The sequence below is a fragment of the Rattus norvegicus genome, chromosome 7, assembly GCF_036323735.1.
Source record: "Rattus norvegicus strain BN/NHsdMcwi chromosome 7, GRCr8, whole genome shotgun sequence".
Taxonomy (NCBI): domain Eukaryota; kingdom Metazoa; phylum Chordata; class Mammalia; order Rodentia; family Muridae; genus Rattus; species Rattus norvegicus.
In genome coordinates this window covers 27,371,927-27,515,300 of record NC_086025.1, presented here as the reverse complement: position 1 = coordinate 27,515,300, position 143,374 = coordinate 27,371,927, and the positions used below count along the sequence as shown (strand labels likewise).

General features: G+C 43.4%; 3 protein-coding genes and 1 non-coding gene across 9 annotated transcripts; 3 read left to right on the top strand and 1 right to left on the bottom strand.

The window, feature by feature from the left end:
• Positions 1–8,615: 8,615 nt before the first annotated feature.
• Slc25a3 (solute carrier family 25 member 3) lies at positions 8,616–16,137 on the top strand. Of its 4 annotated transcripts, none has more exons than NM_139100.2 (8): positions 8,674–8,771; positions 8,992–9,137; positions 10,661–10,782; positions 13,174–13,353; positions 14,126–14,307; positions 14,788–14,960; positions 15,610–15,720; positions 15,802–16,137. In NM_139100.2, the coding sequence occupies exons 2-8, from the start codon at positions 8,996–8,998 to the stop codon at positions 15,960–15,962; spliced, it is 1,071 nt and encodes a 356-aa protein (NP_620800.2). In that variant the 5' UTR covers positions 8,674–8,771; positions 8,992–8,995; the 3' UTR covers positions 15,963–16,137. The 4 variants fall into 4 exon arrangements, with proteins under 4 accessions (XP_063119056.1, XP_063119055.1, NP_620800.2 ...); NM_001270788.1 differs by lacking the exon at positions 10,661–10,782 and adding an exon at positions 10,371–10,495; XM_063262986.1 differs by having other exon boundaries at positions 8,616–8,771; positions 15,610–16,137.
• Positions 14,472–14,717, top strand: Snora53 (small nucleolar RNA, H/ACA box 53). Its single transcript, XR_005487704.1, has one exon. It is a non-coding gene; the product is annotated as a small nucleolar RNA SNORA53 (small nucleolar RNA).
• A 13,387-nt stretch (positions 16,138–29,524) lies between the features above and the next one.
• On the bottom strand, positions 29,525–48,204 carry Ikbip (IKBKB interacting protein). Of its 2 annotated transcripts, none has more exons than NM_001412605.1 (3): positions 47,978–48,204; positions 40,406–40,523; positions 29,525–30,394 (listed from the first exon to the last, which is right to left on the bottom strand). In NM_001412605.1, exons 1-3 carry the CDS (start codon positions 48,145–48,147, stop codon positions 29,645–29,647), a joined length of 1,038 nt encoding a protein of 345 aa, NP_001399534.1. In that variant the 5' UTR covers positions 48,148–48,204; the 3' UTR covers positions 29,525–29,644. The 2 variants fall into 2 exon arrangements, with proteins under 2 accessions (NP_001399534.1, NP_001009430.2); NM_001009430.3 differs by lacking the exon at positions 29,525–30,394 and adding an exon at positions 34,963–37,713.
• A 324-nt stretch (positions 48,205–48,528) lies between these two features.
• On the top strand, positions 48,529–133,909 carry Apaf1 (apoptotic peptidase activating factor 1). Of its 2 annotated transcripts, NM_023979.2 has the most exons (27): positions 48,529–49,104; positions 50,766–50,944; positions 51,269–51,458; positions 52,624–52,821; positions 63,426–63,609; positions 68,361–68,473; positions 68,592–68,723; positions 69,665–69,903; positions 70,415–70,582; positions 71,503–71,634; positions 75,276–75,389; positions 77,069–77,253; positions 82,270–82,396; positions 83,539–83,664; positions 90,098–90,229; positions 92,804–92,929; positions 98,146–98,307; positions 102,670–102,798; positions 104,410–104,535; positions 107,918–108,037; positions 113,223–113,339; positions 115,876–116,001; positions 122,524–122,643; positions 123,814–123,939; positions 126,423–126,548; positions 128,196–128,342; positions 131,568–133,459. In NM_023979.2, the coding sequence occupies exons 2-27, from the start codon at positions 50,807–50,809 to the stop codon at positions 131,712–131,714; spliced, it is 3,750 nt and encodes a 1,249-aa protein (NP_076469.1). In that variant the 5' UTR covers positions 48,529–49,104; positions 50,766–50,806; the 3' UTR covers positions 131,715–133,459. The 2 variants fall into 2 exon arrangements, with proteins under 2 accessions (NP_076469.1, XP_008763485.1); XM_008765263.4 differs by lacking the exons at positions 48,529–49,104; positions 50,766–50,944; positions 51,269–51,458 and adding an exon at positions 63,270–63,330 and having other exon boundaries at positions 52,755–52,821; positions 131,568–133,909.
• The last annotated feature ends 9,465 nt before the right edge of the window (positions 133,910–143,374 follow it).

Genomic DNA, 143,374 nt, shown 5'->3' with positions numbered 1-143,374 from the left:
CTGGAAGAGCAGTCAGTGCTCTTAACCACTGAGCCATCTCTCCAGCCCCCCAAATATTCTTTAGAAAGCAGCAGATTCAGGGGCTGGAGAGATGGCTCAGCAGTTAAGAGCACTGACTGCTCTTCCAGAGGTCCTGAGTTCAATTCCCAGCAACCACATGGTGGCTCACAACCACCTATAATCAGGTCTGGTGCCCTCTTCTGACCTGTAGTTGCATACATGCAGGAAGAAAGCTGTATGATGTATACATAATAAATAAATGTTTAAAAAAAAAGAATATTTGGATTCTCTGAAGATGCTCTATCCCAACTGACTGCCTCTCAAGTAAAGAGATACAAGGGCCAAGTGAATGGATTTCTCTGGAGGTTCTGTCATGTTGCAAATGCACAGCAGCCGGCTGCCATGGCTGGCTGCATCTGTAGTGTGCCCATCTGTTGACAGACAACCAAAAGGTACCATAAGAGGTAAGGGGTTCAAATTAAAACAAATGCATAATACATTTCACATCAGAGTGGCCCAGATCATGAGCTGAAAGTAGGTTACGGGCCCTTGTGCCTGTAGACGGACATAAAGAACTTTTTCTACTCCTTGAGATAACTTTAATGCCTTATTTTGTGTTCATTATTTATCATCTTCTTTTTGCAAATTAAAACAAATGTGATTGCAGCTAGAGACGTGGCTCTAAGATTAAGAGCTCTGGCTGTTCTTCCAGAGGACGCAGACTATGGCTCACATCTGTGTGTAATTCCAGTGCTGTGGGATCTGGCAACTTCTTCTTATCTTAGGCATCAGGCATGCATGTGGTGCACAGGCATACATAGAGGCAAAGCACTCATGCACATAAAAAGATTCAAAGAAGTTTGTTTGTGTGTGTGTGTGTGTGTGTGTGTGTGCAGGTGCCCACCAAGGCAAGGCCAGAAGGGTCAGATCCTATGGAACTGAAGTTCCAGCAATCGTGAGCCATCCCACATGGGTGCTGGGAAGTAAACTCCAGGCCTGAGGGAGAACAGAAAGACCTCTTCAATAGGCCTTTTCTTTCCTTCTGTGATGCAGATATTGGCCAGATTTCACCACATTAAAAGTAGATGAAGGCAGGTTCATTAAGAGACAGCTCTAGTGTGGGTCCACCAACCACATAGGTGGAGATCACACATCCAGGCTAAAGCAAGTGGATTTTATAGAGCTTAGGCAAGGGGTGATTACTTGTCAGTTAGGAGCTTGGCTTATGTCTATACAAGGTCAAAACCTGAACGCCTGGGCAGGCAGTTGGGCAGGTGGCCAGAACTTGGAGAGATGACATATTAGCCCAGAGAAATTTTCTCTAAGTGGGCCTGGGAGTTTTCTCTGTGCAGGTGGGGTTGGAGGAAGGAAGGGAGATGGGGGTTTCCCAGCTTGTGCAAGGGATGAGTAGAGGTTCCAGCCTAACACTCTGAACTGGTGCATCCCAGCACTCCTAATCGGAAGGCTCTTTAAGGTTGAGAGCAGCTGAGCTTTCCTGGTGCTTGTATACTAGTACAAAAGTCCTTAGGATGGGTAATTGTGTTGATCTGAATATACTTGGCCCTTGACACTATTAGGAGGTATGTTCTTGTTGGAGTAAATGTGGCTTTGTTGAAGGAGGTGTGTCATTGTGGGTATGGGCTTTAAGACCCTCATTTTAGCTCCCTGAAAGCCAATCTTCTGTTTGCTTTCAGAACAAGATGTAGAACACTCAGCAGGCCTGCCAGGACGCTGCCATGCTCCCACCTTGATGACAGTGACTGAACCTCTAACCTGTAAGCCAGCCCCTTGGTCATGGTGTCTGTCCACAGCAGTAAAACCCTAACTAAGACAGTAATTATAAATAGAACAACTTACTTCTCAGAGTCCTCGGGGCAGGAAAGCCAGAAGATTTAGTGATTGATTGAGGGTGTGTTTTCTGCTTTCAAAATGGCATCTTCTGGCATAGCTAGAAAGGCAAATGGCACAAAGTAACCACCCCAAGCCCTTTCACTAACACACCTCACCTATCCATGAGGCCTGCTTGTTATAGACACGGATCAGAGGTTGGGGGCACCTGCTGAGATTCCCAGGCTTTTGTCCTAGAACAAAGAGTTGGCCGAGGGATCCATGAATAGTGGCAGAAATACAGGCCATTTATTAAGAAAGAGAAAAACGTTCCTGAGAGCAGAAGTGGGTCAGACAGCTGCGATGCTTTAGAAGCTCTTGTCATCACAGGAGCTGTGAGACCCTTTGCCTTATGGTTTCCATTACTGTGAAGAGACACCGTGATATGGCGTCTCTGATAAAGGACACCATGTAATTGGGGCTGACTTACCCGTTCAGAGGTTCAGTCCATTACTGTCATGGCCGAAACGTGGCTCTGTGCAAGCAGACTTGGTGCTGGAGAAGGACATGAGAGTTGTACATATTGATCTGCAGGCAGCAGCAGGAGACTGTGTATCACACTGGATGTAGCTTGAGCATAGGAGACCTCAAAGCCTGTCCTCCTGGTAACGCATTCCTCCAACAAAGCCACACCTTCTAATAGTCTAGTTCCCTATGGGCCAAGCATTCAAACACATGAGTCTAGCCATACCTATTTAAACCACCACACCTTTTATGGGTCACTTCGAATTCGGATACTGCAGCTTTTCTTGCTTTCTTTTCCCTGTAGCCATAGAGGGGAAGGGCTCCAGTCTTTCTATTATTTAGGTTTTATATCTTTATCTTTTTTTGTCTTTCTCTCTCTGGTCTATTCTTCTGCCACATAATCACCTCAAGGACCTTGCCTTAGTCTATGTTTTATTGCTGTGAAGAGACGCCATGGCCATAGGAACCCCAATAAAACATTTATTTAGGGCTGGCTTACAGGTTCAGAGGTTTAGTCCATTATCAGCATGGCAGGAAGCATAGCAACAGGCAGGAGATACAGTGCTGGAGCAGTAGCTGAGAGTTCTACATCCAGATCCACAGGCAGCAAAAACAGAGAGAGCCACTAGGCCTGGCTTAAGTTTCTAAAACCCCAAAGCCTCCCACACTTCTTCCAACAAGGCCACACCCACTCCAACAAGACCACACCTCCTAATCCCTCTCAAGTAGTTCTACTCCCTAATGAACAAGCATTCAAATATATGAGCCTACTGGGGCCATTCCTATTCAAAACACCACAGGTTTCTCTGTAGCCCTGGCTGTCCTGGAACTCATCCTGTAGACCAGGCTAGCCTTGAACTCACAGAGATACTAGAGCCTCTACCTCCAGAGTGCTGGGATTAAAGGCATTCACCATCACTGCCCAGCCTATTTCTCCATCCATTAATACCACTGGGGGTGTGGTGTTAATACCTTTGAGGGTGCCTCCTGGGAGGATGAACTGGGTAGGGAAGACCATCCCTCAGAGTAGATAGCAACTTCTAGCAGGAGCTAGATAGAAGGAAGTCTGAGGAGAAAGCAGTGTTGCTTTTGCCTAAGCTCTGCCATTCCTTGCTGGTGAGTGCCTCTGCTCTATTGCTGCTGCCGCCGCTGTCCCTCACTGGCAAGGTAACCTAGTTTCTTTGGATTTCAATTGACGAAGGAACAGAAATTCTTCAGGAATCATCCAGATCTTCAGTGCCACTCTGGGATTCTTGAGGCATCCAGTCTCAATGAACAGACTGAGCAAGCTCCTGGGATCTCTCCTCTGCATTACAGCCTCTCCATTACACACACACAGCCCTTGTTGGCCTGCCCAGCCCATGTAGTGTAAGCCAATCTAAAATCTCCTTTGTGAAATATATTTATCCTGTTGGTTCTGTTGTAGTAGATAGCCTCAGCTAATGCACGCCTGCTGCTTCCCAAATTGACTTGTATTCATTTACAAGATTAGCTATTCAATGAAGAAGAGAAGAAAAAAAAATCCTCCAAACGTATTATCAGATGCTATCTCTGAATTGACATCAATTCTTAGAAACTTACAAAGCCATGGAGGTCAAACAGCCTGAAGGGAGACTTGGGAAGTCTGGAAGTCAGTAGTCTATGGATGAAGTCTGTGTCACTGGGTCTCTCCCCACTAGCCTTGCAGTACTTCTCCAGTTCTTAAGTGCACATTTGGAACGTATGAACTCAGCACTGACACAGTGTCCACACTGGGCCTCTGGTCTGTGGGACAAGGGCTGTTATCACATGAAAGGCCCAGAGGAAGTTGCTAGAATCCCAAAATATTACGCCTAAGCAATGCTACATTCCTGCAGAGATCAATGCCATAGTCAAGGACGTTTTCTTTATTGATTTTGAGACAAAGTTTCTCTGTGTAGCCCTGGTTGTCCTTGAATGCACTCTGTAGACCAGGCTGAATTTGAACTCGGTGATCTGCCTGTCTCTGCCTCCTGAGTGCTAGGATTAAAGATATGCTCCTGGCTAAGGACTTTTTTTTTTTTAAAGATTTACTCATTTGTAATTAATATATGTAATTTGCATGCATGACTGTAAGTATACTTTGTGCATTTCTGATGCTCACATCAAAGGCCAGAAGAGGGCTCTAGATTCCAGGAACTGAAGTTACTGATGGTTTTAAGACACCCCACCCCCCAATGTGGGTACTGGGAACCAAACCCTGGCCTCTGCAAGAGCAGCAAGTGATTTTAACCACTAAGCTATCTAAAGCTATCTAATCTACCCACTTCAAGGACTTTAAAGATGCAGGGATAGCCAAGCCTGGTGACATATGCCTTAAATCCCAGCACTCTAGAGGCAGAGGCAGGTGAATCTCTGCTGAGACCAGCCTGGCCTACACAATGAGTTTCATGACACTCAAGGCTATATAGTAAGAACTTGTCCCAAAATACAGAGCAAACAAAGAACAAAACACTAAAGATTGTGGGCTGATGAATCCTACCATGTCCAGTTCAGCTGGACTGTGTTCTGTGGATTATTGTAAAGTTAATAATGAGGAGTATTCTTTGGTTCCTGGTTTGCAGATATTGAGATGGTGAGTGCTTCTTCTTTCTTCCTGCTGGGAAGGACCTTTAAAAACATTGTACTTTCACCTTGTAAAGCTAGCTACGTCTTATCGCCACCTCTCCTCAGAGCTGGTCACTCTCCAGCTCTGTATCACAGTCCTCAGTGACCTTGACTACTTCCTCGTGTGTGTGTGTGTGTGTGTGTGTGTGTGTGTGTGTGTGTGTGTGTGTGTGAGAGAGAGAGAGACAGAGAGAGAGAGAGAGAGAGAGAGAGAGAGAGACAGAGAAAGACAGAGAGAGAGACAGAGAGAGACACACACATACACACACACACAGAGAGAGAGAGAGAGAGAGAGAGAGAGAGAGAGAGAGAGAGAGAGAAGAGGACAACTTCATAGAGTTGGTTTTTTTTTTCTTCCATTTTTATGGGAACTGTAGGAATTGACCTTGGGTCTTCAAGCCTGCACAGTAAGCACCTTTACCTGCTGAGCTGTCAAACCAGCCCTGTGACGTCTCTCCTCTTTGGTTAAGCTGCAACTATATTTCCCAGACTTCTTTTCCCTATGCGGTTTTGATTCGGGGGTTAAAGTATAGGAGAAACCTGTGTAGCACTCAGGAGGCAAAGCAGCAGCCTTTACCACATGAAGGTCACCTTGTTGACAGAACAGATAAACACATAGCTCTCCCAGCGAGCCCTGGATCTCGCCTACCAGCTTCAAAGTCAGATACACATGTTGTGCCTAGGTGAAGGGCACCAGCTTTATCCAACTGTAACAGTATTGTCTGGTGTTGGGAGAAGGCAGGAGTAGATTAAAAAGTAGTTACTATACTCTAAGAATCATTTTATAAACCTTTGAGTTTATGAACCTTTGTCTACACAAGATCAAATTATGTGGATGAGCCAGGCCTGAGTGAGGGCCTGAGGCAAACAGGGGTGTGGGTCCTTATTACTTTATTTGTCATAACTGCCCTTCCTAGATCCTCTATTGATGAATTCTTCCTGAGACTCATGCCAGTCTGGAAGGAGGGAGTGTAACAGGGCTGGAGAGGGCTCTACAAGGTCGCTAGGAGACAGCAGTGACTCTGTGATCTTTCTTTGGCCAGTGGAAGTGGCTTGTCCGTTAACGCCATCTCACTGGACAGCCAGCTCTTGCCGTACACTCCTGATATCTAAGTCCTACCTGTGTGTCAGGACTTAGCTGGGTTGCTGTCACATTTGTGGAGAGCCAGACACCACGCATCTGTTTAGTGGTAGAACTTGATTGACAAGCAGTCCACCGCTCTTGAAGAAATAGATTCTTTCAATGTTTCTTATTATTTGTTCCTTATTATATGCTCAATGTTAATAAGTAAATGAAAATTTCATCTCTGTCTTAAGTTTATCTTCCTCATTTTTGTATGTGTCGTTGGACCTTACTTATAAGGATCAACTTTCTCTTAATATATACCCACCTATAGTTAGGTGTTAGCAAGTTAAATGGAAAAGTTAGGAGGCTGTTGGGATGACTCACCAGGTAAAGGTATTTACCACCAAGCAGTACATACCCAAGTTTTATCCCCAGGATCTATATGGTAGAGGGAGAAATTCAACTGGAAGTTGTTTTTTAACCTCTACATGTACATGGAGTGTGTGTGTGTGTGTGTGTGTGTGTGTGTGTGTGTGTGTGTGTGACAAACACAATAATAAATACTTCAAGAAGTTAGATTTTTAATATTTTTCCTAGATATATATTTTAGAAATTTATTTTGTGAGTGGTAGGTGCATGTGAACCATGGTGCACATGCAGAAATCAGATGATGATGAAGGCTTGGTGCAAGCACTCTTCTCTAGGCTATCTGGATGCTCACTTCCTTTTCCTATTTTGGTGCTGGTAATGGAACTCACAGCCTCTTGTATCACCCGGCTAGGTCTCCAGTTCTAAGGTGGTTAGGACCCTGTAGTTAGTCCCCAGCACATGGTCCCTTGGTGGAGGTTTGCGGCATTGCCGGAAGCATTTTGTACCCGGGGGCGGGCTTTGAGATGTAAAAGCCGTGCCTGCTTCCAGGTTGCCCTCTCTGCTTCCTGTCTGTCATAGAAGCTGTGAGGTCTCAGCTTCCTGTTCTTACCAGCGTGTGCTGTGTGCTGTCATGCCTCCCCACCATGGTAGACTTTTACCCCTCTGGAGGTATAAGCCAAAATAAAACCTTCCTTTTAGAAGTTCCCTTGGGGGCTTGGGGATTTAGCTCAGTGGTAGAGCGCTTGCCTAGGAAGCGCAAGGCTCTGGGTTCGGTCCCCAGCTTCGAAAAAAAGAACCAAAAACAAAAAAAGAAGTTCCCTTAGTCACGATGTTTTATCACGGCGGCAGAAATATAACTAATGTACCTCTTAAGTTTTTATGGAAAAATGTCTTATAAATTTTATTTTTAAAGGTTTTAAAAATAGTGTGTGTGTGTGTGTGTGTGTGTGTGTGTGTGTGTGTGAATATGTGTACATGAGAGCAGGTGCCTATGGAAGCCAGAAGATGGTGTCCGATCCCCCAGAGCTAGAATTACAGGCTGTTCAAGGTGAATCCTAGGAATCAAGTGTCAGACCTCAGAAAGAGTAGCAAGCACTATGTCTCTGACCCTGTTTCTTTTAAACGTTTAGCCATCTTTTTGATGTTTCATAAACCCTGAAAGTATTTCTTCCATCCAGGATCAACTTCATAATTTGAAGGACCTAGGGCAAGAGGAAAGACAATGTGGTGTCTTGGTCTTTTTTTCTTTTTAAGTATTACGAATTTTTAAAATGACACATCAGGGCATTGAATGCAGAGGTTGACCTAGTATTACTACAATAGTCAGTACAACATGCCAGCTCTAGTGGTGTCTTGGGTTGAATTAAAAGTATTTTGATAAAGATGAGGCAAATTTCCCAGGAAAATGTTAAAAGTAAGAATTATAACAGGTTTGATTCCTTCTAAACTCTCCCTCATGGGACTAGGCCCCCGCTTGTCGACATGAGAGTAATGATCTTCTAAATGTCTGAAGCACACACAATCCATCGGTCCCTTTCATTTCAGCGCATGCCTGTGCCTGCAGGAACGAAGCATTGATGGACTGTTTTCAGGCGCCACGGACGTTGCTGTGAGGCAGAAGCAGTTTTATGTATTGTATGAATTCTTCCTGTATATCCTTTCCACCAGAACTTGGTGGAATATTTAGACATGCCTGTAGTCTAAAGTCAGTGAGTGGAATTTTTTCTAAAAACGTCCGATGATGGCAGGAATTCCGGCATAAGATCTTATAGCGATATCGTAACTTCAATCCCTGAATAAAATATCACTTAAGCATTCCTGTCTTAAAAAGTTTATGCCGGGGGCTGGGGATTTAGCTCAGTGGTAGAGCGCTTACCTAGGAAGCGCAAGGCCCTGGGTTCGGTCCCCAGCTCCGAAAAAAAGAACCAAAAAAAAAAAAAAGTTTATGCCGACAATCACTTAAAGACGTGTAAAAATTCCTGGCGCCAAAGAGAAACACCCGAAGGTTAAGGGACAGAGTGGGTAGGTCGCCCGCTAGTCCAAGGCCAACACTGCACATTTAAAAAAAGGGGGGGCCCACCCGCTCCGGATATGCGCCTGCGTAGTAGGAATCCTCCTGCGCACTAGCCCGGCCGGAAGGGCTGGGGGTGGACGGGGGCGGGGATAAGGTTGCTAGGAGGACGCGATGACGTCCAGGCTCTGCGCTCCTCTCTGCAAATGGGCAGCGCGCGGCGCAGTGACGCTCTGCGTGCGTCACGGTGACGCTGCGCGAAGGGCACGGATCTTCGGGCGGGGAGGACATTCGGCCTCTGTGAGCCGCAACCTTGCCCAGCGAGCGGTTGGGTGTTCGCCATCTTAGGCAAGTGAACGCGGCCGGGCCTCGCCGCGGAGGGTGCGGGGTGCAGAGCCTTGAGTCCCTTGTGGCCGCCGCCTTGGCCGTGGGCCTGGCCGGGCTCGGCGTCCCTGGGGAAGAAGCTGTGACCTCCTCAAGGGCGCAAAGCCCGGCATGTCTCGCGGGGCTCCTTTGACATTGCCCGGCGCCGGGTCTCTCTCACCTCCACCCTCTGTCTCCCCCGCAGGAGGATGTTCTCGTCCGTAGCGCACCTGGCGCGGGCGAACCCCTTCAACGCGCCACATCTGCAGCTGGTGCACGATGTGTCGGGTCCCCGCAGCCCCCCAGGTCCGCCCCGGCGTTCCCGCCACCTGGCTGCCGCCGCCGTGGAAGGTGAGGTCACACCCTGCCCTGTGCGAGCACTGGTTTCGTGCTGTTCCCCGCTCTGCCTACGAGACCTGGGCCGGATAGGGAGGTCGAGGAAGGACGCTCCAGCCCTGGACCTGAGAACCGGTCTCTAGCTGACCCTGGGATGTCAGCTCTGACGCCCTAGGCCGCTGTCGGATCCTTGGCCCTCCCTCAAGGGCGTGGAAGGGCCCAGGCCCAGCGCCACTCAGTGACCTCCGTGTCCCCAAGGGAGTAGAGGCAGAGAGGTGGTAACCAACTTCTTTATCTAACCCCCAACCCATGAGCCCGCTTGGTCAGCCAAGTCTACTGGGTAAAGTGTCCTTTTTAATCACTAGTTTGTCACAGTTGCAACTCCATAAAGTCTTATTTGATTTGCCTCTTTTTAAGTCTGGAAAAGTCTCCTTTGATCTCCTTTTCCAAGTTTTTTTGATAATCTTTTCATTTGATTGTATTTGAGGTAATGGGATTGGGTGCTTTTGGTGCTAATGGTGCAGAAGGTGACTTGAAGATTATAAGAGGCGTGCGTGCATTCCTTTGAGTTTATGTTTTGGGATTCGAAGTAGCTGACTGTTTTTGTATGTTTTAAATCCTATGGAACATATGTACAAGGGAAACCAGACAGCTGAATTATAGACCTCAAGAGAACGTTACCTACATTGTGCCTATAAAACAGAAATCCAACACACACAGACACACACACACCACACACACCAGTTATTCATGGGGTGATTGGAAAACTTTCACTATCTCTTTATCACTATATCATTTTCCTCTGATTTCAAAAGCTAAAACAAACCTTTGTATGTTTTTGACTGGGGGAACTAGGCATATGTGGTTTAGTTCATAAGTGGGTAGTTGGTTAATAGCTGGAGTAAACGTTAAAGTTAGCAAGCTTTGTACATGTTAAGTGCTCCTTTTTGAATTTGGGCTGTTTTTGGAGGATGCTCTTAGTAAACTGCTTTTAGTTGAAGTACCAATGCAGGAAGTTTTAGAAAATAGTATCTCACAGATACACATCCTAATAATTTCAGCGATATGATTTGACAGTGACTTTCATATAATTTACGAAAACTCATCTTTCTACCCAATTGTGCCTGGTGGCTAAAAGTGCACAGTAGTGGTAGTGCTATAGGAAAAGGAAATTGAGTTTTCTTCTATTCCCCTAGACTTCCCGTAGGCTCTGAAGAAATAATTGATCTTTTTTCTTCACTCAAACAGAGCAGTATAGCTGTGAATATGGATCTGGCAGATTCTTTATCCTCTGTGGACTCGGAGGAATTATTAGCTGTGGCACAACACATACAGCATTGGTTCCTCTAGATCTGGTTAAATGCAGAATGCAGGTTTGTGTTGCATGCTGAACTAAAACATACTGTTGAAACAAGTTGTAAGATATACAACTTATACTACTAACGAGCTGTTTGGAGGTCTAACTACCCAGGAGGTAAGTGGATGCGCACTAATACAAGTCTGTATTAAAATGCACGGTGTGTCTTGTCTTATTACAGAGTACAGTTGTGAATTTGGCTCCATGAAGTATTATGCACTGTGTGGCTTTGGTGGGGTCTTAAGTTGTGGGCTGACACACACTGCTGTTGTTCCTCTGGATTTAGTAAAATGCCGCATGCAGGTTTGTATTGGCATGAGTGGTTTTTATTTACTTTTGTTATTTGCATTTTTGTTATATAAGTAATATATATTATGTGGGTGGGTGGATGTGGAGATAAATGGACACCTTTTGGGAGGTGATTCTATATTTAAACTATGGGAAACTCAAGCATGGAGCTCAGGCTCTGGCGGGTTGGCAGGCAAGTGCCTGTTAACTGACCTGATGTGTTTTGTGTATGTGATTTATCTTACTAATAAAAAAGTTGTTTTAAACTAAAATACAGTTATATTACTTCTCATCCGTTTGCTCCCAACAACCCCCTCCCATGCCTCCACCTCCCACCCTCTCAACTTGATGGCTTCATTTCTTTTTTTTTTTTTTTTTTTTTTGGTTCTTTTTTTCGGAGCTGGGGATCGAACCCAGGGCCTTGCGCTTCCTAGGTAAGCGCTCTACCACTGAGCTAAATCCCCAGCCCCGCTTCATTTCTTATTATTACATATTGTGCTGGAATCAAGGCCTTGAATATGTGTGCTAGGAGCGCCCTCTACCACTGAGCTACACTTCCAGCTTTGCTTACATTTGAAAAGGTTTATTTCTACTTCCTGTGTGAGGGTATTTTGTCTGCTTGTATATTTGTGCACGGTGTGCCTGGAAGAGGGCATCTGCTTCCCTAGAACCTAAGTTATAGATGGTGGTGAGCCGCTGTATGGGTGCTGGGAATTGAACCCAGAACTTCTGGAGGAGTAGCCACTGCTTTTAACTGATGAGCCATCTCTTCTGCCCCAACTCCCACTTTTTAAAAGAGCATCACAAATGAGAAATGGAGACATCCCAACTGCTACAGACTTCAGCAAGAAACAGCCCCAGCTCCATTTATTTATTTATTTTGCTATTTTTATTTCTATATGTGGGTACCCAGGGAGGGTGTCAGATCTTCAGGTCTCCTGGAGTTGGACTTACGAGTAGCTATGGGCTGGGAATTGAGCTCTGGAAGAGAACAGTATGTATTTTTCACTGAGCTCTCTCCAGCTTTCTTCTAATGCACCTCTCACATGTACAGTAGATCATTACTTGTTCTGCTCTCACTCTAAGTGGATCTTAACTGCTGCAGTTCAGTTCTGGCCAGAGGTCTTTTTCAAGGTCTACTAATTCAAGACCCCAAGTAGTCATTGCATAAGTATTTTATGTATTAACACGGGCAGTCTTGTGTGTCATCTTATGTAAAGTAACTTCCTGTCCCTAAATACTGAGGCAAAGAACATGTTTATTTCTCAAAGAAGCTCTTACTGTCTTTATAGGAAAGTTGTGAGCATTGCCTCTTCTGTGTCTTTTATAATTTGAATATCATAATTATTGAAAGAAAAGTAATCAAACATTAAAAATTTATTTGTCCCAAACAGGATTAGAAGTCTCCTTACCTAAAAGAGAAAGGAAGGTGAAATATTAGGAGGGAGAGAGGAAGGTGACGTATACCAACCCTTCTAGTACCTGCAGGAAGAGTGAGATAAGCTCCCTTACCCACATGGCTCTTAGACAATAGATACCAGTGTAAGTCCTCAGACATGCGCGTCTTTGCAGTAAATTTCAGAAGTAAAGCAATTCTGTACCTCACAAGAGATGCTGTACATGTTAAAATTGTATTTAGTTTGGTTATCTAATGTTCACGCTGCTCATGGTGTAGTACAATCTACTTAAAGGACTCCAGGGTCAGGAATACATACTTACATCTTAAGAACTATTTTATTTCTTACTTTTTGTGTTGGAATTTTATAGTTTTGACTATCTAAGAATTAAGTATAGTTTAAAGGAAGCTAGACTTTAATGTAGAAGTTGTTTATAAAAACAGTCCTAAATAGAGCCTGGAAGTCGTGGCTCATGCCTATAGTCTAGCCTCTGGGAGAGAGGCAGGAAGCGCACTATGAGTTTGAGAGCAATCTGAAATAGAGACCCTGTTTTAACCACCAAAATCCTTCCAGTCTGGGAAAAGTGCTCAGTTAAGAGTGTTTGTTAGTTAGGTAAGCATGAAGAACTTAGGCGATATTCCCAAGCACCTGTCAAAACAGTCATGCATGTCTCTAATCCCAGCACTAGCAAGATGGATGTAGGAGTGTCCCTGGAGGTCACTGGCCAGCTAGTCTGTGTCCACATAAATGCACACAGAAGCATGTATACATGAATACACCACACCAGCTTTTAAAACATAGGTGTTAGCTTATATTAAGCTAAGAACTTACATATACCTTTTTTTGTAGCTAAATTTTAAAACAAAGCACAATAGTAGAATAAAGTGTTAGATATTCTTAAATCTTATTTTTATAAAACTCATTGTAAATATCTTGGCAAATAAAAAACCATTGTACAGTTAGATTAACATAGCTGTTTCTTTTATATTGACATTTTCCCATTTTAAAGGTGGACCCTCAGAAGTACAAGGGCATATTTAATGGTTTCTCCATTACATTGAAAGAAGATGGCGTTCGTGGTTTGGCTAAAGGATGGGCCCCAACTTTGATTGGCTATTCCATGCAAGGGCTCTGCAAATTCGGCTTTTATGAAGTCTTCAAAGCCTTATATAGCAACATACTTGGTGAGGTATGTGATTTTATTTTGACATTAAATGTCCCAAGTGTTTGAGAAAGAATATAGTGCTTTTTGTTTGACGTATCTTGTTTTATGGCTGATGAAATGGCCCCAGAAATAATGAACGACATGTCTTAATGTACTCTGTTGAATTTCTGAGAATGGTCGGTATGTGTGCTAGTGTAAGAACAGTGTGGGGCTCCTTTTGTGTAGTATAGGATTACTGTATATGCATATTCAGAGAGCATATACCTTGTATTCACAAGGCTGAGAGACAATATAAACTCATTCTGATATTGTGTTATTCATGAACTGTGTAATAAGAGTAGTTCAGACAAGTCAGGTGGCTAACGTACATTTGTTTCCTAGCATTTAGGTATATTTTGGGTTTTTTTTAAGATTTAATTTATTATATATATATGTGAGCAGTTAGTGCTCTTAACCACTGAGCCATCTCTCCAGCCCTATATTGTTTTGGTGTTTTTTTTTTTTTTCTTTTGGTTCTTTTTTTCGGAGCTGGGGACCGAACTCAGGGCCTTGCTCACTCCTAGGCAAGTGCTCTACCACTGAGCTAAATCCCCAATCCCTATATTGTTATTTTTGAAGCCAGACTGTCCCATACAACAAGGCTAAACTGGGATAGACTGATGAAGTTAGAACTTAAACCAAAAACAGGGAGAGGAATATTTTTAAAGTCTCTGAAGTTACATTGTCAAGGACGTTAGATGGAAAAGGCCGGTGTGGCAGCAGTTCATATCTGTCCTTCCTGTGTGTTGACTTTTAGGAGAACACCTATCTGTGGCGTACATCACTGTATCTAGCTGCTTCTGCCAGTGCTGAGTTCTTTGCTGACATTGCCCTGGCTCCTATGGAAGCTGCTAAAGTTCGAATTCAAACCCAGCCTGGCTATGCCAACACACTGAGGGAAGCTGTCCCCAAAATGTATAAAGAAGAAGGCTTAAATGCGTGAGTGAGCATTTCCTAAATCTAGTCACGGGGGAGACCTAAGATCAGGTCCTTTTGTCTGTCTGAAAATGGCTTGATACTTATCTATATATCTGTTGACTCAGGTGGATGGGCTTGTTAGGACATTTCTGATGTACACAGTCAGTTTGCATGGTTTGGATGCCAACATGCTTCCTTAGATCCACCTTTGTGGATGAATCTTGAACTGAGTTCTACCTGTAAACTTCTTGTTTCTTGTAGTTCCAGTCCAGGAAACATCCAGCAACTTTGTTGGTTGTACAGTCAAAGGTGCTTGAGTCATTGGCATGTGAGACTAATACACCTGCATGTTAGTCCTCAGGTTCTGACGGCAGTGACACGCGTTATGCTGTCATGTGTTACTGTCAGGACTCGACTGGTGTGCGGACACTTCTGTAGACGGTGAAAATATCTGCTAAATTCACTTGGGCACCTATTTAAATTAGTGTCCTTATTTCCTAGGTTCTACAAGGGTGTTGCTCCTCTGTGGATGAGACAGATCCCATACACCATGATGAAGTTCGCCTGCTTTGAACGGACTGTTGAAGCTTTGTACAAATTTGTGGTTCCTAAGCCCCGAAGTGAATGTACAAAGGCAGAGCAGCTGGTTGTGACATTTGTGGCAGGTTACATAGGTATGACTTGTCTGTCCATCTGTCCATCCATCCATCCATTTGTCCATGTATATATTTCAGGGTCTTAGTTTATAACCCTGACTGTCTTAGAACTCAATGTGTAGACCAGGATGGCTACAGATCCACTTGCCTCAGTCCCCCAAGTACGGGATTGAAGGTGTGCATCACTACACCCTGGCTGGAATGAATTATTTAGAACACACTTGTTCATGAACTTATATACAAATTATATCACTTCCATTCTTGGTTCCTTTGTGAAGGAAAATTTCCAAAGTCCAGGAAGTATTTTTATCTTCCTGTTTTTATGTTCTGCTGGATTCTAGATACTCATTACTTTCTAAAAATCTTTCTATATAGTTCTGTATATGCCACCCATCACGCTTGACAATGCATCTGTAACTCTGTTTCCAGGTGACATGGTGCCCTTTTCTCATCTGTGTGGGCATACAAAGCATGCACATGGGTACACACAACATATATGCAGGGAAACACTCATGCATGTAATGAGTAGATCTAAGTTTTCATGTTTTGAATAGTAAAGTTGAAGCCAGTGTGGTGACACATGCTTGTAATCCTAGCACTTGGGATGCTGAGGCGGGAATTTTACTAGAGTATCTTGATTTTCTTTTTTACTTCCCTTTCCCCACAGCCGGAGTCTTTTGTGCGATTGTCTCTCACCCTGCTGACTCTGTGGTCTCTGTGCTGAATAAAGAGAAAGGCAGCACTGCCTCTCAGGTCCTGCAGAGGCTTGGCTTTAGAGGTAAGTTAGGCTCTCCTGGGACCTGGCACTGCTTGGGTAGATGGCGCTGGTTTGTACGCTCACCTTTCTTCTCTGAACCAGGTGTATGGAAGGGGCTCTTCGCCCGAATCATCATGATTGGCACTCTGACGGCACTGCAGTGGTTCATCTATGACTCTGTGAAGGTCTACTTCAGGCTCCCTCGCCCTCCTCCACCTGAGATGCCAGAGTCTCTGAAGAAGAAGCTTGGGTTAACTGAGTAGATATACATCAAAGTAACATGGACTGAATCTGCTTGTTGATCAGTGTTGAAAGTGCAAAGGAACTTTTATATATTTGACAATGTAGGAAATGTCTGTTCCTGATACAATTACTGTAGTACCCTTGCTTAAAGCAAGAGTTTCAAACTTACTGCTAAATAAACCCATCTATTCATGATGTCTATGAGTTTGTTATTTTAAAAACTAGTATTGAAAAAAGATTTAGTCCTAAAATCAAAAAATTAAGGTACCCTCCCCTAGGAAAAAAGTGTAAGCTAACCATTGGTGCTATTCTTAAATTGTCCCCTTACTTAAGAAGCTCCTGTATTAGGAATAGTCTTGGGTTTTCAGAAACATAGTTCATTAAATATGGATAAACACTGAATTGTTGGTTTTTGGGGTTTTTTTGACAAGCTAATTTTAGCATAGCAAATTTTTGTCCCATGTTTCCTTTTTAATGTTAGTGGATTTATTGACCTGTCTTTGTAAAAGGGGACACAAATTAGGTTCATTCTTAGGAAGTTAAGGACCAAAGAAGGATTGCTAAAAATTACCTAAGGTGACCTGCTTTTCACACAGCCAGACTGAATGGATTGCCAGCTGTTTTCTGTTGGATTTCTTTAATGAGAGAGACTGCTAGACAACCGAGGGAATCTGGAGATGCAGCCTCATGCATACTCCTGGGGTTTAGTGGGAGGGTTTAGCCTGCCTTTTAACATTACACTGATGTTCAGTTTTCTGCTTGTTTTATTCAGAAATACAAAGGGCCCAGTTTATGTTTTCCTGATTTTAGCCTTGAAGGGCTAACAGTCTCTATATTATATAAAGAATGTATGTATGTGTCCATACATATGTGGGAGGGGCTTGGATAATCCAAGAATTCTGTTTTAAAGTCTCCCCTTTGTATCCTTGGCTGCTGGTCTGAAGCTTACCACAGTGAGGCTAGTCAGGTGATCCTCCTGCCTCAGCTTTCTGGGATTACAGATAAGCGACACTACAGCTTGTTTCTGCAAGGATTCCAATAGAGAGAAATGCTCTTTTTCATTACAAATCTGTTTTCTAAGATCATTGAACTAAGTTTAAGAGTTGTGCATCTAGTTAGCTGCATATTAAATACACCTGAACTGAAGAGAAAGGAAGGGTCATTAGGTTTGAAATTGTTAGGGGAAACTTCTGGGGAAGTCAGTTTCTGGTTCTAACCAGATGGTCCCTGTGATACTTAGTAACCGTGGCAGTGTGAATTCCTTACTGCCTGTTGAACTGTCTGGGTCTCACATCTTTTCATTTGCCTGGGCTATTAGCATATTATTTTGCATGGTGGTTCTAGGGCAGCTGGGTCTTGGTTAGCTTTTTTTTTTTTTTTTTTTTAAAGATTTATTTATTTATTATATATAAGTACACTGTAGCTGTCTTCAGATACACCAGAAGAGGGCATCGGATCTCTTTACAGATGGTTGTGAGCCACCATGTGGTTGCTGGGAATTGAACTCATGACCTCTGGAAGAGCAGTCAGTGCTCTTAACCGCTGAGCCATCTCTCCAGCCCTCTTGGTTAGCTTTTAAGGCTTCCAGTAAAAGCAAGGCTGAAAAATTTCTATCATACAATAATTACCTAGGAACACAAGGAAAAGGAAAGTAAAAGATTGTGAGACAGGCCCTCATCATACACTCGTGGCTGGTCTCTACCTCGGAGTCTCCTTCCCGGGAGTTGTTGCTGGTGTGCGTCACACCTTGCGTAAGACTGAATTTCTTGCTAGCATGGTAGAGCCAGATGGTAAGAACGAGCGGAACTGGGGCTGGAGAGATGGCTCAGCGGTTAAGAGCACTGACTGCTCTTCCAGAGGTCCTGAGTTCAAATCCCAGCAACCACATGGTGGCTCACAACCATCTGTAATGAGATCTGATGCCCTCTTCTGGTGTGTCTGAAGACAGCTACAGTGTACTTATATATAATAAATAAATAAATGTAAAAAAAAAAAAGAACGAGCGGAACTGGAGATAGATTGGTGCCGCCAACCCAAAATAGATCAGGGCCTAAATATTCAGGGCACAGTTCGCTGTCTGCTGCTGAGGCATTGTTATTGCCATGTGAAGGTTTCAAGTTCCCTTGAACAGGTGTTATTTATAGGTGTTGGTACAAAGTATGTTGTGTTTAAGCTGTTGACAATTGCCCTCTCCAGTTAAGAGTGCAAGGCCATTCCTAATTGCTATACAAACTTTTGTTCCTCAATCCAAGTAAATGTCCACTTAAAGATGTATTAATTCAGCGGGGCAGTAGTGATGCACACCTTTAATCCCAGCACTCAGGAGGTAGAGGCAGGTGGGCCTCCTGGAGTCTGAGGCCAGCTTGGTCTGCAGAGCAAGTCCCAGGGCAGCCAGAGCTACACCATGAAACCCCGTCTCTGGGAAAACCCACCCCTGAAAATTTAATTAAATAGGTGTATACCTGTAACCCCAGCACTTAAAAGATAGGGGTGGGAGGATTGCTAGTGCGAGAACTTCTGGTTTCAGATGTACTAATAAACACACTAATAAGTATTCAAGTCTATATATGTTGGATATTTTGGCTTTTTACATCTTACATGTCTAATATAGACGTGAGTAAGACATCCATGAGGGAGGAGTGCATGGGATTGGCAGTTGAGTTGGGTTCTATTGAAATTGAAAGACAAATGACATTTCCAGAAGCTTCTCGTATAGTCACTTCTAAGAGCGATTACATCTCAAAGGCAGATTTTGCTAGATTGTTTGCCCTGTTGGGTGCACCCAAATCAAACTGATAAACAAGTGGCTTTATGAGTACATTAAAAACTTAAAGAATTGTTTTGGCTATATTTTAACTGGGCTTATTAACATTTCTGTGATTCTAGACAAGGGTCCAGAGTGTGCTGATTTAAGTCAAAGTCTTGCTGTTAACTTGGGAGTTACGTAATACTTCCTTAGCATATCACTATGGATACAAATACCATATCAAGATGTGTCACAGTAATTTTTCTCTGACACAGAATCATTCATTCTACCAAAAACAAACAAAACAGTCATAAACCAAACTTGAAAGTTTGTGTTTCTTTATAGCATTTAGGTACCAGTGCATAAAGCAAAAGGAAGAAAGGCTGGTGTGATGGCCCAGAGGTTAAGAGCACTGGGGAACCTGGGTTCAGTTCCTAGCTCCCTTATGATCAGGCACAACACCCATGTGCATAAAATTAAAAATTAAGCCTTGATGGTTAAGAGCACTTGTCCTTGCAGAGGACCTAGGTTTGATTCCCAGCACCCATGGCAGCTGACAACCAACCATTCATGATTCTAATTGCAGGAAATTCAGCTCTCTCTTCTGACCACTTAGGACACCAGACATGCATGGAAGCAGAAGACTCATAAATCTTTTTAACCCATTTTTCCTTTTTTATTGAAAGTATTCTTCTCTCATACAATATATCCTGATTACAGTTTCCCTGCCCTCTACCCCCACTTCCCCTCCCCTCCTGTTCCACTTCCTGTCTTTTCATTAGAAAAGAACAGTCTAAGAGATTACAACTATCTTAGTGTTGTGTTGCTGTGAAGAGACCCCATGACCATGGCAACTCTTACAAAGAAAAACACTTAATTGGGGCTGACTTACAGGTTCAGAGGCTTAGTCCGTTATTGTCATGTCGAGAAGCATGGTAGCATGCAGGCAGCCACGGTGCTGGAGAGTTAGCTGAGATCTACATCAGGATCTGCAGGCGCAGGAAGACCGTGAGGCACTGGGCCTGGCTTGAGCATCTGAGACCTCAAAGCCCACTCCGGTGACACACTTCCTCTGACAAGGCCACACCCACTCCAACAAGGCCACACCTCCTAATAGTGTCACTCCCTATGGGCCTGTGGGAGCCATTTTCATTTACCAAGACAACCAAACGACAAAGTAAAATAGAATAAGGTAAAGCAGAACCCATCATATCGAAGTTAGACAAGGCAAAGCAAAAGAAGGAAAAGAGCCCCAAGGACACACACAAAAATCAAAGACCTGGGCTGGAGAGATGGCTCAGCGGTTAAGAGCACTAGTTGCTCTTCGAGAGGTCCTGAGTTCAATTCCCAGTAACCACATGGTGTCTCACAACTGTCTGTAATGGGATCCGATGCCCTCTTCTGGTGTGTCTGAAGACAGTGACAGTGTACTCATATATAAAATAAATAAATCTTAAAAAAAAAAATCAGGGGTTGGGGATTTAGCTCAGTGGTAGAGCGCTTGCCTAGGAAGCGCAAGGCCCTGGGTTCGGTCCCCAGCTCCGAAAAAAAAGAACCAAAAAAAAAAAAAAAATCAAAGACCCACTCATATATAGTCCTATAGAAAAACTAAAAGCTATAATATATATGTAGAGGACCATGCAGGCTCTGCTTGTTGCTTCAGTCTTTGAGTTCATAATGTACCTTGCTTAGCTAATTGAAAGGGCCTCGCTCTCCTGTTGTCTTTCATGGTGGCTTCCCCCCCCCGCCCCCCCGGAGCTGGGGACCGAACCCAGGGCCTTGCGCTTCCTAGGCAAGCGCTCTACCACTGAGCTAAATCCCCAACCCCCTAAATAACTAGTTTTTTTTTTTTTTAAGATTTATTCATTTATTATATATAAGTACACTGTAGCTGTCTTCAGACACACCAGAAGAGGGCATCAGATCTCTTTACAGATGGCTGTGAGTCACCATGTGGTTGCTGGGAATTGAACTCAGGACCTCTGGAAGAGTAGTCGGGTGCTCTTAACCACTGAGCCATCTCTCCAGCCCCTCCTGTTGTCTTTCATCCCATCTTGTTTTCTGCCACCTCTGAAGGGTTCCCTGAGCTCTGAGGGGAAGGATTTGATAGAGAAATCCCAATTAGGCTCTTGAAGTAAAATGTCTGCTCTGTATTTCTGTATCTCCATCTGCAGAAGCTTCTCTGATGATGATGAAGGCACTGGTGTATAAATATAGCAGAATATCATTAGAAGTCATATCTTTTTTTTTTTTTTTTTTTTCGGAGCTGGGACCGAACCCAGGGCCTTGCGCTTGCTAGGCAAGCGCTCTACCACTGAGCTAAATCCCCAACCCCCCTTTTTTTTTTTTTTTTTTTTTAAGACCAGTAGTATTTGGTTTCTGGGCTATCTATATTGTCTCTGGGTCTTGGTCACCCAAGCAGTGTTGAGTATGGGTTCTGTCTCACAGAGTGAACCTTAAATCATCAACCAGACATTGATTGGCCACTCCCCTAAGTTCTGTGTCACCATTGCCCTAGCATATTTTGCAGGCAGGACAGATTATATGTCAGAAGTTCTGTGGCTGGGTTGATGTTTCCCTTTTGGTAGCCTGCAGGTTACCTTCAGTAAACAAAGACACTAGAATGTTGAAGGGGTGAAGGCTCCATGTAGGCACCAGCTGGATTTGATGATCAATGAGTTATGTGGGTGCTGTCCTTGGCAGTGATCTGCCCACCTTCCAGTTTGCAGAGAGCAACAACAGCCTGGGTTGTTTGGAGATTTTCATGGAACGCCCCCCCTTGGCCAACGGCTCAACTGAATGCAACCCAGTCCCGACACTGAAAGCCTGGTTTGCTGAAAAGAGATGGCCAGTTGAAATTCCATGTCCCCCCTTATTAGGTGACCTCATTAGGAGCACCTTCATATGTTTTAGGAAGTTTCCACCGCTCTAGGTTTCCATTTAGCCCCCAAATGCCCCTCGGTTCCAGCTGTCTCTCTCCACATTCTTTCCCTCTGCTGTATCGTCTTTCCCCTCCCAGCTTTGGTACGACAACTGGGCTGCAGTGGAGACGTACTGCCCAGGCTGTTGTGTGTTTTTACCCCAACATATTTTTACTAATTGTTTGGGGGTGTCATACAATGCACCCTGATCACACAAGCTTCTTATTCTTCCCAGGGCCACCTTCCCACCCTTGCACACCCCGCCCCCCCCAAAAAAAGCAAAGGAAAAAAACCCCACAAGTCCAATTTGTGTCGACCATATACTCATTGGAGCATAGTCAAACTCCCAGTGGCCAGCCCCTTTAAGAGAACTTAAGTCCTTCCCCACCCTAACCCTCTCCAGAAGCCATCAGCTGTGAAAAGCTACATTTCAGAATCTCTATCATGATTTTTAAGGACTCTTCAATAGCTTCCTGCTTGAAATTCCACCCTCCCTCCTTCCCTCCCTTCCTTCTTTTCTTTTCTTGGGAGGGGGCCATCACAGAAGCCTTTGGTATCTCTCATTCTCAATTACGCGTCTGCAGTCATCAATACCACTGCAAAAGAAGCTCCCTTGCCCATAGCAGCTTCCTACAGCGCAGACCACCCGACATCAGTTCGGCCATGGGTATCTCCTTGGCCTGTGGCGGTAGCATGCCCACAGAAGTCTTTGGGGAAGATGTAAGGCAGAAAGGAACCATTCTTCATCTCTGGTATCTTGTTGCTAGAGCTAGGGAGGTCAGTATGTCCTGGGGCAGGACCTATGTAAGCTCCATGCTGCGCTAACCATCCTGCCCACTGTCCTGCTGGCATCCTGGGTATGACATCCTGATTGCAGCCTGCAGGCATTGCCTCGGACCCTTGGCACTCTTCTTCCTTAAGGAGGATTAACAGTGTGAATGGCGGCTGTATGCCTAGCCAGTCGGCAGCGACAGGGCAAGGTGGGGCAGGTGGTGGCCCAAGCCTTTGTCCTCCCATGCTCCACACCTGTTACCTCAGTGGTGTCTCCTGCTCCGCTTCTCTCCACCGTGTGCTATCTTTTTTTCCAATTCCATGAAACCATTCTTAAAAGCATCTTCCAATGAGACCTGCCTTTTTTAGTTGTCCTGGAGATATCCTCCACGAGTCTCACCGTGAAACCTCCTTGGGTCTCTCAGTCTCCTCCGAGTGGCCCTTCGGTACTGGTTCTGGAGACCAGCGCCATCTTGAATCTATTAAATGGATTTTTTTTTTTTCCCGGAGCTGGGGACGGAACCCAGGGCCTTGCGCTTGCTAGGTAAGCGCTCTACCCGCTGAGCTAAATCCCCAGCCCCTATTGGTGTCTAGGCGTCTGGGTTTGGCAGGATTTTTGGTCTGGGTGCTGATTTCTGGATTTGTCTCTGTTGAGTAGGTGTTTTAAAATTTCCTTGGTTTCTGTTTTCCATTTTGGATTTGCAGATGGGTGTTGACTATTTTCCTGCCCTGCTGAGCTGGTGCGCCTGCTGGGGTACTGGAATGAGTTTGGGAAAAGAGGGTTGGAGAAGGTCTTTGCGATCCTGGCCGGGCCACAGCAGATCTTCTGCTACAGATCTGGGATGCGACGGGGTTGGGGGTGGGGGTGTTGGAGTTGGAGGAGCAAAAAGGAGGTGTGGATCTGGCCTTTGTCCTGGGAGGAGCGACCCTTGGGTTAGCAGCTGGTGCCTAACGGGTTTGGGGGCTGGAACAGTGTACTGGCTGGTTTTGTGTATCAACTTGACACAAACTAGAGTTATCACAGAAAAAGGAGCCTCAGTTGAGGAAATGCCTCCATGAGACCCAGCTGTAAGGCATTTTCTCAACAAGTGATCAAGGGGGGAGGACCCAGCCCATTGTGGGTGGTGCCGTCCCTGGGCTGGTGGTCTTGGGTTCTATAAGAGAGCAAGCTGAGCAAGCCAGGGGAAGCAAGCCAGTAAGAAACATCCCTCCATGGCCTCTGCATCAGCTCCTACTTGAGTTCCAGTCCTGACTTCCTTTGGTGATGAACAGCAATGTGGAAGTGTAAGCTGAATAAACCCTTTCCTCCCCAACTTGCTTCTCGATCATGATATTTGTGCAGGAATAGGAATCCTGACTAAGACAGACAGTGTGGGGAAGACCTGTGGGATCCACAGGAGATGGGAGTAGGGTGGGGAAGGCTGCCACAGGTATTCTATTGAAAATCTGGAAGGAGACTGGGGGGCTTGGATCTGGGGGAACCAAAGGAGAAGAGATATCTGTTCATTTTATTTATTTATTTACTTACTTACTTACTTACTTACTTACTTACTTACTTGAGGCAAGGTTTCTCCATGTAGCTCTGGCTTTCCTGGAACTCAATCTGTAAACCAGGCTGGCCTCAAACTCAAGAGATCTGCTGCCTCTGCCTCCTGAGTGCTGGGATTAAAGGCATGCACCACAACTGCCTTGCTTGAATAAATAAATCCTTAAAAAAATAACAAGAAGAAGAGTAGGAGAAGAAAATACTTGAATGTTAATACTTATTTTTATTTCATCCTTTTTTACTTTAACTTTTGGAATGTTTTTAATATTTACTTCACAAAAATAATGTTAAGAATTTCAACAAAAGCCAGGCTTAGTGGCACATGGCTATTACAAAAAGAAATAACTTACTTTTATTTTTTGTTCATTGATGTTTGCCTGCATATATATATTTTTTTTTTTTGTTCTTTTTTTCGGAGCTGGGGACCGAACCCAGGGCCTCGCGCTTCCTAGGTAAGCGCTCTACCACTGAGCTAAATCCCCAGCCCCGCCTGCATATTATTTTTTTTTTAAAAGATTTATTTATTTATTATATATAAGTACACTGTAGCTGTCTTCAGATACACCAGAAGAGGGCATCAGAACTCTTTACAGATGGTTGTGAGCCACCATGTGGTTGCTGGGAATTGAACTCGTGACCTCTGGAAGAGCAGTCGGGTGCTCTTAACCGCTGAGCCATCTCTCCAGCCCCTGCATATTATTTTTATTATTTTTTTTTCTTTTCTTTTTTTTCGGAACTGGGGATCGAACCCAGGGCCTTGCGCTTGCTAGGCAAGCGCTCTACCGCTGAGCTAAATCCCCAACCCCTATTTTTATTATTTTTTAATTAATTAAAATTTCTTTTACATCACAATTGCTACCCTCCTTCCTGGTCTCCCCTCACAGAGTCACTCCCCACTCACCCTTCCCCTTCTTCTTCTTACCTCCCCTAGGTATCCCCCTGTCATAGTTAGGGTTTCAATGCTGTGAACAGACACCCTGACCAAGGCAACTCTTATAAGGACAACATTTAATTGGGGCTGGCTTACAGGTTCAGAGGTTCAGTCCATCATCATCAAGGCAGTGGTGACATGGTAACATCCAGGCAGACATGGTGCAGGAGGAGCTGAGAGTTCTACATCTGCATCTGAAGGCTGCCAGCAGAATACTGGCTTCCAGGCAGCTAGGATAAGGATCTTAAACCCCACCCTCATGGCAACACACCTACTCTAATAGGTGCCACACCTTCTTTTTTTTTTTTTTTTTCTTTTTCTTCTTTCTTTTTTTCGGAGCTGGGGACCGAACTCAGGGCTTTGTGCTTGCTAGGCAAGCGCTCTACCACTGAGCTAAATCCCCAGCCCCAGTGCCACTCCTTCTAGTTGTACCACTCCCTGGGCTGAGCATATGTAACCTGCACCCTGGCACATCAATTCTCTGCAGGCTTAGGTATATCCTCTCCCACTAAGGCCAGACATTGCCCGCATATTTTGTTATGTGTCTGGGTGAAGGTGTCAGATCTCCTGGACTGGAGTTAGGATGGTTGTGAGTGGCCATATGGGTGCTGGAAATTGAACCCAGGTCCTTCAGAAGATCAACTAGTTCTCTTAACCACTGAGCCAGCCATCTCTCCAGCCATGGGACAAGCCTTTTATCAGCAGGCAGAGACAGGTGGATCTCTGACTTTGAAGCCATCCTGGTCGACAGAGTGAGTCCTAGGACAGCTAGAGAAACCCTGTCTCACAAAGCCAAAACACAACACAAAACAAAAAAACCCAAAGAAAACAAACAAAATAATTACCGCAACAAGATGGCTTTGGTTTGGGGTTGTCTTTTTATTATTTTTAATTATAATTTTAATTTTTAATCATATTTTTGTTTTTGTCTTTTTTTTTCTTTTTTTTTTTTTTTTTTTTTTTTGGTTCTTTGGAGCTAAATCCCCAACCCCTGTTTTTGTCTTTTTAAGACAGGTTTTCTACCATGTAGTCTTTGCTGTCCTCGAATTCACTCTAGACCAGGCTGGTCTTGAACTCACAGAGGTCTGTCTGCCTCTGCCTCAAAAGTACTGAGATTAAAGGCATGTGCCACAACTGCTTGGTGTTTTTTTAAAAATGAATCTCAAATGTCTATTTGTTTTTTTTTTTTTCTGTCTGTGCTGACAATTGAGCCTAGGGCCTTATGCATACTGAGCTGTATTCTCAGATTTTTAAATAGCTGATTTCTTTACTTACTCATTTAAAATGATCGTATTTTATTAATTCATATTTTATATATACGAGCATGTGTCTGAATGCGTGTGGACTTGTGTCTGCCTCAGTACATGCGTGTGTGGAAATCCAAGGAAAGCTTGTGGGAGTTGGCTCTCCTCCCAGGTGAGTCCTGGGGGTTGAACTGAGGTCAGTGGCAGGTAGAGGCCTTTACCTCCTAAGTCATTGGACCTGATTATCTCTTTATGAGACGAGGTGTCCTATAATTCTGGCTGCCCTGATGCCATGCCTAGTGGGTTGTTTCTGTTGTTCTTTGCTTTGCCTGGTGACAGGCTCTCATTACGTATCTCAGGCTGGCCTTGAACTAGAAAAGGTTCTCCAACCTCAGCCTACCAAATGCTGGGACTACCAGCATGGACCACCGTGTTTGGATTCATACATGTTTTTGAACAAATGAACGAAGTGGGTAAGGATAAGGGTAAAATGACAGGAATGGGAAGCAGGTAGTTACAACCAGCTGAGCCAGAGAAAGACAGGGCACTGTTCAGCTGCTCAGACTGTAGCTGAAACCTAACACTTGGTTGAGGAAGGACAGAGACACTAAGGAAGGTTAAACACTAAGTAACTACTGTCCAATGGATTTTATCCCATAGCCTTTTCAAGGACAGGTAGGTTAGGCTGAGAGATGCTCAGCGGATAAGAACACTAATCCATCACTGTACTTCTTACCACACTATAGATTACTTCAAAGTTTCTGTAATTAGAATTGCTAATGTCATTTTTTAAAAGATTTATTTATTTATTTATCTATTTATTAGTATACTGTAGCTGTCTTCAGAAATATCAGAAGAGGGCATCGGATCCCATTACAGATGGTTGTGAGCCACCATGTGGTTGCTGGGATTTGAACTCAGACCCTCTGGCAGAACAGTCAGTGCTCTTAACCACTGAGCCATCTCTCTAGCCCACTAAAGTTATTTTTTTAAGTGTGTGTATGTTGTGTTAAATAATAAAAATGGAGGCACCATCCCATGTTAGCACTGGCCGGCTATTCTCTGGCCCCAGTGGTCTCGCCGCCTCCATGGCTAGCCCCATGTAGCGACCACCCGTCTCATGGTTAACTGTCACAGATCCCTGTAATCCAGTAAAATCAAAACTCTAGAGGCTTGTAATTTATCAGTCAGACTTATATCAGTAAATTCTCAACCCACAAAACGAACACACAATAAACTCAGAGCTAACTGATACTGATATAAGCTGCCCACTTAGATTGGACAAATTGTCCTGGAATAATCTATCCCTCAAATGATATTCATAGCTACCTGTGGCTTTTAAAGTCACATCGAACTGGGTCGTCCCTTTCTTTCTCCATCTTCCTTCCATCCTTCCTCCCTTCCTATCTCTTCCACCTCTCAAAAATTCAGCACTCAGCCCACCCTCCTTTTCTACCCTCCAATCACAGACTCTAGCCTTGTCTTTCACCTACCCTCACCATGCACGCAGGCATACGTGTGTGTGAGCGTGTGTGCGTGTGATGTCATGTATGTAGGTGTCAGAGGACGGCTTGTGGGAGACACTTCCCTCCTCCAATCATGTGGATTCCAGGTTTGAATTCAGGTTACCAGACTTTGGTGGCAAGTGCCTCTGAGCCATTTCACCGACAGCTAAGGTCACTTTAAATGTGGGCTCTCCTTTTCAGGTTGTTTTGGCTATGTCTGTTCACATCACCACAAGAGTCATGCTTTTCTGAGGCAGAGCCATTGTAGTGTGGCAAGGCCTCTGCACCATGTTGGTTTATACCACCAACACTGTTCTAGATGTTACTTTCTGACACTATTTTAGGTGACCACTTTGCTATGACTATTATCTCTCTAAAATCCATATCTAACGACTACTGTGAGGCCTTTGGCAGATGACTGGGTTCTCAAGGAGGAGTCCTCAAGATCAAGATTGGCGCCTTCATAAAAGAAGCCCAAAGAGCTGTCATGCTAGGACACAGTGAGAAGACATTCTACAAACCAGAAAGCCCTCACCTAACATGCGCCCGCCCAAGCCTTGATCCTGGACTCTTCAGCTTCCAGAACATCGAGGAACAGATTTCTGTTATTTTTAGGTTACCCTGATTTTTGTTATTTCTTTTGTAAAAACGATTTTATTGTTTTTTATGTGTATGGGTAGCTTTGCCTGTATCTATATCTGTGTAGCATGTGTATGCCTGGTAGGTAGCTGAAGAAGCTGGAAGGGAAAGTCAGAGGTCCTGGAACTGGAGTTACAGACAGTCGTGAGCTGCCATGTATAAGCTGGTAATCGAACCTGGAGTCCTCTGGAAGGGCAGTCAGTGCTCTCAACCACTGAACCATCTATCTAACCCCTTGGTATTTCTTACATAACAGCTCACAGTAAGACACTTTTGTTCCTTTTCTATTTCCTAAAACCAGGAAGGACCTACTGGTACTAGAATGTTTTCCCTGGCAGTAACCTTTCTAGTAGTGTCTTTCCCTCTGATTGGGTAATATATGCTAAAGCTGTGATTCCCCACGGGGGCATTCTTCAGCAACGATGCAACCACACATGTGCTTCCGGCAGCCAGAGTGGCAAGTAGAGCCAGAGCTTGCCCTGTGTATATGCTCCCATTGCTGGCTGGCAGTGTGAGAGTTACTTTTTGATTGCTGTGACAGAGTACCTGACATGAGAGGACAGGTCTGCTTCGGCTCACTCATGGCAGGTGTAGTCTGTCCTGGTAGGAAGGGCGTAGCTGGCGGAAGTGTGAGGTCCAGAGTAGAGATGAGTGCCGCTGCTCCACTCACTTCTGTCTTTCTCCTCAGTGCCTCGTCCCAGCCCACGGGGTGGTTCATCTTCATGGTGGATATTCCCAACTTATTTATGGATCTCTGGAAATGCCCTCGTAGAAATGCTCAGAGGGTTGTCTGCCAGGGGCACGTGGCAACTTTCACCATAATTACTTTGTAAATTCAAATGTTCAGTCTGTTTCAGTTTATTACTGGAGGCTGGAGAGATTGTTCAACACTTAAGTTCTTGCTCCTTGGCTAGAGGACCCGAGTTCTGCTCCCAGTGCGCACACAGACACAGAAGACCCAGACCCAGACCCAGACCCAGACCCAGACCCAGACCCAGACCCAGACCCAGACCCAGACCCAGACCCAGACAGACAGACAGACAGACAGACACACACACGTCAGACAGCTCACAACTGTCTGTCACTCGAGCTCCAGGGGATCCAGTACACTCTCTGGCCTGCACAGGCAGCCACCCACATATACATAAGAGTAAGTTAAAAATACGGAACAAGGGGCTGGGGATTTAGCTCAGTGGTAGAGCGCTTACCTAGGAAGCGCAAGGCCCTGGGTTCGGTCCCCAGCTCCAAAAAAAAAAAAAAAAAAAAATACGGAACAAAATAGCATCAAACACAACATGGCATTTATTCCAAAATATCAGTATTTCCTATCAGTCTATTCACGACAGCAATCTCATTTAAAAAAAAAACAAAACTATCTCTAGTTTACCTAATTATCAAACTAGCCTGAAATATGTGTTATTTCATCTTTCATGTCCTTAATCGCAGCTTGGACTATTGTTAAATTAGATATTTTTTCCTTTAAGGAAGCAATTTCTTTCTCCCTTTGCATTAAGTCGGAACCTAGCCTCCCAATGCGTAGCGTTAGGTCGTTTACCAGTGGCTCCAAACGCGAGAAATCCTTCTTCAGGTTATACACCTTCGGCTTGAGATCGTTCGCAAAACTCACGGCCTTCAGAACTTTAGCCCTCTCACTTTCCAAGCTCAAAAACCGATCTGTGTGTTCGTCGAAGTCGCCCTGGAGCTCAGCTAGCCTCTTGGTGACCGAGTCGATCCTTCTTGAATTTTCGCTTGCGGTCTTTCGGAGCGCTGTTGTTCGGTCAATGCTGCTCGAGAGAAGATCACCGATGCTCTCCACTGTGGCTGTTTCTACTTTTTTGACTTTATTTTCCAGTGCTTGCACGGCATCTGTTAACGACTCGACTTCAGTTACTAAACCGGAAATCCGCCGTACATCTGTCTTCACACTTGTAATCTTGAGGCCCATGTCTTTGGCCACGGATGCCGTTCCTTGGTCTACTTTTATGATGTCTTCAGAGAGACTTGTTAATGTGTTATTCAGTATCTTCTGCTTCTCGGTTATCCCGATAGACCATGTTTTCATCCCGTGAATTTCTTCCTGCAGGAGCTTGAGATGAGCCACTATTTGAAATGCCTTCAGTTGCTCCAAGAGGGCTTCGCATTTCTGATACTATAAGGAGATAGAACACCACAGTGGTTAAAGGAGCCAAAACTTAACACTGAAAATCCAAATTTCCTGTGTTTCTCTCCCTTACGACTTGACTGCTCTTTGGAAAAGCATAAGGTAAAATATATATAGCGTTGAAAAGGCAAGCCTTGGGCTGGGGAGATGGCTCAGCGGTTAAGAGCACTGACTGCTCTTTCAGAGGTCCCGAGTTCAAATCCCAGCAACCACATGGTGGCTCACAACCATCTGTAATGGGATCTGATGCCCTCTTCTGGTGTGTCTGAAGACAGCAACAGTGTACTTATATATAATAAATAAATAAATCTTTATAAGAGAAAAAGAAAAAAAAAAGCAAGCCTTGGGCTGTGGGGCTCTGGGTTTAAAATACCAGGACTGAAGGAAAAAGAAACACACACACATACAAAAAAAATTGGAAAAGAAGCATAAATGACTTTTTTTGATGGCTCTTATATCATTGGTCCCTTATATAGTAATAGAATGAGCTAAGGAGACAGGGTGTTTTCTTTGTAGCCAGAGAAAAGAAGAAATCTCCAGATGCTATTTTTTTTTAAAGTTTTGAGTATCGTTATGTAGTTCAGACTGGTTTGAAACTCCTGATTCTTCAGTTTAAAAAAAAAAGAATAGTTTTATCAAGATAGCACAGGCTTTTTAACTAGAAATGCTTTATTAATAATAAATTAGTATTAATGCTTTATTAATATTATTTATAGCTGGGAGGCTGGAGAGATGGCACAGTGTTCAGACTGCTGCTCTTCCAGAGAGACCTGAGTTAAATTCTCAGCACCCAGGTTGGGAAGCTCAGAACCCTTGTACCAGCTTCTGAGGCTCCCACACCATCTCCCAGCCTCCACAGGCACTGGCACAGTCCTAGCAGACACTCACACAGGTAAACACACACACACACACACACACACACACACACACACACACACACACACACACACAATTTCTATAAGGAAAAGTAGTCTTCTGTGTGTGGTGTTTGTGTGTGATTCATTCTTCTGTGTGGACATCAATGTGTGTCTGGAGTGACTTCTACTATTGCTCTCCACTTTTCTTCCTTTGTTTCTTTGTTTCTTTCTTCTTTTAGAGACAGGGTCTTGCCATCTGGCCTGAAAGGTCCTATGTAGATCAGACTGGCCATGACCTCACAGAGATCCATCTGCCTTTGCCTCTCGAGAGTTGGAATCAAAGACTTGTGCCACCGTACATGGTACCACCTTATTTTTTTGAGTCAAGGTCTCTCGATAAACATGGAGTTCACCAACTGGCTGACTAGCTGGCCAGTGGGTTCCTGAGCTCATCCTGTCTCCATCAAGAGCTGGAATTACAGGTATGCACTCTATACCAACTTTTGAAAAACATTAAAAATTTTAACGTGTATATACACCTGTGTGTTTGTGTGTACTACATAGATCAGGAGCTCATGTGGGCTGGGGGAGGGCCTTGGAGATGGAATTACAGGCAGTCATGAGCCTCCAAGTGGGCGCTCACGCTCCATGTAGGCACTGAGCCATCTACACTCCTCTATACCCAAACTTTCTGTGGCTTGTAAGTAGGTATCCACTCTGATTCTCAGTTTTACCTGCTGACCTATCTCCCTGGTTCCCAGAGAGTATTTAGAATGCAGATTTTAAAGGCAGTGACTGTGACAGAAGAATTACAATGACTACTTTGATCTGAGGTAGCAAACCCCGTCTTGACTCCACCACACATTTGGTGACAGTGAATATTTGAGGATTTCCTCTTCGGTAGCTCTATGCGCCATCGATGACTGGGAGTAGGTGACCCAGAGTGTGTCTCTCTGGTAGGGAAGTCAGCTTGTGAGAAGGTTATGTAGAGCATGGCATTAACCAGTAGCTACAAACAGGAAGGAAATCAGTAGCAACTGCAAAAGGCTGCATTTTTAGGGATCACATTTCGAAACGCACTTATTCGCTGAAATAGCTTTCCACAGGTGAGAGGGCAAAGGTCTGCTTCTGTCTATTTTGTCACTAGGCTGGCATTTGCTGATGTATCCTGCCTTAGGGTAAGCATAGCTTAACTGTAGCGCTCGGTGAAGGCATCTTAGAGCTTATTCTTAGGAGGTCATAGGAAGCTGCCTCGTTTCTCTTGGTGGCTTGAAAGAAGATTTATTATGAACTTGAAAAATGGAAACTCAGTACAATACGCTAACAGACTACAAATGTCCTTCCCCCCCTCTCCTTCTCTTCCTTGTTTCTCAGTGCTGGAGATCAAGTTCAGGACCTTGCACACCACAGGCAGCCACTCTCCTGACCTATGTCCCTAGCTATCCCTTTAATTGTTGAGTTGTATGTATGTATGTATGTATGTGTATATGTATGTAGAAACAAAGTCTCTTGTAGCCTGTATGTGTGCATGTATGTCATGCATCCAGTATGTATATGTATGTGTATGTAGAGGTAGTCTTTTGCAGCCCATATATATATGTGTGTATATATGTATGTATATGTGTGTGTGTGTGTGTGTGTGTGTGTGTGTGTGTGTGTGTGTACACAGTCTCATGCAGTCCAGGACGACCTTGAGGTCTCTATGCAGTTGAGGATGACTCTGAGTTTATGAACTTCCTGCTTTCATATCCCGAGTGTTAGATTACAGGCTTGTGCCAACAGGCCTGGGTTTATGCAGTGCTGGGGATAGAACCCAGCGCTTCAGGAATGCTGGGCAGACATCCTACCAGCTGAGCTGTATCTCCGGCCCCTCCTGTAATTTAAAAAAAAATTATTTTAGTATTTTATGTGTGGGTGTGTTTTGCCCATGCATGTGTCTCTGCACCAGTTCCATGTCTGGTGCTTGTGGAGGTAAGAAGGGGGTACTGAATGCCCCTGGAAGTGGAGTTACAGGTTGTGAGCAGCCATGTGGGTGCTGGGAATCAGACCCAGGTCCTCTGGAAGAGCAGCCAGTGCTCTTGTTCCCTGAGCCACCTCTCCAGCCCCGCCCCAATAACTTTTAACATGTCCGTATCTGCAAGCACAGCACTGTAGTTCCAATCAGCACCCAGGTTAGGAAGCTCATAACCCTTGTACCAGCTTCTGAGGCTCCCACATCATCTCCCAGCCTCCACAGGCATTGGCACAGTCCTAGCAGACACTCACACAGGTAAACACACACACACACACACACACACACACACACACACACACACACACACTTGAGACAATCTTTGTAAAAGATAAAGTTTCTATAAGGAAAAGTAGTCTTCTGTGTGTGGTGTTTGTGTGTGAGCGATTCATTCTTCCGTGTGGACATCAATGTGGGCCAATCCTCTCCTCAGAAACTGGGTTGGAGGATCTCACTCTGGCTTGAAGCTCATTATGTAGCCCAAGTTACCCTTGGGTTTATGATTCCCTATCCTTGGTTTCTTAAATTTGAGGATTCTCCTCCAACAGTCACTGATTCCTTCATATGTCAAACCCTAAAGAATTTTTGAGCACAGGTAGCAGGGTTACAGAACTTACAGCTTGGCTTATTTGTGGTGTAAGTATACGTGTAGCTGATTCATACATGGCCTTCTTGACTCTCAAGAAAGCCACTGACAACAGTCACAGAGAAGTTCTACTGAGAGATTTCTGACGCCCCAGGCTGGGCAGTAGCAGGCTGTGGAGCCCGTAGCATGTGGGTGGTCCTCAGCCTCTGGGGTGGGCCATGTCTAGCAGTGCCTGCAAAGTTTTATTACAAAATTGAAAACCTTTATGTGTGTGGGTCTTTTGCCTACCCACGGGAGGTATGTGTGCCATGTGTGTGCCTCGATGCCTGTGGGGGAAACCGGAGTTAGGGATGACTGTAAGCCACCGTGTGGGTGCTGGGAGCTGAACTCAGGTTCCCTTTGAAAATAATGAGTGCTCTTGGGGGCTGGAGAGATGGCTCAGCGGTTAAGAGCCCCGACTGCTCTTCCAGAGGTCCTGAGTTCAAATCCCAGCAACCACATGGTGGCTCACAACCATCTGTAATGAGATCTGATGCCCTCTTCTGGTGTGTCTGAAGACAGCAACAGTATACTCACATATAATAAATGAATAAATCTTAAAAAGAAAATAATGATGGGGGGCTCTCCAGCTCCTGATGCAAATGTTGCTAGAAATACATTTTAGAACTTCACACCCAAAAGCTTAAAAATAATTAGGTGCTCATTTTGTGAAACTTACTCTATTTTATTGTTTCTTAAAATATTATGCGCGTGCATTTGTATCTGTGTGTGGGTTTGTGGACGTAAGTGCCATTGCCTGTGGAGACCGAGGAGGGCCCTGAATCCCCTAGAGCTGGAGTTCCAGGTGATTGGGAACAGCCTTGAGGGGATGCTGGGAACTCGCTCTGGCTCTCTGCAACCGCAGAATGCACACTTAACCACGAGCTATCTCTTCAGCCCCTCGCTCTGCAAATCTTTTGCTGTCAGTGTCCTGCTAGGTGCCCCAGCTTGGCCACGAACTTGGACTTTTCTTGCTACAACTGGGAGTTAGAGCCAGGCCTGGCTGTAAAACTGCTTTGTGTGTGCTGGAATGTTTTAAATAAACGGACAGTACTCTCTCTATGTTAACGGATATAAAATTTATTATCAATTACAGAGATACAAAAGTGTGGATTGTAATACCGGTGACATGCCATAAAGCACAACAAAATGGATACACTTGTGTTTCCTGCCACTTGAAATACAGAAGCAGGAAAATGGTGTCTTAACACTAACCTGGGCTACATCTCGAAACCCTGTCTCAAAATCAAAACAAAAAAAGCCCTAAAACAAACAAAAAAAGAAACAAAGGAAAATTCGTTAAACGTATCTAGATCTCCACAATGACAACTCTGCTAAATAGGACATTAAGATATATTTATTTTATGCATATGAATATTTTGCCTGTATATATGTCTGTGTACCACATGCACGCCATGCATGGTATATGCAGGAACCAAAAGCCTGTGCTGGAGATCCTGGGAGCTGAGTGACAGATGCTTGTGAGCCATCCTGTGGGAGCTGGGAATCGAACCCAAGTCCCCTGCAAGAACAACCGGGGCCCTTGACCACGGAGCCATCTCTTTAGCCCCAGAGCAAATTTCTTAGCAAAGGAATACTCAGACACACATATTCAAGTTTCCTCATGTCTCTGTTTTCCAGGGCTAGTCCTACAGGCAGGTGATGCTAGACCCAGCTTTTTATGTCAGTGTCTAGTATCAAACCCAGGTCCTTGTGCTTACACACCATGCTCCTCATTTCTTGAATTATCTCCTAGCCCCCTCCCCCTTTAGAGACACAATCTCACTACGTAGACCAGGGTGACCTTGAACTTAGAGATCCAACTGCCTGTGCCTCTGGAGTGCTGGTATTAAAGGTGTGCACTACCATGCCTGGCCCCAGCTCTAATCTTTTTAAATTAATAATGTGAGACAAATTTAGTTTCAAACGTTAAAGAATCTTTAAAATAATGACATAAATATGTCATTGTTGTCACAATTTATCGCTATGTTGTTTAATCTTTAAAATAGGCACAGGCTTATCAACATGTTTTTATTTTCAGTACCTATTAATTGCATTCAGTAAACTCTACTGTCACACAGTTCAAAGTTTAGAAATAAAAGTCCAGGTAAACAATAAACTTTAAATACTCCATATTTTAAGATACTCCATAAACTCATATTTTAAAACATAACCAGCTAATAGAAAAAGGCTATTAATGAGGGCAAAATAAGAACATATTTACTCACATTTTAAACCTCTTACAAGTCTCTGTCACACAGTTTAGAACCTTTGCAAAAATGAAAATACTTTTCAGTTCTCATAATGTGGCATTACCTCACAGGAGAGCCCCCTGGTTCTCCTGCAGGAAGATTATCCTTTATTTTACATCCACTTCCTATGAACTTGATTGTCTGAATAAACAAAACAAAAAACCAAAACCGAAAACCTGGGAGAGGAAGGTATGTTGCCAACTGGCTGCAAGAGCAAGTGACAGAAACAGTTGTGAGAAACAGACATAGCTTAGAAATCGTAAAACGAGGGCCACAGTGAAATGGTAAAAGGTTTTAATATTTGCCATAGATTTTCTGTATCTCTATCCCCATAATGGATAGATACAATAATACAATTCATAATGATGTCTATTAATTATTGGAAGACGTGTAAATATTAAATATACTGCTTAAAAAGTGGAGCAATATATATTTTAGAACTATTTCTTTACAGATGGTTGTGAGCCACCATGTGGTTGCTGGGAATTGAACTCATGACCCCTGGAAGAGCAGTCGGGTGCTCTTAACCGCTGAGCCATCTCTCCAGCCCAGAACTATTTCTATGAAAATAGTTAAAGTAGGTTTCAGAGCTTAAAAAGATAAAAGTTTGATTAGATGCAGACTCCTCCTATCCTTGGGTAAAGTGAGGCAGAATACAACAATTAAAAAATGCAGGACTGACTGATTCCTACTTAGTAGCATGGCCCTTCAGAAGATGTGCAGTAAACTTAATAATCATCAGTTCCCTTATTTTCTAGGTTATATTCTTCCAAAGTCCCCTTTTCCCCTGCACTTGAATATGCCATGAAATCGTGAACTTTTCCTTTGAGAACAACCAGTTCGTTTTGCATCTTTAATAAGCTGTTGTCATACTGAATTCCCTCGAGGGTGTTCTGCATCTCCATGATTTCAGACACTGCCTTCAGCATATCGTCTTCCATATTGAACATCTGCACAGTCAGTTCCTCCATCTTCCTTTCCGTCCCTATCAGATCCTGAGAGACTCTGAGAACGGAGTGGACGGCATTCTCTATGGTTGGCAAATGCGCCTTGCACTCCTCCACTTTGGGCTCGTAGCTGGAAAGCTTATCGGTCAAATCTTCATCTCTGGCTAGGAGCGTGCGCTGCTCTTCTTCTAGCTTCTCAACTGCTTTTGTATCCGAGCTAAGCTGCGCCTCTACTCGCAGAAGATCCTCCTCTTCTTGCCTGCTCACTGTTCTGATGTTTCGTAGTGTGCTGTCTTCCAAATCTTTCAGGCGCTCGGTGAGCAATTTTATTTCCTGCTCGGCTGAGTTAATCTTCAGGGTGACTTCAGAATGTGTACTCTTCGCTTCGGATTTGAAAACGGCCGTGTTATCGCTCATTTCCACCAGTGTTCTCTTCCAGAGATCTGTGATGTTCTGGAATTTCTCATTAAGGTTTTGCAACTTTTGTGTGAGCATCTCTTCACTATTCTCAATGTCATGTATGGATCTTTGGAGGCCAGCTACTTCCTGTTCAAACTGGGTCATCAAAGACATGGATGATGTAGCTTCCTGCAGGGTATTTTCAGTAGACTCAAGCTGTATTTATAACACAAAACAATCCCTGAGCTACTTAATACTTTTATATTAGAGAAACATACTTCAGCAATCAAGAGCATGTCATATACAAGGTTCAAATTCTGAAGGTGCCTAAAAGATCTAAGCACATCTGAATCACATTGACAGAAACATTTATTATTAAATAGCTTAAACAAATTTAATAGATGACAGATTTATAAACCAACTGTTAGAAGAATGTATACCTGAACTCATAACCCTAGTTATTTAACAGATCTCTTTCACGAGGGCATGCATAGTCAAAATAAATGATGTCAAATTTTTTGAAGTCTATTGCAGTTCTTTTTTTCAAAACATTGAAAGTAAGTAGATGTCATTTTTATGGCTATTTGGCTTGGGAAAGTGTAACAATGTAGACTTCGCCACCTCCCTAAATCCTATGACTTTGAAAGTTTCTGGTTGAATCCTTACCACTCTTTTTGCTAACCTCTTACAGAGGAAGGACTAGAATTGGGTTGTAAAAAGGGCAAGAATGAACTTTTATAAAAATAGTTGAGACACATACCATCAAATGGCAGAACGTCTGTCTGTAAATCAGGATGTGCCTCTAGGGCCTCTTAGAACGGGCCTGGGATATTTGGAAGGGCCAGGGACTTACCTAGTTTCCATCCTCACATGATACAAGCTTTAGCGAGAACCTAGCTTAATAAGCTATGAAGTGTTTGCAGCACTGTTCTGTGACAGGACACTGAACAAGTCACAGCTCTGCCCTTCAGTGGTTTACGTAGGAAGCAATTTGCAGGCACTCGAACAAGGGGGACACATGCAAGCACTTAGCGGAGCCCTGACCTGGACTTCAGGGACCAAGTAAATTCCTTCAGAAGCACCATCTAATAATCCCGTCCTTTCTAAACCACCTTACCCACTACTTACCATATTAAGGCTTTGAAAACTGCCAAGCATGTCACGCAACACCATTAAAAAACCTGAGATGATTCCTGATACTTGTAAGACAAGTCCATAGCCTTAGTCAGGTCAGGACATCCTGCAGTTATATTATTAGTTGCTACATGTAGTTCCTTAAGTGCTCAGACCTTGTGCAAGATGCCAGTTATAAAAATACCAATTTGGGGCTGGTGAGATAATGGCTCAGCGGTTAAGAGCACTGACTGTTCTTCCTAGAGGTCCTGAGTTCAATTCCCAGCAACCACATGGTGGCTCACAACCATCTGTAATCGGATCTGATGCCCTCTTCTGGTGTGTCTAAAGACAGCTACAGTGTATTTATATATAATAAATAAATAAATAAATAAATAAATAAATAAATAAATAAATCTTTAACAATATCAACTCGATGGAGCAGAAAATGCTTTGACTCTTCTGTATCCAACACTCCAGGGTCCTGATAAGAGTTACTGCTCATCCCCGATGAGCTAGCTTCGTGTCTAGGTGTTAGAGAGACACAGAGAGAAGATGCGTGTTTGTTCCAAAGGGAAGTGTGGGGGACAACAAATTAGTAACTGGTGACATTAGTGTGATGACGGACTCAACACAGGGCACAGTGAAAGCTCAGAGGAGAGGTAAGGCAGGAGAGTAAAGTGGGGAAGCCTAATGTGACTGAAATCGCCTCAACAGATGGATTAAGGCACGGTGAGGAGCTGAGGGTCTCCATTCCTTCCGGTTTTGTTGTGGTGGCTTTTGTCCCAAAATATCAAGAGTTTCCGGAACACATTTCTTTCTTTCTTTCTTCTTCTTCTTCTTTTTTTAACATTTAGAAATCGTAAAAGTTCTGTGTATGAATGTATGTGTACCACATGTATGTAGTGCTACAGTCATCAGAACAAGGCTTGGGATCTCCTGCAACTGCAGTTAGGGATGGTAGTGAACAACCATGTGGGTACTGGGAACTGAACCTGGGTCCTCTGATAGGCGCCAGTACTCTTAACCATTGAGCCACCTTTCCAGCTCCCGGAACACACGTCTTGATGGATATGGGCAGTATCTGATGTAAGGGAGATGCAGAAAACCCCTGAGGGGATTCAGTATGCCAACTGCTTTCTGGGACCATCTGAACGAAGGATCTATCTAGTAGGCGAAACAGTGCTATCCGGGTGTTAGATGGCACGTGTATAACAGAACTAGGTAATAAAAGAAGACCACTTAGAAATGTCCAGAAGCCATTTTAATTCACGCATGCAGCCACACCACAGTTAGAAGTTCATCTAAACAGAAGTTCAGAGAAGCACTTGTAACTAACTAGTGATAGTGTTAGGTTTGGGTGAGGACTGGATGGAGCTGAATACATTCATCTTGGCAACAAGAGCTTTACCCACTACGCCATCTGGCTGGTCCCATGTTCTAACTTTATATCTAAAGATCAAGCATGCCTTCGTTGTTTTGTTTAGCCCTGGCTGGTCTGGAATTTGCTTTGTAGTCCAGGCCAGCGTTGAGCTCAGAGATTTGCCTGCCTCAGTCTACAGAGTGCTGGAATTGAAGGCGTCAATATCATGGCCAGCTGGAGCAACAACCATCCTTTCAACACTTCCTGGGAACTAACTCGGATCACAGGGAGGATGCCGAGAGGAGAAAGTCCACTTAGGAGTTAAAATAGTAATAGTTTGAAGGCAGAAGAAAGACGCTTTGACCTGAAGTAGGAGAATGGTATTCGTAGCAAGGGGAGTATCTCTACCACACAAATTAATGAATACATTACCTTGTTGGAAATTAAGCTGATTTTACTCTGGAGTCCTTGAAACTCGCTGCTCTCTGTTTGCAGTAACCGGTACTGGTTTTCGACCTTCGCAAACTTTTCTGACTGTTGAAATACAAGCCTGGAAAAGAAAAACTTCATGACTATCACTCACTCCTGGTGAGAACAATATGTAGTCCCCGGATAGCTGCGGCAGAATTAGTCAGATGACTTCACCATCCAGGTGGCCTGCTGTGTGGGAGGTGACTGCATTAGCTCAATGCAAAGATGAGTCAACACCGCCTCTCTTCAGAGCTCCTGGCTCAGGGAGGGAGGCCGAGGAGCATCCCTCACAGATGTAAGAAAAAGAAATATTTTGGAAGAATCCAGGGTTGAACTATTTGGAATAAAAACTTTGATCTCTTCTGAGGATATAGGCCAGTAGTTCAATACCCAGCATACCAAGCTATCATCGCCCAAACTATTGTCCAAACTACGGTATGAGTGCTTATAATTGTAATTATTCAGGGAGGTTCTATAGGTTCTAGGTCATGTTATCCTCCATTATCGCACAGTGAGTCGGAGGCTTGAAGGCCAACTGGAGCTGCAGGAGACTGACTCAGAAAGAAAGAGGAAGAAGAGACAGAAATACAGACAGCCATTGCCCTACGCAAAGCAGGGTGTGACAACTCTATTTGACTGTACTCAGCAGTATACTCGTAGGTATGGTGTAGATGTCATTGTGAAATGGGGGCTTAGGGTGTAGGGCGATGGCTCAGTTGATAATGCGATAGCCATGTAAGCATGAGTGTGCTCCTTAGCACCCACATAAGAAGCTAACCTTGGGGGCTGGGGATTTAGCTCAGTGGTAGAGCGCTTACCTAGGAAGCGCAAGGCCCTGGGTTCGGTCCCCAGCTCCGAAAAAAAAAGAACCAAAAAAAAAAAAAAAAAAAAAAAAAAGAAGCTAACCTTGGCTAGAGAGATGGCTCAGCGGTTAAGAGCACTGACTGCTCTTCCAGAGGTCCTGAGTTCAATTCCCAGCAACCACATGGTGGCTCACAACCATCTGTAATGGGATCTGATGCCCTCTTCTGGTGTGTCTGAAGACAGCTACAGGGTACTCACATACATAAAATAAATAAATAAATCTTTAAAGAAAAAAAATAATCTGTTGTTTTATTGAATGAGTTAGCCAGACCCCCTTATCCAATCTTCGGGATAATAAATAAACATATCTTTGGAGAAGATTTGAAATGAGTAGGCACAGAAGAAATCTTAGGTTTAATAACATGTTGTTTATCTACAGTAAGTCAGTTCTCTGGGTTCCACATGTTTTGTGCACTGAGCCATCAGAAAGCAACGGAGCAGAATCATGAGAGGTCCCTAAGTCATAGGATCCAGATTAGTGACTGCAAATCTTCCCTAAGCATTGGAACCAGTCACCAGACAGCGCTAACACATCCATGCCTGGGGTCTCAATGACAGAGACTCCTATTTAGTTAGTCATGGATATGGCTCGGATATTGGATATTCTAATAGCTTCCCAGGTCGTCTGACTCTGCAGGCGAGCTGAGCTTCCCTCATTGATCATATCTTATACTTTCTCAGAGAAGACGAAGGACTCCAAAGCTTCGTAGAGAGGCGAGAGGCCCCTCAAAGTGCAGCTGAGCTGTGTTTTGAACTTAACAATGGTATCTCAGGGTTAACGACTTGTACGACCATGAAGCAAAAATGGATTCTTTTACTAAACGAATATTTACTTTGCTGGATGAAGTGAATTTCCTTTGATGACGCATGCTAATGTCTATCATAGGAGACACATAGAGTCACAGGTTATAAAATTAGTCGAGATCAGCTTCTCTTTTATGTATTAATATGAACTTTCAAACAAAACCCAGGTTAAAGAGCATTATTTTCTTAATTTTTAAAAGATGGATGATGGTAAGACATTTTTTTCTTCCCCTCCACCTTTTTAAAACCCTTTGTCTTGTTGCTGGGAACAAACCTAGAACTTGGGTCATATTGAGGGAGTACTCTACTGCTGAGCTATATCCCCATAATTTTGTTTGTCATATTATGAATTTTAAACTTTTTCTTTTTAAAAATGGGTTAATTTCAATGACTAGTTTTATCATCTGTTGTTTGCATGTGTTAGTTCATGAATTTATTCTCATAAATTACAGAGGAGCAAGGTTACTCAGAGTGAAAATGTTACTTTAGGAGACTTTGAGTAAAAGTTGATCCATTATAAAAATACTTGCTGAGCCTGGAGAGATGGCTCAATGATTAAAAGTCCTTGCTGCTATTCCAGAAGACCCAAGTTCAGGTCCCCACAATGTCATCCACAGGCAGATGTGCAGGGGAATGGGCGCATGTGCCAGTGCACACACACACAGAGTCACACACATACACACACAGATGCACAACATACATAGGCACACAGAGAGAAATAGCTTATTTGAGAGCTTTTGGTTGTATTAGACATTTTAATGTTGTCTCCTGCTGGTTTTCTCTTCAAATTGAAAAGCATTAAGCAATGTCAGCTTAGTGGAAACACCTCTGATACTTTGTTGTTATTCCTCAACCCCTCCCCCGGCCTTTAGGTTAGCCTCTCAGTCACTCACCCTTGCTACCAGTGGATAATACAGGCAAGAAAAAGCAGCGTGCCTCTCTGACTTAGTGGTAGAGAAGAAAAAGAAAGAGACGTGGTCTATACAGAGCTGATGAGTTATACTGCATTTCATTTCTCATCTGTGAGTACTTCATAAACATTAACTCACTTGAAATTAAGGAAGGGGATCGTTTGTTTTCTGTTTAGCCCTGAGGAATCACGTTCTTAAACTGGCATCAGCTTTATGTCCAAGCTGTTTCACCCTGTTTAATGACTGAGAGGCAACTGCTTCTGACTGGAGCACTTCCCAGTCTCTTTGCTTAGATGAGGTTGCCGAAGATCTGAAATTAGAGTCTAGTAAGGGGTGCAGCTTCTAGCTGAAGAAAGGACCAACTCAGGGCTGAGGTGTTGGGGATCTCTAGTTCCAGAATCTTTAGAATTAATCGATTTTAAGATCTTACTTACTTAAATTTATTTTTGTTTTATGTGCATTGATGATTTGACTGCATTCATGTCTGTGTGGGGGTGTTGGATGCCCTGGAACAGGAGTTACAGACAGTTGTAAGCTGCTATACGGGTGCTGGGAACTGAACCGAGGTCCTCTGTAAGAGCAGCCAGTGCTCTTAGTTCCTGAGCCATCTCCAACCCCCTTATTTACTTTTTTACCTAAACGTACGTATGTATATGTACCACATGTGTGCCCGGTCCATGAGGAAGCCAGAAGTGGGCGTCAGAAGTGGTAGACGCTGTGAGGCATTAAACGGGTACTTGGGACAGAACCTGTGTCCTCCACAAGGGCAGTAAGTACTCTCTCTTCCCAGATTTTCTGCTCGTTTGTTTGTCTGCTCTTTCAAGATAGGGTGTTATATGTAGACCTGGCTGTCCTGGAACTCACTATGTTGTCTAGGTTGGCCTGGAACTCCCAGAGATATGCCGGCCTCTGCTTCCTCAGTGCTGGGATGAAAGGCATGAGCCATTACCCTATGCTTCTGAAACTTGATCTTATTTTGGATTAACACTGAGGGGAGGCAACATATTACACAGGTTAAATACCTAGACTAGTTTGACTCTGCATTTACTAACCAACCACCTTCAACAAATTTATTTATCTATCTATCTATCTATCTATCTATCTATCTATCTATCTATCTATTTATTTATTTATTATATATGTACACTATAGCTGTCTTCAGTCGCACCAGAAGAGTACTCTTTTCAGATGTTGTTACAGATGGTTGTGAGCCACCATGTGGTTGCTGGGAATTGAACCCAGGACCTCTGGAAGAGCAGTCAGTGCTCTTAACCACAGAATCAGCTCTCCAGCCCCCATCTTCAACAAATTAAACAGTTTATCTTTGCTACCGTTTCCTATCTACAAAGTAGGAATGATAGTATCTTGTGGGTTTTGGAGAAATAAAAGTCTCATTAAAAGCACATAGAACGGGGTTGGGGATTTAGCTCAGTGGTAGAGCGCTTGCCTAGCAAGCACAAGGCCCTGGGTTCGGTCACCAGCTCCGAAAAAAAGAAAAAAGAAAAAAAAAGTGTTAGATGTAGAAGAAAGGGACCTACGAGGGTAATTGGCTTTTAGTAGCACTCTCATTCCCTCACAGCCACTGTGGTCTATCCAGGCCTCAAGCAAATTTAATGACTGGCCCACAGCGCCACCTCTAAGGGAGTCTTACATGCTGGCAGACAGCTGACTGAGGACTTAGAGGATTTCTCTGCCTTTCTTTCAACTTAGTACTGAGAAAGAGCAAATAACCACAGGAAGCAGTTATCACGGTTCATTACAGGGTCACCATTAGGGTCAATGCTATTTTTTTTTGGAGCTGGGGACCGAACCCAGGGCCTTGCACTTCCTAGGTAAGCGCTCTACCACTGAGCTAAATCCCCAGCCCAGGGTCAATGCTATTTAACATTGTTTCATACATCTACAGCTACCTAATGTTCAAGGGAACATTACTATATTCTGTTATCTAAAACCAGGGCAAGGTTGGGTGTGGCGGCCCATGTCTGTAATCCTAGTGCTTGGAAGAAGAAGTAGGAGAATTGCCATGAGTTTGAGGCTAGCCCCGTCTCAAAAAACCAAAACTCAAACCAAAAAGGCCAGTCATGGTACACATACCTTCAATCCCAGCACTTGGGAGCCCTACATATGAGTTCTGGGCCAGCCAGAGCTAACCCAATCTCTACAAAAACCAAAACTTGAATCACCCAACAAAAACCATTAAGTGTTTAAAGTATAATGCCATAGTTTATATTAAACTCTACGAACACTAGTAACAACAACAACAACAAAAAAAAACCCCTAGAAATAGAGTTAGCTAAGATATTAAAAGATTTATAAAGGGGGCTGGAGAGGTGGCTCAATGGTTAAAAGCACTGACTACTCTTCTAGAGGTCCTGAGTTCAATTCCCAGCAGTCACATGGTGGCTCACAACCATCTGTGTGTGTGTGGTTCTTTTTTTTTTTTTTTTTTTTTTCGGAGCTGGGGACCGAACCCAGGGCCTTGCGCTTCCTAGGTAAGCGCTCTACCACTGAGCTAAATCCCCAGCCCACTCACAACCATCTGTAATGGGATCTGATGCCCTCTTCTGGTGTGTCTGAAGACAGCTACAGTGTACTCACATACATAAAATAAATAAATAAGTCTTTAAAAAAAAGATTTGGATGAGAGAAAAAACCCTGAATCCCATTCCTTGTTAAAAGAGCTTTTGGGGAACTTGGAAGATGGCCCAGTGGCCCCTCAAGCAAGTGGACCTGAGGCCTTATCTCAACATATATATATAAAAGCTGTGTATGTCCATGTCTGTGACCCTAGCACATGAGGACAGAGGGTCAGAGGTAACAGGATCACCGGAATTTTCTGGCCAGTCAGTCTAGCCAACCAGTGAGTTCTAGGATCAGTGAGACTCTCTCTCGAAGGCGTGAGGTGGAGAGTGATTGGCATAGTCGTTGCCGTGTGGCCTCCTCCTTAACATGTTTTGTCTTTCTATTCCCTAACATATAAATCCCTGAGACGAAGCATGACTTTTTAAAGTGTGTGTGTGTCATGGTGCGTGTAGTGTGTGTGTGTGTATGTGTGTGTACACGTCTGAGACTGACATTGGTTGTCTTTCTCAGTTGCTCTCCACCTTATTACTATTTTTATGTGTGTGTGTGTGTGTGTGTGTGTGTGTGTGTGTGTGTGTGGTCACAGATGTTTCATGGTGCGTGTATGGAGTTCAGAGGATGACTCTTGGGACACAGTCTCTTCTTCCACCGTGAGGGTGGCCGGGGATAGCATAGGCTGTCCTTTGGCTTTGCGGGACAAACGCCTTTACCACATGTACCTACCTGCTGTCTCAACTGAATTGAACTTGGGTTGCCAAAAAAAGCGGAACATTTTGTGACATAGTTTACTTAATGAATTATGAGGCTTTGTTGAGCTAATGGGAACTACACTGATAAATTTAGCAACTAAAACCACTTGTATTAAGCCCTGGGGCAGCGCTGCTCTGCCTTCCTAATGCTGCGTTCCTTTAATACAGTTCCTCACATTTTGGTGATCTCCAACCATAACATTATTCTCATCGCTATCTCATAAATGTAATTTTGCTACTGTTATAAATATCTGATATGCAGGATATCTGATATGTGACCCCTGTGGGGCGGTCTCAACCTACAGGGTGAGAAACACTGCCCTAGAGAGAACCAAGAGTAACTCAGCGATATTCTTTCCCAATACACAAAGTACCATATCCCCGCTTACCTAAAAAAGGCCATACATTTTAAGGTAGGGGTAGTTTATTTAAAAAAATGAATCCAAAATATTTAGATCAAAATTAATATATTCCTTGAATACCAGCACCATCATTAAAGTTCTTTTTAAAGAGAACAATGATTCACATTTCAGTTTAACAAGTTTTTAATTAACTTAAAACAAAACCCAGGAGGGTATGGTGGTAAATGCCTGTAATCCTAGCATTGGGAGGTGGATGCAGAAGGATCAGGGGTTCAATGCCACCTTTAGCTACATAGCGAGTTCTAATCCAACCTAGGCTGTCTCAAAAAACCAAACCAATCACTCAACCATAAGCCATCCCAAACCTCTGGACTCAGGGTGTCCCCAATAAACTAAAATGGAAATATATCAGCTTCAAAAATGCTCTAGTCCGGAAGATATCCAGAGTCTCTTCTGAATTGTATTAGCTCTCTCATTTCACATTACACTAATATATCACCAATATAGGCTTGGTTACAAAACTACAAATGTTAAGCGGGGGTGGGGTGGGGTGGGGGTGGAGGTCCCCACTAGGACACAGAAAAACCCTGTATCAAAAAACGGAAACAACTACAATAACAAAACACTACGAATGTTTAGTCTTAAGGGTAAAGAAATATTCTTTACAGCGTTACATACAGTTCTACCTGTAATTTAGGAATAAGACTATGTAGTCTGCTGTTAATAACATGCGTGTCTGGTGTCTTAACAACCATTGGTAACTCCAGCTCCTTGGATCTGACACCCTCTTGCGGGATCCTTGCGCACCTGCACACACGTGCACAAATACACTGACACACTCATATACATATAAAAAAATCTAAAAAAAGAAAAGAGGGCTATAGTTTTAAGGTAGGCACTGCTCTGGATAGGAGAAAGCCTCATTAGCATTTGTTGCTCAGCAACAACGAACTTTTTTTTCCTCTTACACTGCAGACATTTTACTCCTTGCATTTTTCGGGGGAGGGCGAAGCCAACTCATTTGCAAAGCTGCAGAGTGGACAGGAAGTAGCGGTCTTTAGTTATGTGCAAACTTGTGACGTGCAGTAGATGCTTAATAAAGCGTGGGCCGAGTCCTGGGTGACACGTTTTAGCGGGCAGCGACAGGAGCATGCTATCAGAATAGAGTTAAATGAGCGTATTCAAGTGAGAGTGGGTTTGCTCGAGGTGCTAAGTGCCCTCGAGAGGCCCGTCCCGTGGCCTGCAACATCGCGCACTTACCAGGCCAGGCCCAGGCTTGTCGCCAGAGACAGCAGGCTGAGCCCCGTGCGGGGGTCCGCCCAGCCCGCGCCCCCTCGCGCCTCGGGGTTTTTCCTGCCATCACTCCGCTTCTCTGGCTCAGGGGCAGCCACCTTAGGTCCCGGCTTCTTTCGGCTCTTCACTTCAGACATGTCTGGAGCCCTGAAGATTTCGAAGCCAGGATGGCTTTACAGGGGGACCGTGGGACGTGGCTGCAGAGCCGCTTTCGGAAGGCCACGCCCCCTCAGGGCGGTGCTCCGCCCCAAGTTGCTCGCCCCGCCTCTGGATTCCGCTAGGAGACTGAAACTCAAACTCGCGGGTGCGCGCAGGCTGAGGGGAGGCACGGAGAGGGGGCGGGGCCGAGAGTGCCACGTCTAGCCGGGCGCGCGCCCGCGGCTTAGCCCCTCCCCACCGCGCATGCGAGGACGCTCAACCAGGGCTTGCGGACACGCGCCGGGCGGGGCGCGTGCGTGCGCCCGCGGCAGCGGCGGCGGCCCTAGGTGGATGGATTTGCGTGCGCGGGCGCGCGATGTGTGGACGGGGCGGGCCCAGCTGTGTTTGAGTGCTCCGCGGTCCTGGGAGCCAGAGACCTGGAGGAAGCGAGCTGGGTAGACGGCTTTCTCCGCTCGCGGAAGGGTGTGAGAGGAGTGTGTGGGGGTCGGCAGCTAGAGGTGTGTGCAGTCAGCCACCGGCGAGGAGCTGAGACAGTCGCCGCAGCTTTCCGAGCCGCATCCGCTTCCCGCCCGGGGCAGCTCCGGCTGGAGGGGTGAAGCGGCGGCTGGAGTGGCCGTGCTTTTGTGTCCTGGATCCGGGTACCCTCCCTCCCCTGGTGCTGCCCGAGGCAAGTCCATCGAGGTGATCACTCCTCGACGCCGCTCGGAAATCCTGGGCATCCCCCCTGCGCCCCGAGCGGCTGATACCCAGGTGAGGCACCTGAGGTGTCAGGACCTGCCCGGGGCGCGGGGTGTCCGGAAGCCAGGCGGGAGCCCCGGCTGCTTTTTGGCAATCGATTCCCATCTGTGACCCTCCCCGAGCTGTTTTCTATCGAATCTCATCTGTGATCCTCCCCCGGCTGCTCTTCCCAGGACAACTCCGGTGCAAAGGCTTGGGTAAGTTTACCGCCTCCCCCAACCCCTCCGGACAGGTTCTTTGCAAGTTTTTTTTTGTAGCTCCCCAGGGACTGAAAGATCTAGGGACGCGGGATGTCCTCCTGCTCCTGTACCAGGAAGAGAAAGTATCTAAGGAGGAAGTAGACCACTATTACTGTCTTCCTGGGCAGAACTTAGCCTTTATTTTGTGGTCTGTATCTCGAACCAGTTTGACTTTCTGTTTTGAAGTGGCTACAAAAAGAGGTGTGGCCGTGAGAATTTGCCCACAGTATTCCAGTTTGTGGAAAGTTTGCAAAGAGTTGTTTAAAATTTATTTATTTGAGTTCAATAAGGCTAGAGAAAATTGGAACTTAGTATTTTTTAAATTATTAGACATAACTAAAAATCCTTTCCTAACTGTCAGTTGAGAAAGCTTTAGGAGACTAAAGATGCTAGTCTTGTTTCTGATCATTTCTTTTCCTTTGATTTTTTCCTTTTTCTTCAGTTAGTTTTCATTCCAGTCCTGGGCGCACAAACGAATGACTTTTTTTTTTTTTTTTTAATCTTTGCAAGTGCTACATTTGATGACTTAAAAAATTGGTTTTTTTTTTTTTTTTTGAAGTTGAGTGATACCCTTCTTCCGTGCTCTGTTTATTACTCTGTGCTTATTTCAGTTTTTGAATTTAGGACAGTCACATTCTTATTACCTCTTTTGTTGTTGTTTTGTTGTTTTACTAGGTTGTAAATTTAGGGCTATGACTTAATGCTCTCTAGTCTCAGGGAGGTCTCAGTATGTATGGGGGCTGAGATAATGCAGCTCTAAAGGTAGATTGTCCACCATGTTTAGTAAGGCAGCGGGTTCAATACCCAGCACACACACACACACACACACACACACACACACACACACACCCCTCATATTGAAGGAATGATTAAGCCAATTATTTAAGACGTTCCCACTTTACTACATTGGATGGAGTTTTGTCAGTGCTTTTACAACTTGCAAGCATTCAAAACTGAACTTTATACCCATGGAATATTTTTATTGTTAGGAAATGAAAAGTACCTTTCTGTACAGCATAATATTCTTTGCTTGTTATCTTGGTCCAAGAAGTGACATCAGAGGGGATTTCCTGAGGTGCTTACTAATGAAGATCTGGACCTGGCTTCCACTTGGAGAAGCCAGTATCAGCCATGCCACTTGGTTTTTAGGTTGGATAAAGGAAACACGTTTTAAGGCGTTAGGACTTAAGTATTACAGTAATTTTTACAGGACCTCAACCTAAGAAAAGGAAGAATTTTTACAGTAAAAAAAAGTATGTATTAGAAAAATGACAAAACATTATAAAATTGCAAAGGAAGAAAGCCAGAATCTTGCTGTCAGTCTCCCAAACACTTGGATGAATAGACTCTTGAGTATCTTCTTAATATGTTAGTGTGACATAACACATTTTGTGTTATTTGAGGCTCTATTTTTAATTTCTAAATTAGCAGTATCAGAAGTAACTTTCCATGTCAACCCATGTTCTGCGTTGATTTTAAATGGCTACGTAATGTTCCATTTTATATATAAACCCTAAGAATAATAAAAAAAATCTTGTTTTCCTTATATGTCTTGAATACCCATGCGGTTACATATCCTGTTGCTCATTATGACAAATATCTTGGTGCTTTCCCTCTAGCTCATGCTCGACGGCGAGGGGAGAAAAAAAGCTGAGGGACAATGGATGCAAAGGCCCGAAATTGTTTGCTTCAACATAAAGAAGCTCTGGAAAAGGACATCAAAACATCCTACATCATGGATCACATGATCAGTAATGGCGTCTTAACAGTAGTAGAGGAGGAAAAGGTCAAAAGTCAGGTAAAGGCCCTCTATGCTTTGACTTTTTAAAAAAAAAAAGATTATGGGGTTGGGGATTTAGCTCAGTGGTAGAGTGCTTGCCTAGCAAGCGCAAAGCCCTGGGTTCAGTCCCCAGCTCCGGAAAAAAAAAAAGATTATTTATTTAATGTATGTGAGTACACTGTAGCTGTCTTCAGACACACCAGAAGAGGGCACCAGATCCCATTACAGATGGTTGTGAGCCACCATGCGGTTGCTGGGAATTGAATTTACACCAGTCTTTGCTAATCTGTGCTGCAAACCTATTCGCTGGTATATTCTTAAGTTATTTAATTTTTTTTTCAGGCCACTCAATATCAACGAGCAGCTGCTTTAATTAAAATGATACTTAATAAAGACAATTATGCCTACATTTCATTCTACAACGCTCTACTACACGAGGGCTATAAAGACCTTGCTGGACTTCTGCATAGCGGCCTTCCTCTTGTGTCTTCTTCCAGCGGCAAGGACACAGACGGTGGAAACACTTCATTTGGTTTGTATCCCTGAAACCTTGTGTCATATTGTCAGGCTCATGACAACAGTGCTTGCCGCTCTGGCTGTAGTTGAATTGCTGGAGAGTGTATTTCAGTTTTTAGAACCACGTGTGTGCCTAGATAGTTTTAAGTTCAAATTTAAATATTTATTTGTCTCCAAATCCATCTTTTTCTTGCCCAGTGAACTACTTACTGATGAGGTAATGTATGTATGTCCTTAATTTTAGAGCTAATAAGAGCTTTTATAGGGCCTTAATTATTTTTATTTGCGTGTTTATATAGAGTTTATAGGACAGGAAAATAAGTTTTAGACATTTATATTCTTTTTTTCTTAACATTTATTTATTTTATGTGAGTACACTGTTGTCCTTAGACACACCAGAAGAGGGCATCGGATCCCATTACAGATGGTTGTGAGCCACCATGTGGTTGCTGGGATTTGAACTCAGGACCTCTGGAAGAGCAGTCAGTGCTCCTAACCCTTGAGCTATCTCTCCGGCTGTGGTTCTTCTGTCCTGGAGTTATAAACGGCTTCTCTAGAAGAGCACTGAGCCATCTCTTCAGCCCCGAAGTCTGTGTTTTTAAAAGGAGTTTCATAAACATTGTCCCCTTTACATCTGTCCCAGTCTTACAAAGTTTTTTAAAAACACACTTATTTATAGTGTGTGCTATGGCACATACATGGGTCTGGAGGCAACTGGATTAGAACTCGGTTCCTTACACTTAGCAGCCTTTACATTTACATTTGGTGCCTTTACCTGCTGAGCCACTGTACTACCCCCTTCCCTAGCTTCTTTTTGTGGTTCTTAGGATCAACCCTATGACCTTGCACATGTTAAGCCAACTCAGGCACTGAGCTGTAGACCCTTAGTCCTTCCCAGTATTCAACAAAGACAGAAGAGGCTGGAGGGTCAGGGAGCAGTGGTGTGTGGAAGGCCGGACTAGATGGAGCCTTCCGTAGGTTTTGGTGATCTTGAAGAATATACGCTTGTTTTTGTCCTTTGCGTTCTGAGCCGGCAGAAGGGTGGAGTTCATTTTCTAGTCATCGTGTTTTGAACTTGGAGGCTAAGCCCTCAAGCCCTGCTTGCCTGGGTTTCATGGAAGGATCACTCGGAAAGTGGTCACTTCAAAGCTTGGCTCATTCACACTTGTCTTGGATTGCAGTAAGGACAGTGCTGTGTGAAGGTGGAGTGCCACAGAGGCCAGTCATCTTTGTCACTAGGAAGAAGCTGGTCAGTGCGATTCAGCAGAAGCTCTGGAAACTGAATGGGGAGCCAGGGTGGGTCACCATCTATGGAATGGCAGGCTGTGGCAAGTCTGTATTAGCTGCGGAAGCTGTTCGCGACCATGCCCTCCTAGAAGGTAAGTGGATCGCGGTCGCTCGCACTCCGCTTTTCAAGATCTCGTTTTTATTTGAGCGCTGCAGTTTTTTAGTTATTGTTGCTTTTTGATGTTCCTGTTGCTGCTGGTAATGAAGTACTACCGATGTAGTGACTTAAAACAGCATACAGTTTCTGCCTTGTTTTAAGATTTATTTGTGGGGTTGGGGATTTAGCTCAATGGTAGAGTGCTTGCCTAGCAAGCGCAAGGCCCTGGGTTTGGTCCTTAGCACCAAAAGAAAAAAAAAAGATTTATTTATTTATTTATTATTTATATAATGTTCTGCCTGCACACCAGAAGAAGGCACCGGATCTTGTTACAGATGGTTGTGAGCCACCATGTGGTTGCTGGGATTTGAACTCAGGGCCTCTGGAAGAGCAACCAGTGCCCTTAACCTCTGAGCCATCTCTCCAGCCCAGTTTTTGTTTTTTGTTTGTGTGTGTGTGTGTGTGTGTGTGTATGTGTGTTTTAAATAACTAGGTTGGAATCAAAGTGTTAGAACCGAGTTCCTTTGGAAGCTCTTGAGGAGAATTTCTGTCCTTGGACTTTCTGTCTCCCAGAAGGAGCCTGCGTTTCTGCATTTCCTTACCTCATTTTTCCTCCTTCAGAACCAGCAGTGCAGAGCATCTCTTTTTGCCTCTTTCTCTGTGATGTTGATTTGCTTCTGTCCTGATTTTTTTCTGTGTGCTTTTCAAGGTGAGTCGTAGGTGCTGGGGAATCCAACCCAGGGCCTCTCGCATGTGAGCAGACGTTCTACCGCCGAGTCTACCTTTACAGCTCATTCCCGCTCCTCACGCTGCTCCTGAGACAAGGTTTCCTTCCCTGTGTAGCCTGGCTGTCCTGGGCTCACTCTGTACACCAGGCTGGCCTTGAACTCAGAGATCCACCTGTTTCTGCTTCCCAGGTGCTGGGATTAAAGGCGTGCGCCACCACTACCCAACTTTTTGTTTGTTTGTTTTTGACGCAGGGTCTCTCCACAGAGCAGTCCTAGAGTTTGCTTTGTAGTTCAGGCTGGTCTTGAACTTACAAAGATCTGTGTACCTCTCCTTCCTGAATGGCGGAATTAGAGACATTCATACTGGGCCACATTTTGTTTTCTGACTTGGACTTGCTTCCCTCTTTATAAGGGCCCTGTGATTGCGTTGGGGTTATTTTATAATCCAGGATAATATCACCCCCAAATCCTTAATTATTGAACCTATAAAGTCCCCTTTACCATGTACGGTAAAATATTTACCAAAACGTGGATGGGATGTGGACGTCTTTAGGAGACCATGGTTCTGCCCAACATGGGCGTATGAAATTAGGAATTGCCTTCTGCCTTATCTGTCACAGTGCAGCCTGCTTGTCGTCCAGAGGTCTCAGACGGTACAGTGTCACTGGAGAGAAGCTAGTTCTCTAACACTGTAATAGTTTGGAGGGTTGTAGGGTCGAAAAAGGCAGGACTCTGCTTACACCTTCTTTTTTTTTTTTTTTTCTCTTTTTCGGAGCTGGGGACCGAACCCAGGGCCTTGCCCTTGCTAGGCAAGCGCTCTACCACTGAGCTAAATCCCCAACCCCTGCTTACACCTTCTTATTCTGGCATATGATGCTTTGTGAAAGAACGTCTTAGAAGCTCATTTCTATCCGTGATTCTCCTGGTGAATGGTTTTTACATGTATTTGGTAGCTGATATTAATTTACACAATTAATTCCACTTATTTCACTTTTTAAAAAGTTAAAGATTGTATTACTCATTTGCTTGTGGGCAAAGCGGTGTACTACAGGATTTGTGTGCCACAGCGTGCGCATGGAGGCCTGAGGACGCTCTGTGGGAATTGGTTCTCTCCTTCCACAATATGTGTTCCCGTATCGTGTCCCAGGATCAAGCACAAGTCCTCAGGTTTGGCAGCAAGCACTTTTACTCTCCAATCTCAGTTCTTCCGTTTCTATAAATACTTCTTTTTTCTTTTCATGCATTGCCCTGGTTAGGGTTGCTGTGATGAAATACCATGACCAAAAGCAACTTGGGAACAAAAGGGTTTATGTGGCTTTCACTTCCTGTTCATCACTGAAGGAAGCCAGGACAAGAATGCAAATGTCAGGAACCTGGAGGCAGGGGCTCTTGTAGAAGCTGTGGACAAATGCTACTTAGTGACTTGCTCCTCATGGCTTGCTCAGCCTGCTTTCTTATAGAACCCAGGACCAACAGCCTAGGGGTGGCATGACCTATGTTACACAGGCTGGGCCCTCCTCCATCAATCCTTAAGAAAATGCCCTACACATGTATGTCTTATGGAGACATATTTTAAATTGAGATTTCCTCTTCTCAAATGACTTTAGCTTGTGTCAAGTTGATGTTAAATTATCCAGCACATGAATATCTTTATATGTGTGTGTGTGTGTGTTCATATGTGTATGTTTGCATGTGTGTGGATACACATGTGTATACCTGTGTGAGTGTGTGTGTATGTGTGTACGAAAGCTAGGGATTGACATTGGTTTTCTTTGGTCATTGTTCACTATATATGCTGAGGCAGGGTTGCTCACTTGAATCCAGAGCTCACTGGGTAAGCGTGTATAACTGGTCAGTTTGCTCTGGGGATCCTGTCTCTGCCTCTTGAGGACTGGGATCATAAATGAGCCACTTCCACCACTTGGTATGTACCTGAGTGCCGGGGGTCTGAACAGGTCACCATGTTTGTAGCAAGTGCTTTTACCTGCTGGGCCCTCTCCTCAGCCTCCCCTTTTCCCATTGATAATGTGGTCACTGACTATCTTAGGGTTTCCATTGTTGTGAAGAGCTGCCATGCCAAGGCGAGTCTTATAAAGGATAATATTGAATTGGGGTTGGCTGATAGATTCTGAGGTTCAGTCCATTGTCATGATGGGAAACATGACAGAGTCCAGGCAGGCATGGTACTGGAGATTCTCAGAGCGCTACATTGAAGGCAAACGAAAGACTGGCTTCCAGGCAGCTAGGAGGAGTGTCTCAAAGCCCAGCCCCACAGTGACATACTTCTTCTAACAAGGCTACACCTCTTCCAACAGGGCCACACTTCCTAATAGTGCTACTCCCTGGGCCAAGCATATTCAAACCACTACAATGACTTTGCTTTCTTCAGATACTCATGTACGCAGTCGATATTTGAGAGCCAACCGTGTGATGGATAGTTTTGGGCATGGGAGATCAAAAAAGGAAGGCTGTACATTTGAGGAATTCACTAGTAGGGGAACAGACATGCGATCAAATTACCGCATATATGAGAGACTGAAAGGTAGAAAATATAGGGTATGTGATGGGTGTACCTTTTTAAAAAGATTTATTTACTTCATATGTATAAGTGCTCTGTTTCCATACGCACTAGAAGAGGGCATCAGATTCCATGACAGATGGTTGTGAGCCACCATGTGGTTGCTGGGAGTTGAACTCAGAGCCTCTGGGAGAGCAACCAGTGGTACAAAGATAGAAGGAAGGAATGCTTACTGTCTAGAGGAAGAGGTGGGTGGAGGAGCTGGGAAGGAGGGAGGGTGATGTGAGGTCGGTGGAGAGGTGTAAGCATAGTGGGCAGAAGAAGGTTCGGATTGGCCTGGCAGGGTTCTGCCGATACTCGTCATGAATAAATGTACAACGACCCCACTCTTTGACTCCGTTCTTTTATGGTTTCTAACAATATTCATTTTTATGTATGCATAGCTGCATGTGTGTGTCTTCACATGTGAGTGCACGTGCCGTGTCCCATGTGTGAAGGATGGAGGATGGTTAGGGAGATTTGGTTCTCTTTCCATCATGTAGGTTCTGGGGCTCCAAACTCAGGCCATCAGGTTTGGCTGTTAGTGTCCTCGTGTCTCACCAGCTCCTTCAGTTTTCATCGAGTCCTATTTGTTTAACACTTGCGGGGAATTCAGAGACCGTTTCTGACTTGCAGTGGTCATTTTAAAAAATAAGTCTTAATCAGGGACCGAGGCGGTTTAAATGACACATTCAGTGGATGAAGTAATAAGCCTGTGGGAGATTAGCAAGGTAGAGTCTAGGGCACATCTTTGTGCACACGAGGGTTTAGTTTACAGCTTCTTAGCCTTTCTTGGCAATATTGATGGCAGTTTTGACAGGGCGCCCAGCCCTCAGCTCTTAGTTTTTCTTTTCTGTTATGAGAGACTTCTTGGGACTTAAGAGCTCCTTGAAACTCTCCAGAGCCTTGGAACTTTTTTTTTTTTTTTTTTTTAAACCTCTTCAGCTGCCAGGTACTGGTGGCTCATACCATTAATTCCAGCACATGAGAGGCAGTGGTGGGTAGATCTCTGAGTTCAAGGCCAGCCTCATCTAATAGTGAGTTCTTGGATAGCCAAGGCTATATGTGAGGTCCTGTCTAAAACAAAACAAAACCGTAAACTACTACGGAATCGGTTACTAAGGATATTTCAGGATAAAATGGGCTTAAGATTCCTCTTTTGTAAAGAATTATGTTTTCATTCCAATTTCACGATGAACTTTAAAAAAGTATGCATTTAAAGAATACCTCATTTAAGTTGCTCTATATGATGATGAACTTCCAATTTTAGAGGTTAAACATGAATTAAAACTTATAGATTAGGGGTTGGGGATTTAGCTCAGTGGTAGAGCGCTTGCCTAGGAAGCGCAAGGCCCTGGGTTCGGTCCCCAGCTCTGAAAAAAAGAACCAAAAAAAAAAAAAACTTATTGATTAGTAACTTAGGAAATATATAATTTAACTACTGTGTGTGTGTGTGTGTGTGTGTGTGAACATGTGTGTATATGTGTATGTGTGTGTGTGAGCATGTGTGTATACATGTACTTGGGGAGGCCAGAGGTCAACATACGGTATCCTCTCCAGCTGTTCTCCGCTTCATATTTTAAGACGGTTTTTCACTTAATTTAGAGCTCCGTGACTGAGCTAGGCTAGCTGGCCAGCCAGTCACAGGGCTATGCCTTTCTCCTCAGATTTCATGCATGCTCAATTCCACCCTGGCACGCCTGGCTTTTTGCATTGGTGTTAAGGATTAAATTTAGGTCCTCTTGCTTGATGTTTGTGCAGGCACTTTACCAACAGAGCCATCTCTCCTGTCTCTAGCCACTTTGCTTTGGGAAAATCCCAGATACACTGGTAACTCTTCTGTACATCTGAACGTAATTCATATCTCACATACTTTTATGAGATCCAAATGCTGGGATTCATTTTTTAGTAGACTAGTTTTCTTTTGAAAGTTTAACTCTTGGTTTCATACTCACACACATACACATAATTTATACATAAAATGTCAGCATGTCTTTAAACCATTTACAGTAGTGTGTATGTGTGTGTGTTTTCATGTGTGTGTGTGCCACGGTGCCTGTCCTGCTGTATGGACTTCAGGGTTTGAGCTGAGGTTGTCAGGTTTGGGCCTTACTCACTGAACTATGTTTGCCAGCCCTCTCCTGTTTTGAAAACTTGAAAGCCTTTTCTATAAGGTGCTTGCTTACTTATTTCTGTCTTTTCCAACATTTCCTTGATGCCGTTAGATTATTAACTGCCAGCACGAAACCTCATGTCAAAATAGAATGAGACCTCTTTTTTTTCCCCCTCTGAATAAAGGCAGTTTTTCTTTGAATAAATTTCTCTTGAGTGAATATATGTACAGGCCTCATTCAAGGCTAAATTGCTCCCTCTTGTGCCCATAGTTAAGATGTTTAGATTCTTCTTCTTTTTTTTTTTTTTTTTTTCGGAGCTGGGGACCGAACCCAGGGCCTTGCGCTTCCTAGGCAAGCGCTCTACCACTGAGCTAAATCCCCAACCCCTAGATTCTTCTTAAAATGTAGAAGTAACAGCTCGCCTGTTAACTAAACGCTGTGCTGTTGTGGTAGATTTGCGGATCAGGAGAGCATTTATGGCTTTTGGTTCTTCTTGCATAAGCATTGTAATGCCCCAGTGTAGTCTTAAATTTAGGATAGGAAGGCTTTAACCTAAGAAAATGACACTTAACTGTGGGTAAGTTTGCCTGTTAGCTCATTTAGATAGTTTTATTTTTTATTTTTTTTTTATTTTTTTTCTTTCTTTTTCGGAGCTGGGGACCGAACTCAGGGCTTTGTGCTTGCTAGGCAAGCGCTCTACCACTGAGCTAAATCCCCAACCCCATAGTTTTAGTTTTTTAAAATTCTGGGACAAGTTAAAAAATAATAAAGTTAAAAAAAAAGTTAAAAAAGTGGGAAACACACTTTTTTAGAATTACAAATTGAAGTATTATAAAGGTAGAATTATTTTATTCAAAAAGAAGTAAAAATAAGCTAAGTATTCAGGAGTCTGAGGTGAGAGAATTGGGAGGGTGAGGCTGACATAGTCTGCAGAGTGAGAGGCTGTCTCAGAAACACCCCATAAGCTGGCTGGCCTAGCTCGGTGGGTAGGTGCTGGGCTGGCATACATAGTGCCTGAGGTCAGTCACCAAACAGAGAGGTAGCAAAAGAAATAAAAGCTGTCTTCATTTGCCCGGCTCCTAAATTCTTTTTTTTTAAAAAATATTTATTTATTTTTTATGTAGGTAAGTATACTACTGCTGTCTTCAGAACACCAGAAGAGGGTATCAGATCCCATTACAGATGGTTGTGAGCCACCATGTATTCAGTTGCTGGGAATTGAACTCAGGACCTCTGGAAGAGCAGTCAGTGCTCTTAACCCCTGAGCCATCTCTCCAGCCCCCCAGCTCCTAAATTCTAAATCTCACCTCAAAGGTTATCCTGGCGAACAACTTGGCGTGAATTTTTAAAAGTACTTTCCGTGTGTTTCCAAATACACATACACAGACCACAGCTTTAGGACCTACTGCTTCATCCTAGTGGAGAACTTCTGGAGGTTTCTGCAAGTAATGTGGTAGGATTTCTTCTCTACCTTCTTCTAAGATTTAATGTATCAAACCATACTTTTCAGCCTTGCCTTTTTTTTTTTTTTTTTTTTTTTTACAACTTAGCTTACAGTGAGCTTCTTTTAAAAAGTATTTTTAGTGAATTATTTGTTTATGCTGAGGTAGAGACTCACTGTACAGACCAGGCTAACCTTGAACTAAGGAAGAACTCATGGAGATCTGTCCTTCTTGAGTGCTGGGATTAAGGGTGCGTTCCACCACGCCCAGCAGTTTTTAAAAAAACATCAGATTATTTTATTAGCGTGTGTGTGTGTGTGTGTGTGTGTGTGTGTGTGTGTGTGTGTGTGTGTGTGTGCTGCAGTGCACATGCGATGGTCTGAACACAACTCTGTGAAGTTCACCCTCTCCTTCCACCCTTGTGAGTTTCAGGGATCAAACTCAGGCTGTCCGCGCTGTGAGTTAATCACTTTGACCTGCGCACCGTCTGGCCAAAGTACTGAGCTGCAGTGGGTGCTGTCCTGTGTACGTACCCTCCTGTTCCATTTTGTTCTCAACGTCCTTGCCCTTGCCCTCTCTCGTGCTTTGCTTGGCCTCGTTCTCCTCAATAGTCCCTATTTTCTCTCACTTCATATGTAGTCCATTCCTCTTTTATTCTTCCCTTTCCTTCTCCAGAGCTCTTCCCCTTTCCTTTCTACTTGTCTGTTCTCTCTCTCTTTCTCTTTTTCCCTTACTCTTTCTTTTCTTTTAAAAAGATTTATTTTATGCATGTGGCTACACTATTGCTGTCTTCAGACACACCAGAAGAGGGCATCAGATCCCATTACAGATGGCTGTGAGCCACCATGTGGTTGCTGGGAATTGAACTCAGGTCCTCTGGAAGAGCAGTCTGTGCTCTTAACCACTGAGCCATCTCTCCAGCCCCTCCCTCTCTCCTTCCTTTCTTCCTTCCTTCCTTCCTTCCTTCCTCCCTTCCTTCCTTCCTTCCTCTCTCTCTCTCTCTTCTTTCTCTTCCTCTTTCTTTTCCCTCCCTCTTCCTTCCCTTCCGTCCCCTCCGCTTCCCCTCCCCCTCCCTTTCCTTTCCCTTCTTGGCTTTTTGAGACAGAATCTTTCTGTGTAGCCTTGGCTGACCTGCAACTTACTCTGTAGACCAAGCTGGTCTTGAACTGGGAGATCCACCTGCTTCTGCCTCCCAAGTGCAGGGATTAAAAGGCGTGTGCCAGCACTACCCAGCTCTCCTCCTTTCTTTCTTTTTTTTTTTTCTTTTTTTCTTTTTTTCGGAGTTGGGGACTGAACCCAGGGCCTTGCGCTCGCTAGGCAAGCGCTCTACCGCTGAACTAAATCCCCAACTCTGCTCTCCTCCTTTCTAACACACACACACACACACACACACACACACACATGAAATAGTTTTTTCAATTCCTTCAACTTGTCTGTGTAAGCGTGTGCGAGAGAGAGAGGGGAAAGTGAGTGAGGGAGCACTCATGTGCATGTGGAGGGCAGAGGACAACCTTATTCTCTTTCTTTTTTTTTTTTTTTTCTGGAGCTGAGGACCGAACCCAGGGCCTTGAGCTTGCTAGGCAAGTGCTCTACCACTGAGCTAAATCCCCAACCCCTCTTTTTCTCTTTCTATCTTGTGGAGCCTGGGAATTGAGCTCAGGTCATCAGATTTGTGGTGTGCATCTTCACCCACCGAGGCATCTCATCATCTATACGTTTAAATCTGCCTTTTGTAAGTGAGGGAGAAATGTAGTATTTGTCTTTCTCAGTTGAGTTCATTTTGCTTTAGATCTTGATCTCCAGTTTCATGGATTTTCCTGTAATAATAATGTAATGATTCCACTGGCATATGTACTGCATTTTACTTGCCAGTTTGCGTGTTGATGGATCTCTGGGCTGGCTGCATATCTTGACTGTTGTGAATAATGCAACAGTAAGCGTGGATGTACAAGTGTCTCTGTGGGTGGTAACTTAGAATCCTTAGGTGTGTATCCAGATGTGGTACAACTGTACTGTGTGGTACAGAACTCCATATTGTTTTCCACAGTGGCAGCACGGGCGTGCCTTCCTGACTTTCCTCCATCTTTCTCTGTGTGTCCTGTTTCCCAAGCCCTGGAATCATGTAATAGCCGGTAGCCACCACTCCAGCTGAATTTTTAAATTTAATTAATTAATTAATTAATTTGGGATGGAATCTTGCGATGTAGTCTGTACTGGCCTTGAACTTGTAGTTCTCCTGCCTCTTTTAATTTTTTAAAAAGCCTATGTAGTCTGGGGCTGAAGCGATGGCTCAGCGGTTAAGAGCACTGACTGCTCTTCTAAAGGTCCTGAGTTCAAATCCCAGCAACCACATGGTGGCTCACAACCATTTGTAATGAGATCTGATGCCCTCTTCTGGTGTTTCTGAAGACAGCTACAGTGTACACATACATAAAATAAATAAATCTTAAAAAAAAAATTTAATCACCTAAGTATACTCTATAAAGATTTAAGACTTTTTTTTTTTGTTCTGGATACATAGAAATAAAATACATACGTTAAGATATGTTGTTTAATTAGCAATAATTCTAAAAGTAATAATAATAATCACAGACATTTTTGTAAGTGCTTACTAGTTTAAAGCTTTATATTTATAAGGAACTTTCAGAAGTGTAACCACTAATTCTGCCTGATATTCAGTTATTTATTTATTTGTTTATTTATTTAGCTTTTTGGAGACAGGGTCTCTCTGTGCAGCCCTGGCTGTCCTGGAGCTTCCTTCGTAGATAAGGCTGGCGTCAAACTCACAGACATTTGCCTGCCTCTGCCTCCTGAGTGCTGGGTTTAAATGCCTGTGCCATCATGTCTATCATCGTTTATATTTTGGATTTCTCTAGGCAGCTCTGCAGTAGGTAGAGTAGTGTCACTCCAGTGTAACAGAGAGGACTGAGAAATGTGTGCCGGAAGTACAGACCTGGTAAGCACTGGAGCCACACTTGAGAGCCCTCAGAGAACCTTAGAGAGGCATTATGCTCATGGATGTTGTGTTCTCTTCAAAAAAATGTTTGTTTTTATTTTATGTTTGTGTGTTTTGCCTACATTGTACGTGTATGTACCACATGTCTACCCCTCAGATGTCAGAAGAGGGAGTCGGAGCCCCTGGAAGTGAAGTTGAGGAAGGTTATGAGCCATTATGTGGATGCCGGGAAGCATCCCTGGGTCCTCTGTAAGAACAGCTAGCTAGCACTCTTAACCACCGAGCCAGCTCTCTTCAGCCTTGGTGTCATTTGATCTTAACTGGACACTCTCTATAGGGGTATTGTGCATGGTTTGAAGATGTTTTCGATTATCAGTACTGATAGGGAGAATCCTACTAGTATCCTGCCCGGAGTGGGGACCAGGAGCCTATTAATCATCCTGGTTTACATGGGAAAATCCCTCCCAACAAATAACTCAGCCCCATCTGTCCATCAAGGACACTGACTGTGAGATTGGTCCTGGCAGTGATCTCTGGGAACAAAGACTATGAGAATTTGCTTGGTAGAGAAAAACCACTTCCCTGAAAGCCTCAGATACAGTCCTAACTTAAAATCATCAGTTTCAATTTTACCTTTTTTTTTTAGATTCAGGTTTGTAGCTCGGCAGTGAATGCCTATCAGAATCCATAGCTTGACTCCAGAGAAGGTAAAGATATGACATGGAAGGCCGGCATTTAACAGTAAAACAGTTCTGAGGGGTTCTGGTTCAGAGGCCTCACATTTCTGTCTTTCCCTTCTCAGGTTGTTTTTCAGGGGGCGTACACTGGGTTTCCATCGGAAAACAAGACAAGTCCGGGCTTCTAATGAAGCTGCAGAATCTTTGCACGCGGTTGGGTCAAGAAGAGAGTTTCTCTCAGAGGCTCCCGCTTAACATTGAGGAGGCCAAAGACCGTCTCCGTGTTCTGATGCTGCGAAAACACCCAAGGTACGGATGATCAAATGGAGGGTGAGCAGGACTTGGCTGGCATCCTGAGAGCAGTGTGCCCTTTCCCTTGAGCCACTGCTTTCCTGTGGTTCTCTCTCGTAACTTAAAAAAGAAAGTGGCTACCACCTGGTCTAAATTGCCTGTTTTTGCATCTTATTGGTTGCATTGTTTCTTATGGGCCACTGCACCGGTTTTAAGAATTACAATTTATAGTTGGTGAGTGGTCTTTGTTAGAAAATACAAACTTTCCGATTTGAATATCCTATTTCTTCTGGATAAATATAGAACAAGGAAAAAAATCTAAGCAACCAGATAAAGATTGAGAAAGGAAAGAAGGAAATATTTCTCCTTTTTGTGGGGTTAGGGATTGAACACAGGCTTCATATATGTTATGCACATGTTCTGCCACTGGGCCATATCCCATGCAAAAAGGATTTATTTAAAAACCCATTATTATCATTTGTATTTGTGTGCGTGTGTGTGTGTGTGTGTGTGTGTGTGTGTGTCTTTGTGTGTGTGTGTCTTTTTAGGGTTGTGTGTAGGGTGTGTGTGTGTGTGTCTTTTTACGGTTGTGTGTAGGTTAGAAGACAACTTTCAGGAGTTGGTTCTTTCTTTCTCCCGTGCCTTCTGGGATCTGAACTCAGGTCTGAGTCCTCCCACTGGCCTGAGAACTGTGTGTGGTGTATGCGTGTGTGTACATATGTACCCATATGTGCATATGAGGAGGTCAAAGGCACTTGTGGGGTGTCTTCCTCTCGAGCTCTGTGCCTTATTACCACGATGCAGCGCCTCTTACAGAACCTACGTCGTGTAGTTTGTCTGGCCAGGGCTGTGTCTGGCAGATCCCAGTGGTCACATCCCTTTTGCTCTATCTTAGTATTTGTAGGAACAATAATCCTACAGACCCTTGGTCTAGTTACTTTTCTGTTTCAGTGATAAAACTCCATGAGCAAGGTGATTTGTAGAGGAGAGTTTCTTGTAGTGCTTACAGTGTCAGGAAGTTAGGGTCCACGACGTCAGAGTCAAGGCATAGCAGAAGGCACAGCTGAGAGTTTACCAAAAACAGGAGACAGCGGCACAGTGGGATTTACAATTCGCTACCTCACAGGTGGCCTCCAGTGACACACCTACTCCACAAGGTCACACCTCATCCTTCACAGAGAGTCCCACTAACTAGGGGCTAAGTATTCAAACATGTGATTCTCACTTAACCCACCATACCCTATAACCTTCGTTATGGAGATGTGTCCAGAGTTTGATTATAGCTGAAGACATTTATACACACGCTGCATTATTAATCCACACGAAGCAGAGGCAGGGTAGCCCACCTGGCTAGCACGGGAAGACACAGGAGGACATCGTCTATTGTAAAAGTTGCTAGAGGCAGCTGGTCTGCCAGAGGCACAAATACCAACTTAGGCATAGAAAGGCCGTGAAAAAGCACGGTAACATGATGCCTCCTGAGGGATATAACAGCCTTTTAGCAGCAGACCCAGGAGGAAATGAAATTGACAAATTCCTGAAAATGAATTAAAGATAATCATTCTAAGGAAACCCAGCGAGATAGGCGAGAATACAGAGTAAAATTAAGAAATTAAGAATAAGTACATGATCTGAATAAGAAATGTAATAGATAGAAGATAGTGTTGAATCCACTGAAGTCAATAAAATGATTAAAAATAAAACTGAGGGGGCTGCGAGAGACAGCTTATTTGCTGTACTTCCAGATGACCCAGGTTCAATTCCCAGCACCCACATGGCAGCTCACAAACGTCCGTAACTCTGGCTTCAGAGGATCCAACACCCTCACACAGACATACATGCAGACAAAACACCACCAACACACATGGAGTAAAAATAAATTTTAAAAAAATCTTTAAGAAGGTACAATTGAGAGTCTCAAACTGTATCAGGCAGAAAGAAGGATTTCTTAGCTTCAAGCTCAGTCTTTCGGAGTAACTCGGCAGATCCAGCTGTTATGACGCACACATGTAACCCCAGATGCCAGAGGATGGGGGATGGGAGTCTGAGGATAGCCTAGACTGTATAGCAAGACTGTGAAAGGCAGAGGTAAAATGGTCATGAGGTTTGGCCCAGTGGTTAAAGGAGCTTGGTGCCCAGTTTGACAACTTGAATTTGATCCCTCGGTCTCACGCGGCGGAAGGAGAGAACTGGCTCCTGCAAGTTGTCCTCTGACTTTTATGTGCATACTGTGGCACAAATACCAACTTAGGTGCACAAAAGCCATGAAAACGCTTGGTGACATGATGCCTCCAAGGCGTGCCACCATGTCTTTTTAGCAGCAGACACAGGAGAAAATGAAATTGACAAATTTCTGAAAATGAATTAAGATAATGATTTTAAGTAAACACAAATATAACAAATAAATAAATAGTTAAGTAAAAAAATGTGCTAAACTGATTTCAGAAAGGAACAAGAAGCCAGACATGGTTGGTGCATGCCTTTCATCCCAGAATTTGGAAGGCGGCGTACAGGTGGGCCAGCCTGGTCTAGTGTTCCAGGACAGCCAAGGCTGCGTAGAGAGACTCTGTATTAAAAATAAAAAGAAAAAGAACTTTCCTAGAGACGCCGTTCTTCAGCAATGAAAGACAGATTCTTTCCAAGTGAACTGACTTTATTAGCACGACCAGACTGGCCCTACAAGACAGCTTCTCAAGGCAGACCTGCACTAGATGGGAAGGGATAACTGTCTCATGGAAACATGCAAAAGCACACCACTCACTGGTGGAGCAGCAACTGGAAAGAAAATCAACACACCACAAGGGAGAACGACCCAGCTACAAAGCGTTTGGTCTGCAGGGGTGACCTGCCTGCAGGGTACACGGGTGCACTAGTGACACTAGTGGTGCCCGTGGGGATGACCACTGCTCATTGGATTTAAGGTCCAGACCTGAGGTTTCAAAAGCCCAGGCCAGGGCCAGTGTATTGTTCTCTGCCTGCTGCCTGTGAATCAGGGTGTAAAGCTCTCAGCTACTCTCCCAGTGCCACACCCGTTTGAGCGGTGACCAAACTCTCTGAAACTGTAACCAAGCATCTTTTAGGAGTTCTTTTAGGCAGCCCTTATAAAAGAAAGCAGGGAACCCGTCCCTGACATTGTTTAGATGACCAAGCACCCAGGACAGGGGCCTAGGAGAAAATCAAATACTACCGTTCTGCTCCAAGAACATAGCAGCAAAATGATTCCTAATGACCTGCTATACTCAGATCGGTGCCTTGCTCAGCCATCATCAGAGAAGACTCCTCCTGCAGCAGATGGGAACAAAATCAGAGACTCACTGTGCAGAGACACAGCAGAGAGAGACCCTGGAACACTCATTCCTAAATGGGGTGTATCCATCAAATCCCTCCCCTCAGGATTCAGGGACCTCTGTGGAAGAGGGAACAGAGATCGCAAGAGCCTTTGAGAATAATGAAGGACACCACACACACAGTTCTTCTAGACATAGCAGGATCGCTGCACATAAGCACATACGTTAGTGAGAATGAGAGGATTAGTTTCTTCAGTGCCAGCCTTCTGTGGTGTGTCGCTGTTACACCGAATCCCTATACCAGTTTTCAGGCTTGGGAGAAACTGTGGGCTTCCCTTGACTCTTGATTGGCAGTCTTATCTAGAGGCCTGTCTGGCTTACCTCGTGATTTGTCTCTTTTCCTGCCTAGGAAGCTGTGTTGGAATGTGGACTGTTTCCTTTTTTTTTGTCTCTGTGTTAAACCTTCTGGTTTTTGTTTGTTTGGTTTGTTTTTTTTGGCTCTTTTGAAAAATTATTTTATTGTTTTATGTGTATTAGTATTTTTCCTGTAAATACTGTGTGTGCAACATGTGTGTGCTTGGTGCCTCTGGAAGCTAGAAGAGGGCTTGGATTTGCCTGGAACTAGAATTACAGACTGTTAGCGACCCTGTGAGTTCTGGGGCCAAACCTGATCCTCCGTAAGAGTGGCTAGCTAGTTCTTTTAATTGCTGAGCCATCTTTCCAGTCCTGTTTTACTTTATTTTATTTTTTTAAGTTAAATTTATTTTGTGTATATATACACACACACACACACACATACATACTTTTATTTATTTTTGTACAGTGGCCAACCTTGACTGACCACCGTCTTAGATAAGGTTCTGGAGAGACATCATGCCCAAGCAGCTCCTAAAAAAGATAGCATTTCATTGGAGGCTTGACTACAGTTTCAGAGTTTGTCATCGTCTTGGCAGGAGGCATGGCACTGGGAAAGTAGCTGAGAGCTTTACACCCTGATTCACAGGCAGCAGGCAGAGAACAATGCACTGGCCCTGGCATGGGCTTTTGAAACCTCAGAGTCCACTCCCAGTGACCCAGCTCCTTCAACGAAGCCACACCTCCTAATTGTTTCCAGACAGTTCATCAACTGGGGACTAAGCATGCAAATACATGAGCCCATGGGAGCCATTTTTATTCAGACCACCTCAGTTCCTCACTTTTTTTTTCTTTCTTTTTCTCTTGAAACTATCATCTCTTCTTTGCTACCCTGACTCTTGTCCATGGATACATGGAAGAAACTTCTAGTCTGCCAGTTTACTCTTGTCTCAGGATGTTTTTTAAAGGAAGTGTAAAATAAGTGTCATTAGGGGCTGGGGATTTAGCTCAGTGGTAGAGCACTTACCTAGGAAGCGCAAGGCCCTGGGTTCGGTCCCCAGCTCCGAAAAAAAGAACCAAAAAAAAAAAAAAAATAAGTGTCATTAGTCTTATTTTTTTCTCTCTTAGGTCTCTGTTGATCTTGGATGACGTTTGGGATCCTTGGGTGTTAAAGGCTTTTGACAACCAGTGTCAGATTCTTCTTACCACCAGAGATAAGAGTGTTACCGATTCAGTAATGGGTAAGGAGTGTCGACTGACTTTTTAATGCTGTGGGGAAGCTATCAAGGCGGAAGGCACCGGGACATGTACACATGTGACATGACAAGTTGCTTACTTTGTGCCATGATTTTGCTTCAGGTCCTAAGTATGTTATCCCTGTGGAGAGTGGTCTAGGGAAAGAGAAGGGACTTGAAATCTTGTCACTTTTTGTTAATATGAAGAAAGAAGATCTGCCAGTGGAGGCTCACAGTATTATAAAGGAGTGCAAAGGTATGGCTGCCTGCGAATGGGGCGCTGTGGGGGACACTGACGCTCTGGTATAAAGCAAGCTGATGACCGTGGTCACTTGGCACACGAACGCTAGGACCCGCTTCATGGTGGTTATGGTTAGGCACTTTCGATACCTTAAGCGAATACACTTGGTATTTATTAACTCTTCAAACACCGTCGCATGCACCCACCACGTGTTAAAGAGTATGTTCAGGAGAAGGGTTGATAAAGTTAAGACCTCGGCTGTCGAAGAGCGGAACATACCATGAACATCATTTAAAGTTACTTGGTGTGGGCTTTTATAAAATTAAAGTTTCAGTTTGGTAAGTAAGTGCTGTTATCTTCCAACACGTGTGGAACAAAATTTTTACTTGTTCTGAGGATGAGGGAAACAAAAAAAAAAACCACAATCTCAGACTTAGTTTCTCTTAGTAGACTTGGACAGCACAGATCACTCTGATACCACAAATACAGATATATTTACCAGACAGCTCGTGAATAACCAATTTTGCAGTGTTTACCAACTGCATGTCCCTTATTTAATTCTTTTTTTTTTTTTTTTTCTTTTCTTTTTTTCGGAGCTGGGGACCGAACCCAGGGCCTTGCGCTTGCTAGGCAAGTGCTCTACCACTGAGCTAAATCCCCAACCCCCCCCCCCTTTTTTTTAAAGATTTATTTATTTATTTTATGTATGTGAGTACACTGTCACTGTCTTCAGACACACCAGAAGAGGGCATCAGATCCCATTACAGATGGTTGTGAGTCACCATGTGGTTGCTGGGATTTGAACTCATGACCTTTGGAAGAGCAGGCAGTGCTCTTAACCACTGAGCCATCTCTCCAGCCCCAAGGGAGAGATTTAAAACAATGAAATAAGGTCATCGAGTGGTGATTTTGAACTATGGTAAGATGGTATTAACACAGTCGCCTTCCCCTGCCAGGCTCTCCTCTCGTCGTGTCTTTAGTTGGTGCGCTTTTACGGGATTTTCCCAATCGCTGGGCATACTACCTCAGGCAGCTTCAGAATAAGCAGTTTAAGAGAATAAGGAAATCTTCATCTTATGACTACGAGGCTCTGGATGAAGCCATGTCCATAAGTGTGGAGATGCTCAGAGAAGACATCAAGGACTACTACACAGACCTCTCCATCCTTCAGAAGGATGTCAAGGTGCCTACGAAGGTAAGGGACCGACCACACTCCTTATCACGGGGTGTTTATGGCATGCGGACTTGGATAATTGGACTGAGGTGAGAGGTGAGGTGCTTGGTCTCCATAAGACGCTCTGTGTTGAGCTTGTGCGTTTCTTACTTCTCAGTGGTTCTAGGGAAGTGGTTCTAAAGAAGCATCCAGTTTCTTTTTTTTATCTTGAGAACTCATTGAACCTTTAAAAAAAAATCTATTTATTCATTATATATAAGTACACTATAGCTGTGTTCAGACACACCAGAAGAGGGCATCAGATCTCTTTACAGATGGTTGTGAGCCACCATGTGGTTGCTGGGGATTGAACTCAGGACCTCTGGAAGAGCAGTCAGTGCTCTTAACCACTGAGCCATCCTGTCCAGCCCCTAGTTAAACCTCTTAAAACACAGAGACATCCTTGAAGTATCGTACTGATCAAACACTTGGTCTCCCATACTTACTGCTCATTGTACTTCTACGCTCTACTAAGTGCTTCAAATGGTTCTAGGTGCTGTGTGTTCTCTGGGACTTGGAAACGGAAGAAGTTGAAGACATCTTGCAGGAGTTCGTTAATAAGTCTCTCTTATTCTGTAATCGGAATGGGAAGTCATTTTGTTATTATTTACACGATCTTCAAGTAGATTTCCTTACAGAGAAGAATCGAAGTCAGCTCCAGGTATTTAAATGTCATATGTGCTTCTACTTTTGATTTTGAAACAGTTTTAGGCTTGCTATATAAAAATACACCGCAGAATTTCTCTGTGTAAATCTTGCATAAGTATAATACAATTGTCAAAATTAGAAAATTTCCATCGATGAACTATTATGAGCTAATAATCCACAACTTACCACCTTCTCTACCAATGTTCTTTCTGTGGTCCAGATCCAATGCAGGATCCCACGAAGCATCTGGTGATGTCGGCATCTGATTTCCCTAATTGTGGTTTCCCTGTTGTCCTCAAATTTGTGAAAATTCTCGGTGCTCGTCTTTAATGGGATTAAACCTCAGACCTCACGCGTATCAGGAAGTGCTTTACACTAAGCTGTATATCCAGCCCAGCTTCCGTAGTTTTGAAGAGCACTAAGCAGTTAGTTTAAATACAGTTCCCGAATTTGGTTTTGTCTGGTGTCTCCTGAGTGGGTTGAGGTTGTGCCTATTTGTCACGGGCTGGAGAGATGGCTCAGTGGTTAAGAACTCTTGCCGTTCTTCCAGAGGACCCATGCTAGGCAGCTCACAGCTGTCTGTGATTCCAGTTTCAGAGGGTCTGACAGTCTCTTCTGGCCCCTTTGGGTACCCGGATTCTATGTGCACTAACACACACACACACGCACACACACACACACACTTTTTTAAAGAATTCTACAGAAGCGATGCCGTGCCTTTACGACACCCTATCAGGGACTGATGTGTCTCCTGGGTAATGTAGATGTTGACTATTGGTTTAAGGGTACTCCACGATCGCTCCACTGTAAAGCACCTCTCCCCTTCATAAGCAGCTTGTGGGGGAGATTTTCGTGAGAGCTTTAGAAGTGGGGGATACTGTGCTGCTCAGGTTGTCCTATCGTGTCCTCTGATGTGCTTGGTGTGGGTTTCAGGATCTGCACAGGAAGATGGTCACTCAATTTCAGAGGTATCACCAGCCGCATACGCTGTCTCCAGGTCAGGAGGACTGCATGTACTGGTACAACTTCCTGGCCTATCATATGGCCAGTGCCGGTATGCACAAAGTAAGGCGACACACTGGAAAATTCTTTTACTTCACTTTCCTGTTTCTATATAGTGTACACATCGCCCCTCCCCCACTTTGGGTTTATTTATTTATTTATTTATTTATTTATTTATTTATTTTTCTTAATGATTTTATTTATTTTATGTGTATGAATGTTGTGTATGAGTGTGTATGTATGTAACCAGGTGTGTGCTGTACCCAGGGAGGCCAGGCTCTTAATTGCTGAGCCATCTCTCCAGCCCCCTGGAGATAATCCTTAAGTTTTATTTATTTATTTATTTATTTATTTATTTATTTATTTATTTATTTATTTATTTATTTGGAGCTGGGGACCGAACCCAGGGCCTTGCGCTTGCTAGGCAAGCGCTCTACCACTGAGCCAAATCCCCAACCCCATCCTTAAGTTTTATTAATCTTACTTTCTACTTTACCAGAAATTTAAATTTTTACATAGCTAAATGGCACGTGAAATTTTTCTTTGGTGTCATGCTTTATCCTATTAGAATTTTGGAAAATTTTGTTTATTACATTTACATGTTTATTTTGTCTGCTTATGTGTGGGTGTGTGCATGGCATGCTATGCATGTGGAAGTCAGAGGATAGCTTGTGGGAGTTGGTTCTCTCCTTCCACTCTGTGTGTTGGGTGGAATTTAGGATGACAGGTTTGGTGGCATCATCTGACTCATCTTGTTGGCAACTGAGGTCTTTCTTTTCTTTCTTTAACTCGCTCTGTAGACCAGGCTGGGCTCAAAATCAGAGATCCACCTGCCTCTGCCTCCCAAGTTCTGGGATTAAAGGTGTGCACCACCACTGCCTGGCTAGACTGTTAGTGAAAATATATCTTGTGTAAAGAAAGGGGGTGGGGAGTCTTAGTGACTGTGGAAAATAGTCAGTTTCTCCTCTTTGCTGTAACTTTCCTTTATCTGTAGTATGGATTTGTGTATGTTCTCTGTGGAGGTGGAAGGTGGGAAAGGATATTTATTAATTTACTTATTGAATATTTATTGAGTACTTGTTAGAGCAGTGTTTTCAACCTTCCTGATGCTATGGTACATTCCCTCATGTTGTGTGACCTTCAACCGTACAGTTACTTCGTTGCTACTTTATAACTGTAATTTTGCTAGTGTTGTGATTTATAATGTAACTGTCTGAGATGCAGGATATCTGATATGGGACCCTCCTTCCAAAAGAGGGGGAGACCCACAGGTTGAGAACCACGGTGCCAGAGAAACGGGACTTCCTGAGTCCTGAGTCTAGATCGTAGCCGGAGTGTCTTCTCTCGTTTAGCTTATGTTCTTAGGGAAGAGAGACTGGGAAAGAGTCGGAAGGGATGAGAAGGGAGTGCCTTGGAGTTTCTGATAAATTTGATGTGCATTGTGACACAGAGAGAAGTCAAAGACGACTGCAGGCGTGTGCCGTGGAACGTGCAAGGCAAGAGAAGGTTAAGAGTTGACATTGTTATCTCAACCCTAATACAGCTACTAAAACATCTGATTCAGACACGGAGTAAGCTGCTGGATAATAGATGTGGAAGTTTAAGAATTGTGGACAAAAGATAAAAAATAGGATCAGTACACAGACGGGGTCTGAAGTCTTGACTTCCTACAACACTGTGCACTGCTGGCTACTGGATAGGACATGGCTGTTGCCTACATGAAACCTGCACAAGAGCAAGACATTTAGAAATTTCAGCTCAGGGGGCTGGAGAGATGGCTCAGTGGTTAGAGCACTGACTGCTCTTCCAGAGGTCCTGAGTTCAAATCCCAGCAACCACATGGTGGCTCACAAACATCTGTAAAGAGATCTGATGTCCTCTTCTGGTGTGTCTGAAGAGTGACAGTGTACTCATATGTAATAATTAAATAAATCTTAAAAAAAAAAAGAAATTTCATCTCAGGGTAGGGATGGGCTAACAAGGTCCCACCCCTAACCGAGGAGCTCTTGGTAACTGATGACTGCCAGGGAGAAAGAGTCCCTTTTCTTTGGGGGTATGGCCACTGGTAGGTTGCCTGTACCCCAGTGGGTTGCTCTATACTCATACCCATATGGGCAGGACTCATTGGATTTAGTGAGTTAGTTAAGGACAACAACAACAACAAAGAGGACAGAAGGTAGAACAAATGAGTTTATAGACACCCAAAAGGAGTGGGAAGTGGACATGATTGAGATACATGTATAGATGCAGGACACTTTGAAAAGAATCTAGTGTTAAAAAATGAACCATTCTGTAGAAGAATGCTCTCTAATATGTCGCTAACACTAGTGGATGAGGACATTTGTTTGTTTGTTGAGCAGGGTTTCTCTGTGTAGTTCTGGCTGTCCTAGAACTCACTCTGTAGGCTGACCTTGAACTCAGTGCCTCTGGAGTGCTGGGATGAAAGTCGTATGCTGCCACTGTCCAGCTGTAGTTAGTATTCTTTTTTTTTTTTTCCTTTTCTTTTTTTCGGAGCTGGGGACCGAACCCAGGGCCTTACGCTTGCTAGGCAAGCGCTCTACCACTGAGCTAAATCCCCAACCCCATGTAGCTAGTATTACCATTCCTTTATTCTTAGCAGGCCAACATAAGAGTGGTAAATCTTTCACTTTGATTACTTGTGAAATTGTGATTATTGGCTACATATGCTTTTATTTTGTGAATTGAATAAGATCACCTTGCTGTGACCTTTGATTTTAGTTAATTGCTTCCTGGCCCACTGAGAACACACATAGGATTGAAGTTTAAAAATTGGGGAAAGTGGTTCTCAGTGGTTTTTTATTTCTCCGTGCTGAGAAATGTGGTTGGTAATGAGATATTTTGTTTACTTATTGGTATTTTGTTATTCTTTTCTTTTTGCTTTGGCCACACCATGTCCTTCTCTGCCACCCAGACTGGCTTTGAATTTGTGGTCCTTCTGCCTCAGCCTCGTGTGTGTGCTAGTAATTCAGGTGTACGCCACCACATCTGAGGCCTCTCAGCTTTTATCTTTTCTTTTTCCTTGTTGGAGTTTATCTTTTTATTGTTTTAGTTCTACTATGATTTTCTATAAAGGATCACATTAAACCCTACTCAATTATGTCTTACAGTAATGTTTTTGTATTTCAAAAACTTTTAGAGATGCTGCTTTTTAATGTATAGGGTATTTGGATTTTTATCTAGTTAAATGTGTATATGCTATGTGTTTTGTGTTGGTGTGTATATGATTGCACATGTGAGCACATGCACATGTATATGTATGTTTGTGTATGTTCATGTATGATCGCACATGCACATGTATATGTATGTTTGTGTATGATCACACATGTGAGCACATGCACATCTGCTTGTTTTACTTCGTCATGGTTGCAAAGATTTCCTTATATTTTTAAAAAGTTTTCTGTTTTTTTTTTTTTTTTTTTTTGGTTCTTTTTTTCGGAGCTGGGGACCGAACCCGGGGAAGTTTTCTGTTTTATATTTAAATCTTTTGTATAACTGATGTTTTACTTTGAGTTAAGAAGTGGGCCCTATTTTATATTTATTTTGAATTATGTGTTTATTTTACTGCCTTTCTTAAATTTTAGATATCTGCAAAGTGATTTTCAGATGATGCTGCTCTATTTGAAATTTTTGATTTTCGTTTTTCACACAGTACCCCCATCTTACTATTCTTCTTTATTTTTAAGGAACTTTGTGCTTTAATGTTTTCCCTGGATTGGATTAAAGCAAAAACAGAACTTGTCGGCCCTGCGCATCTGATTCATGAGTTCGTGGAATATAGGCATATACTGGATGAAAAGGTATCTACCAGTGTGAAAACTCAGTGTGAAAGCTCAGTGTGAAAGCTCAGTGTGAAAGCTCAGTGTGAAAGCTCAGTGTGAAAGCTCAGTGTGAAAGCTCAGTGTGAGAGCTCAGTGTGAAAGCTCAGTGTGAAAGCTCAGTGTGAAAGCTCAGTGTGAAAGCTTAGTGTGAAAGCTCAGTATTTCAGGGAGGTCTCCTCCGACTCGTGAGTTTATGGCTTAGGCATGCATTGGATGAAAAGTGTGATCTATCAAGTGTCTCATTTTGACATTTACTTCTGAGGTTAGTGGTGGGAATGAGCAGAATAGAGATCGTCTTGCTCTGACCTTTGATCTTAGTTAATTGCTTCCTGGCCCCCTGAGAACACAACAGGATTGAAGTTTAAAAATTGGTTCAGTGTTTTTTTTTTTTTTTTTTTTTTTTCCTGTATGTGCAGAGAAATGTGGTAGGTAATGAGATATTCTTGTTTATTTGATTTTTGGTTTTTGAGACAGGGTCTCCCTATGTAGCTCTGGCTATCCTGGAACTTATTATATAGACCAGGCTGGCCTCAAACTCACAGGTATCTGCTTACCTCTGCCTTGCAAGTGCTGGCATAAAAGGTAGACCTGGTGATAATGAGATCTTTAACCTGAGTCTAAAAGTCAGTAGAGGATTTCTGTCTCTTCCTCTGTCTGTCTGTCTACCCAGCTACTTACTATCTATCTGTCTGTCTGTCTGTCTATCTATCTATCTATCTATCTATCTATCTATCTATCTATGGATCTAGCATTTCTTTTTATTCTTCTTTCTCTTGAAGTCACCTCTGTTAATGAAATTAATCTGAAACTCTTTAATTTAGCCTTAGGCAGATTCATAGGACATGGCCACAAAACAACTACATTCTTTGCCAAAATATCACACAATTAGTCTCCAACCCAGTTGCTAATATTGTTTTACTGTGAAACCTCTGGAGTTGGGCCTCCGTAGTCCTCGCTGCTCTGTGTCTTCCAAGGTCCTGGTAGGATGGATGGCCTGTTAAGCCCCACTTACACAACTCAGCTGCTTTTCTAGTCCAAAGTCCCAATGTCTTCCATATTTCTCCAAAAACAAAAACAAAGTAAACACCACCCTCCCCCCACCTCCAAACAAACAAAAAAAACAAGTATGGGCCAGCATATTCTTGTACCCCAGTCCTGGTACCAACTTCTGTCTTACCTACTTCTCTCTTGTTGAGACACCAAGGCAACTTGTAAAACAAAGCATTTAACAGGGGGCTTGCCTACAGTTTTAGAGGATATATCCATGACTATCATGGTGGGGAGCATGGTAACATGCAAGCTGGCTTGGCCACGGAAGCAGTAGCTATGAGCTTGCATGTTGAGACAACAGCTAGGAAGCAGAGAGAGAGCGGGGGGGGGGGGGGGGGAGGAAGGGGAGGGAGGGAGAGACAGAGAGACAGAGGACAGAGAGACAGAGGGAGACAGGGAGACACACACAGAGAGAGAGAGAGAGAGAGAGAGAGAGAGAGAGAGAGAGAGAGAATGAGAACACTGTATTTATTGCCTAGTAGTTGACTGTTACATTTTAGTTCATGTAGAGTGTTTCACTTAAGCTTTAAAATGTTAAGATCACAGAAACAAAGAGATGTCAGGTTTTGCTTTGGCTCTGTGTCTAACAAATTTCAGTTTATTCTTAGGATTGTGCAGTCTGTGAGAATTTTCAGGAGTTTTTATCTTTAAACGGACACCTTCTTGGACGACAGCCATTTCCTAACATTGTGCAACTGGGCCTCTGTGAACCAGAGACTTCCGAAGTTTATCAACAAGCAAAGCTGCAGGCCAAGCAGGAGGTGGATACCGGGCGGCTTTACCTGGAATGGATGTGAGTTGCTAGAGAGACCAGAGAGACTCCGTTATTAACTGTTCCTTTCCAGGTGGTCAGTGAGCTCACACGGTGAGATTTAATGACTTTAGAAACATAGAAAGTATTCTCACTGTCTCAGTTAGGGTCTTACTGCTGTGAGCAGACACCATGACCAAGGCAACTCTTATAAGGACAGCATTTAATTGGTGCTGGCTTACAGGTTCAGAGGTTTGGTCCATTATTGTCTTGGTGGGAAGCATGTTTGTGTCAGTACAGGCACTGGAGGAACTGAGAGTTCTACATCTTCATCTGAAGGCAAACAGGAGAAGACTGGCTTCCAGGCAGCCAGGAGGAGGGAGGGTCTCTGAAAGCCACACCCACAGTGACACATTTTCAAACCAAACGTATTCAAACCACCACACCTACTCGGTAGAAAGTTCTAGAGAAGTAAGCAGAGGAGAAAATAATTATATCGTCACAGTCCATAGAAACAAACAATCCATCCTCAATATTATCAAATGCTACTATGATCTAATATAGTAGTGATGACCACAGACTTTGGAGCCATAGTCCTAGGTTTGAGTCTCCATATTAAAACTTAGACTTTTAATGATTTTTTTTAACATACTGTACTTTACTTCCTTATGTGTGAAATGGAAATAATAATTTTTTTTTATTCTTTTTTTCGGAGCTGGGGACCAAACCCAGGGCCTTGCACTTGCTAGGCAAGTGCTCTACCACTGAGCTAAATCCCCAACCCCGGAAATAATAATTTTTTTTGAGGTAAATACTATTTTTGTGAAAATTTACGTGAAATACTGTCTATAAAGTCACTTTTACTTTGCTTTGCCATAGAGATTTTATTTAATGCCACTGAATTTTAATTCTTCTGTGTCTTTTTTAAAAAAGCATTTTACAGTCTTTTTCTTCTCTTCATATTTATATGTGTATGGTGGGCACCTCTGTATGTATGCATGTTTGTAAGTATGTGTACAGTGCACATGTATGTGTGGGTATGTGGATGTGGGAGCCCTAGGTTAATATCAGGAATCTTCCATGACAGCTCTCCTTGCTTATTCTTTGAGGCAGGATCCCTCAGTCAAAGCAAGGGCTCCCCAGTATGACTGATTTTGTTAACCAGCTTGCTTTGGAGAATCTCCTGTGTGTCTCTGCATTCTCAGACTGGAATTGTAGGTGTGCAGCGTGCACGCATGTGTGGTTATGACGATGTGGAAGCCCTAAGAAGCCATGCCCACCTAACATTTAGATGGGCTCCGGGGATCCAAGCTCCTGCCATCTTGCTGCTGAGGCATTTCCCCAGGCTGATCCTATAATTTTTTTAAAGATGTTTTACATATTTATGTGTGGTGTATGTCTGGTTAAGTTTATGTGTATCCATGCATGTAGGTGCCTGGACAGGTCAGAGAGCATTGGACCTTTAGAACTGGACTAACGGGTGATTGTAAGCCTTTTGATCTGGGTGCTGAGAGTCCTCTGTGAGAGCAGTGAGTGCTCTGACTGCTGACACAGCTCTTCAGCCCCATTCTTCCATGTCCTAAAGAAAGGCTGTTCACAGGGCAGGAGAGATTGCTCATGTTTGAAAATCACCTTTGTCCGTTTACTTGGCGTTTATGTGTTTGTGTCTGTATGTTTTTAGGTGTAGGTGGATATGCGACAGTATACCTGTGGTGTCAGAACAACTTGCAGAAATCGGTTCCCTTTCTGCTGTGTGGGTCCCTGGGATTGAATTCAGGTTGTCCTCAGACGTGCCAGCTCGTCACATGCTTGCGATGACTCTTACTGGTTTTACTGAGGACCAGGTTCAGTTTCTAGTGGGTGGCTTCCAACCCCCCAGTGACTCTAGCGTCAGGGGCATTTGGTGTCTTTGGCCTTTCTGGGCAGTGCACTATCATGAACATACCCACTGTTAGACTCGCATTAATTACATTTTTTTTTTTTAGTTAAAAGATTAGAGATGTAAAATGAAAGTTCATACTCCCTCTTCCCCCTTTCCCAGACTCAACTATCTTTTAACATTTTCTTCAGAAGTGAGGTTTTACTTCCGTTAAGGCAGCATGGAAGTTTGCTTCCACCGAGGGTAGCAGCCTTTCTGACTTGTGGAGGCTCCGATAGATCTGTTGATGGTCTAGAATACTCCTTGTTTTTTCTCTTAACCACCTTTCAGCCTCTCTCTCATCCATCTCTTTACTCAGTTCTCTTCTGTATTACTGCATCTATTCTGTAGTGCACAATAGTTTGGGGATTAGAATAAGATTCTCGCCCTTGATCGTCTGGGTTTGAATTCCAGCTCTCAGGTACAGTTGTGTATCATTAGGGAAAACTTATTCAACTTCTCTTGCCTAATTATCCTAGATCATAGCATGCTCATAGCATAGCAGGAACGTTGAATAAATTCCCACTTAGTGACTGAATGAAACCCTTTTTAAACATGTGTTGGTATTGTTTGTGGAATCATGTTTGGATGTGTGTATGCTGTTTGCATTGTGTGTGTGTGTGTGTGTGTGTGTGTGTATGTGTGTGTTTGTGTGTGTGTATGTATGTATGTATGTGTGTGTATGTATGTGTGTGTGTATGTATGTGTGTGTATGTATGTGTGTGTGTATGTGTGTGTGTATGTGTGTGTGTGTGTGTGTGTGTGTGTGTGTGTGTGTGTGTAGACCGGAGATTGACATTTGAAGTCTTCCTTATCTCTCCACCTTACCCATTACTCTTAGTTGAAGTCAGAGCTGGTCAGTAGTATTAGTCTGGCTAGCTAGCTCTAAGGAAAATCCTACCTCCACTTTGCCTCTTGAGTGGAGGGATTACGGGTAAGCTGCCACTCAGACTTATGTGTGTTCTGGAAACCTGAACCATGGTCCTCATGTTTGTGTCAGAAGCACTTCAACAACAGGGCCCTGTCTCAGGCTCTTAAATGGACTCTTAACACTTGGTCTGATCAAAGACTCAGCTCTTTCTCCCTCAGGAGTTACTGAGATGCAACATATTTTTCCTTTTTTTTCTTTCTTTCTTTCTTTCTTTCTTTCTTTCTTTCTTTCTTTCTTTCTTTCTTCCTTCCTTTCTTTCTTTCTTTCTTCCTTTCTTCCTTCCTTCCTTCCTTCCTTTCTCTCTCTCTCTCTCTCTCTCTCTCTCTCTCTCTCTCTCTCTCTCTCTCTTTCTCTCTCTCTCTCTTTCTTTCTTTCTTTCTTTTCTTTTTTTCAGAGCTGGGAACCGAACCCAGGGCCTTGTGCTTGCTAGGCAAGTGCTCTACCACTGAGCTAAATCCCCAACCCCATGAGATGCTACATTTTTACTATGTTTTGCTGTCTTTTCTCCCATTGCACCAGCAACATTCCAGCCTGTGACACTGTCACAGAGCGGTTAGTCAGCTGTTGCTCTGTTTTTCCTTACCTTGCTTGGACCAGACCATTAAAGAATGATTTATTTCAGTGCCAGACACCGTCCCCGTTAGATGGAAAAGGTTCTCATTGGCATCAACCTAAATTTGAGTGTAAATTTTCAAAGCAGTGGCTTTTTCACACATCCATCTGTTACCTCTGTACTCTGAGGAATTGGAGTCGACGATCAAAGGAAAGACAGGTTTTATTTGCCTTGTTTTAAAGACAGAGCACCTTGAGATGTACAGTCTGGGCTTGACAGTGCTCCTTCTACCCTTAGGCTCCCAGCTATCTGGGATCACGGGACGTGTGTGCCACTGTATCTAGATGGAAAGATTGTAGTCTTAACGTAGCCCTTTTAACTTTGCAAGTAACACATATGTCCTTCACATATGTCCTTACGGATTGTCATAATTTTTTTTCTTGGGTGATGCCTCCTTATTGCTAATAGTGAAGTGTAGTTGTTTTTACACAGGCTTTTCTCCAGTACTTGGTCCTGTTTTTAGAGCATGTATAGTCTTTTACCCTTGGGCCTGAGGGCAGTTATTGTAGGAGTTCATGTAAAACAAGCCCATGTAAAACACACGCCATCCAGGTATTTTTCGTACAAGCCTAGATCGGGCAGGGCTAGGGCTGTGCTAGCATTCCCCAGCTATTAAGTCCCGTGTTACCTGCCGTTTCTCCTGTCCGTGCGGTTCTGCTCCCTGGCAGCTTCTCCATCTTCTTCTCTTCCCTCTCTCTCCATCTGCAACCCCATCGTCTCCCTCCCCTGTCCAGTCACAGGCTCTAGCCTTCTACTGACCAGTGCACGAGGATCTGATGTCAGGTACAGCCACATCTTGAGGAGACAGAATTTAGCATTAGGATATAAGTAGCATCAGACCAACCCGCTACGGGTAATAATACAATATCCCTACTCGTGGCATAGTTGTCAGTCTATAGAATTCATATAGGAGAAGAATAATATTGCTTTATCTATCCCCGTCTCCCATCCCCCACTCCCATTTTGAGTAGCGTTAGAGGAGAACATTTTAAAAGTATATCATCTAGTGGTAGGTGCAATATCATGTGTAGTGTAAGCTCTCTTTTGCAGTGGTTTCTTTAATCTTAAAATTGTATTTTTTTAAAAAAAGATACGCTTAAATATGTTATATTAATGTATATAAAAAATAGAGGGGCTAGAGAGATGGCTCAGTGGCTAAGAGCACTGGCTATGAGGACCTGGCTTAGTTCCCAGCGCCCACACGGTGACTCTCAACCATCTGTAACTTCAGTTCCAGGGGATATCACGCCATTTTCTGACCTTTGTAGCCACTGCATAACATGGTGCTCCTAATGCATGTGAGACAAAACATATAAAAATGCATTTTTTTTTAAAAGGGAAAATAGAAAGTGATTAAGTAGATTTCTCTTAACTCAGTGACATATGTAACACATGCTAGGTGGCTTGATATAAGATACCATGTCACTTTTGTTAGACTACTTTTTTAGGCGGTCTCTACTGTCATTTGCATGTTAGTAGTTCGATAGTTTTTTATTTGGGAGAGATACAGCCGTATTAAAAGACTTATTATTTGAAGGGAAATGTTGCTTTTATCCTCCATCATTGAATTTCTCTTCATCTTTCACTTGTACTTAGCAACAAAAAAACCATCAAGAATCTGTCCCGCTTAGTCGTTCGCCCCCATACAGACGCCGTGTACCATGCGTGTTTTTCTCAGGATGGTCAGAGAATAGCTTCTTGTGGAGCTGATAAAACCTTGCAGGTAAGGTTTATCTCTTGGAAAACACTGGAAGAGGCACATGACCTATTTTTGCAAATTAGAATATGTTTAAATACTAAAATTTAGGAAAACGATGGTTTAGAAGTAAAGAAATGTAAACCCTTGAACGTTCGTAGATGCTTCTGTAGCATATTAAAGATGTAGCTATTTTCAGTAGTCCAAACTTGCCAGGGTCATCGAGGAGCTCTCCTTGGCAGTTACTGTCCATCCATCTAACATTGACGGGTGACGAGAAAATGGCAGTCGTTAACAGACAAGCAGACTCCAGCATGCAGGACAAGCATTGCTGCTGCTGCTGAAGAAACAATGGTTGAACAAGTTGTGAGAGGCCGAGAGATTTCTGACTGTCTGTGGGGATCGGATAGATTGGTTCCAAAGGTACCTCCGTTCTCACTGTGGTTTTGGGAAGTTCGGAGAGTACTTTTTCACCATACTTTTATATTTAGGATATTTGAATCTTTCCGAGATCCTAATTGTATACTCATTTCTCTAGTACTGATTACTAATTACGTGAATCTTGGCCTTAATTCCCCCAGTAGTGCTGGGATTGAACTCAGGGTCATGTGCATGTTGGGCAAGCACTCAACCCCTGAACTATATCTGCAGCCTTAATTTGGGGTTTTGGAGCCCCCAAAGAATGTATATTCGCTGTTTAGAATTTGTCAATATAATCCCAAGAAATGAAGCTGCATTTCACCTTTCTTTTTTGGTGAGACTTAGCAAGCCTTAACAGTGGGCGCTTCTCTGTTTATGCTTACATAAACACTTAGGAAATCTGACAAGTTCTGATTTGCAAGTCATTTTGTTAAATTTCATTTTTGTTTTGAAAATAACAGTGGTTGAGAACTTTTAGAGAGGGGCTCGGGAGATGGCTCAGTGGTTAAGATCACTGACTGCTCTTCCGGAGGTCCTGAGTTCAAATCCCAGCAACCACATGGTGCCTTATAACCATCTGTAATGGGATCTGATGCTCTCTTCTGGTGTGTCTGAAGACAGTGACAGTGTACTTATATAATAAATAAATCTTAAAAAAAAAAAAAGAACTTTCAGAGATGTATTTTGATTAGATGGTGTCCTATGGGTAGGTGGTGTATAGTAAGAAAGACTTTGCTGTTGTCATGCAGGTGTTTAAAGCCGAGACAGGAGAGAAACTTCTTGACATTAAAGCTCATGAAGATGAGGTGCTTTGCTGTGCGTTCTCCTCAGATGACAGTTACATAGCAACCTGCTCAGTGGATAAGAAAGTTAAGGTAAGGTGCTGGAGCAGTGGCTCGGTGCTTGAGAGAGAGCGCTTACCCCTCCTCAGAACACCCGTGTGGCTGCACACAACCCCTACGTCCCCAGTTCCAGGGCATCCAACACATATCTCTGACCTCTGTCAACACCCAGTGTTCCTGGAGCACACTCGTAGATTCAGGCAAAATACTCACAGGCCCATGTGTGCTGAGCGCTTCTCTGACTGTCCTCCACTTGGTCGTTTTGATGTTCGTGACATGAGGCAGACAGTTGCTGTGGGTGTCATCAAAGCCGTGGACAAGAAGGCTGCAGGAGCTGGCAAAGTCACCAGGGCTGCCCAGAAAGCTCGGAAGGCTAAATGAATATTATCCCTAACGCCTGCCACCCCGGTTTTAATCAGCGGTGGAGGAGCGGGCTCAGAACTGCTTGTCTCAGTTGGCCATTTAAGTTTAATAGTAAAAGACTGGTTAATGATAACAATGCATTGTAAAACCTTCAGCAGGAAAGAAGGTTTTGTGGACCACTTTTTTTGTGTGTGTGGCAGTTTTAAGTTATTCGTTTTCAGAATCAGTACTTTTTTTTTGTTTTTTTTTGTTTTTTTTTTGGTGGGGGGGGGGACCGAACTCAGGGCCTTGCGCTTGCTAGGCGAGCGCTCTACCACTGAGCTAAATCCCCAACCCCAGAATCAGTACTTTTTAATGGAAACAACTTGACCAAAAACACTATCGCAGAATTTTGAGACCCATTAAAACAAGTTTAATGAGAAAAAAGAAAAGAAAAGAAAATACATCAAGAAAAAAAATTAAGGTAGGGAAACATTTTCTTCATGAGTTGAAATCACAACAGTTCTTTTCTGTAACAGGCAGGAGTGAGTGGGGTTAAAGGATCCTTGCCTGATGATCTACTAACTTGGTCCATTATTGCGGGGGACAGCAACCGTGACAGAGACTGCCCGCAGTAGGCCAGGATGGACACATCTCAGTGGCCTGTGGCAGCTCTTTGTAAAAAAAAAAAAAAAAAGCTGTTCCCATTTCTCCTAACCTTAGCCCTGGACAACAGCTGTATAGATTTTTTTGTGCGTGACTGCCTTTCAGTTGGCCTTGGTGTGCATAATAATTATTCTATTATATTAGACTTTCCTATTCCCTTCTCCTGCTCTGGCGAATTCTGTGAAACTAAATGGTCCTTGATGTAATGATTCTTAAACAATTAAAAATTGAGGCATAGCACAGCACTAATGGCCCAGGTGCATGCTGTGCGTTCTCATCTTGGAAACAATGCAATGGTTGTTTTGGATTATTTCTTGACTTGCAAAGAAAGTTTGAAGAAATTATTAGAAAATGAATTAAAGCCAACATTGGGACCCCAAGAAAGGAAAAAACTATTGAAGTTATGAAATGAGTTTTGACAACATTTGAGAGTAGTTCCTGGTCTCCTTTGGGTATGTATGGACAAGAAAGTATAGACTACATAAAATTATATACTAGTAAAACTAAGTCAAAACACTGGGACTCTTAGGAGAGCCATGGTGTACAATGTGCAGAAGCAGAAAGCTGGCAGAACTACTGAATTAAGGGTTAACTTGATTCTTTCTGGTCACTGCCTGGCAGCTTTGCCCATGTCCTTTATCATTAGAGCTTCACAGGAAAATGCAAGTAGCTGACCTCAGAGTTCGGAGCTCTGAAGTATAAGTCAAAGGTTAAAGTTTTAAATAATGATAAGTTTGCAATTATTATTGTTTTGGCCACAGGCCTGGGAATAGGGGAAGCTTGAAACTTTGGGGAACAATTCTAGTTCTTAATTCTTGATGAGATGTGGCTATTCATTTAAATTTGACTTGTCCATGATTATACAATGTCTTTTTTTTTTTTAACCTGCTTTTGGAGAATCAATAAAAGACTGGGGCAAGTTAAAGACTGGGGAACACGGAGGGAGAGAGAGAGAGAGTGTGTGTGTGTGTGTGTGTGTGTGTGTGTGTGTGAGTGAAAGAAGAGAGAATGTGAGGAGGGAGTGTGTGTGCATGTGGTATGTGTGAGGTGTGTGTGAAGAATGTGTTTGTGTGAGTGAAAGGGGAAACACACAGAGGTGTGTGGGAGTTCAAGAAAGAAAAGCACACAGGGGAAAAGCAGGGTGTGTGCAGCCTCAAGCTTCGAGCCAGCAGAGAAAGACAGACTCACAGACAGACAGACACCAGACACACAGACACACAGACAGACACACAGAGAGAGACAGAGAGACAGGAGAGAGAGAGAGAGAGAGAGAGAGAGAGAGAGAGAGAGAGAGAGCGCACAAGCGAAATCTCAAGCCTTGAAGAATTCCCGTCAGCTTGTCCCTGTAAAGTCATCTGTGTGTGTTTATTATGCACCTTCCAGATAGCCCTGTTTCCAGTTGAGAACTCCGATCCTGTGTTGAGGTTGGACACATATAAATAGCATTATAAGTGAACACTATCTGGAAAGTTTATTTATTTCCGTTATTACTTTATAAAGGATTTCTTTTTATTTAGTCATATGTGCACGTGTGCTTGTGTGTGTGTGCAAGTGTAAATGCAGTGCCTGCAGAATCCAGAAAAGGTGCTGGGTCCCGTGGAGCCGGAGTCACTAGGTATTTCCAGCCTCCTAAATTAGGTGCCGGGAACTGACCTGCCTTCTGGAGGAGCACTATATTCTCTTAACCATTAAGCCCAAGTCCATCCGTCCGTCTGCCCTTCCTTTTCTCTCTTTCTTTCTTACTGTTTAAAGAATGTTTTCCCCCTTTTACTAAAAATAGACTTATTTCTGATACCGTGTGTCCTGATCACAGTTACCCTTCCTCTAACCTACTCAGTTCCTTATCTTCAATCTGGATCCACTGCTCTTCTGTCTCTCTTTATACTAGAGCAGGCTTCTAAGAGATAACAGCAAAACCTAACAAATAAAATATGATAAGATAAAGCAAAACCCTTTGAAGTTGGACAAAGCAAACCAACAGAAGGAAAAGGGTCCAAGAGCAGGCACCAAAATCAGACCTGCACACACTCAGGAGTGCATAGAAACACTAAACTGAAAGCTGTGATGTTTATGTGCAGAGGACCTGGTGCAGACCCTTGTAAGCTCAGTCTCCATGAGTTCATTCCTATGTGCTCTGTTCAGTTGATTTGGAGGGTCCTTTTCTTCTGGTGTCCTCCATTCCCACCCTCCTTCTGTGAGCTCTGAGGGGTGGGATTCGATGGAGACACCCTGTTTAGAGATGTGCATTCCAAGGTCTCTCTCTCTCTCTGTGTAATGTCTGGCCTCTGTATTTGTTCCTATCTTTTCCAGGGGGGAAGCCTCTCTGATGATCTACGAGTAGAGCAGAACATCGTTATGAGTCGTTTCACTGTTATTTACTTGAGTTCAGTAGTAGTTGGTTTTGCTCTAGGTCTCTGAGGTATCTCGTCTCTGGTTCTTGTCATCCAAGCAGTGTCAGGTGTGGGTTCTATCTCGTGGCATGGGATTTAAGTCAAAACAGACATTGAGTAGTTACTCCTACGAGCTTGGTGCCACTGTAGTTTGTGCCCTAGCATATTTTGCAGGCAGAACAGATTGTAGATCAAAGGTTGTGTGCCTGGGTTGGTGTTCATGTTTTTTTTTTTTTTTGGTAGCCTGAAGAGTACCTTCCTGTCCTCAGACACTAAAACATGGGGATGAAGGTTCTATATAGGCAGCAGCTTGGCCTCTCTGTGTTCAATGAGTTGTGTGGCTGCCATTTTTGGCAATGGGGCCTTGAGGTCAGTTTGTGGAGAACAACCTGTTGTCTTGACTGGCCTTGTTTGGGGATATCTATGGGACTCCTTTGGCCAACTTGATTGGATATAACCCAGTCCTAGTCCTAGAAGAAAGTTTGATGCAAGACATGGCCATGTGGAACTCCAACCTTCTCATTATTAGAGACTTCATTAGGATCACCTTCATATATTTTAGAAAGTTTCCACTGAACTAAGTTTCCATACCATCCCTCAGATGTCTCTCAATTCTAGCTGTCTTTCCTTGAATTCTGTCCTTCAACCCCATATCCCTTCTACCTCCCTACCTGATCCTTCAGTTCCAACCTTCCAGGTCACCCATAAAATCTATTCTCTTCTCTTCTCCCAGGGAGCTCCATGAGCCTCCTTCCTAACTCCTTTGGGTCTATGTATTGTGGCTTGGTTATTATTTATCTGTTTGTTTGTTGGTTGCTTGTTTTTCGAGTCAGGGATTCTCTGTGTAGCAAAGCCCTAGCTGTCCTGGACTCACTTTGTAAACAAGGATTGTCTTGAACTCACAGAGATCCACCTGTTGTGGTTAATGTCAGAGATGAAAGGGAGACACAGCAGGTGTTCTGTTACAGAGCTGGCTATGAAACTGGGGGATTGGATCTGGTGGAATAGACAGAGAAGTGTAGATTTGCAGTCAGCCTCCCTGGTTCCTGGACAGGAGTTCCAAATCCTTATTTCTTATAATATTTATGTACCAAAAAAGAAAAAAAAATGCTTAAGCTGATCAGCCTGAAGTATTTAGCCAACAATAAAGGAAAATTAGATAAATTAATGAATTTGCCTGTCATCAATGGATAGACCTATGGACCTACTTATAGGTCCATAATATTTATATTAGTTGACATCTTTGATTAGAAGTAATACTTTAAAATGATATAATTCTTATCATAAAGTATATAATTTGTCAATTTTAGCTTAATTCTATTTTAACCTTATAGGCTGATTTATATAATCAGTGCAAAGGTCACTGGTATAAAAAAATAAGCAAGGACAACCTTGTTTGTTATTATTTCTTGAGACTTCCCTCTAAACTTTACTTTTTATTTGGAACATTTCTACTAATGAGGAATTTAAGAGAAACTGAAAGATAAAGAGATGTTTTGTTAATAATATGTAGAGGGGAGGCCTCACTTCAGGCTATGTGTGTGAGATAGGTAGTAGGTAGATAGATTGTGTGTGTGTGTGTGTGTGTGTGTGTGTGTGTGTGTGTGTGTGTGTGTGTTCTATTTTCAGGGGGCGAGACAGGGTCTGACTAACCCAGGCATCTTGATACTAGGATTAGTCATGTGCTACCATACCCTACTTCACCAAAAGCTTTTCATCAGAGGTGTAGAGTAGTGCATCTGGGTAAAGGGAGTGTGCAAGAAGGGTTGGCTTGGTTTTCTTCAGGAAATTTTAGCCCCTAAAGAGGTCTGTGGGATGACTAGACTAAGACTAAGATGTTGATAAAACTATTGGCGTAGGATTTCATTTAGAAAGAGACACCATGACCAATGCAAGTCTTATTCAGAGGTTCAGTCCATTATCATCAGAAAGCATGGCAGCATCCAGGCAGGCATGGTACAGGCATAGCTGAGAGTTCTACATCTTCATCTGAAGGCTGCTAGTGGAAGAGGGTCTTAAGCCCACACCCACAATGACACACCCACTCCAAGGCCACACCTACTCCAACATGTGCCTTCTAATAGTGTCACTCCCTGGGCTGAGCATATACAAACCATAGCAACCTTCTCTTTTTTAAATTATTGGTGTATATTAACTATATAATACTGTTTCCATCATGAAAATTTCATAATGTACATAATTTATTTCAACATCTGTCTCCCAGATGTTTTTATTATAGTCCCATTCCTCTCCCTTGCCCACTGTCCAGTCCCCCTGATTCCCCGTCTTCCCTCCTTTTGTTTTAGGCTCAGTGGTGTTCCAGGCAACAGTTACTCTGTGTCTTCCACTTGGAGTCAGTGTTGAGGCTGGCCTTGCTGGGCAGTCCCAAGTTCTAACGTCAGAATGACCAGAGTGAACGAGGGTTACCCTAAGAAACAAGTCTCTTTCTCAGGACTGAAAACGTAAAGCAGGAGGCGGAAATACTCACTAAAGAGCTCACAACGCCAACCTCTTCGAATCTCGTGGAGATTCTCTTAATTTTCATAAGTGCTCTGACAAAGGCAGAAGTGGCCTAAGAGAAAAACAGGGAAGTAGACCTTGGGAGCTTCAAGCGTGGGTTACTGACAGTATACAGAGTTCCGATCTAGCCTCTGAACACCACTTCTCTGTGCTGTCATTTATATAAACATGGGAAATCTTGTGGTTAACTTTTGTTGTTTGTCTTTTTGAGATGGGGTCCTACTATGTGGCCCTGGCTGCTCTGGAACTCACTGTGTAGACCAGGTTGGCCTGGAACTCACAGAGATCTGTCCGCCTCTGTTTCCTGAGTGCTGGGACTAAAGGTGTGTGGGCACCACAATGCCCGACTCTTTGGGCTTAACTTTCTAAAGTGAGGCAGAATTTCTGTATTTAGAGACTAGGGAGTGGATTGGCATTAGAGTCGTGCTCAGTAGGGAAGTCTGTCCTCACAGGAGACAGATAGCATCCGCACAGTGATGAACACTTGCTTTCTGTTTCCTCCGTGGAAATAGCGGCTGCTTACATTTTTATTTTCTTGTTCTCTTCAGATTTGGGATTCTGGGACTGGGAAGCTAGTGCACACCTACGAAGAACACTCAGAGCAGGTCAATTGCTGCCATTTCACCAATAAGAGCAACCACCTTCTTTTGGCCACCGGGTCAAATGACTCCTTCCTTAAGGTAAGTGTGGGTGTCGAACATTTCACAGATGAACCCATGAGACAATAGAATCTCTCTTTTGATTTCCTCATGCGTATTGTATTATCAGGGTTTTTTTGGGGGATGGGGGCATTATGTAGTTCTGTCTGTCCCACGACTCACTCTGTAGACCTGTAGGCCTGTGTCAAACATAGAGAGCCACCTACATCTGCCTCGCAAGTCCTGGGATTAAAGTCATGTGCACCTGGCTGTTTATTTTCTTCACCTATTTTAACCCCTGTGGTAGGGACTAACCCAGGGCCTCACATTCGCTAAGCAAATGCTCTATCCTTGGGCTGCATCTCCAGCTCCTTTCTGGTTTATCGTCGCAGCGTTTGAGATGCCCACATTCTGAATTCCATATCCATAAGCAGAAAATGGAGGGAAAAAGAGACATCAGTAGTTTATATAACTGCAAAGTTCACAGTGAGCATGGACCCTGCTGCTGGCATTCCAGATACGTCAGCTGTGTTCTCAGGCCTGCCCGTCCACCCTCCCTCCCTTCCTCCCTCCCTCCCTCCGTCTCTGTCATTGGTCTCTGCTGTCTTTGATGCTCCAGTCACCTGTCTTTATATGACAGGAGATACTGCAGCTCCAGGTTTGTCCCAAAGCTTGTACTCTCAGAGGAAGAGCAACTGGACCTTTCCCAGAGCTTATAGATGAGATTTTCAGAGAAGTCCCTACCTCTCCCCATTCAGTTCAGACTCGTTGTTACGTAAATGCAGTGCCAGCATGCTTGGGCACAGATCACAAGTGTGATGGTGTAAAGGGGAGAAAGGGAGGCGGGCCTGGTGTGTTTGAATTGTAACAGTTCAGAAGAAGGTGCTGCTGTCAGACGCAGATGAAGGAGGAAAAGGTATTTGTAGGAATGTAAGCAAAACCTAAGTGTTCACCTCATGTATATTTGATAATACTTGTAATTAGGAATTATAAAAGATTGCATCTACTCCTTAAGTCTCTTTAAGTAGATAAGTATAGGTAGATTAAATTCTCTGGTGTTCTAGAAAGATGTTCTCTTCTTTTGGATTTTTTTTTTTAAAAAGTTAATTGTTTCAAATCGTTGATCCAGTGTCGTACCACTTTTACAGTGGGATACCAGAGTTTTAGGAGGTGTATGTGAAACATTTTAGAGAACTCCAGGCTGTTGAGTAGAGCGATGCATACTTGGAATCCCAGCTCTCCGGAGACTGAGGCAGGAGGAGCCCGAGTTGTATAGCCTGGGCCACAGAGTAAAACTGTGGCTCAAACAAATGCTGTTTTATGACGTCTCAGAAGGCACGCAGACCCTGCCTTAGAGAGAGCTACCCTGGTGTGTAAATGGCTCCAGGGTTAATCCTCAGCACTGCAAAAATCAATATATGTCATTTCACCCGAAATACTTCAGCCACCCAAAGTACCTGGCTTGTGTTAATTTTCCCATATGTGGTCTCAAACCCATAGGTTTATTAGATTCAGAATCGAAAAAAACTTGGCTCTTGGTGGTTGTCTCTTTTACTCTGTTAAAAACTCTCTTTTTCTCCCTTTTCCTTCTCATGGTGTTGGTTTACTAGAAAGTAGAGTTGCTTGTCCCGACGACTATGCCAATCTGATTTGATGGTGGCTGGACTGCTCTTTGACCTGAGCTGTGGTTCCTGTAATCTGCTATCAGTGGAGGTCGTTGAGTTTTATAGGCCATTAATAGCTTTTACACAATTACTTATCTCAAGGTTTGGGAAGTCTTAGAAAAATTAAAAGCTTCCCTGGACCATTTTTGTAAAAAATATGGAGATAATTTACATATTACTGATTTTTGTAGCTATTTAAATACTGTGTTTCTAAACCACTCAGTTAAAAGTAAGCAACAATTGTTCACTTAGTTGAGTGTTCAGAATAAAAGCCTAGTGGGGAAGTCAAGTCCCTTAGGACTGAGGCGCTGGTCTGAAGGTTGTCCTGTCACTCATCACAGGCTTATCTTCGTATTTGACAACGTTGTTACTATGGACTGAAGATCATTCTGTAACCAGGAGCGCAAACGAAAAGGAAGAACTTAGCATGAGTTTCACTTTTCCCGTTTAGCTTAGGTTAATTTCCTTTTTTAAATCAGTCTTTATTTATGTATCGCTTGTGTCTGTGCGCATGTATGCTATTGTGTGGGTCACCATGGAAGCCACACGTTCTCTGGAGCTGGAGTTATAGCAGTTGTGAGCTACCTGATGTGGGTGCTGGGAACTGGATTTGGGTCTCTGGGAGAGCAGCAGATGCTCTCTAGCCCCCGTTTAGCATAGATCTTAAAATATACCCTTTGGCGGTTTGATTTACATATACAGTGTATCCTGATTCTCTCCAACCCAGTTCTCCCTCTCACGTTCCCTGGTCCCACCATTCCCAGCCTGCACCTCCTCTTTCCATCTTGGTTACAGTTTCAGAGGGGCCATGCCCGGGCTGGTCTAGAACCTCTGCGCTTCAGTGATCCTTCGGTTTCACCCTTCAAAGTACCTGGAGCTACAGGTGTTCACCTCCCAGTCTCCAGTGCTGCCTCTTGATGTTTTTAACATTTCTTTCCCCCCTTCCAAATAGCTCTGGGATTTGAATCAAAAAGAATGCCGAAATACCATGTTCGGTCACACGAACTCAGTCACCCACTGCAGGTTCTCACCAGACGATGAGCTCTTGGCGAGTTGCTCAGCCGACGGGACTTTAAAGGTAAGCTTTTGAGCAGAGCCAGAGGGCTTCAACTTTGGAGAAGCCCTTATGGTTTGGGGTGAGTAGGAGTTTCTGTCGGTGTGACTAGTGTTCCAAAGCCGTGATACAAACGTGAGATAAACAGCCTATACAGAGGGAAGCGTCATTTATTTCTGTTCGCAGTCTCAGAGGTTCTAAGCGGACCCTGTCTCTGTGCCTGTGCCGAGGCAAGTGTCTTGTGGCAAGGAGCGTGTGGTGAAAGAAATTGCTTACCTAATGGTGTCTCGGATGCAAAGCAGGACATAGGAAGGAACTGGGGTCCCACTATTCCCTTCAAGGGTTACCTGTTAATGGCCTAACTTGGCTTCTCTAGGCCCTTATCCTTGAGGCTCTAAAACACTGGTTCTCAACTTGTGGGTCATGGCCCTGGTGGCAAACCTCTGTCTCCAAAAGTAACAGAGGAACAAAACTGCAGTTGAGAAGAAGCAAGGGAATAGTTTTATGGTTGGGGGTCACCATAGCATGAAGAACTGAATTAAAGGGTCATAGTATTGGGAAGGTCGAGAACCATTGCCCTAAAACCTACTGTGCCTGTGCCACAGACCGGGAAGCACACCTTCAGTTCCTAAGCCCTTTGCAGAGTTCCAAGATCTAAACCGTGGCAGCATTTTATATGTTTGTCATACTGTTAGTTTCGAATGCTTTATAACTAGAGTTTAAATTCTTAACTTTAAGCATATATTATGTCTTAAACATGTACTCATCTTGTGTTTTTAGAACTGTAGTCAAGAGGCAGGTTAACTCTGCTTCTGGCTTTCCTGAAGGGTGTAAAACCCGGTCTTGTTTTTAGTTTAGTCTTATAGAAGAGTCTGGGGAACGCCACAGTGGCGGGAAAGGGGGTGTGCTTGGTGTTTTATCTGTCACCTTTGGGGTCTTCTCAAACGGTTTCATTTCTCCTGTATTTTCTTTTTCTGGAATATTTGGTTTTGGATTTTTATTTTTTCCCTCGCCTTTCATCATTTTCCCTTTCTGGAAGTTTCTTTTGCTCCATTTCCTGGTATTTTAAACACAACAGTATTTTAAAACTTTGTTCTCAGATTTTTCAGTACCTGTGCTTAGAATTAGATTTTTTTTTAAATATTACACTGCTGTTTCATGACTATATTTTTTTCTTTTTGCCAATATGAATACATTTTTAGTTTCTGCATACCTTTTAGAAATCTGTCTTCAGTATCAGATCCCTTGCTATCTGCTCCTGGGTGGCACTGTAATACCGAGACGCTGACGTGGTATTGTGTCTCCTCTTTTTGTATTTGAAAACAATATTTTGTGCATGAGAACGAGAGTGGCGGTGCCGTGGTGTGCATGTGGAGACAGAGGACAATGCCCAGGGGTCAGGAGCCAGCCCCCCCCCCCCCCCCAGCCGTCTGCAGGCTCGGCTTTCATGCTTTGAGGGTGAACTCCTGTGGTAATCTTTTGTCCTGATCATGTTGAGTGTTCTGAGAACGTTGTTCCACTTTCTGGTTGTCCTGAGAAGAGTCACTGGGACATACCGTGGTATCTAGGCAGAGACGGCAGATGGAATATGTGCTTTATCCTAATGTCCTCATTTCCTCGTTACTGACCCTGCCCTAACTGGGGTAAGCGTAGTGTCTGGCATATAGACCCTTCACTCTTAGGTTTATGTCCTTCTTGGACTGCAGAGGGAGAAGGGGGTCTCAGTGGATCTTTAAAAAGCCCTTCTGATTTAGACTCTCTTTCTAGAAGGAACTGGCCTGCACTTTCAGATCCACTTAGATTCCTGCTATGAGTTCGTTTGGCTGATACCCCATTGCGGGCTCAGGATTCAGGTTTTAGGAGCCCACCTACCTTTCTTCTTTCCAGCCTTTACCACACTTTTGTTATCCCTTCACCATTTTCTTTATCTTGTGGGTTATGGCTAAAGAAAAAAAAATCCTTTTACTGTTGTTTTACATGGGTTTGGGGAAGGGCATTCAGGTGAATGTATTTTTACCTAAGTAAATAAAGCTAAGCTTTATTTCTTTTAGTAACTTTCTATACATCTGTGCTTAAAACTCTACACAATCTGTATTTTCACTTATAAGATTTTAAAGATTGTGCATTTGACATTCACTATGTGTTAGGTACTATACTAGGCTTTTAACCCTATCCTAGGGTTTTAAATACTGGAAGAGAAAAGTGTGCTCCATAGTCTGGTTATTGAGAGTGAAGTTAGGGAGGTGGTAAGTGGATAAACAGAATGACAAAATTATGTGCAAGATTGATTTCTCTTCTTTTTATTTTAAAGATTTTATTTTTAAATGCGTATGTGTAACGTTGTGTATGACTGACCATGCTTGTGGATTGCCAGTTGTTACAAACCAAAGGCAATGTTTCCTCCTCCTTCTGAAACTCAGTATCAGTAGTTCAGCAGTGAGGGCTTCGCCCCTTGAGCCTCTTCTCCATCTATGGCTGGCCGATTCCAGGTTCCCTTTCCTAAGTTACACTGTCTGTCTGTCTGTCTGTCTGTCTGTCTGTCTGTCTGTCTGTGTCATTTTTTGCATGTGAGTGTGTACATGATCAGCATGAGTATGGAGCCCCAGGACAGCTTGCAGGAGTTGGATCTCTGCTTCCTTCTACTGTGGTGGATTCCAGAGACTTTGTGCTTTTCCCTGCCGAGCCGTCTCATTAGCCCTCGGGGCCCACTCAGGTTTCAGTCCAGCGGGTGTGAGTGTGTGATAGAGCATAGCCCTAGCTTGCCCAGAAGATGGCGCTTTGCTGCCTATCTTCCTATCTTCTAGCCCGTGCATCCTCTCCACACCCTCAGCTGTGGTGTTGTCTGGGCCTTGGACGAACGGTATGAATGTCTTTCTTGTTTAGGACATCACTGTTCCCAGCGCGTTGTCAGACATGGGTCTCTGCATTCCCCGTCATTTCATGGTGACTATGTAGACACTTTTATTACCAGTCTTCAGCTGATGGACTCAGGCTCATTCTGTTTACCAGCCAGTGGCGTGGCCACTGCACAGTCCTGAGCTAAGAAATATTTGTGTCATGTTGGTCACTAGCAGTGGGGGACAGGCATCACTCCACTCAGGGATGGTGTTGATGGTGGCTTTCCCACAGAGCTATTAAGCCAGTGTCACTGGCTCTTTGCACAGCGACATGTGGAAAATAGAGGTCCTGCAAAATGATGTTAGATAACAGAGTGTCAAGGTCAGAGCCTTGTAAGGCTTTTACCGTCTGAGAGAATAAGAGCTGTAAAATTATTTATGCCCCAAAGGCTCTGGGATTTTCTAAGCTTGTTGTAGGATATCATGTAGATAAGCATGCGGTTTTTTTGGACCTCAGAGAGAAATGATCTTAAAGCATTTTAGTTAAAGATTGTTACTTAAAGCACACAAGGGCTTAGGGTGCACAGGGGCCCTGGGTACAGTGCAGTGACCTCCTCCTCAGAATGCAGTGGTGTGGTTGAGTCATCTCCTGATGTGTGAAACTTTATTGTTGCTTGCTAGGGGCTCAGTCAGGTGCAGAAGCACATCCAGGGTTGGTAGGTGTAGTAAAATTAGATTGTGTCAGCTTGCTTTTAGTTCCTAAACCTGAGTTTGTCCTACTAACAGTATGATCTCCCATTGATTCTGAATGTTAGGACCAAAGAGTCCGATACTTGGTTGTTTCTTTTTAAAACTTGGAAATTACTTTATTTAGTGTGTGTGTGTGTGTGTGTGTGTGTGTGTTTCATGACATGTTTGGAGGTCAGAGGACAAGTTGGCCAAGTTACTCTAGCCCTTCATCATGTGGGTCCTAGAGATTGAATGCAGGCCACCAGGTTTGGTGGCAGATGCTTTCACCCACCACTGACCACTGACCCATCGTGCCTGCCTTCTTTCTGTGTCAGAGAAGGCTAGCCATGCTAGTTCCTGTTGCCTCTTTATTTTACACAGTGTAGACACAGTTGTCCCAAGGGGAACGTGTTAGGGTTTGGCAGCTTTTTTTGGAGTGTTTTGGGGGTATCATGTTCCAGGGCATGGCAGCCAGAACACTGCTCCAGGTCTGAGAGAGTGAGGGCACATCTTTTCAGGGGCTGTTCCAGAGTAAGGCTTAGAGTATTTCGTATCCCATTCCTCAGAGCTGGTTAGTTCTGTAGCGCTGCCAAGCCTCAGCTGTCACAGCGGAAGCCATGTTCCTCCCAGTGTAGCTTTCAGTATAGTTTCTCCTTTAGGGGTCTCATTATCACTGGATGCCCAGCAGGCACCCGGCCCAGCACAGTTTCCTGCTGTACTTGAGGGAGATGTGAAGTGCGTCCCCGGCTTGTCCCAGCAGAGGGCAGCAGCAGACAGCTGTGAGTCCCTCCCACGCCCGTCCTTACTGTCCACACAAATCTTTAGCCTCTTCCACACGCTGCAAGGCCCAGTTCACAGTTTTTTCTTTTTTTTTTTTTTTTTTCCTCTCTCTCTCTTTTGAGATGAGCTCTCAGGTAGCCCAGGCTGGCTTCAAACACCTGATCCTCCTGCCTCAGCTGAAAAGTACTAGCATTCTAATGTGTCAAACTGTGCAGGTCACTTAACTTTTTATTTAATTTTACTGACTGTGGGGTTTTGTTTGCTTGTTTTTTGCAAAATGGAAGCTTTCTTTCTTCCTCACTTCCTTCCCTCCTTTCCCTGCCTTCCTCTCTCCCTCCCTCCCTTCCTTTGTTCCTTTCTTTTTCTCTTCCTCCCTCCCTCCCTCTCTTTCTTTTTTTCTTACTCACTTTACATCCACACCACAGTCCCCTTTCTCTTCTCCTCTCAGTTCCACTCTGGCAAATTTCTCCCTCCATTGCTCCCCCCACTTCTCCTCAGAGAAGAGGGAGCTCCCCCTGGGTACCGCCTCACCCTCAGACATCGAGTCCCAGCAGGATTAGGCACACCCTCTCCCACTGAGGCCCAGCCTCAGGCAGTGCAGGTAGAGGAAGGGGATCCAGTGGCAGGGAACAGAGACTAAGCCCCCGATGTGCTTGTTAGGGACCCACATGAAGACCAAGCCGTGCACTTGCTACAAGTGCGTAGGGGACCTAGGTTTCGTTCCTGCAGGAAGCTGGATTTCTTAATTTAAAAACTAATCAAAAAGTCAGGCCTACAAAGAACATCCGTTAGGTGGAGCGTGTTTGCATGGCCTTTAATCTAGTTGGAATTCTAGAGGTGTGTGTTGGGAGTAAAGCAATTTTAGTTTTTTTTTTTTTTTTTTTTTTTAAACAGCTTTGGGATGTGAGATCAGCAAACGAGAAGAAAAGCATTAATGTGAAGCGCTTCTTCCTGAGTTCAGAAGACCCACCAGAGGACGTGGAGGTGATCGTGAAATGTTGCTCCTGGTCTGCAGATGGCGACAGAATAATAGTGGCAGCAAAAAACAAAGTCCTCGTAAGTCCTGCCATCTTAACCCACCCTGAAGACGCAAAGTTTCAACCTCTGTTACGTTTTTTCCTCTCTAGTCTAGCTCTGTGATGTGGAGTGGGCTTCCTAACTGCTCTCTGGGGGATGTGGGTGGGAGGCCTTGTGAGAAAGGTCACAGTCACACTAGTCAGAAAGACTTTGTACTTTCCCGAGGCACACGGTGTGAAACAGCATAGTAAAGTTGCACACGACAGAAGCAGACTGGCATGCCAAGTCCAGTGTTCCTCCAGTTTATGATTTTCAACTTCTTATCTTATGTGCATGGGTGCTCTGGCTACATAGATGTCTGTACTGCATATCTGATGCCTGTGGAAGCCAGAAGAGGGCGCTGGATAGATACCCTGGAACTGTACTTACAGACGCTTGTGCTTGTGAGCTGTCATGAGTGTGTACTTGGAGTGGAAACCCAGTCCTCCGGGAAGAGCAGCCATTGCTTTTCCCTGCTGAGACGTGTTTCTGACCCCACCCCAAAGATTATTTAAAAGAGAATACTTTCTTCATCACTTACACACGTTTAAAATAGGTTGATTTTTGGTGATTTTCAAATTACCTTTAAAGTTGTTTTTAGTTATGTCTATGGGTTGCGTCTGTGTTCGCACATGAGAGAGTGGAGGAACCTGCTAAAGACAGAGGCATTGGCTCCCCTGAAGCTGGAGCTACAGTGACTGGGATCCTGCGCTGGGAAACGAACTTCTGTCCTTCTGAAGGACGTGCGTGCTCTTAACTGCCGGGCCCATCTCTTCAGCCTCTCAGAATATATTTTTTAAATCCCTTTGACAATTTGATGGTTCTTATGAGAGAAGTACTCCTTAAGAACTGAATGAGGGGTTGGGGATTTAGCTCAGTGGTAGAGCGCTTGCCTAGGAAGCGCAAGGCCCTGGGTTCGGTCCCCAGCTCCGGAAAAAAGAACCAAAAAAAAAAAAAAAAAAAAAAAAAAAAAGAACTGAATGAAACAGTGAGATTTTTTTTTTCTTTCTTTTTTTTTTTTTTTTTTTTTTTCCGGAGCTGGGGACCTAACCCAGGACCTTGCGCCCGCTAGTGCTCTACCACTGAGCCAAATCCCCAACCCCGAGATTTTCATAAAGTAAACAAAGATAGACAAAAAAGTAAATGGTAGGTCTCACGCTGTCTTCATGGTCTGAGTACTCATCGACATGTGTAATTTTTTTTTTTTTTTTGGTTCTTTTTTTTTTTTTTTTTTTTTCCCGGAGCTGGGGACCGAACCCAGGGCCTTGCGCTTCCTAGGCAAGGATTAGCACTGAGCTAAATCCCCAGCCCCCGACATGTGTAATTTAAAATGATGTTGTGGTCTAACAGGAAGCTGGGCTCTGAGAGACACAATGGTTTGTTCAAAGCTGGATTGCGAGAACCAAATCCTGTAGTTCATGGACATTCTGTCCTAATTCTCATTTTATTTTCTTTTTTCTTTTCTTTTTTTTTTTTTTGGAGCTGGGGACCGAACCCAGGGCCTTGTGCTTGCTAGGCAAGCGCTTTACCACTGAGCTAAATCCCCAGCCCCCTAATTCTCGTTTTAAAAGGCATGACACATAGGTATTATAAGTCAGTGGTACCATCATATTTATATATAAAGTCATCGAGGGACTGGGTATGGGTTTGTTTCCTGATTTAGTAATTGCGAACCTGACTTTTTGGTTACTTGCGGACTTAGGCCCCTCTAGCAGGAAACTAAGAAGAAAAGCATGTCCTTTTGTTTTAAGTATGTTAAAGTCTGTAAAAATAGAATATAAACAATTGAATTTGTAAAAATTTGAAGATTCAACACTTGATTTTTGTTGCAATAAAAATATATAATGTAGGGGCTGGGGATTTAGCTCAGTGGTAGAGTGCTTACCCAGGAAGCGCAAGGCCCTGGGTTCAGTCCCCAGCTCCGAAAAAAAGAACCAAAAAAAAAAAAAAATATATATATATATATAATGTACAGTTTGCCATTTTAAAGTGTTTTTTGCTTTCTCTGATATCTAGGCTGTGAATTTAGGGTCTTATAAGATATAGACAAGCACTTTACCATTGAGCTACAACCGCAGCTCTTTTTCATTTTTACTTTGAGATAGCATCTTGCTCAATTGCTTAGGCCAGCCTTGAACACACTAGTGTAGCCTAGGCCTGCCTCAAACTTGCAGTCTCTTACTCCAGAAGTCTCCTTAGTAGCCGGAATTAAAGATGTTCCCAGTTTTTAAATGCACACCATTGGCATTATAATCATAGTCGTAACACAGCGCAACCGTTACCACTGCGTGCGTCTTCCCTCCCTCTGTTCCTTCCTCCCCGCTTCTCTCCTTCCCTCTCTCCGTCCCTCCATCCAGCTATCCTGCCTTGCCTTTCTTTTCTTGAGAGGGTCTCTGTATAGCCCTGGCTGTCCTGGAACTTGTTCTGTAGATCAGACTGGCCTCAAACTAGCGATCCCCCTGCCTCTACCTCCTGAGTGCTGGGTAAAGGCATGTGCCACCACAACCTGGCTACCACTCTATGTTTTTAAAAAATGCCATCACTCACAGAGAAACTCCATTACCACTAATAATTCTCCGTTCTCTGTCCCCACGCCCAGGTGACTAATAGCATGATGTATGAATTTGTCTGCTCTGGAAATTGTACAAGTGCTGTTATATAATGCCGGTCTATTTATGCTTGACTCATTTCACTGAGCATACTGTTTTAACTTGAGTTATAGAATATATCAGAACTAGACAGTCTTGCTCTCTCTGTCTCTCTGTTTCTGTCCCATGTCCTGTCCCGTTCCCCCTCCCTCCCCCCGTATGTGTACGTGAGTAGTCACTACATTTGAAAAGCACCTTCTTCCTCTGTACAGGCTGCCGGCTTTCCCCACCTCTTGGCTATTGTGAAGGACGCTGCGGTGAACTTGTGTCATGGTTTTGAGGAGGGGTGACTTTCCCACAGTGGCTGGCACCATTTTACATTTGTACTAGCAGGAGTATGAGGTTGTCAGTGTCTCCGCATCCCCGATAGCACTGACCGCTATTTTTCCATTTAAAATTTTATTTATTTTTCATTAAAATTTTATAGCCTTTGAAGTAGGTGTGAGGCGGTGGCTTCATTTACATTTTCCAGATTAGCATCTCCTTCTCCCTGGCTAGTGCTGGGAATGGAACCCAGTGCTAGGCACACACTCTACCACTAAGGTAAACTTCCAACCCCAGGGGAAGATCATTTTAAAGCACTCAGAAGATCTATTCTGGTGGAAAAGGAAAAGAATACATATTGTATAAAACACCTTGTTTTAAAACCCTATAGACAGATTCCTAAGTAGCCTGCTGAATTAGAGACCTTAGGATCCCCTTACCCTATAGAGGATCCTGTGTAGCCTGCTGAGGTAGTGACATTGGGACCCCTCATCCGTGTGTGGCCGGCCCACTCTTGTCTGCTTCACTCTTGTCTGCTCTTCTTTCTCTGCTCCTGTCCTCCTCCTGTCCTCGGTCATTTTCTCTGTTGTCATTCCCCAACTGGGATGGTTTTCTATTTCACTTTTGCCATTTCTTTCCCCCAACACTCTTAAGAACAACCTTCCCCAGGAAACATTTAAATATGACTTCCTGTGCTTGGTTTCCGGCCTTCCCTACTTTGCTGCTGAGCCTCTGTGTGTGTCCCTGCGCTGTGCACTCACTAAACCTCATCGTAGCTCCCACTGGAAGCCCTTGTTCTCGCCCTGAAGACTGTCTCTGCCACAGTCCTAAATAAGTAGACCGAATCAACTTACCATGTGCATATGAAGCATATACACTCTTACTGTTTGACAAAACCATTGAAAGAACATACTCCATATGTGATAATCTTTGAAGAATTGAAGTGAAGGCTGTTTTACTAAAAATTAGCTGTTTATGGTTAATTCTAGTGGAGTAGTTTGGCCGCCCTGGAGAGAACTGGAACTGACTCAGCTGATTTCGTTTCGGCGGGGCTTTGCTGTGTATTGTTTTGAGCACCTTTGCTCATGAGTATGCATTTTCTCTCTTGAATCAGTAGCGTCAGGGAGAAGAACTGTTCTGCCTGTTAACTTGACTGGCCCGTTCGTGCACGCACAAAGGTTGTGCTTTCTTCAGGCCAGCTCATCTGTGATGAATTTTCTTCTACAGAAGATAGCTTTCAAGATGAGCTATATTTTAAAACGATGCCTAGGGTGTCCCTGCATCTTATTTATGGCTGTCAACATCCATGCGGCCATCAGCTAACAATAGGATTTCAGGACTTGTAGTTTATATTTGAGATAGGGGAGCATCTATTTAAAAATAAGTTCAGATTCAGCCAGGTATAATTTACAATGCTTTGTTTTTCATAGATATCTCTTTATTTCGACAGCTTCTTGATATTCATACTAGTGGCCTGCTGACTGAGATCCACACAGGTCATCACAGCACCATCCAGTACTGTGACTTCTCCCCCTACGACCATTTGGCAGTGATTGCCCTGTCTCAGTACTGTGTGGAGGTGAGTAGTTGAATTCAGTGCCTTCTGGGTCCCCAGGGATCCAAGGGTGACAAGAGTGGCCGCCTTTCTCGGAAAATTGTGTTCCCTCATAGCCTGATAACATGAAGCTTGGGGTAGCCAATTATATGACTAGCTTTGTTATTTTAATGTGAGTGAAGACGTGATTGTACAATGATGGGAGGACAAGACCGTTTGCCTGCATTTATTGAATATCTAGTGTGTGCTTAGGACTGAGGAAACTGTGGAATGATCATTGGTTTCTGAGGCATTTCTTTTCGTTTTAACCCCTTCCGTGTGTGTGTGTGTGTGTGTGTGTGTGTGTGTGTGTGTGTGTGTCTGTAAGTGTGTGTGTGTGTGTGTGTGTGTGTGTCAGTCTGTCTGTGTGTCTGTCTGTGTGTCTGTAAGTGTGTGTGTGTCAGTCTGTCTGTCCACTTTTGCCCCTAGTTGTTGGGATAACAGGCACACACAGCCATGTTTGGTCTTTTATATGGGTATTGAGCATTTGAACCCAGGTCCGCATGCTTATGAGAAAATGCTCTTACTCACTGAGCCCCTTCCCTTGTCCCCTCCACCCAATGTCTTAAAATTGGCATATAAAGTAATACCTATGTATTGTATGAAATAATACAATTTGTTAATTTTCATGCATGCACTTTGATGCATGTATAGACATGTGATACCTCATAAGCGGTATAGATACAAGCTGCCTTCTCGGATGTGTGTGTGTGTGTGTGTGTTTGGTGTAGATGTGTGTGTGGTATATACATCTGACAGAGTGAACATGCAGAGACCTGAGAGCATCTTCCTCCATCCCCTGCCTTCTTACTGCTCTGAGACAATCTCACACTGACCAGAAGCTCACTGTTTTGACTATGCTGGCTGGTCAGGGGTCTCTGTGTCTCCCACTTGGTGCTGGGGTTAACCCCAGGCTAGGCTCATATTCACTATGTAGCCAAGGATGACTCAGAGCTTCTGATCCTTCTGCCACCAACCAAACCACACCCCCAGACTTTGTAATTAAAAAAAAAAGCTTCGATTTATTGTTTGAGCATTTCCTACATCTAACTCTTAAGTAGAAAATAGTGTATGTTCTTTATTTTTTCTTTTAACAGTTATCATAGAGCTTAGTTATTTGGGGAATGTTTTTCTCATCTCATTTTGCATGTGACTACTTATAGTATATTCTGTTAGTTTTCCTACCACTTTTTAGGTACTTTCCTTATGAACACTCTATAATTTTTTTTTGAGAGAGAGAGAGAGAGAGAGAGAGAGAGAGAGAGAGAGAGAGAGAGAGAGAGAATATGTGTGTGTGTGTGTGTATGTGTGTGTGTGTGTGTGTGTGTGTACCCAGGGCTGTGTGCTCACTAAATATAAAATGTATCAGCTGACCTGTACCAACATAGCAATTCTTGTTACTTCTGTTTATTTACTATTAAAACTATGATTGTATAATGAATCATTTATGTATAATGCAGTTTTAAATTTTGATAATGCGTTTTGGGGCTTTATCTGTAGAATAGTACCACTGGGTCATTATCGTTCTTTCTGGTATGTTTGCCACATTCAAGTGTTTGTGAATGTGACTTCCTGTGCTCTCTGCTTACTCTGTAGTTGTGGAACATAGACTCCCGGGTAAAGGTGGCTGACTGCAGGGGACATTTAAGTTGGGTCCACGGTGTGATGTTTTCTCCTGATGGCTCCTCGTTCTTGACAGCTTCTGATGACCAAACAATAAGGGTGAGAAATACTGAGATTTTTCATTTCAAACATTTGAACTAAATTTATAGAGAAAGAAAAGTTTTGGGAAGTACTAAGGGAGGTCAAACACAGAGCTACTAGGTGCATGTGTATCCTGGAAATGTGCTGTTCCGTGAGTCATGTCTCCCTCATCCCGACATCTCAGCGACTGCTGAGCCGGGCACGGATTCCGGGACGTCTTGTCGTCTTCCTCTCGGGTTCTCATAATAATTACATGAGAGTTCTCTGAGCTCATGTGTCTCACCTTCCATTATTCATGTCTCACCCGTTCACTGATGTGGCCGGGACACACACACACACAGTCACACACACACACAGTCACACACACACACACACCACACACACACACACACACTCACCACACACACACACCACACTCACCACACACACACACCACACACACACACCACACACACCACACACACACAATACACACACACAATACACACACACTCACCACACACACACACCACACACACACAATACACACACACACTCACCACACACACACACCACACACACCACACACACACTCACCACACACACACACACCACACACACACCATACACACCACACACACACACAATACACACACACACCACACACACCACACACACACACGCACACAATACACACACACACACACCACACACATACACACCACACACACACACAATACACACACACACCACACACACCACACACACACACGCACACAATACACACACACACACACCACACACATACACACACAATATACACACACACACTCACCACACACACACACCACACACACACACAATACACACACACATACACACCCACACACACACATACACACCACACACACACACAATACACACACACACCACACACACCACACACACACACGCACACAATACACACACACACACCACACACATACACACACAATATACACACACACACACTCACCACACACTCACCACACACACTCACCACACACCACACACACACTCACCACACACACACACACCACACACACACACACACCACACACACACCACACACACAATACACACACATACACACCCACACACACACATACACACACACACAATATACACACACACTCACCACACACACACACCACACATACCACACACACACCACACACACACAATACACACACCACACACACACACACAATATACACACACACTCACCACACACACACACACACCACACACACACACAATACACACACACGCCACACACACACAATACACACACACATACACACACAATACACACACACACTCACCACACACACACACACCACACACACACACAATACACACACACGCCACACACATACACACACACCACACACCACACACACACACACCACACACCACACACACACACACCACACACACACTCACACACACCACACACACACATACACACACACAATATACACACACACACTCACCACACACACACACACACCACACACACAATACACACACACATACACACCCACACACACATACACACACACCATATACACACACACACTCACCACACACACACACCACACACATCACACACACACACACAATACACACACACACCACACACATACACACACACCACACACCACACACACACACACACACCACACACACACTCACACACACCACACACACCACACACACCACACACACAATACACACACACATACACACCCACACACACACATACACACACACAATATACACACACACACTCACCACACACACACACCACACACACCACACACACACACACAATACACACACACCACACACACACAATATACACACACACACTCACCACACACACACATCACACACACCACACACACACACACACCACACACACACACAATACACACACACATACACACCCACACACACACACCACACACACAATATACACACACACACTCACCACACACACACCACACACACCACACACACACACAATACACACACACACCACACACTCACACACACACACACACCACACATACACACACACACACACACACACACAATACACACACTACAGTCTCACTCTTATTTTGTTTTATTGGTGTTGGGGATTATTATGTCATTTTTGCTCCAAAACAGACAGCAGCTTCTTTGCTCATCCCAGTTAATAGACTCTTCTAAGTTTGCTGTCCAGCTCCTCCACCATACGATCAGACTGTCCTTCAGTTTATTCCCATAGATAGCATTCCCAGACACCCTGCTTGTTCTGTTCTTAAGTAGCTCCTTATGTTTGGTGAACCTTACTTTTGGCTTTCTACTTAGAACCTTCACCATCTTAAGGTCTACTCAGGCCGTCTTTGTTTAGGGGAATACCTGTCTCCTTTCATGTTATATAATTCTGTGTCACTTTTGATTGATGCCTATCAAAATCTGACTTAAAATATAAATATGATTTTTTCCATAGTCTAATGTTCCACTGCCCCTTGACTTATTTGTATATTTTAGGATTACATGCAGCTGTTTGAATCCAGAAATACTAGTTGGTGCTGGTAACATCCAATACAGTGTTTTATACAAATCATAGCCAAAATAATTGTTACTATATGTCACACATTGTGTAAAGTACTGTGCATGTTGGACTTACTAATTCTCACAAAAGGAAAAGAGCATGAAACATTGGGTGCAGGAAAAGCCCAGAAAGGCCAGTGCTACTACTATATGTACTGTCTTCCTAGACTACTTCTATATGTACTGTCTTCCTAGACTACTTCTATATGTACTGTCTTCCTAGACTACTTCTATATGTACTGTCTTCCTAGACTACTTCTATATGTACTGTCTTCCTAGACTACTTCTATATGTACTGTCTTCCTAGACTTGACCTAGAATATAAATCAACTCACGGCTTCCCTCATCAAGAAGGTCTTGTTTATAAAAGAAAGAAAGAAAACTATGCCAAAGCACAGGTTGTTTAGTGACTTATGATTTATATTCTGCTGTGCACTCTGTATTGTACTGTAGATGGGTGTGAGCCTGGGCTAAGCTCCCTAATGTCACAGCTCTTTTGTTTTGTTTTTTTTATTTTTTGTTGGTGTTGTTAAAGTAGAATTCACCGAGACATTTTGACTGCAGAGCCCACAACTCATGTAATAGTAACTATTTCTTAGTATAGGATGTAGTAATACATGTTTATTGTTGTTTTGTAGCCTAAGAATATTTATATCTTCTGCATTAAATGTTACTCATCATTTGTTATCTTGCTTTAAGGCTAAGTTGTCTGTACAATATCTCAGGGATGACTGATAGCACACAGTTATTTTTAGTTCCTTTATCTCTTACTCAGGTCTGGGAGACAAGAAAGGTGTGCAAGAACTCTGCCATTGTGTTAAAGCAGGAAATAGATGTCGTGTTTCAAGAAAACGAAATGATGGTCCTTGCAGTTGACAACATAAGAGGCCTACAAGTGAGTATAATTTAAAAAGTATTGGAAACATTGTTTGGGTGAACTCATCCTTTTCTTCCTGTTTGTTTTGGGTTTAGAATCAGGCATAATTGTGTGAGCCTACCAGGTGCCTATGGTAACTGAGTAACTGCGTGGCTCTTGGGCTGAGGTTTGGAGAATTGAGTATGCCAGTTTAGAATTAAGGTGCTACCTCCCCTTCTTTAACCTCGTTTCTCTCTTGAGACTGTCTGCAATCACGTCTTTTGATTTGCACAGGATCTTGGGCCCTCCACAAAGACAAGCTTGAACTTGCTCACCGCAGTCTCCAACTGAACATACTAACTGAAGCTTTTTTTTTTTTTTTTTTTTTTTTTTTTTTTCAGGGAAAGGAAAATAGTGTCTTTAGGAACACAAATCATCTTAAGTGGAGGAGTCTTAGTCATCAGAGCTGAGGTGCAGGGAGCTAGACTGTACATACTGAGTCATTCCTGCTTATTAATTCACTTAGTCACACATTTGTTCAAGAGTTTGGAATACTTGCTAGTCCTGGAGAAGGAATGGGCTGTGTTAATAATATTAGAATATCTATGTTGTTAGGGATCCAAGCAGCTTACCTGAGGCTGATTTCCCTGTGGCTTCAGACAATAGTCCCAGAGATCCTCTGATAGGAACAGTATCTTTGAGCCTGTGAGTGGTTATAATAGCAGATACCCTAAGGGACATTGCCATTAGCAGGTCACCACCACTGAGTGGGTGGCCCAAGTAAAGTGGCCTCTGAACTGAAGGAGGTGCAGCATTGGAGGTGCTGGCAGCAAGAAGAGTGCTCACTTGATACAAGCCATTGTCTTTATGGTGGCTAGGCCATACAGAATGGTCATTAGACCTTCATTGCAGTTATTGTTGTGAGGAGCTGGGTGACTGAGTTGTGGTTAGGAGGGGTGGTAAGGGCAGCAGCCAGAGACAATATGTCCCTGGACTCAGTGTGGCTCTTACATAAACTAGCCAATGATCCCCTTCCCTCCTGAGATTCTCTTGAGGGAGAGAGGCCTGGAGAGGACAGAAACCCTGTCATAGCTGAGGATTAATAATTCTTGGGATGATTTCTTATGTTATCTTTGAGCCTTTCATTAATACTTAGATAAAAAACAATCTGTATTAATGTCATATCCGTCACCCTCCTGCCCCCATGGTGGTAATAGGGATCAGACCCAGGGCCTTGTGCGTGTGAGGCAAATACTCTGAACACGGAACTAAATCCCCAGCCTTTTCAAGACCTTACGAGTTTCTAGGGAAGGATTTAGCACTGGCAATCTTCCCTGTTGGATTTCCTTTTCCTTTGTCAATTTTTTGTTTATTTTTGATATATACGTGTGTGTCTACCTAAATACCCCTGTGTGCAGTATTCACAGAGGCCAGCATTGCATTTCCTGGAGCTGGAGTTACACACCATTTTGAGTTACCATGTAGGTGCTGGAAACTGACCCCTGGTTCTCTTCAAGAGCAGTATTTGCTTTTAACCACTGAACCATCTCTCTAGCTCCAGATTTTATTTTTTCTTGAACATCTGTTTTTATTTAATATAGGGAGCAAGAGAACATGTGAAGGGTGGGACAAAAAAGTGAGGTAGGAGCGGGAGAGGACACATACATGGAGAGTTAGGGAAAGACCAGCAGACAGCAGGCAGAGCTGGTTTATTAAAGCTCCAGCACTCAGGCTGGTATAGCACAGAGAACCCAGTGTACTTGAGCTTAGATATAAACCCTGACTAAGACAAATTGGTACCAGGAGTGGGGTATTCCTGCGACAACCTGATTGTGTTTTGGGGAGGACTATGGAGGGACTTTGGAACTTTGGCCTAAAGAGCCATTGGGTGTTAAGAGCTCTGTGGGATGTTCTGTAGGAGCTTGGAAGAGAACAATTGTTGAGAACAATGCAAACGGTGGAGGCCTGGCTTGTGAAATTTCAGAGGGAAGATTAAAGACTTTTATCAGGGCCATTGCTGTTTTGATTGTGAAGATTCTGTGGTTTAGCTGGGGCTGAAGAATCAGCTGTGATTAATAAGATACCAGAACTACTAAAGTGAAACCTTTGCATTACTGGAACTATTGATGCTGGTTGGCTGGAACTAAGAAATCTGTGGGCTGGTGGTCTTGAGTTTTATAAGAAAGCAACCTGAGCAAGTCAGGGGAGGTGAGCCAGTGAGCAGCACCCCTCCATGGCCTCTGCATCAGCTCCTGCCTCCTGCTTCCTGACCTGCTTGAGTTCCAGTCCTGACTTCCTTCGGTGATGAACAGCAAAGTGGAAGTGTAAGCTGAATAGACCTTTTCCTCCTTCTTGGTCATGATGTTTGTGCAGGAACAGGAACCCTGACTAAGACAAGTGGGTCTGCGAGGATAACTGAAACATGTCACTTCTCTGAAGCTCACTTGTCACCTTCCACCTTCAGCAGTGTGTGAGCTTGATCCAGGCTAAGGCGCAGTCTGCGTTGAAGAGAACATGTTAGGAACTTGTCCTCCACTGTTCTGGTTTCAGAGTGAAGTTATAAAACATCTCTAAGTTTGTCTTCATTTGTATTTCATAAGTTCGCACACCACCTTCTCAATACGTTGATCAATATTCTGTATTTATGGTATGAATTTGGACAGGAAATTGAATGTGAATTCCCTCCTTACTTTTTTTTTATAGACAGAGTCTTTTGCTTGGGATATTTCTATCATAGTTCTTTCCAAGATCACTGTATCCTTGCTTGTATTAATTAAAATCAAACCTATACAACCTTTCAGTGATAGTTGTCATAACGAGAGGATGACGAAGGTTGCCTGATTATAAAAATGTTATTTTGTTGAATGTCAGTCACAGTTGTCAAGAGTTTAGAGGTCAGTTTAACCGACAATTGTAGTTCCATTAGAGTAAATGCAGAATTTTTAATTTATTGATTAAAAGAAGTGTTGAATTTGATTTTTGTGGAGGAAGATCAGCAGTTTCCAGTAGTTCAGTCTTCCTTCGGTGATGAACAGCAAAGTGGAAGTGTAAGCTGAATAGACCCTTTTGACCGTATATACCCGTTACCGTCTCTCGTCTCTTTTACACTTCGATTGAACCCCTCCTTTTTCCAACAGATTTTTACCTACTGTGCCGTGTGTGTCATGTGTGTGTCCTACTGAGGTTAGTATGGATTAGGGGTTAGTTACTGGGGTATGGCAATCAGTCAGTGGTGACACAGCTGAAGAAGGTGACTTCCTCTCTCCCAGTATTCATTAACTGGCTGACAGGTCCTCATGGAGGGGTAGTACCTCCTAAGGCCCTCGCCCATTATTAATGAATTTGTTAAAGGGCCTAGTCTCACGTAGAGGGATTATGGAGGTGACCATAGTTACTGTAATTTCATGCATGCAACAGTTACATCATATCCAGGAGACACTGTTTTATAACGCACTTCTTTATTATCTAGCTTTTACACTCTTGTAGTCCATGGTGTTTTCTGAGCCTTGGAGGAGGAAATGTAGGTGTGGGTATAAAAATACATATTTAGACTATTTGGAAGGCAGTTTGACAACACTTCTGTTTAGCAAAATAACAGTAGGTAGGTTCCTGCTTAGAGCCCGTGACCTCCTAAGCCGTGGGGTTTTGACCACTAGGTTTCCAGTACCAAGCATGAATTCCCTTTATGGACCAATCCATAAACCCAATCGAAAGAGCTTGGTTATCTGTTGTAGTAAATACTTAAAATCCCAACCCAGGGCTTCTGCACCACCTTGGTTATGGAGTTCCTGGATGAAGACACACTCATAGCCTTTATATTTCCAACAAGCCTTAACCAGCACAATAGCTGGGTAGCTGCCTACCCTTCAAGCTGTGAGAATCTCCTTTCCTATCGATAGCTCTGAGTTATTACTTACTGTTATGCTCCATCTGGGCTGCCCTTATCTCCAGTTGGGCAGCCCTCAGGGCCATGTTTTTATGACTCAGCTAACCCATAGCATCTTCTCTCTCTCTCTTGCGTGCGCTTTCTTCTTTTACCTCATGGTGGCCTTTTCTTCCTCCTCCTTAAAGCCCTCAAAACCTCAACCCCACCTCTGTCTCTTATGCCCAGTCATTGGCTGTTGGCATCTTTATTTACCAATCACAATTAAGTGGTGACAGGGCCACTTACCTAGCATCTGCTGATTCTCTGCTCTCTGGGCCCAGTCTTGGGTCCCCCAAATTAGCATTAGAATACAAGCATCTTTAGGCCACCGGATAGAAGCCATTCTACTTAACAGGTCTGTATTGTATCATGAAGTGGCCACAGTTAGGTAAGAGCATGAACTACTCTTCTTCTCCCTCAGCCTGAAGTAATTTAGTCTTGATTTTAAATATCTAATAGATCCGAGAATTTTGGGCAAACTGTTATAAAGGGAAAGCTACATATTATTAATTAACCTTATAATCAGTGTAGTGGAAATAATTTCATTGTGTGTGCCATGCTGAGAAATAATTCAGATTTTTAGATCATAAGTTAGAAAGGTATCTGATAATTGGTTTAAGCTTAAGAATTATTTCCTGAGGTTATATCTTTTAATTGAGGTACCCTTTTTTTATTTAAAAAAAAACCATTAGCATTAGGTAGAGGTTATGAAGTTGGATAATCTTAGTTTAAGTATTACAAGTTCAGTGACACGAATTATGCTTTCAACTTTCTTCTGTAAGATCTATTTTCCTACCCTCAGAAGGAAAGAATCTTAATTTATCCTGCTTTGTGAGTGATTCTCGGAGTATATAAATTTCAATTTTGAGTTATCATTGTGTGTAATGTCTGTCTCTGGCCTGTTTCACAGTCCCTTTGAAGATTTCAGAAAAGCGTATTATAGCAAATGATAACCCTATTAAAATAGGCTTTGAGAAGGAATAAAAGACAGGATGTGGGGCTAGCTGTGGGACTGCGTATCAGACAGATGTGTCTCAGGTGGAGGGGCACAGCAGCTACTTTTCAGACCTTTTTAAAGCTTGTTTTATTTTATGAAAATGGATTTGAGCCACATAAGTGAAAGAAGATGAAACCGTAAAGTGCTAAATACAGCTGCCGAGTTTAGGATCCGTTTTCGTTGTCTCCCCGAGAATTCTTGGCTATTTTCTGTGCGTCTCCTCTGAAGAATAACAACAGAAAGATGCATACACAACCTAATAACTGACTGGCCTGTTTTTGTTTTTTTTTTTTTTTCATTAGCTCATTGCTGGAAAAACAGGCCAGATTGATTACCTGCCTGAAGCCCAAGTGAGTTGCTGCTGCCTAAGTCCACATCTTGAGTACGTTGCATTTGGAGATGAAGAGGGAGCCATTAAGGTACTCAGTTCTAGTCTGGGAGCTGACTAACCATTTGCTTGGCATCGCACACCCGTATACTAAGCAGATCTTTCTGGATTTACTGGTCACGTTCCATAGACCTCCATTAGTGTCTTCTCATGGTACTCCAGCTTCTCGGGCTTTCTGTGTTTGTCATTATCTAGTTGTCTTGCTGTTTTATACATAGTAACAAGCTAAACATGTTTAGCCCACTGTACAAAAAGCATCCCCTCTCTTAGAACTAGCCATGTGATGTCATTTCTAGACTTTCGAGACTGTCAGTCCAGGACCCTCTGCCCACTGCTCTCCTACAGTTACTGTTAGGTGTATAGCTGTCACCGAGTGACATTCTACACTCCTCTAGCACACTAGCTGTCACCACGAGACATTCTACACTCCTCTAGCACAACCAGTACAAACGAAGACTCAGACACTGATGCAGAAAAGCTATCGCAGTGGAAATCGTTTTGTATGTAGATACCTGACCTTCATCACATGCCGAGTTCATCACAAGAGCCCCTGGCGTCCAGCTGTGGAACTCAGGGAACACTGGCTCTTCTCCCCTTTCCTCTCCTAGGCTCTTGGGAACCATGGCATCAGCCACGTTTATTTACCGTGGGGCCCTTTTCATAAGGGATTACACACACAGTCTCCAGGTCACATCACTTTACGGGAGTAAAGGCTTGCACACACAGTGTGGAAGGAGTGATGTCAGTGCTGCTAGGTCTCCCTTAGCAGCTAATAGCAGGGTGCAGTCAGCTAAGAACTGTGGAGTCTTTGCTAACATGCGAGCAAGTGGTTAAGCACAGGATTGTCATATAACTAGATGTTTCCTTAGTTTTCTCCCAGCCCCGTCTTTTCGTATTATTTATTTTGAATGGGTCCATGGTTTCTGTTGGTTCATTGGTTCCCAGCACTCACATGACAAGCCACCCCCTATAACTCCGTTCCCGAGGATCTAAGGCTGCTTTCTGACCTCCACACACATGAGACACACGTGTGGTACACTTAACACTCATGCAGGCAAACTTAAACATGTAAAATAAAGCAAACCTTTAAAAAGTAAGAAAGAAAACCAAACAAACCCGTACCTATCTTTTTTACGTCCTTACCTTCCTCGCAATTCTCACGTAATATAAAGATGCATCGAACTATTTAAAAATGCCAACATTTATGTATTTTAAAAGTCTTTTAGTGTTTAAAAATGGCAATTTTAAATGGTCCACCCCAGTAGCTGCTGGTTAACTGTTCTGGATCCTTTCAGATATCCAATGTCTTGGATGTTGGGTACTGTGATTCTTGTTTTACAGATGTTTGCTCTCCTAAGTCCCACAGCTCTCATAAGTGGCAGAGCCTAGCATTCCAATGGAGGTCTCTGAATGAACTGCTCAGCAGTCAGTGCCACTCTGCCTCCCCTGTAGAGATATTGACCATTCCACTCTTCTGAGAAGGCCCCAGTCACATTTCTCTTTGCTTTTTGAGGATCCGTTTTAGAGGTTAGATTTCTAGAGTCTTAAATTACAGCACCGTCTTCTATATTATTTTAATTGGGCAAATAAAAATAGACACACACACACACACACACACACACACACACACACACACATCCTCACACCCATATGAGTTCATTTGAAAGCATTTTTGGTATAGTCACCCTGGTTTGAGTCTGTGCTACAACACCGTTTTCTATGTGTGTGTTTACAGGCCACAGTACTGGTGTGGAGAGCTAAGGCTAGCTTTTGGGGGGACGGGTCAGTTCCTTCCTCCCACCATGTAATCCTAGCAGTCAAACTCAGGTTCCCTGCTAATGCAGCAAGCACCTATCCACCGGCCCATCTCACCAGGCCTGCGATCACCTTCTGAGTCCCCACTTGTTCTCCAGCCTTCCACACTCCTGTGCTCCTGGTGCCCTTTGTCTCTCCTCATTTCTGTTCTCCTGAAGAGCTGCCTTGTATTGTCCAGGGAGTTTGTCCTTTGTTCTTTCTCGCTCACCATAAAGTGCCGCCTTTTTTTTTTTTAAAGATTTATTCATTTATTATATATAAGTACATTGTAGCTGTCTTCAGAAAAACCAGAAGAGGGCATGGGATGTCTTTACAGATGGTTGTGAGCCACCATGTGGTTGCTGGGAATTGAACTCAGGACCTCTGGAAGAGTAGTCAGGTGCTCTTAACTGCTGAGCCATCTCTCCAGCCCCCAAAGTGTCGCTTTTATTATGGACACTGAGCCTAGACTGTCAACTGCTCTTATGACTTGAGTGCCGAATAGACCCATTGGTTCCTCTTGGCATTTGGCCTTTCCAGTGAATACTTGATTGGGGCTGGGGGTGGGGGCAGGCGTGTGCACGGCATCTACATGTAAATACATTGTTGGGATAGAGCATCTACATGTATATACATTGTTGCGATAGAGCATCTACATGTATACACATTGTCGGGATACAGCATCTACATGTATATACATTGTTGTGATAGAGTACCTACGTGTTGCTTCATTTCTTTGTGCTAATTTCTTGTGTTCTTTTTTTGTTTTGAAGATTATAGAACTTCCAAACAACAGAGTTTTCAGCTCTGGGATTGGGCACAAGAAAGCTGTACGGCACATCCAGTTCACAGCTGATGGGAAGACACTGATTTCAAGTTCTGAAGACTCTGTGATTCAGGTAGTGGATGAATACGAACTAACACTGTACTGTTGGAGAGAGGAGCAACAGAACACTTCTGTGCTAAAGCTTGGTCACTTAAAGACAGTATTTTGGTCTACATTCCAACTGTACGCATGCGCTTTACAGAGTCCATTCATGTATTTATCCTGGCTTGCTATTGATATTTGTATGTATAAACATATTTTTGCCATTTTTATGTAATTTCTTTTATTTTCATAACTGAATTCTGTCCTAAATTTTGCTTTGTTTTGTTTTTTGTGTCTTTATTCTTCTTTCCTGAGACAAGGTCTTGCTCTGTTGGCCTCTATGGCCTAGAACTTGCTCTGTGCAGACCAGGCTTTCTTTGAACCTTTGGCAATCTTCCTGTCTCAGCCATGTGAGTGCTGGGATGACAGACATGGATGACCACTGTGCCCGGCTCCAGTTTACATCATTTATCCTGTCCTATTAAGAATAACACTTGTTGTGGTGATAAACTTCTGCCAAAAAGAAAAAAATTACATATATGGAGACTTTGAGCTTACTCTATATTCTTTTAAACTTCGTTTAATTTTCGTTAAGTCCTAGTCCACACACTCAAGTTAATATGCCACTTATTACAAGGCTCGCCGAGAAGAACAGACCCACCCACCGCTTGTTCTTCAGAACCACCCCTGGTAGGTTTTAGATGCTTAGGTATCTTTAGATCTAAGAGTTCGTGTCTCCGATGTTTACCTCCATGCCTCCATATGGCATGCTTGCCCAGCTCGTCTTAATTTCCCACTTGGAGAACTGCTGAATCCAATAGTGAGGGCTCAGCGTTTGCCCTCTTCCCACCTTGCTGGTCTCCAACACGCGTGCATGCATACACGCGCCCAGAGCCATTCATCAGACCTGCCGTCACAGCGCTGTGACAATTGGTGGGAGGTTTAGCTCCTCAATATCATCACCGTGACCAAGGAGACAGAATACGTAAGGGTTTCATGAATGCAATTCCTGTCTGTTCGTTCTTTCTTTCCTTCTTTCTTTCCTTCCTTCTTCCTTCCTTTCTTTCTTTCTTCCTTTCTTTCTTTCTTTCTTTCTTTCTTTCTTTCTTTCTTTCTCTTTCTTGTATTTTTATGTTAAGATAGGCTCTTCCCATGTTTCCTCCCTCCCTCCTCCCCCTCTCTCTCTTTCTTTCTTTCTTCTATTTTTATGTTAAGATAGGCTCTTCCCATGTTTCCTCCCTCCCTCCCCCTCTCTCTCTTTCTTTCTTTCTTTCTTTCTCTCTCTCTTTCTTTCTTTCTTTCTTTCTTCTATTTTTATGTTAAGATAGGCTCTTCCCATGTTTCCTCCCTCCCTCCCCCTCTTTCTTTCTTTCTTTCTTTCTTTCTTTCTTTCTTTCTTTCTTTCTCTCTCTCCCTCCCTCCCTCCCTCCCTCCCTCCCTCCCTCCCTCCCTCTCTCTCTCTCTCTCTCTCTCTCTTTCTTTCTTTCTTTCTTTCTTTCATTTTTATGTTAAGATAGGCTCTTCCCATGTAGCCAGGCTGTCCTGAACCTCTCTCTATGGCATATGCTTACTGGTTTGAACTCTAACCTCTTGCCTCAACTTCTTGAATGCTGGGATTACAAACACACACCCCTATCTCATGGTTGGAAACCCAGTCGTAATATAGTTTAGAAAAATTCAATCTTTGAAATACGTGTGACTGGAAATTATTTTACCTTAAAACTTTAACGGTATTACTTCACTTTTTGCCCTAAGTTCTATTGAGAAGTCTAAAGTCGTTTGTTTATTTGTTTGTTTGTTATTGGAACAGGATCTGACTCTGTAGCTCTGCCTGGCCTGGAACTCACTCTGTAGACCAGGCTGGCCTTGAACTCACAGCACTTCTCTTGCCTCTGCCTCCCAGTACTGGGACAAAAGGCACGCGCCACCATTCATGTCTTTAGATCTTTGTGGAAGATTTTGAAATCTTCCCTGTGGCCTCAGAGCTGTGAGATTTCGTGATGGTGTGCCTTGTGTGCACTTGCTGCTGTCTATTTTGTTCATTCGGGGGTCTCTTTCAAGGAGACTTACTCTTTATTCAGACTTCGCTTAACGTTATTTATTCTTTTTCTTTTTCCTTTTCCATCCACATGGATTCTCCTTTTGTCAAACTCATTAGTCATATATTTGGTTCCCAGGCTAATCTTCTTGTCCTTGGTTTTGGTTTATTATTTGAGGCAGGGTCCTTTATAGCCCAGGCTGGATTTGAACTTACTACGTGGCTGAGGATGACCACTGCCTCCATTTCCTAGGGCTAGGCATGTACCATAGCACTTGTAGTCTCTCCCCTGGGTTTAAACTTTCTACACTGTGCTTTATATTCCAGAATTCTCTTCAGCTTTTATATTTCCAACCCTCTTACTGATTTTTTTTTTCTGTCTCTATCATATCAGTTGTAATGGCCAAGAACTTCTTTCTTTTTCTCCTTCTTCCCTCCCTCCCTCCCTCCCTCCCTCCCTCCCTCCCTCCCTCCCTCCCTCCCTTCCTTCTTTCCTTCTTCCCTCTCTCCCTCCTCCTTCCTTCCTTCCTTCCTTCCTTCCTTCCTTCCTTCCTTCCTTCCTTCCTTCTTCCCTCCTTCCCTCCCTCCCTGTTTTTGGGATAAGGCTCTCACTATATAGCTCAGGCTTTACTTTGAACTCGTTGTGTAGCCCAGGCTGGCCTCGAACTCAGAAAGATCCACCTGTCTCTGCCTCTTGAGCCCCAGGACTAAAGGCCTGCATCACTCCTCCCTATCCTAGCAAGTGTTCTACTGGCCTACACTCCTAGTTTTATTTAGTTCATATTTCTTAACGATAGCAGCTTTTAACTATCCCAGTAAAGACTATCTCAGAAAACCAATTTTGCTGTGTTGTGTCTTTGAGAAGGTGTAGGACTGAGATGAAATTTGGCTTTAATACAAACACTTTATTGTAGGCTCCCACGATGCTTCTTTATTAACTGTGAAATTCATATAGTAGTCACATTTCTTCCTCTCCAGATGTCTTTGAAATGGAGGAAATTTAACTACATCAGCTAAATCCTGTCGGGACATTCTATATGGTGGGAACTTAAATTCATAGGGTTTTATGACTTGTCTGGAGGTATTCTCAGCCAGAGGGAGAAATAATTTTTAGAAATATTTTTGGAATAGGAGTTATTTTAAAAAAATACAAGTTATGCTTTGTCTTCTTTTTGTGGACTGCTTAGAATGATTTTTATATGCACAGAATGATTTTTATATGCACAGAATGATTTTTATATGCACAGAATGATTTTTATATGTACAGAATGATTTTTATATGTACAGTGCTTTTAAAATGTGCTTCCCTTATGTGGGCGCTCATACTTTATGGGGTCATGTGGGGGTCAGAGTACAGTGTGCAAGAAAGGCTTCTCTTAAAAAATATGGGCCGCTGCTGGGTGTGGTGGTGCACACCTTTAATCCAGGCACTTGGGAAGCAGGGGAGGGTAGATATGAGGCCGGCCTTGTTTATAGTGGTGAGTTCCAAGACTACCATCGACTGCTTCATGATTTGCCGGTCATTTTTCCACAGGATACACGCTAATCTTTGGATAGTTCCAATTTTAGTATGTGTGTTGCCAAAGCAAGCACCATGTAAAGAGTTTTAGTGTTTCATGTAAAGAAGCCATTTCTTTCTAAAAAAAAAAAAGATGGATTGAGACTTTTGATTTATCTTTCTTTGCCTGTTGTGTTTTTTGTGAAGTCTGTTAAGTTTTGTTTGTCATGTAGCTTAGGTTGTTCTTGAACTCACTATGTAACCAAGGCTGGCTTTGAACTCCTAATCTTTCTGCCCCTTTTGCCCCAGTTCTGGGTAGTATTGCAGGTTGTATCACCAGCCTGAGACAATCTCTGTCCAGCTAAAGTTATTGCCAGAATTAGAAGAATATATCCACCCAAGGATAGCATTGAATCTTGTGAAAACTGCTCTGTTTTTGGTAGCTTTTGTCATTCTTCCCTGAGGTAAATGAAGTGCATGCATGTATTAGCTGTGTTTACCTGATGCATAAAAATATGTTGGTTCTTATAGATATGAGAAATTAAGTCTTTACTACCGCTTTTGTAGTTTTCTGTTGGAGTCTCGCTTCAAACTCGTGATCTTTTTTCCTCATCTTCTCCAGTGCTGGGACCATAGACATGCTTCCTAAAAACTTGAATTGTATTTATGCAGCTGAAGAAATTGTGTAGTAGGTTTACTCACAAGAATGATTGCTCATGTAGGCATCTGCAAGTTCAACTTCAATGCATTTGATTAATGCTACGAGAACTTTATCTATTATACCGACATGATTCAACTAACACCGTATGGTTGAGTCCAATCAAAAACACCATTGTCATCGCCTTTCGGAGACTCTTTGTAGCACATGTTCAGTAAGGCTCTCTTGATTTCCTGAGGTAGAAGGCAGCAAGAACCTCGGTCAGGATGACCTTTGAATCAGGCACAGCCCAGGCTATTAAGACTGGAAGAGAGTTAAGAGTAGCCATTGATCCTTAAGTTTGCTCAAGCCCAGAAAGTGAAGGAGGGAGGCAGCATATTCCTAGTGGAAATGGCTTGGGGTATTGACGGCTTAGTATGTTGATGCCTTGCCATACAGGGTGCATTGACCTTCTAGTATGATTTGGGAAGGCAGAAAAGCCCACAAGACTGCATCACACCACAACTCCTCTATATCAGTGAGCTCTTAGACTACTGAACTTTCTCACCCACCCATGCTCCTCTAGAGCACCATCTGTCACTTCCAGGTCCTCTTTTACAGTGACTCTCACACAGCAGCTCCTACTCCTAGTGTGCCTGCTTCTTTGAATGAATGCCCCAAGCTGGAAGACAGGAAGAGATCCCAAACCAAGACCTTGTGGGGAAGATGGCTTGTGTGTGTGTGTGGTAGAGCCTAAAGGCAAATAAGGCGTGACATTGTTTTTCTAGTTTTGCCTAACCCAATAGGAAAGGGCTTCCACTGCTTGCATTTGCTCAGACCAGAGCCAGAATGCTAATTATATATATACTGTGTGGTAGCTGGTGCTTTGTTAAGCCTTCATATTCTTTCCCAAGCTGTTTGATCACCCGTATCAGTTGGACTCTGACTCTCAAGACTGCTTCTTGCAATTTTTTTCCAGCTTTTTTCAGTCACTGCATTTGTGAATGCAGTATGCATTCTCATTTGTGAATTTTTTTTAAAAAAAACTTTAAAAAGTTATTTATTTTATGAGTGTTTGTCTGTATATATATGTATATATGTATGTATATATATATACATACATATATATATATATATACATATATATATATATATATATATATATATATATATATATATATATATATGCATGCATTCTGTGTGTGCCTGGTGCCCTTGGAAGTCAGAAGAGGGCATTGGATCTCCTGGAACTAGAGATGGGATTAGTTGTGAAATATCATGTAGGCCTGGGGATGGAGCCTAAGTCCTCTGCAAAAGCAGCCAGTACTCTCTTTTTTTTTTTTTTTTGGGTTCTTTTTTTCGGAGCTGGGGACCGAACCCAGGGCCTTGCGCTTCCTAGGTAAGCGCTCTACCACTGAGCTAAATCCCCAGCCCCACAGCCAGTACTCTTAACTGCTGGACTCACTTTTCCACCCCAACTCCTTTGAGTCCTGGCCTCACCAAATAGCCTCGAAGGAATCACCATTTTGAATTTCACAATATGCTTTTACTTCAGTAGTTAATGTCTTGGTGAAGGCTTTTTTTTTATGTCTTATTTCTTAGGTTTGTTCATGGTAGGCCCTTGTTTGATTCACATTTGCTTTACTTGGAGACATGTTTATTAAATTAATTGAAGTTAAGGATTTAAAAGCCGGCAAACACTGTTGCTTGGATTTAGTAATGGACGTGCCGCTTATTGACACGACATAGAAATTTCTGTTCACTGCTGTGCCTCACACGTTCTTGTTTGTTATTTTGTCCCAGTTGCTGGCACTGCTTCAACTCTCCCCTCTCCCTTGTGGCTAAGAGCGTCTTTCCCAAGCTGCACGGGACTAACAGTGCCTACTGCTTCTTCTTTTATACCAAGAACTACGTTAAGGGCTATCTCAGACTTTGGAAGCTCAGAAGCTCCATGACCTGGTTTTGCACTTCTCTGGCTCACTGACCTTTCTGGGCAGTAGAGCAGCTTTACTGGTGACAGTCTGTAGCGTTACCCGATGCTTGAAAATCTGCAAATACATAATTGGGACAATTTTCCCTGGAAAATTTAATCAGATGGTGAGCTCACTGGCATATTGTAGGTTTTTTCTATCCTGTGGTTTAATTAACTATTCTCTAAGCAACTGAAGAAAACAAATTTTATTTAGGAGGAAAGTGTTTTATCTTGCCCCCCTCTCAAGCTAATTAGCTTCAACTTTCTCTCTTTGTAGAACACAGAGACAATAGTCTTGTTACTACTCTGTTTGTATGACGATAAAAGCCTAGAGAGCAGAATACACACTCTTTCCCCTGGGGCATTCTTGGGGAAGGTTTGTGACAGACTTATCTCTTTGATATTAAGGTGTGGAATTGGCAGACAGAGGAGTATGTATTTCTGCAAGCCCATCAGGAAACAGTAAAGGACTTCAGACTCCTGAGAGATTCACGATTGCTTTCCTGGTCATTCGATGGAACGGTGAAGGTAATTTGCATATCAGATTTAAAAAAAATGTTTTGTTGTTTTTTAAACTATTTTGAAAATATTCTTTAAATATATTTTATTTTACTATAAGTATGAGTGTTTGTCTTGCATGAATTTGTCTGTGCACCCTGTGTATGTGTGGTTGGTGTCCTCAGAGGCCAGAAGAGTGCAGGGAGCATCAGATCCTTTAGAACTGGAACTACAGATGCTGGTGAGCTGGGTACTGAGAACTGAACTCAGGTTCTCTTGAAGAACAGTTAGTAGGTCACCTTTCCAGACCTAAATACCAGATATAAATGTCTGTCTGTCTGTCTGCCTGCCTGCCTGCCTATCTGTCTATCTGTCTGTTATTTTGAAGCAGGGTCTCACTATATAGCCCTGGTTGGTCTGGAACTTGATTATGTAGACCAACCAGGCTGGTCTTGAACTCACAGAGATCCACCTGAGTTTCTGAGACTAAAGGCATGTGCGCCACCATACCCAGCCCCAGATTGTTCTTTTAAAGAAAACATTCTGATGTTGCAGTAATTATAGTGTGACAGCTTTAGTGCACATGAATGTTAAGTAATTAAATGAAAAAAAATCAGTATTATGCCTGCTTTCTATTCAGTGTGGTCACCTTCGTCTGTTGTGTGTTTGTAAGCATTTACGTTAAAGGAAGTTTAAGTGATCAGGACAGCTACTGTTCTAAAACTTGAGTTTTGGGCATGTTTTGTAGCTGATTTTTTTCTTTTAAAAATTTTTATTTGTGTGGGTGTTTTGCTTGCATTTACGTCTGTGCACTGCGGCTGTGGGAGCCGAAAGCACGGGATCTCCTAGAACTGGAGATCAGTGGTTGTGAGCCACCTTGTTGGTACTGAAATCCAAACCTGGATCCTCTGGGAAAGTGGCCAGTGCTCTTGGCCACTGAGCCTCTTAGTTCCCTCTCACTGACCCTTCTCTGTTCAAGGCGTCCTTCCTTCCCTCCTCCTCCCCTCCCCTTGTTTTGTGATTCTGGGAATCAAACTTTGGGCTTTGCACACTCTAAACAGGTGTTCTGCCAGCACCTTATACCCCCAGGCCGTGAACCTGGTGTCCCCTGTCTCTGCTCCCCTTACCTGTGGCTACACTTGTGTTCCATCATGCATGACAAAAATGTTTTTAAAGTGTCACCTAACTTTTCCCCCTCAGGTGTGGAATGTCATTACCGGAAGAATTGAAAGAGACTTTACTTGTCATCAGGGCACAGTGCTTTCCTGTGCTATCTCTTCTGATGCCACCAAGTTTTCATCTACCTCAGCTGATAAGACCGCCAAGGTCAGTTAGTCTCTTGAAGTGCCCATGTGTAAGACTTAGAGCGTTGGTTCTTATTATGAGTACAAATAACGTATAAGGGAGGAGATCACAGGTTTGGTTTACATACCTGTATCATGTATTTTTAAGATTTTGTTTATTATTTTTGTGTGCATGAGAGAGAGGGGGCGCCTGTGTGAGTCACTGTGCATGTGTATAGGTCAGAGGACAACTGTTGGGGAGTGGGATTTTCCTTCCGCCTTGTTGAGGCAGGGCTCTCATTGTTTCTGCTGCCTTTGCTGTGCTGTGTGCTCCAGGTCAGAGGCTTCCAGGTGGTCTTCCTGTCCCCACCTCCCTGCCACAGGAGTGCTGTAGCTGCAGATGCAGGCCACCCATCTGCTCTTTACAGGAAGTTGTTGGGTTTGTGAGGCTAGGGCTCTGACTGAGTCATATCTCTCTGTCCCAGCCCTGCCTGTCTCATATTTTAGGACATGCAGTGCTAAGAATTTCACTCTCTCAAATCTTGATCACATCATAGGTGTCATTGTCCCTGCAGTATATAGAAGTATATAGGTGTCATTGTCCCTGCAGTATATAGAAGTATATAGGTGCCATTGTCCCTGCAGTATATAGAAGTATATAGGTGCCATTGTCCCTGCAGTATATAGAAGTATATAGGTGCCATTGTCCCTGCAGTACATAGAAGAATATAGGTGTCATTGTCCCTGCAGTACATAGAAGAATATAGGTGTCATTGTCCCTGCAGTATATAGAAGTATATAGGTGTCATCGTCCCTGTAGTATATAGAAGTATATAGGTGTCATCGTCCCTACAGTATATAGAAGTATATAGGGGTCATCGTCCCTGCAGTATATAGAAGTATATAGGTGCCATTGTCCCTGCAGTATATAGAAGTATATAGGTGCCATTGTCCCTGCAGTATATAAAAGTATATAGGCGCCATTGTCCCTGCAGTATATAGAAGTATATAGGTGCCATTGTCCCTGCAGTATATAGAAGTATATAGGGGTCATCGTCCCTGCAGTATATAGAAGTATATAGGTGTCATTGTCCCTGCAGAATATAGAAGTATATAGGTGTCATTGTTCCAATCCCACATATATAGAAACTAAAGCTAGAGGACGATGAGCTGTCTTAGGTCACATGCTTTTGGAGAATGCCCATTAGCATTCATTTGGTGTTTAAATAAATAATATTTAGTAACTGTGATTCTTCTTTATGAGAGAATTAAGAAATAGTTCTTAATTTCTCAAATTCTCAATTTCTTAATACAAAGGGGTGTAAGTAAACACGGTGTTTGTTCACTTGGTATAAGCCGACACTTTTGGGGACTCCCAGCACTACACTTCCTTCTGTGTCCCTCCATCTTGGTTAACAACATCGTTATGCAGCTGTCTTTGTGCTTTCGCTCATGGCTCAGTGCTCTGGTTCCAGCTGCTCATCCTTGTCCCCAAAGGCCGTGCCTACTGACTGGTGGGCACCGCCTTCACTTTACCCTCTCTGTCATCACGGAGGGCTGCTCGGAGCCCCCAGCATGTGATGCTGTGGGGGCAAGCTCTGTGACCCATCGCCGCTTCCTTTTTAGCCTTTTCCTGTTTCTGCCTGTTCCCACCTCCATCTGGTTGTACGTTTTAGACCTCTGTTTCCTGTTGGCTCTTCAGTGAAGTCCGTCCTGACTCTCAGGCAGCATTAGCCGCTCTGTTTTAGCGTTTTCTTTACATTTTCTCTGTGCTCTTCAGAGCTCTTCAGGTGCTCACACAGTATTCCTGAGCCTGCTTTCTGTTCAAAGTCAAGGAAGGGGACTATGTCTGCTTCACCTCATCCCGTAACTTTTTGGTTGGGAGTGCCTTGTAGTTTTCAGTGGGTCCTGGCTAAATGGCGATAACAGAACCACAGAGAGAATATTGGGCGGGGGGGAGACAACAAGCCAGGTCAGTATTTCACTACTTCAGAGGCAGGAGGATCTCTGTGAGCTCAAGGCCAGCCTGGGGCCCTGTCTCCCCCTTCTCCCCCCTAAAACCTCATTTGCCCAGCAGTGATATTGTAGGGCAGTGTGGTGACGACTCTGTACAGAGCTTTGCCTGTGTGTCGTGTCCTGTGCCAGCATTCATCTGTAATCCCACGTAACCACCACACTGTGGGAGCCGTCCCCGTTTTACAAGTGCAGAAACTGAAGCTAGAGAAACTGAGTTGCTGGTTGTTCAGTAGAGTGGACCTTCTGTCTCACCCTGATTCTCCGCTCCTCCTCCTGTTAAACATGAATACAAAGGTACAAAGGAGCTACATTTAACCTGCGTAATTAATTAAAGGGAAAGCCCCCAAATTAACAAGGTTAGGGGTAGAGATTGGGCATCTTGTGAAGGCTTACACACCACCAGACGTTTTCACTTGTGCGTGATGAACATCTTGGCTGTGTAGCACCGGGGCAGGTCTTATAGATGTTTAGAGTATTTACCATTCCTAAACAATCCTACTTGCTTTCCAGATCTGGAGTTTTGAACTCCCTTCCCCTCTTCATGAGCTGAAGGGCCATAACAGCTGTGTCCGCTGCTCTGCCTTCTCGCTGGATGGCATCCTGTTAGCAACTGGAGATGACAATGGAGAAATCAGGGTAGGCGTGTGCTGACTCAGGTAGCATTTCCCTGTTAGCTAGGGCTGGCAATCCTCCCCATACTCAGGTTGGTCATTTGATGGTTTTTTTTTGTTTTTGTTTTTGTTTTTTTTTTTGGAGCTGAAGACTGAACCCAGGGCCTTGCACTTACTAGGCAAGCACTCTCCACTGAGCTAAATCCCCAACCCCCATTTGATGGTTTTTGAAAGACAGTCTTACAGTATGGCTTAGGCTGGCCTCAACTCATAGGCCTCACTCATAGGCCTGACTCCAGCCCTTCCTGTTGATTTAGCTGGGATCACAGCACCTTACCATTAGAGACCTCTTTTCTTGGGAGGAATGCACAGGCTCTGGGGTTTGGTTGGATAGAGCATTCTGTACTCTTGTTTCTTGTGTGCACTGTATTCATAGCTACCTCATTCACCCCAGGAAAGATTGCGTTTTATATTGGACAGATAAGTCAGGTGCTGTGTCAACGCGCATCTCTAATCCAACACTCTGGGGGCAGAGGCAGGCGCAGCTCTGACTTTGAAGCCACCTTGATCCACTTAAAATGAGTTCCAGGCTAGCCAGGGCTACATAGTAAGATCCTGTCTCAAATAAATAAAGAAACAAACTAACTAAACAAGTAAAACTAAAAATAAATGTCAGGTAGACATTTTATGTTTTTGTGAATAGATATTTACATTTGGTTCCCTGCTGTTAGTTTGTGAATGATTCGTCTTAATTATTTTGTTAACCATTGGGTCACAAATGAATTGCAAATTCTGATTTTTCTCATCATTCAAAGTAGAGATCTTTTTAGTACTCTACGTATTAGTCAGCATTTCTTCCTGGGTTTGTCACAGTCCTCTTTGGACTGTCTGTCCTTGTTAAGGAAGCTTTACTGAGGTTCAAATTATACCTGGATTTTTGAGAATGTCAGAGGGGTGTATGGTCTCCCAGCACTGAAGTTACAGATGGTTGTGAGCCACTATGTGGGTGCTGGGAATCGAACCTGGGTCGTCTGGAAGAGCAGCCAGTGCTTTTAATTGCTGGGCCATCTCTGCAGCCTTGGTAACCAGTATTTTTGAGGAGAATATTTTTATTTCCGGTGGTGGGTTTCTTGTTTTTGTTTGCTTTTCAGCAGAGGCATTGGACCTAGGAGAGGGGTAGGTGTACTGCAGAGAAGTAGGAGAGTTTGGATGTGTGGGAGTAGAGATTCTGTTGTGCTTTCCAGGAATAGTCGTATAATTCTTGATCTGTCTCATTCACACATTGCCGAGAATTTCAGTGCATGTTACCTGTCATTTGAACTCAAAATCTTTCTGCCTCTGCCTCCGGAGCAGCTAAAATCAGGTGTTCACCACCATGCCTGCGTTTTTCTCTTAGCTCATTGGAAATGGATAGATAGCACACTGACCCAGCACACTCTTCCTTTTTTTTTTTTTTTTTTTTTTTTTTTTTTTTTTTCCGGAGCTGGGGACCGAACCCAGGGCCTTGCGCTTCCTAGGTAAGCGCTCTACCACTGAGCTAAATCCCCAGCCCCTTCCTTTTGTTTTTAAAGAGAGCTTTCCGGATATACCGCAGATGATGTGTATGTGTACTTGGAAACTGGTAAACCTTCAGGGTTACCTTGTTAATGAATTATGTATTATGTTTATGTAGATATGGAATGTCTCAGATGGCCAGCTTCTTCATTTGTGTGCTCCGATTTCCATAGAAGAAGGAACGGCTACCCACGGAGGCTGGGTGACTGATGTTTGCTTCTCTCCTGACAGAAAAATGCTTGTCTCTGCCGGAGGATACCTTAAGGTAAGCTACTCCAGAGTGTGAAAGGGCAATCTCTGTCATATCTAAGCAGTTTTCACGTACTGCTTTTCCTTCAGGTTTTCTATAACCCAGCAGAGTAGAAGAGACGTTGTTGTTACCCCTACTTTGCAGTGGTGAGGCTGATGTCTGCAAGGCCACTTTCTCCAGGTCTCAGAGTCTTTGGTGATGGTGGTAGCCATGTGAGAGCTCTCTTCTCGCATCAGAACCTCCACGACCCAACTTCCTCTACAATGGCACTCATTAGTAAATGTTTTGGTTGGAATTATTTGAAAAATGTGTTTGTGAAATTTTCTTTCTTGATAATAATAGTAGCAGTATATTAATCTATAATCTGAAGAGTTTTATTTCTACTAGCCCACTCATCAGCTTTCTCATGCCAAAGTTTTACTACCTTTGAGTTATAGATGAGCAAAAGTGGTTTTCATGATGGTTTTAACTTTCCTAAAACGTTGTGATAAGTAACTGCGAGTGCCAAGTCTCACAGCAGGTCTTCTGTTTCTTCAGTTGTCTCTAACAAGTTGGCTTCTTCATACTCAATGGTGACTGCGAGGCCAAGGCTTAAGCATGTTATAGGACACCAAGGTCATTTACTGACCCATTTATCCATTCAGTAAGGCAGAGTTTAGAGCCTGTTGTATGCTGGGGCACATATTCAGGTTTGTCCCTTCCCGGTGGTGGCTAATGTTTCATACAGGAAGCAAATGGGAAGCAGAGTGCCTAGAGTGTGGAAGGAGCCTGAGAGAAGTTTGCAAGAGCAAAGTGTAGAAGGGGTGGCACTTGGGCATTCGGTAAGCTTTGTCATTTACATCGGATTCCATCAGATTTTGCGAGCTGGCTGCTGTTCACTGGAAACAGTTGGGTGAAGCTGATTCGCGTTGTTTCACAGTGTGGCTGCTCGGCTGTGTTTGTACAAAGTCTTTGGTTCTGAGGGTCCCACATTATTGCAGTTTTACTCAACATAAATATCCAGCTTATAAAAGATAAGTGAGGGGATGCTTCTAATGTGTGAAATGATGCTTCTGCAGCTTGCATTGGAAATGAAGTCTCTTAATGTTGCAGTAATGTATACCTTTTGGGGCACACTTTCATTTAGTCCTCAAGAGTTCCTGGACTATTAATGCCAAGTTCCCCCCATTAGTGTAAAGATAAAAACTCTGGGCTCTAAAGATGGCGCTTAGAGGAGAGACGTTGCTGTGTTTGTGTTGGAAGCTGAGAGTCCTTCATTGCTAAAAGCTTAACTGCCCAGCTTTGACACCAAGCTTCTATATTCTCTGGGCTCTGTAGACTGCCCCACATAACCGTGTCTGCTGTTATGATGTTTCAAAGACCAAGATCAGCTTTTCAGAGATCTTGGCAAACCTTGAAATAAAGTAGCAGGCTGGATCTGCTACTGTACTGTAAAGGTTATGTCGAGGGTGGAGGAAGCCATAGGCTGTCCGTGTGGTCGGTATATTGAAGTGACAATCAGTGCTTTGCCTTCTGGTTTGATTACTAGCATGGTTAAACTAATTATGTTATAACCCAGCCTGCTACTCTCCAGCATGTTAATGAGACCATACAAAGGCACAGAACAAATTAGGAGTAAGAAGAAACAGCTGCTAGAATGGCCAAGAAATTAGGCCTTTTGGGTCTGTTTACTTTAAAATCTGAGCAGTATAAGTTGAGTGCCTATAAGAGAAAATAGGTGTTGAGTAGCTAAAATGTTCCTACCTTTCAAATTACTGTAATGAAAACATATTATCAGTTAGGCTGCTAGAATGACAGGTTTATAATAATTCATACACCGGAAAGCAAAGGCTAATTTAGCATGTGGAACACGTGATCATAAATGAAGACATTTTATATCAGAGGCAGAAGAGCACTGTCATGATTTAGGAGTGGGAGCAGACTGCCAGAGTTCAGGTCCCAGCTCTGCCACTCATTAGGTTTGTTCTGTTTGCCTCAGTTTTTCCATCTGTAAGATGGGTGTCATGATAATGGTATCATAGTTCATAGAATATTTATATCCCTTTTGCTTCTATGCATACTTGGGCTTTTTCCACTATCAGCATCAGATACTCACATTTGTTACAACGGATAGATCTTGTGAGTTTGGATAAATCTCTGATAACTTGTATCTACAGCTGTAGAGTCATATTGAGAAGTTCATTACCCTGAAAACTGTGTGTTAGCTGCTGTTATGAAATCGTGTGTTTACAGTTCATACTGATCCCTTGGCTACTGTAGTTTTTCCAGATAATGGTGTGTGTATATGTGTGTGTGTGTGTGTGTGTGTGTGTGTGTGTGTGTGTTGGGGAGAAACTGCATTTGAGACTCAGATATGTCCCACTTTTGCTGTCCACTTCCACTGTCCCCTAAGTCTTGATTCTCTCAGGAGCCCAGGTTCCTTAAAATGAGGCAGTTGTCCTAGGGGATGAACTGTACAAGCCTTAGTCTCTGAGATGAGTCTCCTTGGGCTGGATGTGTTCTTCATGCTTTTGGTTACGGTGCAGTTTCAGGAAGTGCATGCTGCTTTAGTGAGCTTTACAAACTCGGTGCTATATATGTTCTATCAAATTCTACTCCAAAGGGCGAAGACAAAAACTGAACCTTGTCTCACAGGCAAGACTCTGTCCTGAGCACATAAGTGCTCAAACTCTCAGTGCTTTGTAAGCCTTTCTAAACCAAGTTTGTGTGCACTGTCTCTTGCCCCCACTTTAGCTCTGGGATAGAATCATAAGTTCCCTGAGCACCATTTGGTAAAAGTAGTGTTATATACTCTTGATGAATTCAGTGATGGAAAGGGAGGATGTGGTCAGAGCACCTGCTTCATTTGATGTGATCAGCATTCAGCATAGATTACCTCATAAATAACTTCTGTGACTCCTAGTGAAAGGGCTTCTTAGTGAAGAGAAGCAGTCACATGCCCATGCCACGGAGAAGACCCTCCACAATGCACTCTGTGTAACCAGCCTCTAGTGGCTATTGTCTCTCTTGAATGCCTTGTAGTGGCCCTGGGTGCATTGGCTCTGGGAGCAGACTTGGCCGTGAGGTCATCACCAGGGCTGATCACCAAGGCTGAACGACTGGAATCCTGCTCAGGTATCATTCCCTGCTTACTGCTTGGCCTAAGAACCGGGAATGGTTGCTAAAGGATAAAGCTGGCTTTCCAAATTACCATGCAGCAGAATCACCAGTCTAACGAAAGTTCTCTTTTTCTCTGAACAGTGGTGGAATGTTGTTACTGGGGAGTCCTCACAGACCTTCTACACCAATGGAACAAACCTCAAGAAAATACATGTGTCCCCTGACTTCAGAACATATGTGACCGTTGATAATCTTGGTATTTTATATATTTTACAGGTTTTAGAGTAAAGTGACTGAGCCTTAATGTAGCTCAGCCCCTTAATTTTAAATTGAAAAAAAATTGAAACTGTGCATCAACTTTCGATAAAGCTGTGAATTGTACTGCAGTATTGCAAACATTGTTTACAGCCGGATCAATAATGCATATAGTATAATAGTATATCTCCACAAACACACAGGCTTTTACTGTTTTTTAAATACAATCATTGTTATTAACAGTTTGTCCTCAACATGCAAATGAATGTAAATATGTACCTTGTTAGGCTATGGGTAAACTCTTTGATGCATTCAGATTGGTTGGCAAAATTAATGCCAATTGTTTGAAGGATTCTATATGTTGAAGCTGTCATTATGCAGGCTATGCCGCAGGGTGATAGTGGTCAGTATGGTGGGTGGGTTTTTTGACCCATGCTTACCCCAGGGGTCTGGCTTTCCAAATCAGTCAATTGTGTTGCGTCTTCACACTCTTTAAATTTGCTTTAAGGTATTGCATCCTGGTGCACAGTCTGCGGCATGATTTCTGATAACCCAGTTCTTTCTCTGAGCGAGTCATGTGTTAGAGAGATCTCTCTGTACCACAAGGTAGCTGTGCATTTGGCTGGACTCTGGCCCTCAGAGTCTTTGAACTGGACACCACCCTGCACTCCCTTAGTTGTTTTGTTTGGTCTTTAAAGAGAGGCTATCTTGGCATCAATATGTAGACCAGGTTAGCCTTGAACTCAGAGATCAGCCTGCCTCTGCCTCCTGAGTTCTGGGATTGAAGGTATGGGCCACCACTGCCTTTCTCTCTCAGTTTTATACTTACTACTTTACTAAGCTTGACCTCTTTTAACCTCTTCTCCATAGCTAGGTGTTAGTAAGCCAGTGAAATAGTACCACACATTCCCCTTTGATCCCTTGTATGTCATCACCAAGGCCGTACTCTTTATGACTTTCAAGAGTCACAGAAAACCCTCCCCCCATACACCCATGTCTCCCTGGGAAATGAGAGCTCATTGCGTTATGCAGTGATTTTGATCCTCCTGCATCAGACTCCTAAGTATCTGGGAGAGGTGTCTTTTGATGCAGAAAAAAACCAAACCAAAACAAAACTGTGCAACACCACTACCAAGTTTTTTTTTTTAAACCTCCTTTTAGGGTCTTTAATTGAAGCTTGTTTAATCACTGTCCCCTGAAATATTACTAAGGGCAATAGAGATAAATTAGTAGTAGATGTAGTTTTTATATAAATAAAAAAATCAAATATCTTCATTTTGCAATAGGAATTAATGTGTCTTAGCAATAGTAGTCGATAGTGAAGCTGTTTGTGTGGTCGTGCATATTGCCAGCTGTGGTGTGGGCAGAGGGAAGGAAGCACAAGTGTGTTTTAGAGTTTACTTCTCTATGGTGCTGAAGATTGAAACCAGGGCCTTGCACACACTAGACAAGCCCTCTACCACCCGGCTGCACTCCTGGCCCTTAGGTGGATTTCAGATTAGATATTCCCAGGGCGTTTTCAGGAGCTGTAAATAGAGTGAACAAAATCTTGTATAGAGTTCAGGAAGTTTGTTCTTTTCTAACCTTTTTTGTTAGGTTGAGGAACCACTTTACCTACTTACTGTGATATAAGCCAATGTGATTAGTGGAAATCTTAATTTTATAAAATAAATATTAGAAGAAGTATGTCGGGGTTGGGGATTTAGCTCAGTGGTAGAGCGCTTGCCTAGGAAGCGCAAGGCCCTGGGTTCGGTCCCCAGCTCCGAAAAAAAAGAACCAAAAAAAAAAAAAAAAAAAAAAGAAGTATGTCTTGCTTAGAACTTGCTGAGAATAAATCAGACTTCAATTTCCAGATATTAGAGGCTGAAGTGAACCAGTAACCATCAGTTTTTAAAAAGTCTTGGTCTTTGTCTTAAAGTGGAGAGAAAGACAAAGTAATTTGAGGAATGAGACGGCTGTGGCTCATACCACAGCTCTCAGGGCTGACCAGGAAGGCCTGGCCTGTAGCCCTTGTAGCCTGGATGACCACTTGTGGCCCGTTCCTTGCTGAATTTTTTATGTGAAAGATTACATTGGACTTTGTATATGTGAAGATGGTTTTGTATCATGTTTTATGTGCTTTGAAGACTTTGTATTTATAATTTACATGTATTATTATTTTTTGCCTTGGAATACTTTAAACATGAATTTTAAAAACAAAAATAAAATTCCTGAAATCTTTGGAAAAACATTTTGGTTTCAGCCTTTTTTTCCCCTGCTGTTTGGAGACTGATAATAGCCTTCAGGGGTGGGCTGGGGAGATGGGAGCAGTCTTTACAAACTTGAGGAATAGCCAGGTGGTGGTGCACACCTTTAATCCCAGCACTCTGGAGGCAGAGGCAGGCAGATCTCTGAGTTAAGAGGCCAAGCTGGTCTACAGAGTGACTTCCAAGACAGGCAGGGCTACAGGGAGAAACCCTATCTCAAAACAAACAAACAAAAGCCCTCCAAAAGCAAACAAACAAGCAACCCCACCCCGACCCAAAGCAAGCAATCAAAAGACCATGAGGAGTTTTGTTGGATTCTCAGAACCACACAGAACAGTCTCAAGTCTCAGCCCTGGTAAGGGTGAGACAGGAAGATCTGAGAGTTTGCTGACTGACCAGCCAGTGTAGTTGGCTCGAGGAACTCCAGGTTGACAGAGAGACACTGTCTCCACAAGTAAAGTAAATGCAACCAAGGACACCACCTGATATTGTCCTCAGGTCTCCACTCACACATGAACATACCTGCATGTTAACACACACACACCCACACCCACACCCACACCCACACACACACACACACACACACACACACACACACACACACACACATACCTCCCCTACTTGGTGGCCATGAATGGCTTTAGTTTGTGTGTTTCTGGAGATGTCTCTGTTTCTCCATCAATTATAAAACACAGCCTTGCTGAATGAAGCGGTCTTGGTTGGATGGCCTTTTGTTCCGTGCTAGCTTTTTTTTTTTTTTTTTTCTGTTTGTTTGTTTTTTGAGAGCTCTTGTTCTGATTGGGTTCCCTGTGTGAGCTGTTTTCTCTCACATGTTTCTTTGTTCTTTGGTCATGTCTGTTTAGAGTTCTGAATGGCTCTGGTGCTTGAACATCGTTTGTTTCCTTAGGTTTGGGGAATTTTCTATAGATGAAATACGTGTTTTAAATACTTTGCTTTGTTTGTCTGCTTTTGATCTCAACTTTTACTCCTTGTATTCTTAGGTCAGTCTCTTGAGTCATATTCTAGAGTTCATGGAAATCGTGGTCATGTTTGTTGATTATAATTGATGCTGTGTTATCCGAGGACATTTTAATACAAGTATTCAGTGTGCGTTGAACATTCACTGCAGACCCCTTGCCCTTCCTTCACCACCTCTGTTCTCTCATGTCAGTCGTCTTCATTCTTTTATGAAGTTTCTCTTCTAGAACTAGTATGCCATTTATGGATTTGCTACATACGTGATTTGCGATCTATCTATCTCTACACATATATGCAAATATATAGCACGTTAAATATATTTACTATCTTTATATCTACATTATATAATGTCTATATATGTACATATACATATACATTACATATATAATATAGGTACCACAATGAGAGACAACATACATTTGCCCTGAGACTAATTCACTTAGCATGATTATCTCCAGGTGCATCAACTTTTCTATAAACATAGTTTTCCTTCTTTGGTGCTGTGAAGAATTCCATAGCCCCATTTTCTTTATCTACTTCGTTTTTGGACATCTAGGTTTGGTCTGTGACCTACCTACTGTTTTAGTCTTTTTGAGAATCTTCCATAGTGGTTGGTTTAGTTTACATTCCCTCCAGCTGAGTATAAAGTTCTCTTTTGCTCACATTCTCAGCAGAATTTGTTGTTTTGTTTTGCTTAGCCTTAGATCAAGGGTCTCGCTATGTAGCCCTGGAACTCCTTGTGTAGTCTAGGCTTGAACTTACAAAGACTTAACCTGCCTCGTTACCAAATGCTAGAATTAAAGGTGTTGCACCATCACACCTGGTGTGTTGTTTAGAATTTCTTAATAGTCGTCACTCTGACTGGGAATGAGGCAGAATCTCATTGAAATTTAAAAATCTTCTTTCTCTGATGGCTAGTGAGACTGTCACCAATCTAAAGGTGGTACCTGAGAGAGTGGAGCCTATAGATGAGGCAGGCTGAAGTCTCATGCAATAGATAACTTTATGCAGAGTATCAGACAGTGTGTACTCTGGGGGTTAAGAAAGGTCACATGTGTAAACTGACTAATCACACGGACAAGCCACACGTGGCATGAACGGGAGGCACATGAATAGATACCGACAGTCAGTTGTAATGAGTAGTCTGAAGTAAACTCAGTTCTATCCGCTACACCTGGGAGGGGCACGCGAGCACACTTCAAGAACAATTTTGGGTGCCTGAGGAAACTGAGGTCTCAGGATTCTTGTTTTCTTGGAGTCGTGAGGTCCAAACTGAACCTCTTCCAGAACCTCTTGAGCGAAACTCATGGAGGTGGTGATCGATGCAAAAGCAAGAGGAGTTTAATTCCGACATGTTGGGGTCCTCCCATTTCAAGGGGAGACGACCCTGAGCAGACTAACAGGGAGTTATATACCTTGCAAACAATTTGGGCAGAGTTCAAACAATGGTAACTAGGCAAGGTTACCATTGACTCATGGTCAGTGGACCATTTTGGACTTTCCAAGGTGGGGGACGGTTAGGAGTCAAGGGGAGGTCAGTTGGGAGTCACAGGTGGCTTTGTTTGACAGTTTGGCTCCAGGAACCAAACTAGCCCTATCCTCCCTGGAAGGGAGGGGTCTTTGTGCTTGGAGGTTTGTGGTGGAATTTTCCCACTGGCCTTACATTGACCCAACTCTGGCTCTTTCAGAGTTTCCTCACAAGCACCGAGAATTCTCACACGACTCCTTTCTCAGATAGTGTTTTGACAGGGTTGACCGTTTTTATATACGGATTGGTTACATATTTCATTCTTTGAAAACTGTACATTTCACTAGCCTGTTTACTTCTCTCTTTATTTTAAGGCAATTGCGAATGGGAATCATTCCATGATCTCTTTCTCATGTTCATGTCTCATGAATGTTCATTTATTACTGGTGTGGAGGAAGACTACTAATCCTTGCGTTGATCTCGTATCATTCCATGTTGCTGAAGGTGTTTATTAGATATGAGAATTTTCTGGTGAAGTTATTTCACTCCCAAATGAGAGTGCTTTGACTTTGTTTCCCATTTGTATCCCTTTTTCTTTCTTCTTTTGTCTTATTGCTCCAGCCGAGACGTCAAGCACCACAGTGAATTAGAGAAAACGGATACCCCTGTTCAGGTCCTGATTTTGTTAGACATATTTTGAATTTTCTCCCATGTTGGGCCCTACCTTGGGGTGTTTCCCTTACCTCTCGCTGAGCTTTTTAGCCTGCTATGGCAAGAAGTTGTTTACACCCTTGGCAGCTGCTCTCAGGGGCCCCTGATTTGGGGCTGGGACTTTCCATGATTCCCTCCCCCCTCCCTGAGTCTTTCAGCTTGTTGTAGTAAGAAGTTGTTTACCCCTTTGGCAGCTGCTCTTGGACACAGATTTTTCCTGTTTTCCTGGTTGGGGACTTTCCACCTACTCTAGTACTTTTCCACTGCTTTTGCCTCTTGTATATAAGGAGATCTTAGTAAAGCCCGGACAGCATTCTCTTAAGACGAATGACCCGAGTATGTGTTTCTTCTTAAGTCTCACAGGCCTACTCCCGGTTCTCAGTGTCATGACGATGTATAATATAATGTCATTGACATGTTTTATTGTGTTGAGGCCTGGTTCGTCTATTCCTACCCTGTCATTTATTTCTTTATTATGAGGAAAGACCCGGGTTTTCATCAAATGAAAAGTCTGAATATATTGAGATGATTGTATTATTTTTGTCTTTCTTAACCCTACTTTGTGTCTCCTTTAAAAATACTTTCAGTATTATTTTGACTCCTTTTTTAAAAAAATTAGGTAAGTTTGTTCTTTGACAATTTCAAACATAGGTAAATATGCATTCTGATTGTTCTCCTTTCTTTTATTTTTTTCTTTTTTTGTCTTTTGGGTGTTTGATTGATTGTTTGCTTGTTTTCGATTTTTCTAAACAGGGTTTCTCTGTGTAATCCTGGCTGTTATGTAGACTCACTCTGTAGACCAGGCTAGCCTGCAACTCAGAGATCTGCCTGCCTCTGCTTCCCAAGGGCTGGGATTATAGGCATGGACACCACCTCCTGGCTTCATTTTTTTTTTTAAATCTCCCTCCTCTCTCACCCCATCCTTACAAATACCTTTCTCAGATTCATGTCTTTTTATACAGTTTTGTGACCAGGGCCATCTATTGACATGTTCCTTATTGTGCAACCTGTTTTTCTCCCTCTAGTTTTTCTCTTTTTGATATTATTCTTCCTCAGCCTCTCTTTTTTTAGTGGTATTTGTCCCTGTTAGCCATTCTGCAGTCTTGAACTCCACTTTCTGACTCTCTTAGCTTATTCTCTCTCCCTGGTGGGTACTTCTTATTCAGTTTACTCATAAACAGTGGTAATATTAAGGATTTTCCTGTTGTGTGCATTTCCCTTTGGTATCTTCCCTTTATTTCTGAGATTTTCAAATGCATATCACAAAACTACCAGAAGTAATGATATTACTATCCATTTTCTTAACATTTCAAAGATCAAACACTGAATTAGGACAATGACATGTATTTTCTTGGCATTCTTATTGCTGGAGCCCTAAATGGCAACCGGAAACTGATTTTCAGATGAATAATTCATAAAGTTAAAAAACAGTCCATGTTCCCAAGAAAACATTTTAAATCATATCTTAAAAAAAAAATCTGAAGGAGAATCATTGTCTTTGCTTGGTCACGTTAGGGAATTATGAAACCCTTTTCTGTATTAATTAACATACCTTTAATACTTCTTGCACTATAAACCAATAATACTTACTAAAAATCGAATACAGTCTTGGGAACACTTATAACTTACTTATATTTAGCTAAGTTTGCTTTGCAAAAGTTATGGTAGTACATCTCCTTATTCCAACCAGAAAGTCAGAACCCTAAATATCCTAATCTCCTGTGAGCCCGACCAAAGTACTTTAAAAAATTTTAAAAATCCTTTGAGAATTTCATAGACACATATAATGTTTTTACTCAAATCCACTCCCACTCCCTCCCAACCAGCTCTTACCAAAACCACCCTACCATGTCCCTCCCCTAACTTAACCTACATTTCATTTTGATACAGGGTCTCACTGTGTCTTCCTGGCTCTTTTGGATCTTGCTCATAGGCCAGGGTGGCCTTGAATTCCCAGAGATCTCTCCCAAGTTCTGAGACTTAAGGCCTGTGCCACTATAACCCGCTTTATATACTTTTTCTAAAGTCCACCTAACCTAGGTAGAGCTGCTAGTATGTGCATGGGTTCAGGGCCGTGCTCGAGAACATAGGCAACTTACTGGGGGCCACATTCCAGAACAAAAAAAACTGACTCTTCCTCCCCCAGCAGCAATCACCTGCCAACAGCACTTCAGTAAGGGATGGGGCGCTGTGAGCCTGTGTTCCAGCCATGCTAGGGTTTTGACTGTCTTGTTCTTGTGCAGGTCTTGTGCACGCAACCACAGCTGTTGGTAATTCATGTGTGCAAATGCACTGTCACGTCCAGAAATTCTCTCCAACCTCTGGTTCTTGCAATCTTTCTGCCACTTTCTCATGACCTCTGAGTCTTGCAGGTGGTGAGCATGATGTATGCGTTCCACTTGGAGCCCAGCACTCTATGGTCTTTATATTAACCACCAACCTCTGCCGAAGGAACCTTTGCTGATGAGGGTTGAGAGCTGCAATAGGAATGAATATACAAATCTATGAGTATAAAGGTAAGTTTTTAGAAGATGGTTTGATTCACTTAGCCAAAGAATAGTTGGTTCGACCTACTTAACCAAGGGTTCTTGGCTCAGTTAACAGTACCAAGCATGAGTTCTTGTCTTGTGGAATAGTTCTGAGACCCAACTAGAAAGCATTGGCCAATCCTACAGCATTCCATGTCACTATGGTATCAATGTCTGGCATGCCAGACGAGTTATTATGTTATCATGACTGTAGCCTGCAGTCTACACCTTGGTGAGACTGTTTGACTCTCTCTTTCCTTTCCCCTACTAATAACCCTTCCGCCTTCCCAGAAACCTGCATAGCACCTCCCAGTACTGTGAACTCTTAACAGTAGGGAGGAAACTTTCAGGTCTCTGCCAGCTGGATTTTTTTTTTTTCATGTCATGTGACTCAAGTAAGTAAGTGATCTTACCATGAAGTTCTGATGGGCTGTTTGGGGACTCTATGGAATCCCCTTGACCAACAACTCTGGGGGAAGTCGCACGCCCTGGTGTTGGACATTTTGATTGATAAGCTGTGATGTCTGAAAGAGTCATTATCCTTCCACATGTCTCTCCCTGTCTCTCCTCCTCTGAACTTTTCAAAGCTTGGATCCACATGGAGAGAAAATGTGGTATTTGTCTTTCTGGGTCTGGGTTACCAGATTCGAAATGATTATTTCCAGCTCCATTTACCTGTGAGTTTAGTAATTCCATTTCTCTTTATATTGAGTAAACTTCTAGTTCGCAGATGAGAAGATGGCTCCATGGTTATAAGCCTTGCTGCTCTTGAGAAGACCTGCGTTTGATTCCCAGCACGTAAGCCTTTCATTTGATTCCCAGCACGTAAGCATTAGGGGACCCGACACCCTCTTCTGATCTCTGTGGGCACCAGGCGCACATGTGACGCCCAGATGTATATGCAGATAAAGCACTCGTATGTGTAAAATGAAGTTTTAAAATATGAAAATGAAAAAGAATCCCACTGTGCATTTATATGAGCATTTTCGTGACCCATCCGTCAGTTGATGGATGGATTCCTAGGCCACTCCTATTTCCTAACTGTGAATAAAGCAGCAGCCAACAAGGCTTAGCAAGAAGCTCCTTTATAGGACATAGAATCCATTGGATATATGCCCAGAAGTGGTAAATCTGGGTCATATGGAAGTTCTATTTATACTTTTTTGAGACGCCCCACTTTGATTTCCTCAGTGGCTGTATCAGTTTGCACCCTCACCAACCGTGGACGAGAACCCTCCTTTCCCCAATCCTCACTAGCATCTGTTCCTATTTGTTTTCTTGAACATAGCTCTTCTGGTGCTGAGGTGAGATGAACTCTCTGTGTAGTCTAAATTTGCATTTCCCTGATGTCTAAGGATGCTGAACATTTCCAAAACGACTTCTTAGCCATTTTCCTGTTCTGTAAGTGGTTGAGGCTGTTGAGATGTTTTTGAGGACCAGGGGTTCTCACATCACCCCCAGCAGAGAAATAAAGGCAGATTTCTGTACGGAGGGAAATAAAAGACCACGCTTATGTCTAAGAGAGCTGGGCCTAAGACTTTGAAAGCTGAGGTATTTCCGCTGTTTGAGTCTTCAGTCAAAAAGGAAGTTCTAAAACAGTTTAGCTATTGTAGGAGCTTAGAGGGTTTGCATAGTTGTGCCAGGGTTAAACCACATTCGTAGAAACCAGCCAGTTGTTTCCCCTGGTTTAGAACTGCGGGCTCTTGGGCTGTAAAAACACTGTGACTGAAAACAAAAACATTGTGACTTTGAAAAAGTTATACTCTGTGTGTGTGTGTGTGTGTGTGTGTGTGTGTGTGTGTGTGTGTACACATGTGTATATTTATTTTCCTGTATTAGTCAAGGTTCTCTAGAGTCACAGAACATATGGAATCTCTCTCTATTTTGAATGAATTCATTGTGATGACTTAACAGTCAGTAGTCTAAAAAACCCAACAATGGTCAGCCGTGAGTGGGAAGTCCAAGAGTCTAGTAGATGCTCAGTCCCATGAGGCTATAGTTTAAGCTGGTCTCCTGCAGAAATAGGTTCCAACAGATGTGCTGGCAAGTAAAGCAGGTAAAGAAGTTTTCTTCTTCCAGCAGAAGGTGTAGCCCAGATTAAAGGCGTGCACCACCTCGCCTAGATCTGGGACTTGCTTTGTCCCAGGCTGACCTTGAACTCAGAGATCCTGAGAGCCTTGCCTCAGTCTCCTGGGATTAAAGGAATGTACTACCTTTTCTGGGCCTAAGCTTTTCATGGCCACTGTGCCTCAAGATCTTCATGTCAAAATCCAGGTCAGAAACTTGCATCTTCCAGCCTCAAGGTCTGGGTCACAGGTGTGCCCTCCAATTCTGGATTGTAGTTCATCCCAGATAGAGTCAAGTTGACAACAGGAATAGCCACAACACCTCTGACTTCCATCTTTTGCTTAGTTTTCTATGTGCGTATTGTGCATTGAACTCTGATTGTTTATTTTCTTTCTCTGACCTCAGTGCTTCCTTATGCATGAGGCAGTCCCTTAGCTTGTTCACCCTGGGAAATCTTTCTTGGAGCCTTTGCCTACCACTAGTATGCACTGCTGTCTAAGGGTTTTACAACCGTGAACAGACCCCATGACGAAGTCAAATTTTATAAGGACAGCATTTAACTGAGGCTGGCTTACAGGTTCAGAGGTTCAGTCCATTGTCATCAAGGTGGGAACATGGCAGCATCCAGGCAGGCCTGGTGCAGGAGGAGCTGAGAGCTCTACATCTTCATCTGAAGGCTGCTAGGAGAAGACTGACTTCCAGGCAGCTAGGATGAGGGTCTTAAAGCCACACTCCCAGTGACACGCCCACTCCAACAAGGCTGTACCTCCTAATAGTGTCACTCCCTGGGTTAAACATACACAAACCATCGCAAATGCCCACACTCTCTGCTGGCACAAACTCTTATCCAAAAATCTGTTTTTCATTCTTGAGACTCCTTTTCCTCCTTGACTTGAATCCCCTCTTACTGAATCTAGCCGGTATTGGTTACGTTTCTTGTTGCTGTGGGAAAATACGGGCAAAAGCAACTTAAGTGTTTACTTTGGCTCACTGTTCAGGGTATAGTCCACCATAGTGGTGAGGTCAAGGCAGCAGGAGGTTGGAGAAGCTGGTCACATTGTGTCCACAGCGAGAAGAGAGCAAGGAACATCTGCTGCATGGAAGCTCTCCTCTACACACACAGTACAGAATGCTCTCTGTGGACCCATCTGTCATGGGAGCTGGGAACCAAGCTTGGACTGTCTGGTAGAGCAGTATTCACTCTTAACTGCTGAGCCATCTCCCCCGGCCCCCATTTGTGCTCTTTTCCATGGCATTTCCTAATCTTAATTTTAAACATCTCTGAATAAACTTTAATCTGTGACCCTGGGCCTGTGTACTGGGTGCTCTCTTGGTTCAATGGCTTTGTGTGGCCTCTCTTCTCCTCTCCTCTCCTCTCCTCTCCTCTCCTCTCCTCTCCTCTCCTCTCCTCTCCTCTCCTCTCCTCTCCTTTCCTCTCCTCTCCTCTCCTTTCTTCTCCCTTCCCCTCCCCTCCTCCTCCCCCTCCTCTCCTCTCATCACCTCTTCCCTTCCCTTCCCCTCCCCCTTCCCCTCCTTTCCCCCTCCCCCTCTCCCTCTTCTTCTCTCATCCCCTCTTCCCTTCCAAGCCCCTACTTTAGTTTTTCCTGACATCATCTTTTGTAGATCCTTTGAAACAACCTTCAAAGGTTGATGGTCTGTCCCACCTCTCGACATCTTTTTTCTGTCATCACTTCA

Bases quoted from the DNA above. Each gene is read 5' to 3' on its own strand.
- Slc25a3 (XM_063262985.1), top strand. From the start codon at position 8,996: ATGTTCTCGTCCGTAGCGCACCTGGCGCGGGCGAACCCCTTCAACGCG. The intron at 10,496-13,173 runs GTTTGTGTTGCA...CCCATTTTAAAG, and splicing joins TGGTTAAATGCAGAATGCAG to GTGGACCCTCAGAAGTACAA. The intron at 14,308-14,787 runs GTGAGTGAGCAT...CTTATTTCCTAG, and splicing joins AAAGAAGAAGGCTTAAATGC to GTTCTACAAGGGTGTTGCTC.
- Ikbip (NM_001009430.3), bottom strand. From the start codon at position 48,147: ATGTCTGAAGTGAAGAGCCGAAAGAAGCCGGGACCTAAGGTGGCTGCC. The intron at 40,524-47,977 runs GTAAGTGCGCGA...TTTCTTTTCCAG, and splicing joins ACAAGCCTGGGCCTGGCCTG to GCTTGTATTTCAACAGTCAG. The intron at 37,714-40,405 runs GTAATGTATTCA...TTATAAATACAG, and splicing joins TCAGCTTAATTTCCAACAAG to CTTGAGTCTACTGAAAATAC.
- Apaf1 (NM_023979.2), top strand. From the start codon at position 50,807: ATGGATGCAAAGGCCCGAAATTGTTTGCTTCAACATAAAGAAGCTCTG. The intron at 68,724-69,664 runs GTATGGCTGCCT...TTCCCCTGCCAG, and splicing joins TATTATAAAGGAGTGCAAAG to GCTCTCCTCTCGTCGTGTCT. The intron at 77,254-82,269 runs GTGAGTTGCTAG...ACTTGTACTTAG, and splicing joins CGGCTTTACCTGGAATGGAT to CAACAAAAAAACCATCAAGA.